This window comes from Anser brachyrhynchus, assembly GCF_964034855.1.
Source record: "Anser brachyrhynchus genome assembly, chromosome: Z".
Classification (NCBI taxonomy): Eukaryota; Metazoa; Chordata; class Aves; order Anseriformes; family Anatidae; genus Anser; species Anser brachyrhynchus.
The window spans coordinates 9,715,236-9,845,320 of NC_137697.1; the positions used below are offsets into that span (position 1 = coordinate 9,715,236).

At 38.9% G+C, this 130,085-nt stretch overlaps 3 protein-coding genes and 1 long non-coding RNA gene across 15 annotated transcripts; 1 reads left to right on the forward strand and 3 right to left on the reverse strand.

The window, feature by feature from the left end:
- Window positions 1-1,487: 1,487 nt before the first annotated feature.
- FYB1 (FYN binding protein 1) lies at window positions 1,488-71,753 on the reverse strand. Of its 5 annotated transcripts, none has more exons than XM_080574085.1 (19): window positions 69,448-71,753; window positions 42,344-43,493; window positions 23,527-23,707; window positions 21,788-21,846; window positions 20,601-20,620; window positions 19,783-19,829; window positions 18,208-18,325; window positions 16,471-16,627; window positions 15,132-15,264; window positions 12,137-12,165; window positions 10,898-10,967; window positions 10,192-10,332; window positions 9,446-9,474; window positions 8,312-8,378; window positions 6,814-6,919; window positions 6,332-6,494; window positions 3,647-3,680; window positions 2,518-2,549; window positions 1,488-2,402 (listed from the first exon to the last, which is right to left on the reverse strand). In XM_080574085.1, exons 1-19 carry the CDS (start codon window positions 69,448-69,450, stop codon window positions 2,380-2,382), a joined length of 2,562 nt encoding a protein of 853 aa, XP_080430211.1. In that variant the 5' UTR covers window positions 69,451-71,753; the 3' UTR covers window positions 1,488-2,379. The 5 variants fall into 5 exon arrangements, with proteins under 5 accessions (XP_080430211.1, XP_080430210.1, XP_080430212.1 ...); XM_080574084.1 differs by having other exon boundaries at window positions 9,446-9,477; XM_080574086.1 differs by lacking the exon at window positions 69,448-71,753 and adding an exon at window positions 49,611-49,774 and having other exon boundaries at window positions 9,446-9,477.
- On the forward strand, window positions 61,106-83,454 carry LOC308185673. Its single transcript, XR_013943543.1, has 3 exons — window positions 61,106-61,566; window positions 81,965-82,097; window positions 82,979-83,454. It is a non-coding gene; the product is annotated as an uncharacterized lncRNA (long non-coding RNA).
- On the reverse strand, window positions 71,881-92,959 carry C9 (complement C9). Of its 2 annotated transcripts, none has more exons than XM_080574096.1 (12): window positions 92,800-92,959; window positions 86,761-86,878; window positions 85,753-85,900; window positions 84,263-84,410; window positions 82,405-82,543; window positions 80,911-81,129; window positions 79,620-79,860; window positions 78,405-78,533; window positions 75,423-75,601; window positions 74,953-75,181; window positions 73,949-74,118; window positions 71,881-72,041 (listed from the first exon to the last, which is right to left on the reverse strand). In XM_080574096.1, exons 1-11 carry the CDS (start codon window positions 92,883-92,885, stop codon window positions 73,970-73,972), a joined length of 1,785 nt encoding a protein of 594 aa, XP_080430222.1. In that variant the 5' UTR covers window positions 92,886-92,959; the 3' UTR covers window positions 71,881-72,041; window positions 73,949-73,969. The 2 variants fall into 2 exon arrangements, with proteins under 2 accessions (XP_080430222.1, XP_080430223.1); XM_080574097.1 differs by having other exon boundaries at window positions 86,761-86,854; window positions 92,800-92,945.
- A 1,853-nt stretch (window positions 92,960-94,812) lies between these two features.
- Window positions 94,813-119,618, reverse strand: DAB2 (DAB adaptor protein 2). 7 transcript variants are annotated; one of them, XM_080574091.1, is made up of 16 exons: window positions 119,434-119,617; window positions 118,433-118,569; window positions 107,158-107,333; window positions 105,954-106,093; window positions 105,073-105,171; window positions 104,813-104,944; window positions 102,936-103,019; window positions 102,671-102,694; window positions 102,376-102,423; window positions 102,140-102,202; window positions 100,383-101,018; window positions 99,398-99,551; window positions 98,361-98,885; window positions 97,761-97,852; window positions 96,936-97,003; window positions 94,813-96,260 (listed from the first exon to the last, which is right to left on the reverse strand). In XM_080574091.1, the coding sequence occupies exons 3-15, from the start codon at window positions 107,252-107,254 to the stop codon at window positions 96,941-96,943; spliced, it is 2,157 nt and encodes a 718-aa protein (XP_080430217.1). In that variant the 5' UTR covers window positions 107,255-107,333; window positions 118,433-118,569; window positions 119,434-119,617; the 3' UTR covers window positions 94,813-96,260; window positions 96,936-96,940. The 7 variants fall into 7 exon arrangements, with proteins under 7 accessions (XP_080430217.1, XP_080430216.1, XP_080430215.1 ...); XM_080574090.1 differs by having other exon boundaries at window positions 118,428-118,569; XM_080574089.1 differs by lacking the exon at window positions 118,433-118,569 and having other exon boundaries at window positions 119,434-119,616.
- Window positions 119,619-130,085: the final 10,467 nt, after the last annotated feature.

Below are 130,085 nucleotides of genomic sequence, written 5' to 3' on the forward strand. Positions count from 1 at the left end.
GTCTTGGGCAGAGTGACCATGAAATGGCAGAGTTCTCTATTCTTGGTGAAGTCAGGATGGGGTTCAGTAAAACTGCTACCTTGGACTTCTGGAGGGCAGACTTCGAACTGTTCAGGACACTGGTAGGGAGGGTCCCTTGGGAGTCAGTCCTGAAGGGCAGGGGGGTCCAGGTTCATGGAAGGCAAGTCCTGCCTGACCAGCCTCATCCCCTTCTATAACCAGGTAGCCCACCTGGTAGATGAGGGAAAGGTTGTTGTTGTAGTCTGCCTAGATTTCAGCAAAGCCTCTGACACGGTCTCCCCCAGTATTCTCCAGGAGAAGCTGGCAGCCCATGGCTTGGATGGGTACACTCTTTGCTGGGTTAAAAACTGACTGGAAAGCCAGGCCCAGAGAGTGGTAGTGAGCAGAGTGAAATCCAGCTGGCAACTGGTCACCAGTGGTGTTCTCCAGGGGTCAGTGTTAGGGCCCATCCTCTTTAATATCTTCATTGATGACTTGGATGGGGGAATTGAGTGCACCATCAGCAAGTCTGCAGAGGACACCAAGTTGCGGGGAAGTGTCAACCTGCCAGAGGGAGGGAAGGCCCTGCAGAGGGATCTGGACAGGATGGGTTGATGGGCAGAGGCCAGTGGGATGAGGTTCAACATGGCTAAGTGCCGGGTCCTGAACTTTGGCCGCAACAACCCCATGCAGCACTACAGGCCTGGGGCAGAGTGGCTGGAAAGCTGTGCAGAGGAAAAGACTCTGGGGGTGCTGATTAATGTTCACCTGAACATGAGCTGGCAGTGTGCCCAGGTGGCCAAGAAGGCCAATGGCATCCTGGCTTGGACAAGGAGTAGTGCAGCCAGCAGGACCAGGGAGGTGATCGTCCCCATGTACTCTGCCCTGGTGAGGCTGCACCTCAAGTACTATGTTCAGCTTTGGGCCCCTCACTACAAGAAAGCCATCAAGGCCCTGGAAAATGTCCAGAGAAGGGCTACAAAGCAGGTGAAGGGCCTGGAACACAAGTCCTGTGAGGAGCGGCTGAGGGAACTGGGGTTGTTTAGGCTGGAAAAGAGGAGGCTCAGGGGAGACCTTATTGCTCTCTACAACTGCCTGAAAGGAAGGTGTGGGGAGCTGGGGGTCAGCCTCTTCTCGCAGATAACTAGTGACAGGACTAGAGGGAAAGGCCTCAAGCTGAACCAGGGGAGGTTCAGGTTGGAAATGAGGAGATATTTTTTCTCAGAAAGAGCAGTCAGGCATTGGAACAGGTTGCCCAGGGAAGTGGTGGAGTCACCATCTCTGGGGTTACTTAAGGAAAGGTTTGATGTGGTGCTTAGGGAAGTGGTTTAGTGGGTGATATTAGTGGTGGGGGGAGTGGTTAGACTAGATGATTCTATGATTGGATCTGGTTGCACCTCCCACAGGTATACACACTGCTGCTGTCAGACACTGGCAGAAAACTCAGGCTAGAAACTAGTTAAAAGAAAAAGATAGCATCAAAATGGTGTGATAAATATATATATTTTTAATATAGAAATTATTTCAAACCAGTTTTTAAGTCCATTTTAATACCTACATTACTATAGTGACAACAACATATCTAAACTAAACAAAAATTAAATCTTAACCTAAACATTGCAAAGATATTCTGAGCAACACTACACTATAAAACAGGCTCTTCTATGGTTTATATCTCAGAGTGCTGTACGTAACGTAACTAGTTAATGTTTTACTATTAATATTAGTCAAAAAGTACTTACAAAATAAAGAGAAATTTAGGAAACTGTAATCTATCACTAGTACAACACAGAAAAATAAACTTCAGCAATGGAGTCACATGGCTGTACATGTCAGTGTAGCTAACACTATTACAATTGGAAGGGCAGGTCAGCAAACTGATGCCCACTTTTGATTTCCTGTTTTCATAACAGGATGTTATCCCCAAAAGAAGCATTCCTTTTCAGGATGCTCTCATCCCCAGAGTGACAGTCTCTGCTGTTTACTAGAACAGAGCTGCAGTGAAACCTGTTCCCAGGATTTGTTGTCCTCTATATCCTTCATAGATCTGAACTGGCCTCTTTGGGTGTAGCTAATTGAAGAAGAATTGTTTTTGTATGGATTGTCACCAGTGTAGAAAGGAAGTGGAAGATGATAACTTTAATTTTAGTTCATATTCCCCATAGTTTAATTGCTCTGATAAATGGCACTATATATATCTTACAAAGCAACTGAGGACAAACCCCTGAAATCCTACAAAAAGATTAACAAGTAATGTACATTTAGAAGAGTGTAACTGATTAACTTGGAATCAGCTTTAATGGCTTCTTGCTTGACAATTAGGAAGTCCAAAATTGATTTTGGTCTTCAGTGAAATGTTTACTGTCACAGAATTCTGCATTAGTCATTATCATAGATGCAATCTGAAATGGAAATGGAATGCCAAACATATTAGTATCGTGTAGTGCTTTGAGTCAGGATAAAATTATTTGTTGTAATTTAATATAGTTATTGTATTGTTTGAAATGTTCAACATACCATCACCAATATCATCATAAATCTCTCCATCACTGTAAGTTAGAAAAAGAAAAAAAATAATGTATTTAAAAATGGAGACATCAGATATTACTATTTACATGCAGCTATAAAAAGGTGTAGCAGTATGGTGCAGACATGCTATCAAGTATTCATTTGCTATTTAGGTAATAAAACAGTGTTGAGCAAGACGTTGAGGCCAAAGGAGCTTCAGTGAAGGGTAAAACTGGATATGTTTCTTTTTAAAGTGAAATCCATGCTTTATTAAAAGATTTTTTTTTTAATTATGTTTTAAAGTAGCTGTTCTAAAAAAAAAAATAAAAATCAGAGGCATTTACATTAAAAATGAAAGACTGAATGATCTTTTTAAAATCAAAGATGGGAAAGATGAATGAAAAAAATCAGTATGGCCTTGAAACGCTTACTTGTTTCTGTACTTGGCAATACTGTAATAGTTTTGGAGGACCAGCTTTTTGCATAATGAATTCAGGTAATGTCTGTAAAAGATATCTGCTCCATAAGTAGGAATTTTCAAAATGTCGGTCAGATACATGGACAGTCCCCTTGAAGCCAATAAAGCTATATACGTTTGTAAGCTAAGCACGTGCATAAGGCTTGGATTCTAAAAGTGACATCTGATTGGATATTTAGAGGTCTTGCACAAAGCACATTAAAGGAAATGTAAAGGCTCTGTCTGATGAGAGTTTTGGATTACAACCGTAAAATTATTCTAAAGGGTGGAGCCAAACCTGCACAATCCCAATGAGACCGAAATAAAAATTAACCTAATGAAAATTTGGTCCATTTTAGTTAAACATTTTAAATTGGCATCAATACACCTAATCACATTAATTTACACTTTAGAAATAGATTGTAGTCCTGATAATACTCCATTTATGTAACTTTTCAAGTCTTAAACAAGAGTCTATGGTTAAGCAATGAGGAATGGCGTACTGGATAATTTCCAGCATAGAATTACATGACTAATTCTTGAGAAATATAAACTTCATTAAAATATCTAATTTTAAAGGACTAAAATTACATACTGAAATAATTAAATTTCATATTTATTTAACAAACAGTTTAGAACAAAGTATATCATTAAAACAGTTTTTTCAAAAAGATAACTTACTTCTCAACTAAATTGCTTCTCAGAACGTACCCATCTGTAAAATAGAAATATATGTTATATGTGTTAAGTTAAATTTAAGTATTCATGATATTTCTTCTCTTGCTAGCACTAGTGAAAAGTAGTTATTATCTTTAAAATATTTCAGATACGAAGATATACAGATGTATAACAATGTATGTTGGATACGTGTTCATGCAAGGTTTTGCTATGTCTAATTGTTCATATCTACCTGTTTAATATAACATGGTGCCTTATATTTCCTACAGGGACAAAAATGTTTTCCAAGATATATACACCAATGAATTATTACTAACTGTAATTGTTTAAAATGTTTAATTGTATCCAAATTGATAAAGAATACTTGTATAAAAATATGAAAATACCTTAGAAAAGCTATTCAGTAGTGAATTAATCTATTTCTCTGTTGCATTGCTATTGAAATCAGATAAAACTACACATATTCTTCTTCAACATATTTAATCCCTCGAAAAAAGTACTTGCTGTCTTTGGAAAAATACATCAGCTGAAATACCTGTCAAATGGTATAACATACCAAGCAAAGAGAAAGCTATGACAGCAATTACATATTTGTAGCTAAACATTGGGATGTTTGTACAAAGATAGAAAAAGTTTTAAAGTAGAAATGTCATTTTATGTTAGATTTGAAATTACTGCAAAAGTTTCCCTATTTTATTCCCTAGAGGCTTAAATGGCCACAGTTAAATTACATGTTTTTAGTAATCCATACACTGCCATATTAATACTTTTAGTATAAATTTATTAGCTTTACTTGTAAACATCCTTTGCATTCTTGCATTCTTGGAGCTGCTGCTGCTTCATGTATTCAGAAGAACCACTGTAGACTACAGAAAGTATGAGTTTTCTGCTAGTAAGACTGATCTGCAGGATCACCACCAGGCAATCTCCAGGTCTTACTGTTTTACTTAAAGGAATTATTTCTTCCTTCTTATGAACTTTTTTTTTTTTTTTTTCCAAAGAAATCTACGGAATTGAATTGAAGGATTTTCTGTATTTCAAAAGGTATGTGGTTCAGACAAAGGCAAGAATAAGGAGGATTTTTAGGGTAAATAAAAATAAGTGATAAAAAATATGTTCCTAAGCAAATCAGTCCTTGCTTAACAAAGTGGGAAGACCTTATAGTATAATTCGTAATTTTGTTTAACTGGTGGTAGAGGCATGAAACCATGGAAGTGCTCTGTAAGTTAAAGATCAAATGGAAAAATTAATGTGAAAGAAGGTAAAAAAAAAAAAAAAAAGGTAAATATAAAAAAGGTATATATCTGGCCATCAAAATGTAAAATTAAGATATGAGGATACTCCAACTAGAAAAATAACCACAACTGTCATGTACTTAAATAAAATAGGACTCCAGTTTTGCTAATTAATGTGAAAATTGACAGAAATATATTCAGAGGTTTTCATGGAGGATATTTTTATTTGTTTTGCTCTTTTATGCATAGCAAAGCAGTAGCTTCTGTTACTGTTTGAAAAGCTTTGAAGACTATGTAAGGAAAACAGACAACACGAACTACTTTCTGCTTTGCTATTAGCTTGATTCAAAAAATGTGACATCAACGGCCTCACTTTGCAAAGTGGCTGCTGTAAGGCAATACGTATTTTGAAAAACTTGTGTTCTTATGCAAGAAATTCTTCCTCACCCTGCAGGCCTGCCAGGAAGATGGCTATACTCCAGATTGTAACAGATGAGTACAGAGGGGAAAGAAATAGAAAGAAATTGACTGAATCCTTGTCAGAGGTGTATGGTTTTGGACTGTCTTCTACATAGGCCAATGGTTAAAAGCAAAGGCAAGTGGAAAGATGTTGCCACTTTGGACATAGTCTATTATAACACAGTGAATTTTTATGAGGAGGTTTGAAAGGCATTGAAACAGAAGCATACTAAGAAATCGAAACCAACAGTAGATGCTCCAGACTTCTCCAAAGAATGCAAAAACTTCTGCCAATGCATACCCTGTCCAAGGGTTTCAAAGAAACACTGAAAGGCCTTGTGCAGCTCCCAAAACAGGCAGGGATGCCAACAAGGACATATGCCTTGGATCAGCTAGCAGGGGGAAGACACTTAAGCAGTTTTCCCCACAGCCTGTTGAAAAGATTAAACTCCAGCTCCAGCAACACAAAGGAAGAATATCGTCATTGATTTTCCCTTGGCTGCAATCTATGGGCAAGAACTTCCAAGAGGTGCAGAAAGGATTTTACTGTTTTACTAGATTTTGTAGGGTATCACAGCAATACTATTTTTGGCAAATGGAAGGAGACAGAAGCAACAAAAACACCTCCTTAGCTAATGCAAAGCAAGGTTTACATAAATAAGTTGTGATCTCTCTCACGTTTGGTATGTCTTGACTATTGGAGTTTTAAGTTTTTTAAGTTCTGACACTTTTAACATACTCAAGGAGCTACTGTAAGTAGTAACAATAATAAAATAACAACAATATAACTATATAACTCCTGTCAACCATCAGGCAAAGAGAAAGACAAACATCAGACTTTAGTATGACAGGAAAGAGTTTTTTTTCTTGTTTTTGTTTTGTTTTGTTTTTTTAATGTCCTGAGTCATGTATTCTCTGACAATTTAATTAATTTAAATTTTAATTTATACTTTCACATATGCATTCTGTACTACAGCTTTTTAATAAGACTTACATTTTCCTTCTTCATTCCTGCACAGCACCTTGGTATCATCTGTATTTTGTATAATTTCAAGAGACTCCCCTGGTTTAACTTGTAAGTCTTTAGATCCCCACTTTCTTTGGGGCAAATCCTGGACTGTTGTGGTAGAGTAAAGAACTTTGATTTCACCTTCAAACTGGAAAAAAAAAAAAAAAGAAAGGCATGCCAGATTAAAACAACAACAATAACAAAACACTATAAGGTAAATCTTATGATCATGCATTTTTATAACAATATATTCCCATTTATTACTAGATTTTTGAAAACTAGGCAAATCATCATTTATACTATCTCGTATGTGTCCAGGCTTGCCATTTGCACTTACTAGGGCTCAGATCACTATTTTTACAAGTAGTAATGCTTCACTTGTCAAAGGCAAAATAATGGATTATTTACAAATTTGAGGATACCATATGGATATTTTAGTCTTTATATTTTATGTGAACAAAACTTACTTTGAACTTTTTTCTGAACTCCTTCTCTTCTCTTTCCATCTTTTTAAGCTTTTGTGGATCTTTTTCATCTGATTTACCTTTTCCAAGGTTTACCGGTTTTGGTGAACTAAAACACGACATTACAAATAAAACAAAATTAGTAACACATCTGAGGTACTGACAATCATTGTGGTAATTTTAGTGAAAATGTATTTCCTTTCACATGACTTAAGTATGTTTTCTTCACTCCACAAAACTGACACAGATAATACAACATAGGTTTGTTTGCAGAAGAAATAAAAAAATGGGGTTGTCTTTCCGACTCTTTTTTTTTTTTTCCCATGAGTTCTGATGTTAATGTATCTATTACACCAGTGAATATGGAAAATTTTTCAAAGTATCTAGCCATTAAAGCAATGAGAACTTTACATCTACCAAAAATAGTTTAGATAAACAATATCAATCACTTTAGAATGTTTAGGCAAAGGACAATTTTTGTGAAGTCTAGGTATCTTTGGGCAATAGGCTGAATAACACATGTCCCACTTTGGAGGCAGCTGGAACACCTTAGCCTTTCATACAATAGCTGTCTTAGTCTTTTGTGCCCATAAGAAGAACTTGCTACTCCAGGGAATCTGCATTACATGCTCTATTTAAAGTTCTGTTCTTTTTTCACATCCCTGATACCTGATTTGTGCCAATGAACAAGAAAAGGTTTCACGTCCTAACTGCCCTTCCTGATGCTGTACCTGGGATTTTAAAGTCTGATCTTGTGTTCTAATCCTTCCTGTTCTCTGCAGAGTTGTGGATGATATTTTCACTGAATGTGAATGTATGTGCGTGAAATAACTTAGCTTTAAGGTGGGCCATGCTGTTTCCTTTGGATATAGAGCTCAGAAAGATCTCTCTGTTTTAATGCCTCTAGACTAGATTTTTGTAGTGCAATCTGCTTGTAACTCCACCTGAGCGAAGTCAGTGACAGCAGAATGTGACATGTTGCAGTCAGCTCCATAGATGCATCTGTGCTCATAACAAATCTGTGTTCCAGAGATGGTTGTGACTTCCTGGTACAGGGATAAAACTTTCCAAGCTGAACTTTACACCTCCAGATATGTTTCATACTGGTAGTGTAGGGCACTATCTCCTTTTCTCACAAAATATTGCAGCAGCTGAAATCAAGTACAATACATATCCACTAGAATCTCCAGATTTTGATAGAGAGAGGACTGCATGCAAAGAATCTACTGTGAAGGGTCTTTAGGTCACTCATTCATTTACACCTCTTGTCCCTCAAGCGCTAAATTGGTTGAAATTCAAAACATGCTTATTTATTCTGCAGTCTAATACCATTATTATTATAGTTTGTAATAAAGACCATTGTCAAAAGCAAGGTTATGAGAACTACAAAACCTGACACCACCAAATAAAGCATACTATTTGCCTCGAGTAAACACTTTGAAAATGTGCCACAGTGTACTAAAGATTTCTAATTGGAAAAATAATTTCTGTTTTCACTTACCTGAAGTCAGGTGGTGGAGGGAAGTCTGAGGAATCTACATCATCATAAACATCACTGTCTCCACAATCTGAAACAATAATATATAAAAGGATTCAAAATCATTATGTTATCTCTGAATGTGAATACATTAGTAGAGAATACATTATGTTATAGTCTGCAATAGAATATATAAGTTGACAAAAAACCACAGCAAGTTTTGTAGTTTTTTACTTTCTGTAGTAACTGTAGTAACAATCTACTGTGCAAAACATATACCAGCAAACTTTTTCATAATAAGACTCTTTATGAATAATAATAGGTATTCACTGATAGTTTAATCTTCTTAAGCTGAAGCAAGTTTTTGCACATGTTGGCTAATGCAATAGATTTTAATCCTCATTTTAATTAGTCTATTTCCCACTGTGTTGCATCAAAGTATATTTTTAGGATTTGATTTTAATATAAACTCATGTACTTCCATAGCACTTTGGTCAGAGTAACATTGCCTAGAACTGGATATGAATCACACATATATTAGATTTTAGATCACCTTGCCGTGCCAAAGCAGTGGAAAGAATACTTACTGCAAGAATATACTTTGAATCATATCCAGAATATTTGTAGAAAGGAACCAATTATTTAACTCATCAAATCCATGGCTAGAAAAAGTCACAGTAGGAGATACAAGGTTTAGACCTCATTTCAGGCAGCAGCCACAACTTGTAAGAATTTGCTTTTTATTCTGTGGCTGAGACAATATTTATGAGTATACGTTATCTTACACTGCAAGTGATAAAAATAACAGCAAGCATCTCATTATTCTTTTGAAGTCTCTCATTAAGTGTTTCTTTCCAAGTTTATTTATTCATACTTAATGCCAAATAAAATGAACAAGTGGAAGTCTTAAATAGAAACATCATGACTTTAAAAATATATTAATTTGTTTTCTAGGAAGTTTGCACTATATTGGTATCTCCTTGTGTGTAGCCAAATCAGACACAATATATGAAAATTGTTTGCTGGAACTGGATAAGCAATGGGAAATTCTGTTTCCTTCCTTAGACGTGTTTTTGTGACTAACATGATACAGAGTGATGTATGCAGAAAAAAGGATCATGAATCAATATGGAGACAAAACCACAGACTATTAATTACCTTTCCCAAACTGCTTTGTTGAAGGAGACCTGCTTGGGTAAAAAAAAAAAAATCAAAAAAAGAGAGATGCTCATTAAGTATTTATATCACATTAATAGGCTTTCACATCATTTACATCCTTTGAAAAACTTACAAGGGCTCCAAGTAATCTCCAGACATTTTGAAGCTCTGCTGACACTGGCAATAATAATAGTTCACAGGCTAAATGTATTTTTACCAGTGGATCAAAAAAAACTAGCTCAGAGCTGAATGAGAAAAGATGGTAGTAAATATATCATTTCCTGATCTAACCTCTTGGCAAGTTGGGGAGAGGATAGTCTTTGCATTTTTCTCTGTTGCTTATTATTCCCAAATTTTGGATTAATGGTATTAGATTTACCAGTTTTTCTTGGCTGTACTGGTGAGCAACATTCATTTTAACTGAGGATACAATAAACTTGCATCACCAGAGTGGAAAAGAGATGATGCATTATTTGGGTGTTCTTCAACAACAACAACAAAGTGTTATATTTTAGTTACTAGGCTCATGCAACAAATACAGCTTGTAAACATAGTAATTATGTTATGAAGTTGAAAAGAAAAGTGATCAATATAAGGACATTTTTTTTTTTTTCAGAAAAGTATCATCCTGATTTGCATTTTAATGCATGATTCATTAGACTGCTGTGAGAACATGTTAGTAGCATGTAATCAATGCTTTATTAGAATTAGTTAACGTGCACTGTGATTTCCTGGCAGACTCTTACAACAAATCTCCATTATCTTCTGCCCCATTGACTTTGGTTGTTTTTTCTCGTATACTTTTCTTTTTGTTATCTTTGACCTTTAGCTTCTTCAAGATTCCCCAGGACCAGGTATCATTCTTATCTTCATCCTGTGATACAGACCTTTGGAGTATGCATGCAATTATCACAATGTAAAAGGTAACATTCTTTTTAAATGCTCCAATTTAAAATCTTGATTGATGTACATAATTCTGATTAATGATAATGATGTATATATCACAAAGTGAGGACATTTACTGTCTAAAATGCAAAACTACAAGTGTGCATTTTAGATTTTTCATAGATATTGAGATATATAAATAGTTATAAATATTTGTCTACCAGATTTCTGTTTTCATCTTGTTACTCAGCAAGCTAGTATTTTATTATTTTATTTTGTTGTTTTCATTTCAGAGGTATTCTATTTTTCTATTGGGGATTTGCATGATTGAAGCTTTTTTTTTTTTTTCTGACATAACAAAATGAAATGAAACTTCTCCAAAAGACAAAATAACCTTTTTTTTTATTTTTATTTTTTAAATTCCTGTATCCATCCTGATGTATATCCACTTGCTGATCATCCCAATACTTGACTCGACACTTATTATGTCAAATTTAAGAATAATAAAAACCAAAATGATAACACACTGCTAACGACACAAATGTTTTAAATGATATGAAAACATACCTAGTAACAGCATCGGTATCATCAACGCCATCATAAATTTCTTGATCAGAAGGAGGAGGTGGGAACATCTCTTTAACAGATCATACAGTGAATTAATGCATTTCTATTTATTGTTCCTGAATAGCATATTAATTACTGGCCTCAGCATGTCAGATATGTCTGCAACCTGAGTGTAATATCCTTGTAAATGGGGTCTTTCTGTAGACCTGCAGAGGCTATTTATTAAAACAGCAGTTTAGCCTTAACCCAGTTGGGCATGTCATCCACAGAATTTAAACGTGACACTGCCAATAATAAGAAAATGAATATTGAAAAAAAAAATGCATTTGTTTGATGAAATTCTAAGTCGCTGTTTTGGGCCCATTTGTTATGATGACTTTTTCATTTTCGTTTGAGACTAACCATGACTGAAGGTGTCAGAACAACACTTCCAGCAAATGACACCACAGATGTCAGAAGCAAATGAAATGTAAGTTCCCCATCTTGGTGGCAGATCTGACCTCTGAGTCCCACCTCCTTCAGTGCAGGGTTAGCTCAGTTTCCACGTCCAGTTCCAGCCACTGGTCAGAGTACTGACTGAAATCTGTAGTTAGCTGGCAGCAGCTTCATTTAGGACTGCCAGGGGATGCTTCTCCCATGACTAGTATCTAAACTCTAAGCTGAGAAGATGAGCTGTTCTCTTGTGATCAACGGAGAATGCTACATAAATATATGTGCTACCAAAGAGGAAACCAGTTTGAATGTCCGTTTTTGACAGTGTGGAAGTGCTGCAGACGTACTGGTTAGGACTTTAGAGTATTTCTGGAACTGAAGTTCCCTTTAACCTTGCCAGCAAAATGTAACTTTAATTGGTAATATCACTGGCTATTTCAGAACTGCATTTCTGGATAAAAATTCTTGATCATGTTAATATTTTGCCAGTTATACATCTGGTGTTTTGTGAAACCATTTAACTTCTCACAAAAAACAAACAAACAAACAAAAAAACCCCTTAATGATCTGTAATCTGGCATGCTTCCAATACACAGTGTGAGAAGACAAAACATTTTCATCCCAAGTGGATCACACAGGTAGAAAGAAAGTGAAGTTGGACACCATACTTCCCTGTTTGTTGTCTGTTAGCTAACATTTAGCATGCTTCTGGATAATTACTGCATTATTTGGAAGCTGCAGAAGTCTGGATTTGAAGGTAAGCAGTACACAGAAACAAATACCCCCAAAAGTGCATGTAGAACTTACTTCCAGATCCATTTCGACCACCACTCTGACTGGAAAAACAAACACAAGAGATATCTTAGAGAAAAACAGTCATTCTTTGGAAAAAGAAAACACCATGCTTTTGTGGGTCTTAGTTCGAAACACTTTGGCTTTGGCTCTCCTTGTCTATATTGTCAGCTGAGCACTACTAATTCTATGCTGAAAGCTCAGGCACAGGCCTGTATGTTCTATGTTGGCAACAACTAAATGTGCCAGTTCTTTTTTTTTTCACTCTGCCTTCACCACACACATCGATTTCTTACAGTCATAGAGTAGTTGCACTCTTACTAATGCTAAAGAAAATGTGCCATCAAATTAGTGAGTGAATTATCTCTGAGATGAGGAGGGATTAATTTTTAGCAGTCAGGTAAAGGAATTCGGGAAAAGTACTCTGTTTTTATCATTGGAAATAGTTCATTACAAAACAGAAGAAAAATATTTTAAAATACTATACACAATAATTCAAAAGGGGGAATTATCAATATTCTCTATAGTTAATGCAAAAGCAAAAGGGACACAGTGTATTTTAAGTGAAGCTCTGAAGGAAATTTACATAAATCAACACATAGTTGAAGCCAACAGATGTGCATATTTTTGTATGAGCAGAACATTTAGCCCTAATTGTTGGTAATTGGCACTACTGGAAATTTGTGATATTTTATCTTGATTTCAGGGAGATGCAAACTGATGTCTAAAACTATTAATGATTTACTGTATTTAGAAAATATTTTACGTTTCTATATACATATTGCTAAACTAAACATGAAAGATAACTTACGACCATAGGATAATTCAGGTTGGAAGGGATCTCAGGAGGTCATGTAGTTGAACTTGATGGAATTAAAAAATAACCTGACTGAATACTTGAGAGTGCATCCACTCCCTTTAGATTCATAACTTATGAGGCAATTTTTGTGAGATGAAATGGTAAGCAAATTAACTTATTGTTCGACTGTCTTTTACCCGGTGGTGCTTTAAACCATGACTACACATTTCTAACATTTCAAGGATTCCATATTAGCCTAATATTCTAACAGTAACTGTAAAGAACCTCTTAGGCTTATAGGAACTGGGAGTATTTCCAGGTCAAAGACTTTTTTAAACTTATACATCAAAGCAAGATATTTGTTAAAGTCTTGTGCCAACAACTCCTGAAACACAGCAGACCTAGTCATTTATTAAATCTGGAATATTAACAATAGTACTGATAATGAGATAGCACTGTTTGGTCAAGAGGCTTTTTATAGTATGGCATTCTTACAGTGGTTTCAAAACATCTTGATGCATTTCAGACCTTCTAACGATTCATGCTCATGAACTGAAAAGAATGCTATTAATCTCTAGAGAAGATAAAAATGTCAAAATACAACTAAAGGATTTAATGAATCTGAGACATTCATTCATCCATCCAAGTTCCTTAACCTGTTGTTTTATAAGAACCAGTGTAAGTATTCTTGTTTGCTTTTGAATTCAAGGGATATTCCTACATTCCTTGTTCTGAGGTTGTTAATTGTAATGCTTGCCATAGTGAAATGGATTGGCCGGAGATATTTCTGCAATGAATGCCTAATACTTAGATTACCTAAAACCTAGAATAACTGAAGTAACTCTTCTGACTGTCATTACCATGGTATGAGACCATTGCACGGTGAGGGAAAATGTTAATCATCAACCTACAAAAATATCAGATGTATAAACATACTTGTTACCTAAAGAATGCCACCCCAAATGCAGATCTTCCTAAGTGCTGTTTCTAGAACTCACAGGGATGTCCTAGCAGCTGAGGATCATCTGCACCCGCCAGCAAGACAGCTGTGGTCCCTGTGTTCCAGCCAGATCTCTGAGCTAAGGTTCTGGGAAGCACTAAAGCCAGGTGTAATGACTGGGAGTTGCAACATAACATCGAAATCCTCTATACCTGTATGCAGATCTCTTATGTGAATCCCAGTGTATGTGAGTCTGCACATAAGGACATGTGATGGGGCATGAGCACTGTTTTTTTGCATCATGTAACAGAGGTGGACTTTTATGTGAGGCCAGGTAACAAAGGCACTACCTTCTTGTTGGGTCATGTGGTAGCCTCAGCTCCTGTCACAAGATCAGGCGTATATTCCCTTGCCAGTAAATTTGATATCTGCTGCAGATGGCACTTTCCTAGCTGCAGATTCCTTTGACATTAAAAATATGGTACATTGAAGTAGAGAGGCTGCAATGTAGCACTGTATCACAAATGCATGGGAGGGTGTTCTGTAGAGGAACTTGATCTTGTGGAAGATGTCCGGGTCCATGGCAGAGAGGTTGGAACTGGAGATCCTTAAATGTCCCTTCCAACCCAACCCATCCTATGACTCTGATGAAGTCAAAAGTATATCTCATATCCATCTCAGGGGGTTTGATAGTTTTTGTTTGTTTGTTTTTATAGATAAGACTAACCACATTAGCCACTGTCTCTTCCTAAACGCCATTCCAGTCACTCTTCCAGAAATCCCTTATCTTCAGAGGTAAAGAGGTAGTGAGGCTCATAGTTTAAGAGCAGTGAGGGTGAGAAAGGGTCTCCCAGCACAGTGAGTGCTTCTGGAGTCTTTTATTCTTACACATTAGAAAATGCAATATGTGACTTTGAGAGACAAAAAAAAAAAAAAAAAAAAGGAAAGAGAGGGAGGAGAGAGATTTGCACTTCCTGCAGGTGATTTGTGAGTCCTGCATGTTTTGTGTCTTGTTCTCTTTTGCGTTGTGTTTCTATAGTATGGATAACATGGATTCTTCCTGAGGATGAGTGCTTATAGATGCTAGACTCCAGAATACATTCTTGTTCCTCTGACTACTTCAGAGTGAATAGCTCTGTTACATGTTTCTCATATAAGTGACTTTTTTTTTTTTTTTGGCACAACAGTCTACTTTGTTGTTGTAAAACTTCCCCTTTCCAGGCTGACTGTGGTGATTCATTGGTTCCCTTAAATGTGTTCCTTTTACATACCTGCTAATACTGTCCTGTTCTCCAACATCATCATATACTTCTTGGTCACTCTCTGGTTGTTTCACAGCAGTTTTTTGCTTTGTTTTTAAAGAGTCATAATCAATCTCCACCACGGTTGTCTTAATGTAACCATCTAAATGAATGAAACCATGTAATTAAGCAAAGAGAGTTTTAAAGCCTGAAGTAAAGGAATTAGTTTAACTGAAGGTTCAAAATCAGTGTGATTGAACTGATTGGACTATCTTTGAAAACTTAAAAAAAAAAAAAAAGTATCATGCGAAGCAACCTCAGCTTGAGTCTCTATCTGCCCACATATGTACAAATCTCAGACGTCTTAGATCTCTACCCAAGCCCTCTTCAGCTGGTGTCAAGTTAACTTCATCTTTATTTACTTCTCAGCTACAGCTGAGGAACTTCCTGTGCAGGTTGCAAGGAGCAGGGAAGGACAAAGATTCTGACAGGACATAAGGAGGGAGAGACATTTTTTTTTTTTGCATGGATTGTACTTTGAGTTGGTAGACACACTGGATCTGTACTGTCCCCTTGTCCCTGGAACTTCACCAAAGAGAACTGGTTATACTCCTGAGTGTACTGGCTCAGGAGACACTTTTGCAGCAGAGCAGCTGGCCAGTCCCAGCTCTCTCATCCTCTCCCCATATGGAAGATATCTATAGTACTGGATGTTAGAAGACATTAAAGAAAGTGCTTAGCTGGTATTGTCCGGTTATTCATGTGCGAACTCTTACTGATCTTGTCATTTTGGTCTCCTCAGAATTTTAACTATTGCTTTTAATAACTTTTACTGATTTTAGTGACTTTTGTTGATTTTATGTATCAGTCTTTTAATATCTTTGCTATAAACCAGGAGATAGATCATCAGCATAGACTCACTGCTATGGGGGTCATTTATAAAAGTAGAGAAAGATTTTAGATTTCAGACAAAAAATATCTAAAAATCAGTGATAAACCCAAAAACACTTAAAACAAGACCTTATTTTATGCACATCCATTTTATTTATAATAGAATGCTATAAAACCAACCTCATAACTTCCACAGGGCCAAATTCCGATGTTAATTTAAAAGATAACATGGAATTACTTCTCATTGTTCTTAACTTATCCAAGTGCCTGTTGATGTTACATAATGTTGTACAATAACTATGAACTGAGCCCTGCATGCCAGGTAAGGACAGCTGGATTAGTTGCAGTAATTAATTGCTTTGGTGGCCAGTGACTAAGCCTTGTTAAGGCTACTCTTTGCTGTAATGCTGCAAGCGCACACATGTTCACTGTCTAATAGTGAAAACATTCAGAAACACAGTGAGGGAGCAGAACTTACAACATCCTTTTATCCTGCCCAGCCACTTTCCCTCTGGATTGTCTGTGAGGCGAATGATTTCAATCTGATCCCCCTGTTTGACAGTCAGCTCATTCTTCCCTCCCTTGCTGTCAACACGAGCTCGTGCCTGGTGAAGGACTTGGATGGGTCCTGTTAACTGCAGAGAAGAAGCAGCAAAAGAAGTCACAGATGTGGAAAAATGGATTTCTTTCCTAAACATTCAGGCAAAAGATAATATAACTATAATGATAGTTGTATAACTCCTTTCATTAACATTTAAATACTCTAGAAAAAGAGACTTTACTCCTGTTCCCAACTTCCCAACTATTAAACTGGTTTTGAAAAGAGAAAGTAACAGCATAGTGATAAAGTAGCTGAAGGAGTGACAGATACACAGAAATATGAAGACTAAAACCAACAGGCTAATCTGTAGAGCCATTCTTCACAGAACAGATTTGTGTTTGATTCCAATGGGCAGCCCCACATAGTTCCAGTAGAACTACTCATATGAATAAATGTTCATTAAGATAAACAAGTCTTTCACATAATGTTCTGTGCTTACAATTATGCTTTAGAAATGATTCTAAAAGTACCCCCAAAGAGATGATCGCCCTGTTTGTTAGAACTCAGGATTTTCCTTGAGATCTTTAGTACATATTAAGAAGAAAGTTCTTTGGATTTTAACTTCTGTGGCTTTAATGTATATGCAGTCTTGTAGAGTATCCATCCCTACATAGGTGTCAACTAGAAAGAAAATATAATTTAAACACATTTGTTTGCATTTAAGAATAACCACACTTTAACATCCACAAGAGAGCAGTCTGCAGTCTAAAAGCTTCCAGTGTGCTAGTGCGTACACTTAGGGGAGTGGTCTGAAAAGTCAACATGGGGCCAACCCCCTGATGAGCACTGGCTAAACCACTATTAACTATTAGTATTTTCCTTTAATATTTGCTCTTCATCTCAGCAGCCCAAGGCCATGATATGGGAGAATCACAATGGCTTTACTGTGTATGGAGCAAAATAGATGGGGAGAAAAACAAAGCCACCCACTACATGCAAGAAAACTGAAAGAAGAACAACAAGAACGTCAAGAACAAGCATCAGTTAGCAGAAAATGACTGACTAGCAGTTTTACAAACTGCAGGAGCACGTTGACCACCAGTTATATAAAAATGATATAAAGGAGAAACAACTGTCACATTATTTAGCACCTGGGCTTTTACAATGACTAAAGCTCCCCTACAAATGTATCCTATTCCATTCCTCCCTATTTAGTCTGGAAGTCCCCTTGGGCTGGAGACCAGGGCAAGGGCAATGTGTTGCAATTTAATGTTGAAATCTCTTAAGGGCTGGATATGGTTGTATACAATATGAAGTATATTTATCCCAATTCACACTTTTGTAAAGGGTTTTTAATGGAATTTTAGTGAAGGAAATGTGCTTTAAACAGAAAAGTATATATATTTTTTTTTAATAAAAAGAACATGAGAAGGGATTTTTAGCAAAAATTATATAAGCACTGAAAAAATGTCCTTGTTCCTAGTACTGACTTCAGTCTCTGTACTGCCAAACATAAAAGGGTATATTTACATTTACTCATGATTTATCCAGGTGCTTGACCTACCTAGCATGACATATAGTTCTGCAGACAGCTGAAAAGCATATTTTGAACTAAACAATGCTAACTAATACTTCTTACGCATCTTTGCCCAGATTACAAAACAAAAATCTTACTTTGAACTTCTTCCTTATTTCCTGCTCTTTCTTTTCTTTTTCCTTTTGTTCTTTCTTCTCTTGGTCCATTCTTTTCTTTTCTTCCTTGTCCCACTTCTTCTCTTTTTCTCTCGATGGTCTAGAAGAGCATTGCCAAGACTGACTATAGCAGTGAAGCAAATCTCACTAGAGCTTTCTTATCGAAGGTCAATTAAAAACTACATCTGATAGAAAATGGCTTCTCCCAGTGAAACCTAAGATACATGTTTAAACCCAAATGTGGCTGCAACAGACAGAGAAGCAGCCCTTTCTCTTATATTACATACATAATTTAAAGCAGCTGTTTTCAAGTGGACAGTATGCCAGAAAGGGAGACTGGCTCTGCATGTGCATGTCCAAACACATCTGAGCTAATTTTGGTAAGCAAGCTGGCAAACAGGTAGCAATCTCGGTGTTGTGGCACTGTCTGCAGCTGCTAAATACTTACCCAGGCTATCGGTGGTTGATGAAGCCAGACCTGAAGCCTGAGTTACCACTGGACTCCTTTTTTAAAACTAACTGAAAGATTTTCCAGTGGTCTACAGCAAATGGCAATCAGTCTTCTGCACTGCTCCGTAAGTGTGCCCAATACACCAGGGTACATCACCTGTCATGACTTGCATCCTGGATGGTACTGAGATGTGGGCCACGGGAAGTAATTAGGACTATAACTACAGCTTTGTAGGTTGCTGCCAGCATTTTTACTCGAAGAGCTATTCTTTACAGACCCTATGGAACCGATTGAGTGAGGCTCTCTTCTCTTCCTTTTTTGGTATTTTTGCTAAACAGATATGATCAAATTAAAAAAAAAATAAAAATCTATAAATAAAAATACAGTCTGAATGAGGAACACTTATTTTGATTATATAGTTTTAAAATTACCTGTGAATGGGAATTTAACAATAAATTACTGCTTAAAGTCATTCTACTTGCGAAACAAGGTATTCTGGTGCAGGAACTTTAGAGCATTTACTCCAGTTTAGAGGATTTATTTGGATCTTGTCACACAATGAATCCGATAACTTCAGATATTAGTGGGGTGAGAGACTCCATTAAGTGAGGGGCTAAAGGGTAAGAGACAGCAGAACTCTTATTTTGGCTCTGCAGATATGCCAGGGTACGTGAACCATGAGACCTGTACATCTGTTCGCTTAGAGGAGTTCTAGGTACATTTATGTAGAAAGCAAGAAAAGCAACCACAACAAAAGAATCTGTCTGTGATCATAGTATCTAGGGGCTTAACTTACTTTTGCTCCTAGGCTGTAATTCCAAACAATGATTCACACATGTTCCTTAGATCAGAAATCAGACTCTTCTGTTATCTAGATCACAGTAATCACATGATTTTATTACAGGAGTTTTTCCACCCCAGGGCATATCGGATCTAAGTGGGAAATAATCTGTGAACAACCTGATTTTCTCCAGGTGAAATGAATGAACACAATGATGCTTGGCAGGGGCTGCAGTGGAATCACACTTTTGTGCCAGGTGAGGTACTTTTGCTAGCAGTCTTTTGGTAATAAAGGTACAATAGGCTACAGGGTTTAAAATTTCTACCTGATTTCATTTATGTCTTCATACATCTCTCCATCACTTCCTTGGCCCTGTAAGAAAATTTCAGTTTTCAATAGCCTATATACATTTGGAAAGGCATGAAGAAAATGGACTATGTAAACTTCATACAAATTGTATAAAAACATTTACAGCAAGATGTAAATACAAATTCATTTAATCTTCCAAAATAATTACTACATTATTCAAACCCATTAATTCTCTCCTTCCTTGCCTCATCCTTGCTTTTATAATACCACAGTTTTAAAGTCCTGGATTGTTACCGTCACACTAGCACGTTGCTTAATCCAAAGGGGGATGTTTTAATTGCAGTGTTAGTCCTGGAAAGTCTTTATCTGCACTGATGATTGCACTGCCATGATGAAGGCGCCAGGGTTAGCAGTAGTTAAACCGGAATGCTAGGGATCTAAATAGGATTCAGATTAAGGTCTCAGAGACTGTTTTAGTCCTAGTACAGCCAGGTGCTTAAAGACCAACACAAACGTGTGCTTAATTGAAACACGTGGTTTATTACTAGAATAGAACAGGGCCCTTGTTTCTGGAAAATCTCAGTGAAATGAAATGAAATGTCAGAAGAAATAGTTTTGTTTTGTGTTTGAAACCTAGTTTTGGTGCCTAGCCAGCTTTCATAATTAGTTCCAGTTTGCTCAGCTTACCTGGTTTTATTTCTGCCCTTCATAGTAAGTGTTTCTACGGATTATTGTCAACATGTTGGATTCATTCTGCAATTACTTTTCTAATGTATTGAATTGATTTTACTAAATTTGTCAGTTTGTACTGGAAAGGATAAGTTTATCACTTACCACCTCTGTATTTCCAGGACCTATATGACAAAAAAAAAGGAAAAAAAAAAGGGATATTATTTTTTTTTATTTACTGTACAAAACCCGGTTCATTATAATGTTAACTATTTACAAACTGCTAACAACACTATTAGTACTAACTAGAAACACATGTAGGCTCTAGCATTCAATGAGGATATGAAAGTGAAAAATCAGAGCTTTTCCAGGTTGCTTTTACAGTATGCTGTAAACTAGAAATACCTGGTACAAACGCTTCACTTGTTTCCTATAATGTAGCACATTTCACCATGTACTTTTGAAAGGGAAGATTTTGTTTTAATTATTCATCAGGGTCATCGATAAACCTACCTATGCTATTTGTTTACAAAAAATGCCTACTGATACAAGAAAATTATTGTTAAAACAAACAAACAAACAAAAGAAACACAAAACAAATCAGTCTGGATAGACCACAAAGAACTTGCTTGCACCAACTCCACAGTTGAATAAGGTGGCCAAAGGCTTTTCTTTAAGTGAGCCTCTGCCCTGTTCTGCAGAAAAAAACACTCTAAATCTGCTGCTTCCTCTGCCGGTAAATTAGGTAAGCAAAGAGCTCAGGAACAGTTTCAGCTCCACGGCCCACATTGTTGTACAGAGGGATGGTCAGGACGCTAAGCGATGCATACTGTGCCTGGCACAGACCAGTGCCTCCCAAGGAGAGATCAGAAGGCAGACTGAAATTCTTTGTGTCACAATCTGCTCCTCTGGCAGCTCCTGGTACAACATAGCGACTCTCTGCCTCCTATTGAAGGCAGATCACAAAGCCACACTAAAAGCACAATCAGGAAGTTATTATTAGTTTTTTAATCACATATAAAACAGTGCCTGTTTTGCCAGAACACACAACTTCAGCTCCGAAAGAACAGCATTCATTTTGGTTCAGATTCTGAAATCTGGTAATTTATAGTCCCAGTATATTTACAACAACAAAAAGAAAGGGGCAGGGGGTGCAGGAGAAGGGAAGGGAGATATTTAAAGCAGTTCCTGAGAGTCTGTAATATTAATTATAAAGCAATTAGTGTTATGAGACAACCTTCTTAACCCATAAAACTGCAGTACCAGCATAATTAGTTGCACAACTCACTCACGAACACAATATGCTTTTGCTTATCTTATAAATACAACATGCTTACAGCTCTAGAACTTACCCATCTTACTCTGTGAAACAAATTCCACATCATCATAATTTTCTTCGTTGTCTGGACTTCTGCAAGTATGAAAAAAGGGAACATGTGAAACCTCTAGATGGTTTTATGACTGCATTTTCATTTACCATTTTTCCGGTGCTTTTTTTTTTCCCAGTTATTTTATAGAATGGTTGGGTGCTCTGTTGAGCCCTGTGTGCTCCTTAAGTACCCGTGAATGTCTCTTCCTGACTGTGAGTAGGTTTTTCAGGTGGAGACACCTTGATCATGAGTGTAAAGGGAGAAAAGAGCCAAAGGCACTCAGACACGCTGGTGATGAGTGGGGTATGAAATATATAATGGGCAGATGGGCCTACCGACTGGAAAGAGTTGGGTTTTTTAACCATCTTCGCAGGTGCAGGCTCCTTGCACAGTGCACAAGAGGAACATCAGACTTTTGTACAACGCTAAACATAGCGCTAAGATGTGCTCCTTGACTTGTTTGGCTTAAAATCTATACAAGGGGCAACAGAAACAGAGTCACAGAGTTGTAGGGGTTGGAAGAGACCTCAGGAGATCACCAGGTTCAACCCCCCTCCAAAGCAGGTTCCCTAGAGCAGGTTGCCCAGGTAGGCGTCCAGACGGGCCATGAATATCTCCAGAGAAGAAGACTCAACAACCTCTCTGGGCAGCCTGTTCCAGTGCTACATAATGGCAGCATAAGGTTAGGCCGGGTGAAAGGGTTCTGGTGCTGGATTAAAAAACCCGGAGAAGGAAGAAGCTGAAGATACAGCTGGCAGTTTAGGGACCTTTAACTGCGGCCGGCAATTTCCAGGGACCTCTCACTTCCGAAGGCTGTGTAGCGGTTGAAGGAAGTCTCGGGCCACCTACCCTCGCCGGAGGGGTGCTGTGAGGTGGGATGGGGGCACGGACAGGAAGGGGCGAGCATCAGGCCGGGGGCTGCTGCCGGGGAGCCGCGGCCGCTAGAGGGGGCGGCGAGCGCGGCTGGGATGCTCGGGTGTCGCCTGGCGCACGTCGCCTGTCGGGCGGCACCTCGCCCCGGCCCGCCGCGGTATATTCTCCTTGTCCTCCGGTTGCTGGCTGGAGAGAGGCTCGGTATTTATCTTCAGCTTGTTTCCGGCCAGTTTTCACGCTAGACCGAAGCGCTTGCAGCCCTCCGCCGCTGGAGGGTTCCCGATGTGCACGAGGTTTTTCGGAGAAGGGCAGAGAAAAGGAGCCCGGTGTGTGACAGTGGCTTCTAATATTGTCACAGCAGGCCACGCCGCATCCCGTGGTGCGGTTTCGCAACCAGCGCTGAGCTCAGTTCCTCAGGCTTGCAAGGCTGCAAAGCAGGGTATCGGCTGGAAGGCCTGACCCTCCTGACTCCTTCCCCACAAGAAAAATGCAGGGGAAAGGTTCAGCTATTGATACAAACGATTATCTGCAAAAGTAAGAAATCTTTTTATACCTCTTTCGAGTATAAAACCCAGCCAGGTATATGTCTGCTCCATCCCTTACCCCCTCACCAACAGGGCAGAAAAAGTGTTCCTACAGATAAGACTATTTAGTGAAATGACTAAATAATCCAAGCTAATAAAAAACATATCCAAACAGACCAGGGAAAGGGCAGGACAAGCAGAGCAGCACGGAAGCTCAGTGCACCCAGAGATCTGCGAGATGGTCTTCACAGGTTACAGCATGAGCACAGTAACAGGTGGAAAAATGAGAGAAAATGAAAGATCTCATGTTTTATGTTCACTTACGTTGTTTCAGAGCTGGGCTTGATGTTCCTGGGAGGCAGGCTGGGAGCTGCTGGGGCCTGCAGGGATGGGTGAAGGGCTGGTGGAGGAGGTGGCAGCTGCATGGCAGAGTATGGTGGAGGTGCAGGTGGTGAGACTGCTGCTGAGGAGAGCGCTGGCTGTTTAAAACCTTCATTTTTAGGGCCTGAAAAAATAACAAAAACAGGACAGAATAACTAATCAAGCAAATAGCTCAAGATGGAAAGAAAATAAAAACCTCACTGTTTACATGAAGTATTAGGATAAAATATCACTATTGCACACTGTCTAAAGCAAATATATTTTGTGAACCTCTTTCTTAGATATACTTGGTGCCTTCTTGTACCACAGGAGAGAGGATCTGCCTAGAAGAATTTACTGCCTACAGTAGGCCTTGAAAATATCTTTAAAAACACACAAATGAGACTAAAAAAAAAAAAAGAAAAAAGTTCATCCAGTATATAAGTTCTTGTGCTTTCACATTATCATTCAGTTCTACAATTTTCTTGCAGAGATCAGCTGCAAAGTGTCACATGAGCAGTGCAGTCTCACTGGAGTTCTTGCTCAGAGACAAAGTTTAAAGGGAGGGCATGAGAAAGCAAAAGACATTTTGGCATTGATTAAAAGCTGTACAGCTATCTCTACAACTGCAAATAGATTTGTAATGTAAGTTGTAAAAGTCTGGACTTAATATTCTACACTAGCAAGCCCATATTAGAAAAGTGGCAATCTGAGAAGCTACACCCTCAACAAACAGGTGCAGTCTTAGAAACAAGATGATGCAGTGCACCAGAAACACAGCAGCCATAATTACACGAGTAGGCTGGCGTGTGTGTGTACTGCACAGAATTCATGCCCCATGTACAAGCCACAACCAAAACCATGGTAACTATGGCTTTGAAAGTTCACATTCAGAGAAGTTATTCACACACAATCAAATGAAATCACTGCCCGGATGCCATGTTGTCAAGCCTAGAATTGTGTTTCAACTATCGTTAAGCTACCCAAAAGGGATTGTCCCCATCTGTACGGAACAAAGTACAACAAAGTCTAAGGAAGAGGAGAGCAGAAGAAAAAAGCAAATTCACAGTTCAGTTAAACCAATAAGAATCAAAAAGAACCCCACTGTCTTCTGGAGTTTTTTTCAAGTTCACACCTGCGTACTGAAGATCAAAATCTTGTCAAGAAAAAAATCTTCAAAGCATTGGAAAAAAAAGTGTCTCAAACACTGAACTAAAAATATTTAGTAATGCTTACCCAGACTGAAAGTTAGTAAGACTATTAAAAGAGCTTTCTTTAGCTGTTTGCTTGTCTGATTTTCAATGCTACAACTTCTTGCGCAGATTCTCTTTTTATAACTTTTATAAACAGAATCTTTAATTTATCCGTGATGCAAGCAAGTACAAATAATAATAATAATAATAAAATAATAAGAATCCCATTACCTGCCCCTTTCAGGATGATGTTGTTGTTGCTATTTTAACAATATAATGAGACACAATGAGGAGTGTGAAGCCTATTCTGCTAAACAATAAATCACAGGACAAATAAATAGTTTGTGCCCCATTTCTCCACTTCAGATCACTGTTGGAAGCAGAATATAGGAGCAAGAGTTATTCTTACGTCCTTAAATTACTTAGGAGACATGAATGTGGTAACGAAGTTGCTATGCTAGTTTGGTTTTCTTTCTTTTTAGGCACAGAATACCAGAACAAACTGAACTGGTCTTGTACTCTGTCTCCAGTGATGGCAGACATTGCTGCTTGGAGCTGGGATAGCCTGTATGAATAGTACTTCCTGATAACCACCCAGACTCTAGCTACTCTGATTTTAGAAGCCTCCTAATATAAATGTGTTTTTTTTATGTCAAAAATTTTCAAATAATTTCTATTCCATTGATTTTTTCCAGCCTCTCCTTGTCCCCATGTAACTACAATATAGTCAGAATACACTGGCAAAAATCACAGAATCCTTGAACAACCTGGGCAGGGAGGGACCATTAGAGGCCACTTAGCCCAAGTTCATGTTCTAAGCAGGGTCACTAGCTTAAGGATCTCAGGGCCCTGGCCACCTGAGTTTTCTGTTTCCAAGGCTGGAGTTACCATAGCCTTTTTGGGCAACCAGCTCCAGTGTTTGACTACTACCATGGTAGTTCTCCCTACTACAGGAAGGTCCTTGGTCAACATATCACGCTTGCAAGACCTAAGAAAGCAGCTATCTGCTATCCTCCAGTTATTGAAAGCTCTTGACATTTAACTTTATGTGCTTGCTGTGCTTCTTAGGCCAGTATCCAGACAGCATAAAAGAGAACAAGAAAGCAGTCTGAACCCTGTGCATAAATATAAGGAAGATAGATAAATGTAACATGCACTGAGTGGGTCAACCTGGACATGAAGAAACTAAAGAAGGGATCCTTGGGGTACAGAGGAGAAGGGGAATCAATAGCTTAGAAGGTCCTCTTGCATGTCACACAGAAATTAGATGGAAAATACCAAGCCTTGACATTTTTCTGCTTACTAACAAGGAACTCAAAAGTTCATGGATAAACGGGCTTCATGGCTCCTTGGAGTAACTCATCAATATACAGGCCAATGACAGTGATTTTGAAATTAGTTAAGTTCCACCATTACTTAAACAACAAAATACTAAAAGTCCCAATAATGCTGATTACACAGGTGAATCCATTGGTATTTTTAAAGAAATGGTCATAGCCCAGAATCAGTCCATTAATATTTAAGAGATGATGAGATTAAAATATGTGATATCATAAAACTTTAAAGACAAAAGTATAATTTTATTTAAAAAGCTAGCCCCAAAATAATATGAAATAATCCTTTCACTTAGTATTGAGGAGGCTTATAGCAGCAATAATGTGTGCCAACCAGAGAGAACCCAAAGAACAGAGAGAATGGTTAGAGGTACAGAGAACAGTTAGAGGTTCAGAAAACACAAATTCCAGGAGACATTGAAAAAATTGAGGTTGTTTTGTCAAAGATGATAAGACTGAGGGAAATCAAAACAACAATAACAACAAAACCTAAGTCTTGGGCAAAGATGAAAGTTTTTTTTTGTTTTGTTTTGTTTTTCCTCTCCCGATTTCCATGGTGCAGAAGGCAAGAAGAAATGTGCTTAAAGGCCAGCAACTTTAAGGAAGCACTTTCTAATGTTCTTGTTTTGGAAGTGCAAACAGATGAATATCAAACTAAGGACCATTAGCAAAAGCTTTTTTTCCCAAACTATATGACTGTATGAAGACTTCTTAAAGGTAAAACTCCAAAAAATTAGGGTTACAGTCTCAAAATCATTGTGCATTAGATCTTTCTGCCACAACATTTTCCTTACTTAACAGTAAAGATGTTTATCCTCTCCGATGTTTTGATTTTTTTTCCAAGGCATTACACTACCACAGTTTGCAGGTATGGTTTCCGTTTCTTTATTCTACGTGAATTTGCATTTGCATAAAGTCAAACACTGTTTAATTAAGCCAAGATTACAAATGAACATGTCCTCCTTGTATCTGATCTCTGAGGAGTGCATGTTCTTATATAACTCTTCAGAGTCTTTATTCATACAGACTTTATCAGCTATAATCTCTTAATGCTCCAAATTCCCTGATAAAGATGAATAGCACTGACAATCTAAGCATTTATTTGCAGTAGAATTCTTTCAAGCAGATTCAGATTCTAACCAAGGAATGAATGCAGAAATAAAAGGCTTTTATATTTTCATAAAAGCCATGTTAACTGGTGTTAATTGTACTCTCAAATTTTTGTGTTTTAATAGTGAATCCGGTATCAGCTTTTCCATGGATATATTTGTGTTGCCACAATACAGTGTTGCACATGTGCACAAAAATCGCGTGCATGATAGCATGAATGCATTATATCATCATATAGTATTACTTCATTGTGATTAGGTTGTAGGACTAAACCAAAAATTCTGCCCAAGTCCCTGTGCATAATACTTCTCTCATCTGTTGTCTCTTAAAAGCCAAATCCAAACAATAGGAAACAGAGCCAGGAAAGGACAACAGATGTATTTCAGATTAAGTCCTTATTTGTAAGTATAAAGGCTGAACAACCTGTCCCTTTTTATCTATGTACATTGCTAGAATCTAGCAATAACTGAATGATCATCATGATAATGGAAATTTTTTCTGTCCTTTTTTTTTTCTTTTTCTTTTTTTCTTTCTTTTTTTTTTTTTTTTTCTCTAACTATGGAACTGACTCTTGCCTGCCTTTAGAGGTGTAATTACCATCACTTACACTGAGACTGCTGTGGGTGTAAAATGTTTTAATTCTAATATTGAAAATAACGGGGTGAGTTAGATAGGAAGGCAACATTCAGTATGAAAAGGCTGTTACAATCAGGCTCACAGAGACACAGCTATCATGATATTTCAGTAGCGTTTTGTTTCTTGTTTTAATTGAGAATTTCATTTTGATCCCAGTTCCCGCTTCTTGTGTCTTGTAGGCTTGCTACTCTGAGTTCCCGGGAAGGTTCTGTGCTGGTAGTGGAACTGAAGTCAGCTCTGGACACTCAGAATGAGAAAACAAATCGAAACTACATTCTGGCTTTACATGTACACAAAGCACTCTCACCACCAGAAACAGGGTGACAGACCATCACTGCAAGGTAGCTTTCGCCACTACCACTTCAGTTTCCAAATAGCCTCTTCTCTTTTCTTGGGTCTCTCAGTTTTTTTCAAATGCTATTTGGCACTGAAGAAACAGGTGGAGAAACCAAACCTTTTAACAAAGAACTGAAAGAATGGATGAAAAGGAAAGAGTTCCTCAAAATCTGTGCAGCTGTGAAGCAACTAAGAGAAACCTGCCATACAAACTGTCCATAAAAAGTAACAGATATTTCTGCTAATCGTGATACTAACTTTCTTTAATCGTCCTTAGAGCTTTAGCACTCACACCAGGACTGTGCACAAAACATTGTAAGCAGTTCTCCTGTGTGCCTGGGGCGCCTTCACAAACAACTTCTATACATGTAGCAACCCAGAGGTCACCTGCGTTCCTGCAGAGTGTTTGTTCATCAGGAAGTTCAGGACACTGAATTTGTCTTGATGTAAAACTTGTGACTTTGACCTTTCCTATTCCTGGCTTGTGAGAAACACTGATTTATCTTCAGTAGCTAACACAACATCTAGAGAAAGAACCCATCTTCCCTTTGTGCCCAGATATTCTGTGTTCGACAACCGCAGAAAACAAACTGAATTATAGCAGGTCTCAGTAATTTCCACACTTTTCCTGTGTGAACTCAAAGAGAAACTAGCCAAACAAAGAGACAAACAAACAGGCAAACAAACAAACAAATAAACCCAACCATTTGGAACAGATGAACTCTATGTGGACACATACAGGCTTCAAGGTAGGATTAAAAAAAACATATCCACTCTCACCTCGTTCAAAACATTCTGTAACTGTTCTGAAATACTGCCTTACTCAGTCTTGAGGTACCAATACCAGAAATGAGTAGCAGAACCTGGAGGGAAATTCCAGCAGTGCCTGGAGTCCTTACCATGCATGCAACAAGCAGCTCGGAGGTGGGACAGAAATCTGATGGGAATCAGTAATTCAGCAAGGACCAGTTCTCCCCACTCCTTTTCAGATTCATAAGATAAATTGTACTCATGTACAATGATGATATAGGCTCCAGTGCTGACAAAGCTGAACTGATATGTCTTTATTTATTGTCTCCCTAAATACCAGGATGTCACATTTCTTGGATGAGAGATTGGCACACAGATGAAGAACAGTATCTAACTATCAAACTGACCAGAACAGAAGCAGTCAAACAACAACAACAAAACACATGTTTAATCACTCACACCTGCAGTTCAACACCTATTGGTTGAAGGCATAAATTGCTGATAAATTCTGTATTACAATAGTATGTGATTCCTTGGCACTAAGTTATTAATTGGCAACAATGAGAAATAATAGTTCTGATCATCACCCACAGAGTAGGAAGCTATCCCAACCTGGCAGGTGACGACCTGGCTTCAGCTATTCATATTTTTCTTACACTTTGGCTAGACCATAGCAGTAATGTATACCTGTTCCCAAAGTCATTAATGCTTAAGAAATTCCAGTTAGCTGAGAACAGTTGAAGCGTATTTCCTCAGCAATGCAATCTCTTTCAGATGCATTAGCCCAGCCTCCATTTTCTACACAGTCGTCTTCACAGAATCACAGAATGGCTGATGTTGGAAGGGACTCAAGCAGGGACACCTAAGGCAGGTTGCCCAGGATGATGTCCAGGTAGCTTTTGTAATCTTAACTGGAAGGACTTAACTCTGAATTATACTGAAGGTATCAGGATGTAGTATCAAGGCCATCTATTGCCTCAATCCAGACATTTCTAGTTGAAGATTGCATATGAAACAAAACTGAAACTGTACATGTACACCACACTAACTTCCATTTCAAGTTCACTCTCATAGCACCTACTTCACCATAAATATAATAATATATATATTAAAGAAAATACCTTTCCTAGCAAGGCATTTTCTTGTACATACAGGGGAAAAAACTGAGTATTTTTTTTCCACTTCATATCCTAACAAACAGACCATCCTTCTCTTTCTCTAGTCTAGAATATATCCTTTGTTAAGACTTTGTTCCCTTTGACGCCTGATGTGGTGAGCTACTGATGAGGTGTTACCCTCCTCTGGCTTTATTATTGTAAAGAAAACCTGACAATACCAGCTACTGCAAGGGGACTCCATACATTCTGCAAGAAAAATGCCTGGAATTCTACACCACTCAATTTAATGATTATTTTTTTCTTAAATGAAAAAGGACTTCAGGATTTTTCAAGCAGTTATACTGCTGATCAAAAGTTTTGCATTTTGAATGAAACATTTATTTTATAAAACAAAATGCTTTTGATCTGTTTTGCAAGTGCAATATTGTTTTTCAATTTTACTGCAAAACACGTCACCATTTCTACATGCAAGATCTGGGAAGCTTTCTGGGTCTTACAGAGAATTTACTAAGAACCTGCAACATTTGCAGCAGCTGATCACCCACTTCCTACTTTATTCATAATCTGCAGAGAGCTGTTCTTTGCTCTGCTTCCCTAACTTGCATATTCATTTAGATACAAGCCATTATTTCAGGTTTCAAAATTATGTTACTTTGGAGCTGCTCAGAGTAAACAGATACACTTGCAACGTTACTGAAGCTCAGTGTTTTTGATGTGATGTTGTCAGATATGCTCTAACAGTGGAGACACTAAGATTACTGGAGACACTGCTCATGCCCTGAAAACAAAGACCACAGAACAGTTTTGATTATTGCCCTCCCTGAGTCCAGGTCCAACTTAAATGAATGCGTGGGTACAATTTTTTTTTTTCTTTTGCTGTCCTCAGCTCGCCTGAGTTTCTTCCCATCAGATGGTAAGTGTGCTTTTTCAGCTTTATATAATGGAAATCACCTCCACAAAAGGGGAATTCTGGAGGAAGGGAAAAGGGGAAAATGGATACCTAGCACAGATCTCCATCTATTTTAAGATAACTTTGCTGATATTTGCTCATATATCGTGAACAACATGATCAGAACAGATGGAGAATTTGTGCTTTTTTTTCAAGCAGAACATCTCATTGATCTCAATTGGTAAATTGTGTTTCCAGAGCAGATGCACAGACTACTTCAGTATTTTTTTTTTTCAGATAGCACAACACCTATTCTTACATTCTCAGAATGACTAAATCTCAGACCACATACCTGGCAGATGATATATCCCATTCTATGTGAGCACGTAGAGACAAACAGGTGAAATATAAACAACACCAGAAAAATCTACATTTAAAGTTGATATTTGAACAGTTGTTATTAAACATTCATGCTGTCTTACTCCCAAAAGAAAACCTTCAGGCCTCACCTGAAGCACTACGCTATAAGAAAGCTTGGAGGACTGAGCCTTCTGGAGGCTAAATATGAGGTTAGATATTTAGAATGCTTTTTCTGGGCAGAGCTGATTGGCATGAGGAAAGTGATTTCAAACAACCGATGTGTAATCTTATGCAGAAGCATATCCTTATCTAAAGGGGAACCAAAATTGATTCTCCTTTGAACTGTAGGTTAAACTTTTTGTTGCTTGATGAAAAACCTTTCATGGTTACTTTTAAATTCTTCATATTATTTTAATGAGAAATATTTACAAACCCGAGCCAGTTATTTTTATATCATATAGAAGTCATTTCTTACGCAGGAAAAAAAAAAAAAAACAATGAGAAGTATTCAGAGATGAAGGACATAAGATAGCAATAGTATAAAATAAATCTTCAGTAAACCACTCATATTTTAAATACTTGGATGCAAAAGCAAGTAAAAGAAAATGTGCTAGAAAAAATTTACTTAAAATATGACTACTTATTTTCCAAATAAACAACTGATGAAGGGGTTAACAATTTCATCAACCCATTGTTCAATGTGAAAATGCTTACATCATATATAGTATTCAGTTCTATTTAAAAATTAGTCAAAGGAATATAAACACTGATTGTCTATATAATGAATCAATTGCATAAAAAATTCCCATGCTACAAAACCTCACATTCAAAGCCAGGGATTTTTGCACTTTTTCCCTTCAGGATCTGCAAACAAGGAATATCATTGTTTCAAATGCATACATTTCAGGAAGGTTGAGTTTTGGGTGGAAATTAATGACATCAAAAATGTCCTTTAATAAAACGAATCGTTTAGGATACTAATTGTTAGAATATCATTTTTTTTTTTTATCACAAAGCTTCCTAACATCTGTACTATGAAATGCTTCTATTTTTGTTTGTCTTTATCAGTATTGAATTATTACTTTAGAATTCAATAATTATTATCCAAGTATTTGAGAATGACTAGCTGATTCCTACAATTAAATATTTGGATGACTAAATAAACTTTAAATTAATATGATTTTCGGAATCCAGATATAAAGAACTTGAGGAAAATTATCTTTCAAAAATGTAAGATACTGGAGATATCTCAAATTGGAGATGGAAGATTTGAAGCATGAGAAGTAACCATCTTTCAGAATATGATCTATGTAAGTTTATAAGCCTGTATCACTCAAGAAAAGATCTCATGCCAGTTTTAATGAAAGGCCATATATAATTCTGCATTAGATGCAAACAGCCACATTCTTCAACATCTGATTAAATGCTACAGGATCTTTTTCTGAAAATTTGAGAAGAAATAGAAGTTCATGTTGGTTTTTCAAGTCAAAGTAGATTTGCAAAAGTATATCATAAAAATGTAAAATCTGAGTCTTCAGTTTAGTTTTGACTTGTTTTTAATAAAAAAAAATAAATTTCTTTTCTTTTTCCTTTCTTTTCTCTTTTCTTTTCTCTGTGATCTTGACAGAATATTTAATAAAAAGAAAATGCTTGGCAGTAAAAATCAATATTCTTAGTAAAAAGTTTTCTGTGTGCCTTTAGAAGGACAAATATGAAACAATACAAAGAAAGCTTTGTATTTTGTTTACATAACAAGGTTTTGGTGGCAGTGGGTGGGGGCTACAGGTGTGGCCTCTCTGAGAAGAGTCTAGGAGCTACCCCGTGTCAAAGACAACCTGTTCCAGCCAACTCAAAAAGGAACCCACCACTGGCCAAAGCTGAGCCCATCAGAAATACTTGCGTAACCTCTGTGATAACATATTTAAGAAAGGGTAAAAAATTCTGTGCAGCAGCAGTGAGAGAGAGGACGGAGAAAAATGCAAGAGAAATAACTCATCTGACACCAAGGTCTGTGAAAAAGGAGGGGAGAAGGTCCTCTTGCAGCCCATATGGAGAAGACCATGGTGGAGCAGGCTGTTCCCCTACAGCCCATGGAACACTACGTTGGAGCAAATATCTACGCTGCGGCCCATGGAGAGCCCCCGCAGGAGCAGGCCCCGGGCCGGAGCTGCAGCCCGTGGAGAGGAGCCCACGCAGGAGCAGGGGGTCTGGGGGGAGCTGCCGCCCGTGGGGGACCCGTGCTGGAGCAGTTTGCTCCTGGGGGATGGACCCCGTGGTACGGAGCCGTGTGGGAGCAGGTCTTGAAGAGCCGCTGCCTGTGGGCAGCCCCCGCAGGCTCAGTTCGGGAAGGACGGCATCCCGTGGGAGGGACCCCGCGTGGAGCAGGGGCAGGGAGTGAGCGTGAAGGAGCGGCGGAGACGAAGCGTCAGGGACTGACCACAGCTCTGATTCCCCATTTCCCATTCCCAAACCCCCTGCACTGCTCGGGGTGGGGAGGAGGTAGGAGAGTCAGGAATGAAGTTGAGCCTGGGAAGAAAGGTGGTCGGGAAAGGTTTTTAGCTTTTTTTTTTTTCTTTTTTTCTTTTTTTCTTAGTATCCTACACTATTTTTAATTGGCAGTGAATTCAATTAATCTTCCTCATGCTGAGTCTGTTTTGCTTGCGACAGTAACTGGTGAGCAATCTCACTGTTATTATCTTAGTCTATAAACTCTTTCATCTCATTTTCTCCTCTTGTTCTGCTGAGGTTGAGAGAGCATCTGTGTGGGCACCTGGCAGCTAGCCGAAGTTAATCCATTGCTGGATTAAATATATAATGATGGACATTTTCAAAGAAGCAATAGAATCAATGTTAATCAGATACTGTCCCCTATCTCAGACATCAGTTTTTGAAACCTCCAACCTGGCAATATCTAAGAGAAAGTAGATCTGTGTGCCTTTCTTTGACACTGATATCCTGGAACATACCATTTGGCAGAACCGGACTGCAGAATCTATCACTCACCTTAAACATAAACAGCTGCTTTCAGCTTAAGCAGCTGCTTTCACCTCAAACTGGCTGCAGCTGCTTGAAATAACAGGTGCTTCTTGTCTGCATGGCCTTACATTGGTCTTGGACTAAGACTCAGATCTTCACATTATTCTATTAGTGACTTCACCATCGGGGGAATTTAGGAGTGTGGTAGACAGGTAAGATAGAACAAATTATTGCTCAGAAGAATAACTGTAGACATTACCAAAAAGTTTTTCACATGTACACAAAAAAAACTACTCAATTCCTGTTCCTTACAGAGACCAAGTCAGCTAAAGTTAAACACCATTTCCTAATTAAGCTATTTCTCATGCAAGGGGAAAAAAAAAAAAAAAAAAAAGAAAACACACTACACTTTTTTTTCATACTTAGAAGGATACTTAGATAAACCAAAACACTTTTAAAACTGGGTATTTAATAAAATAAATATCAACTGCTGTTAAGTACTCTCACAGCAGCACATAACTGCTTTATGTCTGATTTTTTTTTTTTTTCAAGGAAGGATTGTAGAAAAGCATATTTGACCCCAATTCTCACTCTGAGTGCTACAACCAATGTTCCAAAAAAAGAGAAATAATACTAATTAGCCCTCTGCCACATACAGGAAAACAAATATTTCTCTACGATGGAACTAGGAAACGTATTCTGTGCTTTTGAGAAAGTTGTTTTGAAAAACTTAATTCAAAGCTCAGAAGTGGTCAGCAGTGCAGAAAATCAAACTTTTATGATAAAGTTATTAAGTTGTGCACTGTGACTTACATAATATGATCAAATGATGAAGGTTCATAGAAGACATTTCTTCATGTCAACCAAAACAGGTCTAGAAAATAACAGGATAGAATGGAACATATTACTTTTGCTTTACATCTGCAAACCTCCAGGGAAATATTATTAAAACAATACAAAGAAATTAAGACTTTCCAGCCCAAAGACAAACTTCAGAACATGTCAGAGTTCAAAGATATGAGAAGTATATGCCAAATGTTCATGTAAATGGAATACAAAGCAGTTGTTTGGGTCTAGCTAAACGTGAGAACTTTACACTTCAGAACACATTTTCCAATAATTGTATCAGCGACGTGTTCAAAGCTTCATGACCACATGCATATTTTTGTATATCTGGGGAAAAAAAAAAAAAGTCTCTATTTCCAGCTTTATCATAAAGCTGCCTATGAATTAATGTGATATTTTTGATATACTTAATTGCTACAAATAGTTATAAAGCAGATTTTGAGCAAAATACATACCAACATAATAAGTGGGGGAACTTCCAGCCAGTTCATATCATTCTTCTCTCACTTAAAATTGTTAACATAATTTATATTCTCATACTTTTCTGGGATACAGACATGTTTCAGAATACTCATGGCTTTGTTACAGCATAATAACTTGTCTACCATTACCTACGTAATGCAACCAAATGATGAAGGTTCATCAAAAGTGTTTCCTCATGTGAACCAAATAGGTCTAGGAAATAAAAAGATTTCAAAAACTGAAAAAAAGAAAACATAACTTAAAGAGAATTATTTGGTTCCGTTGGTTTTACTGTTTTTCTGTCTAGCAGTTTCCATTTTCTTTGACACTTTCTATGATAAAAGACGTTCTAGCTGTCTTTTTCTTGTTTCCTTAGCAACTGTCCTTTATAAGTTGTATTCTGAATACTCTTCCATAAAGACTCTTTTTTTTTGTATGTGGTATAATCCTAAAGGCATTGTGTTGAGCTCACCCAGCACTGACCCTGCTTGAGGGTGGACACTGGATTCATCACAACACATCATTTAGTTTCATTCAGTCCTTAGCAATTTCCACACCAATTCAGAGTATATATTAAGTATATACTTTGATTCAAAACAGAAATGACCTCAAAACAATTTGAATCACACTGTTAATGTGTATTTGGAATTGTTATTAAGTGATGATTACGTTTCCTCAATAGAATCAATAGCTGCATTGGTTTATCCTCAGAATCTTAAATTATGCATCTTAGATACTGAAGTCTCAGGTCAGGAATAATTATAGCTGACTCTATAAGATTTAGCACAGTCAACTGCAGAAATGACTCTACAATGCATACATAAACTGTAAGTGCATACATGAGAAAAATACAATTATGTGCTTGCCATTCATACTATGATATATACTGTCTATATCTTACTGTTAATTTTACCACAGTCTAATCGTATGAAAGGTAATGAGTATACCACATAAAGTGTCACAAACAAAAATGGAGACATTTAGGTGAAGATCCATGATCTACGAACTTCAAAAATTGATTCTTCTGTTTCTTAGCCATTTAATATATTTCAGTTAAATGTTGCTGAAAGAATCCTTTGCATTCTCCCATTTACAGAGACAGCAAGAGAAAAATGTCCTTAGAGGAAAGCTGGAGAGTTTTTAACTTAGTTTCCACAATAAACTACATGCAAATACTAGTCCAATTTTTTTTTTTTCTTATTCCAAGCAGATCTAGCAAAGTTACATTCATGGCAGACCTGCATGATCATAATTTCAAGTTCACTTCCATAGTTTTCAGGCAAATCTGTGATGGATCAATAACAGTAGACATTAACATTATGAAATCTAAGAAAAGACTAGGGAAAAGATCTTGAAGGTCTTAACATCGCCAAGAATATTCTTACTTTAGTAAATATTTTTGGTATAGTTCAGAATTCAACATTTCAACTATGTATATCAAAATCCAGACATTAATTTACACATAATTATCATGCTATTCTGATCTTTTGACACTTCTCTGAGTTGTACAAGGTTTTATGGCATGCTATAGTTCCCATGTGCAGAGGCATCACATCATTACACATCACTACCACCACTCCACCCTAAGCTGCATTGTTTGATATCACCTAGTTTTAGTTCCATCTGAACAGATTATGTATCTCAAATTACAATTTGTATTATTCCCTTACATCTTATAACTGAGCTGTTGTGTAACTTTATCCAACCTGACACTGAAGTAAAGAAAGAAAACCTCCAGTGACCTTTTAAGTACTGATTCTACCGTAAATAGCAGTGACATCCTGTGATAAAAAAAAATCCCCTATTCTTTATAACATTGGAAGTTTTTGTTTCATCTTGCCATCAAATAAGGGCAACAATTGGTTGGTTATAAGGGGCTTTGCAAAAACAGTTAAACGCTTACTTTCCACAGGAGCAGTGCTTGTTTGTTAATTACTTTGCCAACAGTGCTGTTCTATTTTTGTTGTACTTCACACTTCAAATTTTAATTCCTCTGTTCTCTCTTTATGTCTTATCTAACTCAAAAAAGTCATGTCACTGTCAGGGTACACAATACATCTTGGGATAGACCCTCAAGAGGGGCTGCAGGCACTACTGCAACCCATACCATAAACTGTGAGAATTGTTTTGCATGTATTCTTTCCTCCTTGATTCAGTACAGTTTCCTTTCCTTTCTCCCACCACGGCTTGAAATCTTCCTAGAAGAATTCAGAGCACTGGGTACTCTGAGCCTTCAACGGACTTTGTGTGGCTGGCCATCTGTACCCACACAAGCACACTGAAGTCAGCCCAGGTGCAGTTCTCTGAAAGCAATAGTGTGGTTGTGGCCTCACATGGAAAGGTGTCAGCTAAATGACTTTGTTTCTCTTCTTTTATTTATTTATTTTTTTTTCCCCTAACAAAGGCCTGTTTGAACTTTGGGTGTATGTTATTAATGTCATCATTAGTATTATCTTCTGAATCTAGAAAGCACATGCAGCCCATTGATTTCAAGTTGATGTAAGCTTGATCTACTCTCAGGAGAATAGCTTTAGAGGAACGTAACACAAGAATTCAGAATCAAAGAATCACAGAATATCCCAAGTTGGAAGGGACCTGCAGGATCATTGAGTCCAACTCCTGGTTCCGTACAGGAGCACCCAAAAACCAAACCCTGTGTCTGAGAGCATTGTCCAAACACTTGAACTCTGGCAGCTCAGTGCCATGACCACAGCCCTGGGGAGCCTGTCCCAGTGCCCGAGCACTGTCTCTGTGCAGAACCTTTCCCTAACCCCCAGCCTGACCCTCCCCTCTCCCAGCTCCATGCCGTTCCCTCGGGTCCTGTCGCTGTTCCCAGAGGAAACGTAACATTTTCCAGGGTGCCATGTATTCACAGGCCGAGACAGGAATTCATTAAAACCTGTCTTCACTGGAATGTAGCAACAAACTGACAGTCAGGATTTCCTCAGCAGCACACTTGTATCTGCAGGGGTGTTATCAGGAAAAGTTTTTCAGGATGAGATTAACATTTCAAATCAAAAACAAAGCAAACCTTAGTATTTACACAGGACAATTTAAATCTTCCCTCACAAAAGAATAAGGCTGCTGCATTTGAGGTGAGCGCTTCAGCCTCCAGCATGTAAGGTTTTTCCAGCATCAAACTCTGGGTTCCAATCAGGCAATGCAAGGTTTCCTGAACCCCAGGCACATGTCCCTAACACAATTATATCAACTGCCATGTGTGAAGCTCTTCTCTTCACAAAGGACACCACAAAACTTTGACCCTAGTACAGATCAAAAAAACAAACCAAAACAAAACCACCACCACAACAACCAAAAGACCCATTATCCCAGATGGTTAGATCTCAGAATCCCATGTTGCTGGATGGGAAAGCCTTCTCCATTTGCTTGTTCTTTTTACTCAGGCCCTGAATCACAGCAGAAAATAAAGCAACTATGGCAAACTTCTGTTTATCAGGACAAAGTAATGAGCAGAAAGAATTTGTGCTGCGGGGGTGTCATCTCCCTGGCATGACTTTCACTCTTGAAATGACAGCTAAAGAAAAAAAAAAAAAGAAAAGAAAAGAAAGATAGAAAGCCATTCAGTTTAACTGCCTTTCCAAAGCAGGTATGTGTTGTCATTCGAGTTTAATGTTCCAAGAAACCCAGCAGTGATGAAAAACGTTGTCGAGTTGAAAACAAGGTTGTTCAGATTTAGGCTAGAACATAAGGTCTCGCCACCAAAACTGTTCTACATAAAGTTCTGGCCACAAAGAAATAAGCTTCATTAACTAAAGCCAAGCATAACATCAAGGTCTACATACCAACTCTTCAGGGGAAGGCTAAAGCTCAAGGCCAGTATGAACAGCTTCATATTGATGTGGTTTCAAAATCTTTCATTCTTGCCCTGACTCAGAGTGTGAAGTAGAGAAGACCATCGCTGACCACTCAGTTCTGTTTAGTTGTGTGTGTATTAAGTTGAGTATGTATCTTCTAACATATTTGGAGAACAACCTGTGCCACCACGTTGGGTAGCTCCATCTTTTGTCCCTCTCCCCATTGCAACTCACCCAGACTGGTGGCTGTCCTAGTACTGGTTAGTGACAACTGGAGATTCTCCTTTCAACAAAAATTCTGGTGTTATCCTTATAGCCCCTTTCGCACAACCAGTTCATTTGAAATGTGTGGAATAAATATTTCTAACCTTCAATTTTAAAAAGAGAGTGAAAAATGTATTGTGACTATACCTGCATGGGCAGCAGAAAATAATAATAATAAAATTAAAAAAAAAGTTGAATAATAAGATAACAAGATATTTTCTCCATTAATTACTTAAAATAAAATTAACAAATATGTTTTTAAAATAATTGCACTTCTGAGTGATTCAGCCTTGGTCAGGATTTCTCAGTGTTCTAACTAGCAAAGCTCATATTGCTTTAGTTTAATCAAAACATTTGCTGTTGTCCTTTGCTGAAAATGCTATCATTCCATTTTGAACCTTTTCTGGGCACTAGAGTAAGGACAGTCATGATGAACAGTGCTTTGTGAAGAAGGGATGACTGCTCAAATTGTTATAAATTGACATACCTCGTTTAAAAGAGAGAAACAAATTTATACCATTCGAGGACCTGGCCCTGTTCACGCATTTGTGAGAACAATTCCTCATACAGAGAAAGAGGGGAAAAACGGAATATAAACTTGACAAGACAGCACATTTTATGTTATTGATATGCTCCTCATTTTTGAGTAGGAGAAAATAATAATAGAATATATAGTTTCACGCACACTCTGCTTTTGGTGTGACTTTTTGTGTTCACAGAAACACAGCTCTGAGCCTTTTCATCTGGTCATAACACCTTGTAACGTCTTTTGTCTCAGGAAGCTTACTCTTATGTGTATTGCAAAACTGCTGAAACACAAGCAGTGTTGCATTCTAAGTACAGAAGACAACAAGGACAAATTCTGTATCAAGTAAATTACATAACTGTACCTGATGCATTGCACATGCACAGGGTGGAGTATTTTAGAGCATCTATTCTCAGCTCTATCAGGCATCTAACCTAAATGCCCTGAAATACATCATTGGGCTCCTCCCTTTCTCACTCACTATATTGGAAATTTGAGTTTAAGTTTGATCTGTTTAATTAATCTAAGAGAGATGCTTAAGGCAGACTAATGTAGGTACTGTGAAATGCCCCTCACTATCAGAAACTACTTAGCTGTGTGTTTCACCTGACACAAATTGTTGCAGGACCCAACTAGTTAAAATGACTTGAGCTAAAAAAATATATGTGAGGACTGGATATACACTTTGCGTCATAATCTCTGTGCAGGTAACAGTGTACTAAGAAAAACCCAGAAATAAAATAATAATAATAAAATGTAACAGAAAAATACGTTTTTTGTTTCTGTCATTGCTTCTCTCAGATGCACTGCATTCACCTGTACCCGTACACCTTAAAACTTTGATTGTAAAATATGATCAGTTTCATATGCAATCACAGTTCCCAGTGCCTGGCATTATAAGAAAAAACAGAAAGCTTCCTTCATGTACCCTGAAAATTGTAATAGAAACATGACAAATGGCATCACCGACTCCAGCTGGAGGTAAGAGTAGCTGATTTTAGCTTTTTAAAATTATCAAACAATGCCTAAAATGCACTGGCGGAAAATCTTGACCCAAATGTTTTAACAGGTGATATAAGGGAAAATTAAGGACACACAGAACATCTGAAAAACTCATCTCTTCTTCAAGGAGGAGATAGTGGATTTCTGCGTCTAACTTTAGGAAACTATATTTTTATCTAATAACCTCAGATTTTCAAGGACGTATTTTGAATACCTCAGAAACAGCTTATATTTGTGGCAACTTGTCCTATGGGATGAAAGGAACCTGCTGAACCATACTTTTTGTGTGAGTAGAGTCACAGAAATTCCATTTTTTTTTCACACAAATGTGTATACTCCCAGATATTTCAAATATATTCACAGATGTTCTCATCACACACAAAACCACCTCAAGTTTTACAGAAAGCCTGTAATAAACCTTAATATTCATGCCTGGACTACAACCAGCAGAAAGTTGAGTGGCTTATTTCTTCATAAGAACAGTGAGGCAGAGCCTCAGGTGCTACAAACTTCCATGCAACTGAAATCACATAAATCTAACAGAAAACACTAAGTGCAGAAGATGCTTATAGAGTCTGGATTCAGATCCGAGTATGAAATCCATGCAGCTGTACCTGGGAACCCTTCATTCTGTTACAGCATAGTGTTCTAACTTTCTGAACATACTATAAAATAGAGCAGATTATAAGGATGTGTGGTTAGTCATTGTGAAAGGCAAAACAAAAAAAAGAAAAAAAAAAGGTGTGGTTACTACAGGTTTACTATCATTTTGATAGCCATCAGACTGTGCCCAGGAAATTCATAAGAGAACAAGACACTAACATCAACACCTCGTTTATAGGAAGTCAGGACTTAAGTGTCTGTTGAGAAAAATACTTAAACTCTGCTACAAGTAATAGCTACTTTTAAAGGTTTTGAAAAACAAATGAACTAAACACAGAAAACATTCCTCCTACACTCTGTGTTGCTGAGGGAGAGAGAATATAATTTTAATTTCTGCCCTGTACAGAAGAGATATAAGCATAGATTAAGGCTTTAGGGGGATGTCAGATGCAGAGGTCTTGTGTTATTTCTGAACAGAAGGGAGGATTCCACCTGAAATAAATTGAGTGCTAAATGGGTTAAAAAGAAATACTCATGAAAGAAAGAACAGAGAGGACTCACTGTCTTTTGGGATGCTCTTCTGGAACTTTTCCAGGTCCACGCTGGGTGGTCGGCAGGGTTTTTGCGGGGGCTGGCCCAACTTGAACAGTGGGGGCAAGGCTTTCCTTTTCGGGACTCCTGAGCTCTTGTCCCCATCCTCCTTTTCTTCTGACCCACCCAGTGACTTTCCTGCAGCAAACACTGTGCTCATCTTACGGAACTTGGGAGGAGATGAACCAGATTCTTCCTGGCTGATTTTGTTGAGAAAGATATTCCTGGCAGCACTCACTCCTTTTTCTTCAGTCTTTTCATCCACATTTTTGGGGGTGCCTTGAGATGAGCTGGACCAGTGGCCAGTAGGTTTCAGAGCCATGTTAGCAAAATGACTGCTTGCAGTTTCTGCAGCACAGTTACTATTTTCATCTGTTTCCTTTGCAGCTTTAAAAGAATGTATTTTTGGTCTAGGACCTCCTAGTCCTTTATGCAGAAGCGCATTTTTACTTGAAGTGTCTTCACTGTGGGAGACCTCATGGTTTAGAGAAGGTTTCTGTGCAAGAGCTGGTTTAGAGGAAGGAGGCTTGGGCTCATTTTCTTGTGATGCAGACATGAACTTTTCCTTAACTCCAGCTACTTTTGAGAATACTGGTTTTGCCTCACTCTCCTGTGGTTCAAAATTTGAATTTGGTTTTGTTCCCAGAGGTCTTTTTTCTTTCTCATGAGGAGCAGTGCTAAGAGGCTTGTTCCCTGCAGGTTTTGGATACAGAGGCTTTGGCTCTTCTTTTGCCAAGTCACTGATTTTGGTAGGGGGTTTAGTGCATCCAGTTTTTCCATCATTTTCCCTGTTAGTTGTCTGAAGCTGAACCCCAAACCTTTGTGCCACTGGTTTCAAATATGGGGGCTTTGGATCCTTTTCTGTCTTATCATCAGCTGAAGGCTTGACCCCCAGAGGAGTCTTAGGATGAACAGGTTTGTGAAAGGTACTGGGTCCTGAAGGAGAAGTCGCATTTCCTTGACTTGCAAATTTCTCAAGTGCTGCTTTCCTTGTCTGTAATCCTGAATGGAGAGGTTGTCCTGCAATTTTGAAGGGTCGACTGTTACCAGAAACATCCTCTGAGGGGTTGTTACCCGCGTTAAATTTCGCCATGAGTGACTTCACATCTGCTTTGCTGTCCTATCAGCATAGAAAAATAAAAAAGAAACAGCAGCAATGAGAAAGTCTCAGTTGCAATGTTCACACATACTGTACTTTAAAGAGTTTCCTGGTCTGAGGCTTGTAGTACTGCTGATTGGCTGTGCAGATATTGTAGCACATCTTCCTGTAGTGTTAGAGAAGCTGAATATTTTGTTAGATCATTGCTATGGTTATGTAATCTAAAATTTTCACTCTAGGTAAATTTTCACTCTAAAATGCCTTTAGAGAGTGGTCATTCAGCTCCTTCCTACTATATAGTAGTATGGTTCATACTATGGTAGTTCATACTATAATTTTTTTTATTTCTGGAATAGGGAAGTGAACACCTGAAAAATATGCGAAAATATCTACTACTTCAAAATTAAAACATCCCTAAAAAATTGTGAGTCTCCTACAGTGAGAGGTGTAGACTGTGCTGGAACCTAGGCTATATACCAGACTAGTGTTTATCCCATCAGATCTTTGAAGAACTGAAAGCTCCCTTGTGAAAACAGAAAGTCTTCTGGTTTGGGGGGATTGGGTGTCAGTTTTTCTTTCCCTTCTCAGCAATTATATTTCCTTCTGCTCTCTACACACTCCCACCCCACCCCCCTCCGCAATCTCCCTACCCCTTTTGACAAGCTTTGTCCTTGTTTCTGTTCTACATTCTGTATCTGACAAAAACTGTGTATGGTCAGGTGGAAAGTGAAAATGCATGGAGAAGAATAGGAAGAAATGACAATCAGTAAGCATAAATACTGTCAAAGATATTTAATCTCTTGGAAAAAAAAAAAAAGAAAAAAAAAGAAAAAAAAAAGTGAACTTTTACCCAATTGTTTACCAGGTGACTAAAACACAGTTTCGCTTGAAAATATCTTAATTGGTCAGATCTATTCATTACTGTTCAAGGTCAGCCTTAAATATGAACTGAGAAAAAAAGCTCAACACAGTTTGATTCAGTGAAATTATAACACAGTGCAATGAAGGACCTGGGCAAAGTATAGTGAGCTGGTCCAACCACACTCGGCTGGGGCCACTCTTGGCCTCCGAGTGTCCTCAGCAGCAGGGGGGTCCTTTGCCAGCAGACATTGTTGGCAGAGTTGCAGGTACTGTGGATACAGAGACATAACTGATTCACAGCTTGTACTCAGTGGGATCTGTTTTGTGTGGGGAAGTCAAAATGTAAGACAATATGAAGCAGGGATGCTATAACTAGGAGGGGCTCTGAATCATTTGTTTGGAAACACAGAGTATCACTACCAAGTATAATACAGAAGGTTCTGAAAAAAAATTTTAGAAGGAGGTAGAAAAATGTACTATGTCTTCACTCAGTACAGTTTCATTGAATGTTCAGTAACTTTTTTTTTTTTTTTTAAAAAAACACACTTCATTAATAAGAGCTTATGAATTGTGGTCGTCTGCTCCTTTTGCCTCCTGTTTGATTGTATCATGTTATGAATTGTCCAGTACATTGTAGTAGTTTTACCCATGACTTCTGCAATATAAAGTTAAATTTCCTAGTCTTTCAATATCACCAAAAAAATTCAGTCTTTCCAAACTGTATTGCATGGCAAAGTTACTTACAAGACAAGAAGCCAAAACAAGATGAAACCTATCCCCAGAGCACCTTTTTTATCTCTTTTGCTCATGTAGGGAAGGGAGGAAGTACACGTTTACTATGGAGATTATCAGGTTTAAGCTATCTACTGCTGGTTACCACAAGTACACTCAGACACACACACAAAATCACAATGCAGAGATACATATATCAGAATCATTCAAGATTCCTCCTGTACTACCCCACAAAGCACTGATTTTACACACTTAAAGTTAAGCTAATTGCATTGCCAGAAATAGTAACAATGACTTCTGTCTCTGATCTATTTGAATTAGTACTAATGCATGTTTCATTGTTGTTGTTTTTTTTTGTAAAGAAATCTAAACCATCAGAGTTACTGTAATGTTCCCTCGGTACTTTAAGTCTTCAGAACTTGTAAATGACAATCTGATCAACTGCCTGGCGAACTCAGCAGCTCATTTCTTTTGAAAGGTGTAAGAATAAATTAATTCTTCTGCTATTTCTTCCTTTTGTAATTTAAGAAAGTGTACTGTGTTAAACTACAGTAACGTGGATGTTCTGGACAAGAGACTTTAAGCATATAGACTTTTTGGAAGCTGGAAATATGATTTTAAAGAAACTTTTCTTGTTATGATATGCAGTTTCTGAGAAATTTTCTGCATCTTGGCAATAGCAACATCAGTTATATTCATACAGGCTTTCAAATGCACTAAGCAATCCACTACTGCCGTGTTAGGACTGTTTATTTTCTCTAAGTCCTACTGAAGTCAATGATTTATTTTAATAAATTTCTTCCTAATACTGTGAAAAGAACCTTGACCTAGTCATGTAGCTATACCAGCTCTTCAAGAGTAAAAAACCTCACTCCTGGGGATGCACAAGGGCTTAAAAACAGCACTGCAACTTCTCTTACTTATTTACAGTCAGTAATGAGTAGTAAGGGTAGCACTCTAAGAAATCAGGAGGGTAAGAAACTGGGAAATTTTTCTGCTTCTTTTCAATGTGCATCATCAATTATTGCTTTAATAAGCTTACTTTATAGCAGGAGCCACATTGCAGATTGTAATGTGCAACCTGACTGGCCAGGTAGACGGATGGGGAACTGGGAAAAAGAGAATATTTTGTTTGTGATCCTGCTAACAGAATAATCCCCACAGTTTCTGCATTTCCCTTCCGAGAAGTGACAGCAGTTACCTTCTCCATTAGCACATACAACAGGTTGTAATTCATGAAATGGGAACTTGAAAAGATTATGAAGTTAGATTAAGTTCACGCCACCCTTCCCACCCAAAGTGCAAACTTCCAGTTAGACAGAGGATTCTCATACAAGATGTACGTAGGTCACTTTATGAACTTTCTTGCACTTTCTTGGGAAACTGCAAAATATTTTGGACCTTCAGCTTCTGAACTGAAATGGAAGCAGCACAAGGTAAACAGTAACATTTTCTTTGCAAGGAGATGGATGCATTGTTCAAATGTGTTGGCTCATATCTAGAATAATACCCTTGTTTTGGTTCCCGGATTTGTATGTACAGCACTTTCTCAGCTTCCACTGCCTTCAGCAAGAACCCACACATAACAAAAGTTATGAAAAGATAACAGTTATAAAAAGTTATAAAAAAAGTTATAAAAAAAGGTTATAAAAAGAGAACAGAAGTCTTCCACGAGAAGATTATATAACTACATTTTTTTTTTTGTACAGAAGTACATTATACTGAGAACACAAGAAAAATAAAGGTTCAAACTCTGTTCTTCCTGACTTTTCTCTGAATATCTAAGTCTCAAATAACCTGTTAAAAACAAAACAAAACAAAAACAAAAACCACACTTTTGTTTTGTTTTGTTATGTTTTGACATAAATATATGTTATTTAAGTTCTAGTCTTGGTGAAGCCAAAAGATCATTTCACTTCAACTTCCCCTTGTGGTTGTTTTTTCTTCAAATAAATAGCAACACTGGATCAATGACAGAAACAGATGTCTGTATGTAATTCCTAGTTAAGCAGACAACCTCTGTGCAACTGTTGACTGTACAAGGAATCGTGCAATTCTTCTAAATGCATGCAGGTCTGATTTATGAGACAAAAAAAACTCTTTTCACTTCTCACCTGTAACTTTTTCCTTTTTATTGCCACATGATAATGTCTCAACAGGTCTTTTAAAACTCATATTTTTTTAACAGAATCAGATCTTGGTGAGTTCGCTAGGAGGTAATGAAAGAAAGATTATAAATCTACCACCCTTTTAAGAAGTATGTGTACTCATGAATTCTGTGACAGTGAAAAAAAACACAGAATCTTATAACCACTGAATGAATTGGCCTCTAACCCATGGACAGGCTATAATGATAAGGAAGAGAATAAGGAAAGAAAATCATGGAAAACGATGAATTAAATAGAGATCTTATCTTAGATGGCATCATAAAAGCCTGATTTGGGCTCTACTAAGGTTAATGGATTGAGGGAGTTTAGCTGTTTGCATAAGATGCTAGTATTGTTCTAAATTCATGATAATTTATTGGAATTTTAGTGGAACAGGTTGCCCAGAGAGGTTGTGGATGCCCCATCCCTGGAGGTGTTCAAGACCGGGTTAGATGAGGTTCTGAGCAACCTGATCTAGTGGGTGGCATCCCTGCCTATGTCAGGGGGGTTGGAACTAGATGATCTTTAAAGTCCCTTCCAAGCCAAGCTATTCTGTGATTCTATTGCTTGACTATTTCCCTTTCCAGATGGAGAGACTTCAAAATTATCTTTATGCAACGCTTTTTGTTTTCAGAAGCGAGAAATAATTTCCAAGTTGCTTTTATTCCCTTTTAGTGTAATAATAACTAGTTAAAAAAGACTTCCTCTAATTGCGAATTTCAGCATTTGGACATTGGAACTAAGATGTTGCACTACTCTGTACCTATGAATGTAAATAGCACAAGTATGAAAAAAAAGGCAGAAAGACAGCATCTGTCCAAGCAGAAAGACTTGCTGATACAACGATTGGCATACAAGAGAAAAGAACCCTCATCAAATTCTAAATACTGAAGAGGCAGGCTGTTCTGCTCTTTGCTTTTGTTTTGAAAGACAGACCTCTACGATGGAGAGGATAGCCAGAAATCTAAGAGATTCTTTGGAGAAAGACCAACAGCCTATATGCCCTCCTGACTGAACCTTTTCAAACATCTCTCTAACACCAGCAGACAAAATTGTCACATTCACATGGATGTGCAACTGTTGAAATTAGACAAGAATGTTCCAGCCTGACACTATCTTCTTCATCATGCATTCCTCTACATCTCTTTTGTCCCTCTCTTGTCACATTTTCTCATCATTCACATAAATCATAAGACCAACAACATCATGATGCAGAAAAATGTGAAGACAATGTAATTCTTGCACCCAAAGCGAGACCAGGACTAGTGAAGGCATAGGGCTTGACCAGAACAGCTAGAGGACATCCAAGCTTGGTCCCAAAATTGCTGTCACATCTTGTGCACCAGGCTAAAGGATCTGTCCATGCATGGTCATCTCTTCATCCCTATGATCTGGTAATTTCAACACAGAGCTTCATTTTTCTTTTCTTCCTTCTTTTTGGTACTTGTTTACATCAAAACAGAAAAACTTTCTACCACCAGAAACTCAGTCTTCAACGACAGAAGCCTGGGAGCTTCAATTTTCCACCAAGCAATTCTGTCCAATAAAAGCTGGTTGACTAATATCATTTTCTGAAAAAGTATGTTGATATTTTTTGATTAACCTGGTTTTATATAAGCATTGAGTTTCATGATACTTAATACTTTTTTTTCTCATATGCTAATCAACGACTTTCAGAATAATGTAATTTTTATAGCAAGTATGCCAAGAAATGAAACAGCCAGATCCCTTCCTACTCAGAACCCTGTTTACATATAGTATATAGAGCAAATACTTTACAAGCATCTTTGATTTGACTCCAGTTATTCCATTACAATTAAGGTAACATGTCTGAGTCACAAGGTAGAAAACCTTGAGTTTCTGACACTGAAATGTTCCTACCACTATATTTTGAATTTTAAGATCCCATATGATTTTAAAGGACTTTTTTTTTTTTTTTTTTTTTTAGCATTAAGCCATTGAATACTGTTCTGACTCACCGCTGGAAAGAAAAACGTTTTCCACAACCCCCTACAAAAAGATACTTACTCACACTGATATCTTAATTCGGAGTATGGTATATTAAAAAATACCCTACCACAAAACAACCAGCCACAAATAATGCAAAAGGAATTACGAGAAAAATAATTGCCTCATTTCTGTTATTCTTCAAAATGCAAAGGTCATTTAAGTTAGGGCTGCTTTTAGTAAAATCTCAGGGAACCAAACCCAAAGCTTTGAGAGAGAAAAGACCATTTAATAAACTTAACATCTTTTCAGCTCCACAACTTATTTCAAGTAAGATCTACAATTAGCATTTCCACTTACATGAGGTTATACGCAATATATTGTACTGATTATCTTTTTATCCTGGAACTTGACATTTTTATTTCTAAGACAAACATGTACATCAATTTACCTGGACTCCTCAAAGCTCCCAAATATTTTGATACAGGCAGAAAACTGGCTCTCTCAATGAGAAAATCCACAGGGTTTGTCACATTAGTAGCCTGTTCTCTTTGCTAAGAGGAGTTCTGCTTCTCAGAGAGGGTTTGCATAAGAATGTTGCTTGTGGTTTTTATTATCATGATCAGTAGAAAAAAGCTGCTCTCCGCAGGATATTAGGCAAAAAGCAGTGGAGGAAAAGGGAACTAAAATTTGTTCAGACTGCTTGGGTGCTGCCATCAGCAATATTCACTATGTGATATTTAAAAGCAAAGTGAGATCCCGTACTGCGTTTACCCCATATTGCAGAGTCCTGTGAAGCTATATTGGTGCATACAAGCTTGAATCTTTACTGAATAATATTTAAGAAAACGTGTGGTAATTACAAGCTTAAAGACAGTGGACCTCTTGGGTCATCAAGTCTAGTCCCCTGCTGCCAGCAAGGATCACTACATCCATTCCCACTCATCAACTAAAGATGTCAGCTAACATGTTTGTTTGCTCCCAACTTTGCCAGTAGGTTCTGGCATTCTCCTGGCCAGTGTTTTAAAGCATTTGTTTTATAGAGATTTTTTTTTTTTTCAAAATTATGATCTATTATGATTTTACTCTTTTGCCCCTCAGTTTATTACACAAATCAAAGTATGACATAGGATAGGGAAATTAATATTGAGAAAATAAGCTTCACAAGAAACCCTAAATGTGGAGGTAAATCCAAACCACAAAGGCAGAACCCTCTGCTAAATAGAGCTCAGCAAACTTGCTGGAGCTCTGCATGGTGATCAGATTGCATTAGAACAATTTTGTGACTGAGCTTCATTAAAAGTTGTTTGGCTCTTCCTCATTGTTTATCACTTCCCCTTCTGCACATCCTTATTTATTTATTTATTTATTTAGTTAGTTAGTTAGTTAGTTAGTTAGTTAGTTAGTTAGTTAGTTGTCTCAGAGAAGCATTGGAGGTACTTAATACTTCTAGATTAATTTTACAAACATTTCTATTTTAGCTAGTTTGAAAGCCTGTTAGTGTTGGATGGAACTTATCTGAGATAAAAATACTATTACGTTTCATATTTGTCACTTTCCAGTGATAATTTTGTTGTTGTTACATCAGGCAACATCTTTTTCTTAGTGGGAGATATGCAATTCTGAGCCGTTCATGAGTTCTTTATGCTATTCATTCTGTTGTACACAATTTGATTTATAAAATCATATTTATTTTTGAAAATAAACATTCATTGCCAGTGGTTAATCATTTATCATTAATCTTAAGGCAGATTGTGACTGCTGTTGTTCTAGTTGGCAGTTTGCACAACTGTATTACAGTGTTAAATGTAGCAATATAGACCTTTTTTCACTGGTAAACAACACTGCAAGATTTGGCTCACTGTATCAGCACTAGGCAAATCATACTGTGATCAAAGAATGAGCTCTTCTTTGCAACTCTGAGTGCTAGACAGTTCCTTGTCATCTTCCCTTTCATCCAGTGCACAGAAAATAAATACTTCTCTAACTGATAGAATGCTACTGAGGAAATAAATTGCAACAAACACAATAAAAATATCAGTTTAGGCTGTGAAATTGCTCTGAAAGTTGTCCATGTGCAATATCTGCATTTTATGCTTCATTTCACACTTGGAGATGCAACAGGTTCCTAGATCGTCCCTCTTTTTTTTTTTCCACATAGTTCTGTGGAGGATGTTTGTGAGTAGTTTGAGGGAATTAGTTGTTTTTAGCAGATGAAAGAATCTGAAGGAATTAATATTTTAAGGAACAGGACCTTCAAACCTGAAAGCACATTATAGCTATTTTGCTTTTTTTCTATTATTTCACCCCAAACCAAAAAGCAGTAGCAGCAGAAACAGCAGCAATAACAGCATCACAAAATTATATTTAAGACAAACATATCAATAATAATAATGCCTTCCGTATATAAGCATGCCATTCCAGACTCTGTGTTGACCAAAACTGGCATCTAAATCCCAGCATAACAATGGCAATGGTAGTAGTATTCTCATGTGCAAAATTTATTACTGCAGTCATACTTTTTTTTTTTTTTTTAACAGAGCATTTACACAGCTCTAGTTTCCACATACCTTTGGGAAAAGTGGATGCTTAAACATTAAATTTGTCCAAAATAGATGAAAAAAAAAAAAAAAAAGGAAAAAAAATACTTCACTGACTTGTTCTGCTGTAAATGCTAGTTCAGCTTTTTAAGGTAACTTTTATGTACTGATGTTGTCCTGTAATCTGAAATGGCTGGAGAGTCAGGCACTACTATCTGAACAGCCTAGGTTTCCAGTTCAGTGCTTACAAAAAATATAGTCATGATCTTGTTACCTCTGTGGCTGCAAACCATAGTGGTGAAATGACACTGAGAAAAAGCAAGCAAATAAACAAACAAAAACAAACAAACAAAAACCCACAAACTTTTTTCTTTCCACGTTGTTTCAACACAGTTCATTTCACTGATCTTAGTCTACTACGTGATTCCAAAACAGGTGTGACAACATAACAGAAATGATGGTGAATGAAGATGGGAGATGAAGAATACAGAAATGATTTGCTTTATGAGGTAATCTTTAAAATATGCCTAAAAAAAAGCACATAGGAGATCACCTTTGGAACCCTACAAAAATATCATTAAAGCAAGTTGGCAATCCCCTTTCTAAATCAGAATATTGTTGTTCCATCTGTAATATACAGTACATATACGTGGAGTGCTTGAGAAAGGGAAAGTCAATTTTAAGAGTTTTTCACTGAAGCCTCTATTTCTATCTCCTGACCACTCTCGGGGGTCTTTTGCCTCCTAGTGGCAGACCAGGAGCAGCAGAAGAAATGATTTTCTGCTGAAAATCTGCTTACACATCCCTGTACTCAGAGGATTAGCCTATCTGGTTTCATGCCACTCCTAAGGGATAATATTTCAAGTATTTAAATGTTGTTAAAGGACAAGACAAGAAGTTAATATGCCTGCTTAACACTGCTGTGCCAATCCTGGGAGTCTGGAATTCTGGGAAAAAAGTGTCATTCAGATGTCATCCACGACAGGTAGCCATGGCAGTGATTTGTTACAGTGATCCTTTGGGAAGTACCTGAAATTCAGTAGAAACTTGACATTCCTGAACACTGACAGGAGCTTCTGCATTCATTGCATTTCTTGTAGAAGCAGTCTACATTATCTTTGTATCTGCAGACAGGGCCAGACTTCCTGAAACATGTGCTGTTCCATTTCCCTGAGGTTGCCATTTGAAAGTGGGTTTAATATTTCTGACAGAGGTTTGGTGTGGTCAGGAGTGAAGTAACAGCATTGTCTCGTCTAAAATGTACTGTCATGTATACAGGAAGAGCTGGGCTTCCCAGATATTATTTGTGGACAGCTGACAGACAGGATTCCCCAAAAGCTCCTCAAGTTGATGCTGTGGCTCTTTTAAACTGCCATAATTCAAACCTTAGAATCTTATAGCTGTTGAATTTTATTATAATATTTATGTTTGTCCAAACCAGGAGTACGGAAATCTGTTTCCGCCATTTAGATCTCCTTATACTAAAAGAAGGTAGATCTGAAGAGCGAAGAAAGAAGGCAAAAGATGATGTCAGAATCTAGGGTGGTTATACTTTGTAAATGATGTATTTCTGTCATCGAGGAAAGACCAGTGTACTCCAGCATCACAGTCACATGCATGCCTTGTGGAAGAAAAGTTAAGCTCCTGGTTTTCTGCTTGGTTGTAAGCACTGGTGCTGCTGATGCAAAGCACCTTCAGTTAAAAAAGTAAATAAAAATAAAATAAAAAAATCTTTCATTTGAATAGTCTTTTTTTTTTTTTTTTTAAGTTTTTAGTTTGACCATAGCAGTGCTCTGTTGGCTCACATCCTAAACAATCCTATTTTGAAGGCAAACCTTTCATTTGGATGCAAAATTCATCTCCAGGTAAACTGGAAGGAAATCCTGGGCTTTCACTAGACAGTTCAGAAAAACTTTTGAAAGCACATGGCTCACTGAGGCAGGCAGCAGTCATGACATGCTCAGATGAACTATTGCCCCTGGCCCCCCTTACTCCACCACTTGTGCCTCGCTGAAGGCCACAGCTGACCACCATTGGCAGCTTGACTGGATGGTTTAATGAGCTAAATTGCAGGTAATACGTTTTTGCTGCGACAGCTGAATTTGCAGTTGCCAACTTCTGGCTAGAAGGAAGAGGTCCCAGCCACAGGCCTGCTGGCTATTTTGGTAAGGTAGGCAAGGTGAGAAGCTGCTAGAAGCAGTGGATGAGGGGAAGGTGGTAGAAACCAGGATAAGAGGGAAGACAGATGAGCATGGTAGGGCTACAAGGAGCTGGGTGGGGGCAGTTCATGTGGGGAGAAGAGCTCTGGAAGCTGGTGAGGCTGGGTAACCTTCTGCCTTCCCACATGATGCTGTGCTCCGTCAGTCCCCCTGTGCCTCATGAAGGTGGCCTGGCCCTGCCCCACCATCGGATCGTGGGGCCCTGCCTTGCTCCATCCTCCCTGCCAGGGCTGAGCATGTCAGGGAGGGCCCCAGGACTGGCTGGAGCAAGCACACATGCCTGGAGTGTGGGGCAGCCATCTTAATAGTTGCTGTGACAGCAGTGTCCTAATAGTGAGAGAGAGGAATGAAATGGGGAAAGGGGAGACAGGGTGAGAAGTGACGGAGGAAACAGTGTTCTCAAGGAAGAAGTTACTTCAGTTCACTACCCTTACCATATACCCGTATTCAGGTGGGGAATTATCTGCTGGCTTGGCTTCCCCCTCAGCATCCCCCCTAGCAGCTGATACCAGGACGAGGAAGAAGTGGAAAAGCAAGAGGAACAGCCAGCTTTAGCAATAGACCCCTGACTTCCCTTTCTCCTCCATGTGTTCTTCCCCTCTTCTGTCTGGGAAGAAAACAAATGTGCAAGAACATGCAAATCCCTTGCCAGCAGTTGTGCAAAGGCTGTGGGAGGGGAATGTCTCTGGACTCCCCATGATTTCACACACAAACTTAACACCCTCCTTTCCTACCCCCTCACAGAGTCACAGAATGGCTGAGATTGGAAGGGATCTCTGAAGATCATCTAGTCCAACCCACTTGTCGAGCAGGATCTCCTAGAGAACATTGTGCAGGATGGCATCCAGGCAGGCTTTGAATATATCCAGAGAAGGAGACTCCACAGCCTCTCTGGACAACCTGTTGCAGTGCTCTGTCACCCTCACAGTAGAGAAGTGCCCTCTCATATTCAGCTGGAACATCCTGTGCTTCAGTTTGTGCCCATTGCCTCTCATCCACTCACTGGGCACAACTGAAAAGAGACCAGCTCCATCCTCTCCACACCCTCCCCTCAGATATTATACACATTAACGAGGTCTTCCCTCAATCTTCTCTTCTCCAGGCTAAACAGGCCCAGCTCTCTCAGCCTGTCCTCGTACAACAGGTGCTCCAGTCCTCTCATCATCTTAGTAGTCCTCCTCTGGACTTGCTCCAGTGGTTCTATGTCCCTCTTCTACTGGGGAGCCCAGAATTGGACACAATACTCCAGGTGGGGCCTCACCAGGGCTGAGTAGAGGGGGGGAGAATCACCTCCCTTGAGCTGCTGACAACGCTCTTCCGAATGCAGCCCCGGATACCGTTGGCCTTCTTGGCCACAAGGGCACATTGCTGGCACATGGTCAGCCTGCTGTCCACCAGGACTCCCAGGTCTCTCTCTGCAGTGCTGCTCTCCAGCAGGTCAGCCCCCAGCCTGTACTGGTACTTGTGGTTATTCTTCCCTAGGTGCAGGACCCTAAACTTGCCCTTGTTGAAGTTCATGAGGTTCCTCTTGATCCTACCCTCCAGGCTGTCGAGGTCCCTCTGAATGGCAGCACAGTCCTCTGGGGTATCAGCCACTCCTTCCAGCTTTGTGTCATCAGCAAACTTGCTGAGGGTGCACTTTGCTCCATCATCCAGATTGTTGATGAATAATTTGAACAACACTGGACCCTGTACTGACTCCTAGGGGACACTGCTAGCTACAGGCCTCCAGCTAGACTCTGCACCACTGAGCAAAACCCTCTGAGCTCTGCCATTCAACCAATTATCAATCCACCTCACTGCTCACCAAGGCTGCAGTTCCTGAGCTTGTCTATGAGGATCTTATGGGAGACAGTGTCAAAAGCCTTGCTGAAGTCAAGGCAGACCACATCCACTGCTCTCCCCTCATCTACCCAACTAGTCATCTCATCATAGAAAGCTATTAAATAGGTTAAGCATCATTTCCCCTCGCATGTTAAACCCCTGACAGCTCTTCAAGTCTCATCTGCTTTTAGTGTAGAGAAGCAAATAGAACCCCACGATTCCTAAAAAGCATCTTGGCTCCAGGCAAAGTCTTGGTTTCACTGCTTTCCCTTCTGGGCACAAAGGACTCACAGCTGGTGTCTGTGCCTCTTCAGGTATCACCTATCTCAGTTACCATGATCTTTCGCTGGGAAGAGGGTAGCAAAGGGCCTTTACCCTTCAAAATCTTCTCATTAAATATCTGAAGAAAACTGTAGAAAGATTTGTGAATTCAGCAATATAGGCTTTGTTAGTGTCATTTGATTTCTTATGAACAGATACTTTCTTTTTAATTGAATTAAAAACTGCACTATCAAAACTACATTTGGTAGATAATGTCTGAGCCATATCAGTGGTGGGCAGGCTGCTTTTGCTTTAGAAAAATGTTTATTTTAACAAACAAACAAACAAACCCATCAAAAGCAGACTTTCTTGATCAATTTTGGTAAGGCAAGCGATCTATGACAAAAATGTATTTTAATGAAGTGCAATTGACATTGTTCTACACTTCAGATGCTCTCAAGTAAGTACCTATAACAAGTATGTCTGAATTTGAAACATGTGGAATAAAGAAAATGAAGGCTCAAGTTAAATTCTCAGTTGTCATGACTCTTTCACCAAATTCTGCCTTTGCACCCCTTCATGAGGCTTCTGTGATAATTAGTATTATTTAGTATAACTGCAACAATTAACAATTTTAGAGTCTGTTCTCATGGTCTTGGATTTTAACTTTTTAATATATGCTGTATTACAAGTATTTTAATGTTCTAAAATAGGAAGGGGGAAAGGTCAGGTTAAAAAACTTGGTGCTTTACAGTTTAACCTTAATTATATATTAGGAATGTTATTTATATTGCAATGAAACCTTCTTGGCTTATGTTGTAAAGTCACTTTACCCAGACAGTCACATGGGTAAAAAGTGTGCATTTTTGCCTGTGTATTGTTAACAGGTTTCAGGAAACAGATAGTTACTTTCTCATGCAAGTCCTGTTGATTCACTGAAGACTATGATACAGAAGGAAAAACTTATTATTTTCAGGCTGGAGCTCTTTTGCTTCTGCTCATGTGGCAAGAATAACACAAGGAAAGTCCAACAAGGAGATGCACTGCAGAGCTCAGCAAACACCATGTTCACCTACGTAAGGTACCATGTAACACCAATCTCTGATATTGTTATGTAATATCTTTTTCTAGCATTAATGTAGTACTTTGCAGTGGGGACCATTTACAAACACTTCTGTTACATCTTTAATCTTTTATGACAAGCTTCTCAGCAGTTGAGAAATGCACACAAGAATTAATTTTAGCTGGAACTAATTTTACAACTTCAAGCACGGTAGATTAAGCATGAGATATTTTGTCTACCTCTTAGGAAGGACTGAGAAGCTTCTGGAAAAAAATATTTCTGATTCTAGTGGCTCCAGCTGATTTGCAAAGGCCAGAAATGGAAAAGTACTACATACTTTCAAGGATTTTATCCCCAGTAGCATTTAATGACTTTTTTATAGAGACTCTGCTTTTGAAGTTCAGAAGCAGTTGGTAAAATATGTTGTGTTCTATGAGCACTACATGAATTACTTCAAAATGAGACATAGTAGTGACTCAGCTTTGCTTGCAGTTGTTGCTGTACAGATGTTACCTCATCCACACCTGAACTGCAGATAACGCGCCTCCATATAAGTAATTATTGTGCTGATTGCATGGCTGGTCAGAGACTTCACACGGGCAGTTTCCACACAGCAGGTAATCAGCTATAACTTGCTGGGCTGTGCAGCTAGATTACCAATTACCTGTTTCTCAGCTCATTTCATGATCTCAGTGCAGAGATTGAGTGCTAGCTGAGAGTGCAGGATCTAGGCTAAAGCACAGTGAAATGGGACTTGGCAACTGAATGCATGTAAGGTTCTTTTTTGTAGAGCTAAAAATGTGTTATAAGAAGGTAGAGAATACACTGGAATCCCTGCCTATGTACAGCATAAAGTAGGAAGATGACTGTAGAATCAGGGTCTGGGTTATGAAAGGGAGAATATATGATAAAAGAGTGAGGGAAGAAAACACTTCATGCTCAGGTACTGCCACTGGGCAAACGGAGTTTTAGAATCCCTTACATAGGCCTTGCATGCTTGCTTTCTTGCTGAAGACCCTTTATACATACAGGGCATCATTCATCCGTTTGCCACTCATCCTATGCATAATTCTGCAACTTCTGTAAGTCAACAGTTTAACAACTTCAGTGGAAAATTCACAAAAGAAAAAATGAGCCTGTGCTGCCATGGTGTTCAGTCACCTTGGCTAGCTATACCTTCCGAGAAAGCAACACTTTCTCAGTGTTGATGAGGGGCATGGGACACCACACAATTACACCTTAAAACAGTGTAACCAAAGAGCTAGGATGCTGTGTAATGGTGTCTACTGTTTTTCACCACAGTTTGTAACGGTGAAGTTCCAATGGGGGAAGCAGTTCCCCACCCTTAGCCCACAGGTTTGATACTATAGAAATTTAAGACTGTTATATATCACATGATCACTGAAAAAATGCAGATTGAAAATATGCAAGGAAAGAGAAGAAAAGAGAAGGAGAGAAAAAGAACAAAGAACTGTGGCATGGGAGCAGAAGTGCTTTTCAGTCTAGATTATTTCACTGCTTGAGGTTACAGAACAACACGTTTATACTAACAATAAAAAGAGACAGAGGATTAGAATAACTGCATGAGAGGAGTGACTGGGCAAGGAGTCCCTAAACCAGCGTTGGAGTGGAAGAGAAGGAGGGTTGGAACATACTCTTTGAATATAGCTTCAGGACAGCTGTGTTGGTAGAGAGGAACAAAGAAAATACATATAGAAAGTAATTTCTGTGCCTCACATGGGCAGAATCCTTCTTGTTCCCCTCACATCTCCCAGCTGCAATGTCTACCATACAAGCCTTTTGTACATTTTGATACTTTTCTTCCTGGACCATCTGCCCAGGCACAGGACTGGTCAAACCTTAGAATTCTTTTCACATAAGTGTGAATTTCGTAGTATGACCGACACATTTTCAAGGATTGAAAAAAAATCCTTGAAAAAGCTTGGCAGAGTGGCTGACACACCAGAGGCCTGTGCAGCCATTCAGAAAGACCTGGACAGGCTGGAGAGCTGGGTGGAGAGGAGCCCCATGAGGTTCAACGAGGGCAACTGCAGGGTCCTGAATCTGGGGAGGACCAACCCCAGACACCAGTACAGGCTGGGGGCTGACCTGTTGGAGAGCAGATCTGTGGAGAGGGACCTGGGGATCAAGGTGGACAGCAGGCTGACCATGTGCCAGCAATGTGCCCTTGTGGCCAAGAAGGCCAGTGGGATCCTAGCCTGCACCAGGAGGAGTGTGGACAGCAGGTCAAGAGAGATGATCCTCCCCCTCTACTAAGCCCTGGTGAGGCCACACCTGGAGTATTGTGTGTGGTGCTGGGCTCCCCAGTACAAGAGGGACATAGAACTTTTCGAGAGGGTCCAGTGCAGAGCCACGAAGATGATTAAGGGATTGGAGCATCTGTCTCGTGATGAAAGACTAAGCAAGCTGGGCCTGTTTAGCCTAGAGAAGAGGAGATTGAGAGGGGATCTTATCAACCTCTACAAATACCTGAGGGGACAATGTAAAGAGGATGGGGACAAACTTTTCTCAGTGGTGGCCAGTGATAAGGCAAGGGGTAATGGGTATAAATTGAATCACTGGAGGCTTCATCACCATTTGAGAGATAACTTCTTTATGGTTCAGGTGGCAGACCACTGGAAAAGGCTGCCCATAGAGGTTGTGGATTCTGCTTTGGAGATATCTAAAACCTGCCTGGATGCCATCCTGTGTAATACGCTCTAGGTGACTCTGCTTGAGCAGAAGGGTTGGACTAGATGATCTCTGGAGGTCCCTTCTAACCTCAACTATTCTGTGATTCTGTGATTGTCAAACATAAAATCACATATCTGGAAAAATGTTCAATCTGAAATGTTGAAGTTTAATTAAAAATAAAAACATTCCTTTATATGACTTCTCAGGTTAGTACAGTTCCTGACAACAGTATGATGTGGCCTAAAAAACAACAACAAAGCGTATCTTCCTACAGAATAAACACTTCAAAACACAAAATAACTTCAGAAATGTTCCCATGGGAGTTCTAATCAAAGACAATAAAGATTAAAAATGAAAACCCAGTTAAATAGCTTTAAAAAGGATGTTTCAACAAAATTTTCCTAAGCACTTCTTCTTAGGATTTACTTAATACCTAACACCCTTTCTGTGGCCCAATCCTTTGGGCTTTCAAAACGTTTTTCTTTTGACTACCAATGAATTCTGATCCTTGCAAATGACAACAGGCTGGTCACAAGGCTGCTGGCTTCAAAGTGCATGTGCACCTGTGAGATAAACCCACAAAAGAAATGGAAAATGAGGTTAAATAAAAGTGCATTCTTCTGTTCCTCTGGCAAAGCACAGCAGAAAACTAAGACCCGTTTTCCATCTGCTGGAAGAATCTCTTTGGCTTAGTCAACTTATGTAGAGAGTGTACACAAACCCCATATTCTGAAGCCAGCTGGTACATTCACAGTTTATTCTTTAAAAAAAAAGAATTCTTCTTCCTTCCTGTACTACCCTTCTGCCTTTTTTCAAGATTTCCCTTTCTACAAACCTTGCTCAGTCCCTTTTTATCCTATTGCTGGCATGTGCTAACTAGGAAACTGGAGAGATGAGTGGGCAATGTGTCCCCTCTTCCATCATATGCCTGTCCTACAGTCAGATAGATTTCATCTTTCTGTAGTCAGACAGAAGTGAACACTACTTCACAGAGAACTTTCTCTCTACAATTTTGTTGCTGTTGTTGTTGTGTTTTCCTTTTTTAAAATTCTTTTTCTTCTCTTTCTGTGGAGTCATTTCTTGGCACATGCACAATGGTGACCTCTAATGGAGGAACCACTCCCATTATGAATCATAGCCTCACAGAATAATTTCAGTAGGGAGGGACCTCCGGAAGTCATCTTATCCAACTTTCTGCTCAGAGCAGGGCCAATACTTTCCTGATTGCTCAGAGCAGTCTCCAATTGGGTTTTGACTACCTGCAAGGATGGAGATGCTGCAGTCCTAGGCTATCTGTCCCATTATTTGTTTTCCCTCACCAGGGTGTGTGTGTGTGTGTGTCCAGCTGGGTTTTCCCTTTTTGCAGCTTGTTTCGAAAGCCCCTTGTTTCCATTGCCATTTCCATTTAATCATGAAAGTGTAGCTTACCGTGTCTATTATTTGCAGGCACTGGAATCTGGAAATGAGAAGGGGAAACCTAATTCGGCAGGGTCTATTTTAGTTTTACTATCTCTTCACAGTGGCTACAGGCCATGACAGATAAGGAGGCTGCACATACCAGCCTTTCTGCTCCAAGGACTAAAAAAGTGTATGGGGAAATGTGCACTGCCATTTGTTGTTGAGCAGTGGCTAGACTGATGAAAGCTAAGGCTAGTCAGCTGGGCATCCATTTAAGGATGAGCTGTTGTGAAGTTCCTTGACTGCACAGGATACATATGTTGTGGAGGATAGAACGGCTACTGGCTGTGGTGGGGAAAAGAGAGAAAAAAAAAAGCAAAAAGAAGAAAGCACCAGTGTTGGACTAAGGTAGGTCAGTTCATTCTTGAAGGCTAGTACATAAATTTTAGCCCTGTCAGCTGCTCTCAGAGGCTAAGTGAAAGAGATTTGACAGAAAACTCATGATGTGTAAGGAATATATTCAGGTCAATGGAAACCTAGTTGTAGAGTAATGAATGAATTAGAGACAGAGGTCCAAAAAGGTCTAAGTGGGGCCAGCTGTAAAGACAGAACCACTGTGGGATAAACTGCAGGGCCTGTAAACACTTGAAAAGATGAAAAAGATTCAAAAAGGATTGGGAAAATAGCTGAAAAAATTACTGAGAGATGGAACGGATCAATGGTTGTAGCAAAATTACTGTTTTGCGAGGCTTTGAACAGGGGACACAATTTCCAAACATTTTTCTTCTCCTTCCTCCAATGAGAATAAGAATACCACTCTGCCTATGACTTGTCCACAGAATCAAAATGCAGACACTCTCAAAAGATTAGAGAAGGGCTCTAATATTGTAGTGGTTGTGACACTTCTTCAAAATTTTATTACACAAGCGTTAGAGATGTGTCAGCAGAAATAGAAGGAACATCCAGCCATATCTGTGAATCCAAATTGCATAAAAGTTCTCTGATCCTCATTCAATTTTGTGAAAATGTAAGCCCCTCAAGAACAGTTTAAATATATATTTTGGCAAATTCTATGGCTTGAGTTTGGAAAAGGAGTGTCCCATTTTTAAGAACATATAACAAATAGTTACTATGAATTTTCACAGCTTTCAGTGATGACATGAAAAGCAGGGGGCCGTTGTTCACAACTTCAATACAATAACATGGGTGATGCTTTTGTTTTCTTCATATCTATTCTGTTGTTTTTGTTGTTTGTTTAATATTGATTTTCTGTGTATTCCAGCTTTTGGATTAAGGGATGCTGCTGAAGCCAGATGCTATTTTTGTTCATTTCACATTATTTCTATTAAGAACCCTAAACTCTGATGGACAATAATAATAATAATAATAATAATAATAATAATAATAATAATAATAATAATAATAATTGATTTGTTGGATTTTCTTAATTAAAATAAGAATAGTCTGCATGTTCACTTTGTAAGAAAAAACAGCTAAAAAAATGTCTTTTTGTTAAAATGGACCTACAAATATCCTCGGGGTCTTAATCCCAGGCTGCTGATGCAAATATGGATGACTTACTGATAAATATTTAAACATATTAAAACAATTCACTTACAACTTCAAGAAATAAAAAAGTGCACATATTCCTCTGTGTCTTAAACTATCAGGAGACATTCACAATGTAGTTACATGAGAAATGTGTAGGGTAAATGACTACTGAAAGTTCTCATATAAATATAAATATTCTGTTTTCAAAAGGAAGAGGATAGATATTAGGGAAATGTTGCTAATTACCGTCTTTGAGTTAGAGCATAGAGAAAGGGAGTAGCTGTAATAAACGGTGACCAAATATGATTTCAAGAAAAGGTGTCACGATGTGTAAGCTTTTTCTTGAAAACAAAATGTTTTTATTTTTTCAGCTCCTCCTTCCTTTAAAAGCACCTTTGGTGTTTTAAAAAAGCTGATTTTGTTTGGCAGCACTGGGAGCATTGCATTAACTTGTACATCTTACTGTTAGTCTAGGAGAAGCAGACACATAAAATACAATGCTTTTCATGTTATAACTTGGGTGACAAAGGGAAAGATTGGGATCATTTTGTATCTTAGAGTGAGGTAATTAAATGTGGTATGTTCTGTCTCTGCTTCACATTTGTTTATGAATATTTTTTATTGTTTTCTCATCTAGATACCTAACTCATTCATTCCACTTCTGTTAAGTAGGCCAAGCTGATTTTAGTGTTGATGGGCTGATCACAAACATATCTACATGTAGCTAGTTCTGGTTTGCCAGTGTTTTTCTTTAATGATATCATGGGTCTTTCATGTTTGCAGCAAGACATTTTGGGATAACAGGGATGCCAGAGCTTGAGATGTTCTGAGTGCAGTTTGGCCCTCTGTAACAATATAGAGGCATCATTGGGCATTATGTCTGCACAGAGTTTTGCTGTCTTAGAATATACTCTAGACAATCCACTACTTTTCCACTGCTTGACTAGCTTTATCATTACATTTTTTTCCTTGGTGTCTTATACAGTGAGCTAGAAAGAATTTTTGGATTTATTTGAAACAGATGTTCATTTGTATTTCAAATAATTTTGAAAGTATCTGAAAGATCTAGAAAAAAAATATTTTTTTTTCTCTCAGTCTTTGTTTCTCTTTGCTTCTTGTGCTTCACTTGGGCTTGACAGACAGAGAAGTGTGCCTGGCTCACTAAGACAATAGCATTCTGAATGTTTTCTTTTTCTTAGTCCTGGAAGCTGTGGGGTTTTTTTTGTTGTTTGTTTTGTTTTGTTTTTGTTTTTTACACAAAGCAGTTTCAAAATCTGCTGTGTTAAGCAAGGCATAACTTGAGTTGCTGGACTTCTGCAGCTATCTGAAGTCCAGTGGCCTCTCTGGTCTTTGCAGAAAGGTAGAGGTCACTTTGCACAGAATTCCTTGCAAGACTGGTCCTTCAGAGTGTGGTTAGGTCTTCAGCTTGTCAGAGAAGCCACTTTTGTGTATTCTGGTACAGAATCATCAGGACTCCATCAAGACACAAAAGTTGGACATAAAATATAGCACTAGAAGACAGAGATTCTTTTTTTTTTCCTGGTGAAAATAATGATATTAAAATGTATTGGCCTGATATCCCTCATCTCTCTCTCTCTCTCTCTTTTTTTTTTTTTTTCAATCCTATTATAGAGGAAATTTTGAGGCACCTCAATTATTGGAAAAATGTCCTTTCCTTTTAAAAATGATCAGCTGTTCTTTAATTTCATTTACCTGTAGGTAGTGGTCAAAAAATAAACCCCAATGTAAGAGAAACCCACAGCTCTCCTGAGAGTGCCCTAAGCACCAGATAGAAGGTTAATAATGGTTGGTGAGAGAAGTTTCCACCTCTTTTGATGACAGTGATTGATTTGCATGAAATATGTGAGGATTCTTTGGTTCAGAGAAGGAGAAAGTGTAAAGTGTGTCTATAGACTAGTAATTACAACACTTACTTAGATCTAGTTTCCATGCACTGCTCCAAACACTTATCTATCTATCTATCTATCTATCTATCTATCTATGACAAACCAAAGGTAACTCTTTCCCTCTTGTCTATTTTGGTCACAGAGCAATTGAACTGCTGGTGATGCAGCAGTCCCTTCCAAATGGGCCTGATAATCTGATGAGATAGAGAAGAATACATAATTTATAAATACATTGAAATGAGTCACAAGCAATCTTAAATGGGGGAATCTGCATGACCAAAACTTTCTTGTCAAAATCTGAGACATATTCAAAGATAGGCAGGTTTTGAGCCTATCAAGTGCAGATTTGTGGACACTGCATATTTGTCTCTAACTTTGTCTTAGCCTTTTAGAATGAACACACAAAGTTTGAGGGCCTGAAGTTTCACATGATCTACCTTATATTGACATTTCCTTTCCTTGCCTTTATTTCTTTTCTTGTGAACTAGACAATGCTTGTAAGGTGTTTAAACCTCTTATAAAACTCTGAACTCCTCCTTGATGAAAGAACATCAAGATAACATCTTGTCAAACATACCATCCTCATTCCTAAAAAGGCTAACCAAAAAAATAGGTCTCCATAATCTTTTCATCAAAGCTTCCAATGACAAAGCTTTTACAGTCTGATCAAGCATTCTGTTCTCATACTTCTCTATCCTCAAACTTTTTTTTTTTTTTCCTAATATTTAAGCTGAAAAATTAGCAGATTCCTTTATCTGTGAAACTATACCATCACCTTCTTTCTCCCCTTGATTTCAAATAAGAGCATGGCAAAATAGAAGGACTTCAATTTGAACAACCTTAGCCTTTGCTGAAATTATGGTAGCTCTTCAGTGGTACAGCTTTACTGAAAGCATGATGTGTTTGTGCACCTTTCACTGTTAACTAAAGCAACTCAACTCTGGTACCTTGAAACATTTTCAGAAGTATGCCAAGAAGTAAAGTCACATTGTGGAAGGGTATTCATTCTTCTGAAGGTAAAGTTTAAGAGGAATTGTTAGTATAACTGTTTGGAAATCCCTCAGGGTTTTCCCTCTAGGTAGTATGATGGTCTGGAAAAGAAACAAAGCCATAATTATATGAAACCTGAAACGTCTATAAAAAGAGCATCTTCTACCTCGTATATCAATGAAAAAATGAACAAAGAGTTATTTGGAGGAAAAAATAGGTTTAAAAGAAGTCAGGATATCACACACTGTAGATTTCTGAATGGATGTGGTCTGAATCTATGTGGTCTGTGGAATTAATTCTGTTTCATATTTCAGTAGTTCTATGTACTTCATTAATCGACTCTAATGGTACTGTGCTTGTTCATTCCATTCATGCCAGATTCTGTATTTTTCTGCATGTGCCTTGGGGACAAGATCACTTTTTCTAGATCGTAATATTTATTTTTATTTTTTAATAACCGTACTCATGAATTACATGCTTCGTGTTGCCCAGAGAAGTCGTGCATGCCCCATCCCTGGAGATGTTCAAGACCAGGCTGGATGAGACCCTGGGCAGCTGATCTAGTGTGTGGCATCCCTGTCCATGATAAAGTAGGTAATCCTAGCAAGCATCTCAGGAAACAAACATCCCTAGCTTTGACATACCCCTTAATGTATTTCTTTGTCCTCTGCTAGGTCACTTTATAGGCCTGATTCACGTCTAAGGATAAGTGCTTATTCCATTTTTTGTTGTACATACTCTTTCAAACAAATAAAGAAATCCCAGGGGGCACTTTTCCTTCATTTAGGATATAACCACTTATAAATAAGAAGAAGCGTGTTTTTTTTTTTTTTTTTTCCCCTGACTATCCATTGAAACAGACCACTTGATTAAGTGGCCGTTTGTTCTGTGTGACAAATGTTTGCTCTCAAAGGGATAATGTATTTTGACTGTCTTGGAAGCAGATGAAATTGTCCCCAAGACAAATGCAACAGAAATACAGCACTGACCCATTAATGAGTCATTTCAAGGCAAATTATAGTACAATAGTTGTTTTCCAAGAATTGCCAGTATGGAGATTTTTTTTTGTTAAAGGTCATATATATGGTGAATGACAGAAACTGTCACAATTTAACTGTGAAGTTAGTAACGTTGCTGAGGCAATGTGAATGCCTTCCAAATTGGGCTACTTGGAAAATGTGGGTTTAGGTTTGCATTTGTACTTCAGATCTTGTTATGAGATACTAAAAGGAGTTGGGGATTTCTGTACAGTAAACTTGAAATGACCTTCCTTTCTGTGCCACACCTCACTTATTAACTGCTGTTCTAGCTCCATGTGGATGTTATGACTAAATGGATCCCAGTAGTTCTCTTTGCTTTTATGGATTACTTTTAACAAGAATTCTTTGTTAACAAACAGTAAATCCAAATAGATTAACCAATTTCCTTAGTTAGCCATATTTGTATTAGTGGATTTATCTGAATTCTCATATCTCAAAAGTTCTTTTGCTTCTGACACTGAATCTATGAATTTCCAGTTGCACTGCAGGAAGAAAGGCATGTTAAATGCTATTGCTCTAGCTTAGAAATCAATGCTAGTCTTAGCTTTAAGTCAAAGGAAAATGTGACCTTTTCCCTTTGCATTCATCAGCTCCAAACTCACATGAAGCAATACCTACCACCAGCTGTTAGGGTAGTTCTATGATTTTTTCATGCGGTATTATGTATATGTGTTTTGTTTTAAACTTGGCTCTGTTGTGACGGTCAGAAATGAAATACTGAACTCTGGGTTTTTATCCTATGGATCTTGGGATTCTGTGGCACCTCACTCTCCTCCTTCCATCTCTTCCTATATGTGGTAAAAACAGAGCCAGCCAGATTGTGCCAATTTAATTTCATTGGTTATTTTGTAGGGATAAATTTGTCTTGTCAACCACTCTGACATCAGCCTTGGGTAAAACTGTCAGAAAACATCTTTTCCTTCATTACTCCACACTCTACTTTCTTCAATAGTTTGTTTTTCTTTCTTCTTGTTTGTTTACTTTTTTTTTTTTTTGTCTGACTTATATTGCTATACTATTAATTTCCACACCTGCGGTATCAATAATGTGATTTACTTTCTTGGTGAGGCTGTTGGGATGCCTGTGATGCAGAGATGAAAGCACCCCTTTCCCCATAGTGCTATATAATTTTAATTTTGTTAGGTAAATACAAGAAGAGTCTGAATTCATAGTTAGCGTTACTTTGAATTGTCAATCATATTTGAAAACAACTTGGAGCTTTAGAGAGATTTACAGAAAAAAGTGGCACTGTTAATTGTTGCTTATTTTCAAACTTCTTTTGGCAACAGCAGAAGCCCTGCATCCAACATATTTGCATATGTGCATACTCTTTCTAAACAAACCCTCCTGTGAAAGCAGCTAGACAACTGAGTCATGCCAGTAAAGCAACTTTATGTTTGCCTCACAATTTTTAATGCAGGATTTTGCAAGTGCAAAGGCTTCATGTATATTTGGCCCTCCTGAATTGGTAACTCAGGTTAAAGAATGTCTGCAACAACAGGAATTCAGCATGCCACAGCACAGTGAGATGCTAATTTGCTATAACTGTTGTGCCTATTTAGATCCCTTTTACACATGCGTAAATCCAGAGTAAGTCAAGTGACTTGAATTTTTTTTGTAAACAAGTATAGTATTTTTCTCTTTATCAGTTGATCCTACACATTACAACATTACAACAGAACATTACAAAAGAAATTAATAGAATAAGAATTATCAGTTTTGTTTTTTAAATATCAAAAGGTCATTTAAACAATTCAAAGCCATTTTTTTCAGATTCAGGGAGAAATCAATCACTGTATAAAACAGAAAAAAACTCAGCTAAAACCCTCCAAATTTTGCAAAGCACTGTTAAATGTAAACTGTATTCTGTATTCAATCCTATTTCACATTGTCATTTTATATGAGTTTCTTGTAATGGACATTAGACATTTTTCCCCATGAGGATACTAAATTCTGTAGCTTGGATTCCTATCTATATTTCATAATGTACCTTTTCTCTCTTGGAACAAGATTGGCATATTCAAATAAGAAACACCTCTTTATTACCACTACTTTCAGGAAAAGGTTGCTTTATTTGGGCATATATACAATGACAAAAGTATACAAGCTACTCCAGGAGTCTTGAACTATTTCTTCAGGAAAAGACAGTCTGAAAGGCTATTCAGATTACACAATTTTTACCATCTATCTGAAAAATCATTTGCCTCAAACTTTTTGACTCAGTTTGTTAGTAAAATAGTTTCAAAAAACAGCTGCATATATTTAGGTTTGGAATTTTTTAGAATGTTTCTTTTGATGGAAAAAAAATCTAAAGATTAGTAAAAAATACAACTATGCTGCAAGTTTACAGACAAAAGCACAAATCTTGTTTGTTTGTTTGTTTTTCATTTCAAAGGACTTCTGAATTAAACTAGGGTAGTGCAGTGGCTTCCTAGAAATGTAGTTAAGGGTCTTTACTCATTCCCATTTCTTGCTTGGTGTCTTATTGACACCTGGCTGCAGAATTCCCCTAGATACACAAATAAATTTGTCCGCTTAGCCTTGAAAGAAGCTGTTGCCTCTTCCTTAATCTTGAATTTCAGAATCAGTAAGACATACACAAACCAGTTCACATGGTGAAGAAGCTGAAAAAACTAAAAAGTCTCTTCATGCCCTCAAAAGTAGGAAGTCAGCTACAAGGAACTGAATTGAAAATTATTAGAAATATGTTTAGAGCTTTACTGTTACATCCACTGCAGTTTTAATAATGAATCTTACATATCCATGTAGTAAAAATAAAATTAATAGAGCTCTGTACTTACCATAGTTTTTGCCTCTCTGTCTCATACAAGTCTGCTAAAGAGTATGTACTGTACTGGAGAGAGTCAAAAATGTTCTTTGTCCTTCACTGTGCACTTCCTTTTTTGAAAGTGTATGTGGTCTATCCAGCCTTCACAGGAAAAGATATCAGCAAAATCCTTGTTTTGCATATTATCAGAGACCTAACAGAAATTTTAACAGCATTTGTTTGGGATACACTGCAGCACAGTGAAGGACAAATGACAGTGAAGGAGCATTCATTCATTTTATGACCTCCAAGATTATAATGAAAAACATGTATATGCTGATGAGAAAAATATATAGTTATGTTTTCACTAATCTTTTGCAGAATTAAAAAAGCAAATATATTTAGTTTTTTGTCTTTCATACTCAAGGTACCCAAGTTTTCATGTATTTGAACTTCATAACCTACCTCATATACCCCTTCTTCTGGCTCAGATTTGCAGACGTTTAAAATCTGAAGCCATTTTCTTCCTCTAATAAGATGACCTGTATTTCTGTCCACTAACTTCTGGCTCATCATGTCTTCATAGCTCATAGTATCAGAAAAATAGGTTGTTCTGGTCCAGCAGGTTATTAAAGCCCTGCACCGCCAGACCTCCTATGCACAAAAAGTTATGGAAGAAACGGGATAAACCTCACTGGTGTGGGTGTAACAAAGGAAGCTAAAAGAGAGGTTCTTCAGCAAGATGACTGAAAAGACATGAAGGATGGAAGGAAGGAGAGGTGTGAAGCACATGCTAAATGCAGGGGAAAGTGAGGACTCTGATATACTTCCGGTGAAGTCCAACTGCTAAATAAAAAAGCAGGTAAGTTTTCAATAAGCAACCTTTGTATGAAGCAATGAGGGACAAATGAAAACAACAGTAATGTAACAGAAAATACTGTATCTGTATCACAACCAAGATTTAAACTCTATTCTGTGATGAAACGAAGATTTCCTCATAATCTTGGTAACAGAGCACTGAAATGATTGCTGCATTGCCGCAGTCCCAAAACATTGGTTTTCAATTAAACTTTTAGTGCAATATATCTGTAGAGCTATAATAGCAAATACCACTACAGGTACTTATAGAGGCAATTAACATACTTACAATTTATTTTCTAGAAAACAGAAAATTACTGTGGCAGCTACAAGCTTGTGTCTTTGAGCACAATATTATGCACCTTTGAGAAGGGATTTGAAAAGACAAATTGAAAAAGAAAATATTACCTTTGCACTCGGGAACATTCACTAAGTGTATTTCCATTTCTGTGGTTGAGTAGGAACTGTTTATGGTGACCGAAACCAATGAAAAACCTTTTTTTTTTGGTCTACATTTGTAGCAGAGGGTGTGATTCACTTTCTTTGGTTACCATTTCAGTATAGTTTCACTTTTCAACTCTCTCCTACTGTAGGGACCCGGGGAACAGTCCTCTCCATTGTTTTCTTTTGTGATGTTTGGGTTTTGGTAGTAAAAGTCTTCAGGGCCACCTGTAGTTGGCAGCAGGCAGGGAACGAAGGTTCCAGGAGACTCCTCCAGACCTGGACTGCATGTATGTAACAGACTTACCTCCTTGATATGTGGTTGCTACTATTCCTGTGTTTCCAAACCACTCAGCCCTCTTATCCCTTAGTTCTCAGTATTTTAAAATAATCTGTTTTCTTGTATCTTGCATCCCTGTGTATCTTCTTAAGCCTAGTAGAACAGCTGAATTCACACTAATGCCTTTCTACAACCAGGACACTAATTTTCTTTTGTTTACTCAGCTGCTTTTTTTTTTTTTTTCCATGAGACTTCCGGAACTTTGTATCTTTGAGAACTATCCTTCCTTTCCCAACCTAATTAAATTTTCTTAGTTGTCTACCAATTTAGAAACTCACTCAGGATACTGATAGGTAGTACAATTGCCTCACCCTTGTCTCTTTCATGAGTTTTGCTAAAAATATAGGTGGCATTATACCAACTCTTCTACCTCTTTGTAACGTAGCTCTGATTTCATAAAAAAATCTTTAACACACTGACATGTACAAGATACAATATCAAGCACTTCAGCAAATACTATAATAACTCTAGTAAAGGTGCATGTCTTTAAACATACCTGTGATGCAGGGTGTGAATTAGATGTAAGATGTGGGAGTGGAAATAAATCCAAAAGGGCATTCTAGTCAAGATCGAAGTCTCTCTCAGGTTCTTTGCTGACAGTATACTATCAAATGGCTGATGTTATATACATTATTCTGATATTCATGCCGAACTTGAATTCTTGAAAATCAGTTTGAAAACATTCACCCCAAAGAATTGTTGAAAATAAGACAAAGGGGGACTATTATGCTATTGACTAACAAACATAAATGGTAGATGATTCATGTTCTAATGACAACAGGAGACGAAAAAAAAAAAAAAAAGATGGACAACACCCACTGCATCAGCTCTTCTCCATTAAGATGTTTATTGGTATATTACTTTGTTTTGCTAAGCAATCATTTAAGGTGCAGATGCTTTTAATTCACGGTGTTCTGTTGCTCTTGGGTAGCAAGCTAACCATTGGAAACTGTGATTTGTAGAACTGGTTTGGAATCCATTAATCATTTCTAAAAAAGGGGAAAAAACAGTGACAAAGTGTTAGAACATAGTTGTTATGATATATGTATTAGTCAATATTTAAGTGAAACGGTATTCTCATGGCTCATCAAGAACATTTCACTGTGTTTCAATTATGATTGTAACATAAACTCATTCTAATAAAGAAGAAATCAGACCATATGTGATGTGCAGAAGCTTTAAGCGTGGAAGCTCTAAGCCAGCTTCCACTGGCTTCGTCTGGAAGAGTGAGTTCTCAACAAGTCTGATGTTATTGGGAGCCAAAGTAAAGTTATTTTTGTTTTTTAAAAAAGACTTTTAATATACAGGAGGAAACATATCTGAATATGTATGCATCATGTATAATCATCATGATATTTACCATTCTGACTGAAAAGGACATGTCATTGACATATTTATTGAAGGAAGAAAACTAAGGCTGCTCATTAATTTTAAAATAATAAAATAAGATTTTAAAATAAGACCCATTGCACTGGATCAACCAAAGGCTAAATTTTTTATCCTTTTTCTAACATTAGGAAAATAACACAGACCTGGAGTATGCCCAGGAGTAGGGAAGCACATAGAAGTATTTCCCCAGAACGCTCTCCCATCCCAGCAAAATCGATACTTCAGAGACTACATAAACAAACGTCATTTCTATATGTTTGAGAAACTTCTGTTAGTTTTTCCTAAGGTTTCTAAAATGTATATTTCCTCTTGGTATGTCCACTGTGTAGAAGACCAGTCTACAGTTTGTTTATAATCTGCCACTTGCCAGTTTTATCTAATGTCTCCTAGTTTTTACACTTGTTAGCCTCACATTACCCTGGATTTTACATCTCTCTATCATATTCTCTCAGTTTTTGCTCTTCCAGCTGTGACATAACTTGTGGAATGAGTAGCTTTGATAGCATGGAGATGAAGTGCTGTAGGAAGCAGTTCATAATTGTCTAATTTAGGACTAGACAGCCCACAAGTGATATCATGTCCTGCTGGCTATGCTTTCTTCACAGTGCTTCAAAAGTAGATTAGTGGACCTAGCTGAACTCTGTTGAAGGCGAAAGAGCTGGCTTGGAAGAAATGTTCTGTTACGTATCTTTGACTCAGGTATAAGTCATTTTGCAAGACCATCAAGGTGTTTCATAGATGAAATTTGCAAAATACTTTTCCTGTTTTGCTACTTCTTTTCTTCTTGTGGCCTTGGAGAAAAGAGGTAATTTATTAATATATAGCACAAAATATTAAGCATAAAGCACAAACACTTCCTCCCGGGCCTGTAAACTCTTACTGTCATTTCCAGGCAGCATGAAATCTTCTTCAGAGCAGATGAAGAAAGTTGAGATCACCTTTCCATTCTATGGACCAGAGCAGCCACTCTCAAAATCCTGCTTACATGCTTTGCTTTGCTTTGCAGTATTGTTTTAGAAACAATACTCACAAAACTGTGTTGCTAAACATTTTCTTAAACTAACTTTTTCCAGGTGAAAAGTTTCAACATTACTGTAAGAGTAACTCTGTTGGATTTAAGCATACTACTTATCAAGTAAAAGAATTCAGACTCCCAAACTGTCTTTATATATCTTGTGTGGAAAATATATCTTTTCTCTTCCAAAGACATAGGTTTTCTAATAGAAAGTTTGACTGGAGGTGAAATGTGGATTTCAAGAGCTGGATTTTTAGTCTGTTCTCCAAAATTCTCATAGTTCTGTGATATAATGTTACTCCTGAAGACATACAAAGACAAATCTAAAGATTCACCAACTGGAGCTACGAGGTATCTGTTTTTAAAAGTTCTACCATCACAGATTGAAAAGAAACATGTAAATGAGCTTATGCATGTCACTGAAATGTCTCAAATATTGGCTGACTACTCAAAACAGCAGTAACAGATTAGTACTTAAGAGACGCTGCTTACCTGCTTTTGAACATTTTCTTCTCAACAGGGACGTTTTTCAATGGCTTCTCCTTGGCATGGTCTGCCTCCTGCTTGTGGTGTAGGATTATTACACTGGCGAGTTCGAGTGCTTTCACCATCGATGCAGGTGGACCAGGCACTCCAACAGCTCCAGCCTCCATCAGTGACAGCTGGTATTAAGCCATCATACTAGGATTAGTCTAATATTTTTCTGTCTGCTGTGCAGTGACAGAAAGATCATTAATTAGAGAATTTTACCCAGCACTTCTGAGGGTCGACAAGGTGGTCCATGATTTAATTCTAATTTTTGCAGTTATGGTGACTCTGCAGATCATTCCACCCTCTAGCATATATCCCATCTACACAGATTTGGCTTTTGAAAATGCCCTTGTCAGTAACACTGTTCAAGGGCCCAGATGTCTCAGCATTTTTGCCACCCTAGGAAATTGCAAGAATATCAAGTTCTAAGGCATCTGTACTTCAAAGTCTCCACCACAGGTATTGAATTTACTGCACATTATTATTATTTTTTTTTTTCCTGTACACAACTGCATTCAGCTCCCTCTTCCCCTTTGTGGACCAGTCTAATATTAATCTAACACAGTAAGTATGAAATGTGGTCATGTGCTAGCAGTAATAGTGCTTTTGCAGGAAACTGAAGACAAAAGAGCTTATGACATGTTGAGATTGCTTTTGTCTGAGCTCAGCTTACAGCCTTGGTCCTTACCATCATGCCACCATCCTCCTACTTACTTAAATGTATTTGGATTTTCATTTCAAGATGCAATGATATATGTGGGACAAAGAATTCCATCTTAGAGTGCCTTTATCATCAAAAGAACCCAGTAAATTCTACTAAGATCCACACTCTATACCCATGATATTTGACTGGAGGAGGCATAAGGGAGTGCTATGACATCCTTATGTCCTTATGAAGGCTCATTTTGCCTGGATATTGTTCTAAAAACTATGCTTGTTTTAGTCTGCTTGGAGAATTTACTAACCTTCAACTATCGTAGATTTGGGAATCTGACAAGCAATTCCCTTAAAGTAGCTTGAGCACATGCATGTACAAGCTCCATCTATGAGTACAAGGGTGCCTCCATTTTTGCAGGGTTCACATTTGCACACACTGTATTCAGTAATGTAGTCCTCAATTGCTCTTTCCAAATTTTGTTTCTTTAAATATGAGTTTCTTATCTTAACTGGAACAAGTGTATGTATTGGAGAAGGCTGTGGAAGGAAAAAAAAATGCCCATGTTTAACAGATTTTTCTGTAGTTCTGAATACTTTTGATAGCAATAAAGGATACCATCCTTTAGTGCTGATATACACATCACTAGAATAAGTATCTGAAGAAATTGTCAAAATGAAGAAAGTATCTGGTAGTTCATGATACTTGGAGACTCACCTCCATTTTACAACAGAAGTTTTCAGATTCTAAGAGGCACAGTTTTAAAGAGGATGTACTTACCCGTTCCTGTATCACTACTGGTGCATCAACCAAGGACTTTGCCCACTGTACGTAATCTTCTATGTCAACCATTTTGGATCTTCGCAGTAACATTTCTTTTATTTTTACTGAAAAATCAATCTTCCCTCCATCAACTAAAGAAATAACATCATCAATGATAGCATCATCTTTATATTCTACTGCAGAAAGAAAGAAGATGAAGAAGAAAATTTAATGTCCATACATCTTGACGAACAGTTGTCCTTCTAGCACAACGAGTCCACCTCTGTAAAATGACAATTGAGAGAGGAACCCTTCACCCACTGGTCATGGTGGAATTCCATATTTCTTTGCTCATACCTATTACATGGGATGAAATCTTCTATTTTGCAATTAAATTAGAAAACCCAATATCTGAAAGAAAAAGAAGGCATAGAGCAAAATGAGAGGCATTATGGAGGTCATAACCATTTAATAAGTCAAAAATATTATGAATACTGCTACTCCATCACCTGAGCTGAACCAGAAAAGGGCAGAAATTGGAATAGTAGGAGCTTGTGCTTCATAACTAAAACACAACAACAGAGCACTACAAGACTCGGAATAATTGTCTTTTATGTGCTGAGTAGTAAATCCTTCACTCCTTGCCATTTGAGATTTTTAGGGCATTTGATAAAAGACTCAGCTCCAGAGACACAGAAGAACAGAAGGGAACATTGACAGGGAGGGGAACCTAAGTAGCTTAATAAGAGAAAGGGAGACTCTGCCTTGGCTCCTCCCAGGCCTGTTCCAGGAGAGCTGTCAGACCCATTGGACAGGACTGAGAATGAGTCTGCAGCAGGATGAGTCAATGGAAAGACTCTCTGGATGCAAAGAGCAGGGTTCGAGGATTGTACAGAACTTAAATACTTACGGTATATTTAGGAAGGTACCATTGAAAAGGTAAGATGGGATCAAGGTAGTTTTGGGAGAAACAAGCATGGGAAAGAGAGGAATAAAGACAAAGAAGTGGCTGATTGCATATAGAAAGCTGGATGATCAGTGAGCTTGTCTGGTCATGTGCTGTGCCTGATCTTTGCAGTCTGTCCAGGCTTTTCATTAAATTCCATTTCTGTCTTCCTGGGTGAACTCTATTCTGCATGTATACATGTGTATGGAGAGCTGTGTGCCAGCAACTGGAGTTGGACCATGATGGGGACCTGCGTGTTTGTGCTGCCAATGACTGGATCAAGTGAGGATACATATGTCAGTGTGTGATCACTAGCAAATAACAAAGCAGAGTAGCTAGCAAGTAATGTAAGAGGGTTGGGAGCCAAGTATCAAAGTGGTTGTAAATCTCTACACATAAAAATCTATGTGCCTAGGGAAAGGCTGGATGTGGAGCTGAGGGACTTGGCTTAGTGGGTGATGTTGGTGGTAGGGGGATGGTTGATGATCTTGGGGGTCTTTTCCAACCCTTATGATTCTATGATTCTACAATGAGACAACTAGAGGAGCTGGCCACTGGAGTAACTGGGGTTTCGAGGTCAAATACTGTGAGGTCCTGGTTGACTGAGACCTGTGTGCGTGTGTGTCTCCATTTGAAGCAATTGGAGACAAGAGGATTGAAGGGACAATTGCTGGATAGACTAAGCATTTAAGACTGATTACTGGAGTCAGCTGTAGTGTGTGTGGCATGTATGTGTGCTGGTGTGCATCAGTGGGTCTGCTGATCCCTACCAGTAATGTAATACCCAAGGACCTGTGGCCTTGGAGTGTTGTATATCCAGGTGCCAAAAATAGGGTGAACTAAGCATATAGGGAACATTTACTGCGTCATTTAAATGTCTAAGGTCAGCTGCTGGAGGTATCTGTATAGTCTATATATGTATATTGAGGAGGGGCTGATAGACCTGAAGGTTGTGCTGCTGTACATATGTACAAGTTCCATAAAGGGAAGTGCAGAGTCCTGCACCTGGGCAGGAACAACCCCATGCACCTGTATGTGCTGAGGGCCAACTGCCTGGAAAACAGCTTTACAGAAAAGGAGCTGGGGATCCTGCCAGACACCAAGTTGAACATGAGCAAACAATGTGCCCTTGTGGCAAACAGGACTAATGGTATCCTGCACTGCATGAGGAAGAGCTTTGCCAGCAGGTTGCAGGAAGTGAACCTTGCCCTCTCTTCAGGTGACTTTAAGGTCACCTCCAGAGCAGTGTTTCCAATTCTGGGCTCCACAGTACAAGAGAGAGGTGGAACCACTGGAGTCCAATGAAGTGCTGCAAAGATGAAGCATCTCTATTATGAGGAAAGACTGAGAGAGTTGGGACTGTTCAGTCTAGAGAAGAGAAGGCTCAGAGGGATCTCATCAAGGTGTACTAATATCTGAAGGGAGTCTGTAAAGAAAGTGGTACCAGGCTCTTTGCAGTGGTACATAGTGACAGGGCAAGAGGCAAAGGACACAAACTGAAACACAGGAGGTTCCTTCTGTACATACAGACACACTTTTTTTATTGTGAGGGCGACTGAGCACTGGATGCCAAGGCATGGAGGTCTTCATATCCCATCTGGACATGGTCCTGGGTAACCTGCTCTAGTTGGCCCATTGGCCCTGCTTGAGCAGGGGGGTTTGCACTAGTTGACCTCCAGAGGTTCTTTACAACCTCAACCCTTCTGTGATTCTGTGATGTTTCCACCGACTGACCTCTGTACTGATCCAATAGTGAGGAGAACAGGATGAAGCCATTGGTGCTGTTTGTGTTTGTATGAGTGCTGTGTTTCTATTTATATTGATTAGCTTGGCCATGTATATATCTATGGATGTGTTGTGTATGTGGTACATGTATGTACAGGGAACACATGCTCAGCCTAGTGTGGAATTATGGCAGCTTTACCTTTACTGGGGTACGCAATCTGTCATTTCCCTAATAAATAGCAATAACTATGTTGATTTTTGCAAGAAGAAAAAATTGTTATTGCCTTTCCTTAAGCAAAAGATATAATGTAAAATAAGTATATACTTACATTTATCCTGCATTTTGATCTTCCCACATTTATCACCGGACATTTCAAGACTGCCCTTAATGTTGTCATATCCAACACTGACATCAAATTGATATCCAAGACATTTCTTCACATCTTCTACACTGATACCTGGAAGCAGAAATAATTAGGTGATTATTAAAGGACAGAGTGACCAACAGCACAAAGCTGCTCCAGGGAAGGTTCAGACTGGACATTAGAAAAAAAAATCTTTGCCATGGAGGTGGTCAAACAATGAAAGAGGTTTCCTAGCAAGGTGGTTGATGCCCCATGCCTGTCAGCGTTCAAGAGCCATTTGGATAATGCCCGACATAATATGCTTTGACTTCTGGTTAGCCTTGAGGTGATGAGTCAGTTGGACTTGATGATTTTTCGTGGTCCCATCCAACTAACTATTCAGTTCAGTTCAGTTCAGTTCAGTTCAGTTCAGTTCTATTCTATTCTATTCTATTCTATTCTATTCTATTCTATTCTATTCTATTCTATTCTATTCTATTCTATTCTATTCTATTCTATTCTATTCTATTCTATTCTATTCTATTCTATTCTATTCTATTCTATTCTATTCTATTCTATTCTATTCTATTCTATTCTATTCTATTCTATTCTATTCTATTCTATTCTACTCTATTGAGATTATACTATTGGAGGATAAGTTTCAGTGCTATTGGTGCTATTGGAAATGTTTATGCTTTCTTCTTCCTATTTGTATTCTGCTTTCTCCTCTTCCATGCAATGAATTTGAGGATGACTGTATTTGAAGTGTCTGCACAATTTCTAGGAAGTACTTGAATTTATTCCTTATTTTATGCCATCACCAACTCTTAGAGTTCCAGATGAATACACCGACTAGCAAATTAGATTTAAGGTTTTGACAGATTTCCTAAGCACTGGGGACCCCTTGTGAATCATATTGCACCAATTACTGTGATGTTTTGAAGAAGTTTGTTTAAGGTTTTGTTTTCTAAGCTGTAGACTTAGAAAGCAGATTTCAAATAATACTGGAAGTTACAGAGACTCTCATCTCTGTTGAACTTCTATAATTTGAAGTGTCACTGGTGTGCCACATGCAGAACACATTGAATTGTGCTGTTCTTAGTAGTGTTGTATATACACAAGTCTATCCTTATCCATCTCTGCATGACTGGAGACTCAGTGCCAATCTGCATATTCTAGCTAGACCAACAGAGCACATACCTAAGAGAGACATAACATGATTATCCAGCACATACACAAGTTCGTATTTTCCTCCCACAGCTCCAGAGGCTGCATAGTGAGTTCCATAATCTTCTAGGAATTTGAAATATTCCCCCTTATCATATTCAGCAGGCAGAAAATTTAGATCATCAAGGAACGTATCTGTGAGACGGATATCACGACTCCGCATTTGGAATCTTCCCAGCTGAATCTTTCCTTTTACATGTAGAAAGGTTTGGTTCTGAGTGCAGGGAGAAGAAAACACATGAGAGAACCATTCTGGTATGAAATACAGCAAGAAAATCTGTTTTGTTTTACTTATAAAGAAACTGCAGCCCTTTTAAACATGGTATTCAATCTAGCATTTTGGACACGAACTTGTTAAATTGAAATAAAACTTCTCCAATTTAAACCGAGGAAGAGGCAAGAAATTTAGACTTCTTCATTTATTGCAGTTTTGCGGAAGTCTCCCCTTGTTAATTGCAGCAAGCCCTTTGTGATCCATTTGATGACAAGTTCTTCTCTTTAGGTACAATATCTAAAGATTCTGACTTTTATAACAGAAAATTAATTCCATATGGCTTGCCAGATAACAGAAGCTGTTCCTGCATGCCTATTGAGGTCAGATGGAGTTTAGTCTTTGTTTATAGTTAAAGCAGAACTACGTTCTCTCTTATTGTGGATCACTTCTCTGTTATTCTCAGACTGTCAGCATGAAAGACTCCAATTAAAAATAAAATAAAATAAAAATCCACCCTTGCGTCTTAAAATGAGAATTTATCAAGAAAAAAATCCTTTCAAGGCATGTGACCCATACATACATTTTAATTGTAGTATTTAGTAACCGATATATTCATACATTACACTCTGTATATTTTTATCATAGTCTAAACTAGGACCTAGCTGCTGTCTGTAACACATGACATCTTGTGAAATAGTTGCAGTTAAGACTCTAAGTAAACACATGCCTTTCAAACCCCATTATTTTCTGTAGTACTTCTCTGACTCCCTTAACAGCAGTGCCTAGTAGGAGGTATAAAAAAGGAATTTAACAGCTGACCATTTAAAGGATCTTAAAATGCTGACTCAAATGCTCTTAGAACTGACAAAATTCTTCAGGCATCTACATTTCCATGAAGAAATTCTTGTAGGTACAAATATTCCTGCCATTCAGCAAAAATCCCTTACTTTCTTGTTGCCCCTGGGCTCTTCCTGCTTTTATGCTAACACTGTATAAATTTTACTATTTATAAAATGATTACATTAAATACTCTAGCTTGATTAAACTTACCCTTTCTGTGAATCTAGTCAACATAGATCCTAAATTTGTAGTCTTGCTATAGTGAAACTTTAAATTTCCTCCTGCAGAAGTTTTGTTACTTCCTGAAGTAGGCGCATATTTCAGAGACAGGCCAACGTTGAAGCTTTTTTGTTTGTCCATGTACACCTCTCGTATCATTTTTAGATGATCACGATAGAACTCAGATGTGAAGGTTTTGCCTGCTTTTGTCTTAGAAAAGAGGATGAAAAGGTTATATGAGAAGCCAGAACAGGCAGTAACAGGAAAATCTATGTAGCACTTTGAAGTTGCACGTTTTACTTATCAAGAACAACAACAAAAACAACAACAACAGAAAATTATAAAAAATAGGCACTTATGTGAATACAGCACAGAAGCATTAAGGTTGGGAAGCAGCTACCTGTCTACTTCGTATGTATCCAAACTGACTTTGAACATAAAGAGTAATTTAAAGAGAAGATATTTTATCTGAATAGCAAAATAATTCCACAAAATGTATCAGTAAAGGCTTCATGACATTTGGGAATTAAAAAATATGTTTTGACAGAAAAAATAAAATAATTCTAACCCTTTACTATTTTTTTTTTCTCCCTGAAAATTTTCAATTTTCATTGGAAATGCACATTTGAATCTCTAAATAATTTGACTCAGCTAGAGAATGGGATTCAGTAAAAAACAGTAATTTGATTTATCTTGATTCTCTCAGAACCTCATGGGAGTTTTTATGCAGTCTCCTTGTATATTCAGGCTCTCCTGAGACCCAGGCTCCCAAGAGTGTCTGCATCTTTTTAGCTCCATTTGTGGTCAGAAACTGTTATGGAAAAAAGCCTTCACTAAGTGGAGAGATGATGCTGTCCAAGAGCAGATGTGATGTAAGCAGCAAGTCTTGTCTTCAGAAGAAAACAGGAACAGAATGCCTTAATGGCAGTGTATATTTTAAAATGTGGGTTTTTCACAAATGAAATATATATATACAGATATATACACTAATATATATAACAGAATTGCATTGAAAGTCTTCTTTTTTTTTTTTTTTTTCCAGCAGGAGAGAGAAACTTGTCACTGATTAAGAAACTTAGAGAGCACCAGAGTATCATAATGTTATTCCTTCCTTTTTATCGCAGCCTTTCTTGTGTCCTTGAAAATGTTTTGATTGCTGCTCTATCCAGTAAAATTAGGTATAGTATTCATTTTTTTACATCTCCTATGCATATCATCCAACCATATGGTAAATATTCCAGAAAGACACTTTCATTTACTATGCACAGGTGCAACAATAAATGTGTGGGAAATTATCTGGAGCAACTGAGTTTAATTGCTGAGGCATATGATAACATAACCAGTTTCCCTCCGGACTTTACTGAAAGTATGAGGCTAAAAAGCTGATGCTAACTTACTCAAAGAGGTTTCAAGCCTTCTGAGAGGAAGTCAAGATTCAGGATTCATTTAAAACATTCTAACTTGCATAGAAGGACTTAGACTTACATCGTAATTGAGAACACCAACATTCCATGGCTTGCGATAATATGTCTGTGTGTTCCCATCACGCACCCTTTCACAAAGACCATTGAAAAACTCATTGTCAAATGGGCTGGCCATTGGCTGCATCCCTAAAACATTGATACTGCAAGAGAAATACAGGACAGGTTATGCTTCAAAAAAGAAGGTGTCAGCACATGTAGTCTGGAAGCAATGGTGTTATGAACAGAAAAGCCTAATTTTTGTAAGAGATGGATACTATAGAGGTGGAACTGAATCCTTAGGGATAAGGCTCCACCATGGCAGTTTGTCTCATCTTTTGTTTTCTTCGTTTCTCATTCATGTAATGGATAAAATACTACATATGTGTAAAGCACTTTAATGGTCATACATGAGAAAGAAACAGAAAAATAAAAGATAGATATTGCAGTGAGAACCTTACAAATGGAAGGAAGGAATATACATTTCTTCTTGAACAACATATTTTTGAGGAACTATTAAACTATTACATATAGGTTTAAAAGTTTTATTTATTTATTTATTTTTCTGCATAACTCATTATTATTTTTTTTGCTGTTAGGAACTTTGGTATCAAGAATGCACAAGATTCATGTAGAAGGAATATGCAACAGCTCCTAGCTTTGTCTCTTCTCCCAGGGAGTGACTTGGAGGAGTAACAGAACTCCCTGGAGAGGAAATCTGAACCACTGCAAACCCTGAAAAGAGGGCACGTTGACTATGTAGTTCTACACATCTGCCTACCAATGCACAAGAATTACTTCTGAAAATAGCTGCTCATTTGGGGATTCTATATTGTTTATTGCCTTTCTAACTCCTTCATAGATTCTAATATTTCCAGGAAGCACAGTGTTTATGTCTGATACATGCACCTAGCTAACTGCAAAAACTGGTTATTGGTTCATCAAAATTGTCTGCATTGGGTACCACAGATGTGCCTCTATACATTTCTCATGGACGACATCAACACTGGATTTTAAAAGAAATAATAAAGTAGCTGCTTCTATAAATAAATAAATAAATAAATAAATAAATAAATGCCCATCTGGCTTAGTTCCCCGTACTACAAAGGCAGAGATTTTGCACTTATGCTGTCATGCTGTTCCAAGATGAAACGCAGGATGCACCCTTTTCATTTAAACACAAGGTGGTGCTGTAGTATACTTTTATTTTCCTCTGTTCCCGTTTGGATAGCTGTCTTTTGACTCAATTTGTAGATGCACAGTATGTCACACCTTCTTTCTGTTTGAAATTAAATATGTACAGTATGGTCTGAGAAAAGAAAGATCAATTTTCGACTTAGATTAATGAGAAAAACTATAAATGAATCAAGATCTGGGGAAGTGAAGGACAATAATTAAAAAAAACCCACCCTACAGGCAGTGTTGTTGCAGTAAGGCAGCCTGTAGTATAAAATAATCAAAGGAACTTTTCTCCCTTTTAGGTGCTCATGTTAGTAAAGTAATGGGGAATGACTGAGTCCTTATTAAGTATCACTTGAAAACATATATATATATATATATAAATATAAAATATACCTATATATTTTATGCTGAAATAATAAGTGTTTTAAAAATACTCATGTAATATCTATGTATAATTCTGCACATTAACATAATGATTGATTTACTTTTCACTGTCTGGATAAATATTTATCCTCCCCAAGTACACAATATAAAAAGTAGTCAGGTGTTCTTCTGAAAGTTATGTTGCATTTCTGAATACAAATGAAAACATGATTCCTCTTTTGGGAATGCCAGTGTCCCAGCATTTTCAGTTGGCTTTGGAGACAGTCTTAGACTCTTCACAATGCCAAATACTGCTTTTTTTTCCCTTCATTACATACCCTTGCCCTGCAGTCCTGCCAACTTCAGACACATCGATATCATGGTTACGGCATGGTGATCGTGGTTCAGATTCACAGTTATCTTCATCAGAAAAATCTCCGCAGTCGTTATCCACATTACACACAAGCCGTCGCTTTATGCATCGACCTAATAAAAAAAAAAAAAATTATTGAATGAATCCAATTCTTTCCAAGATGGACATTAAGTGACACCCCCAGCTATTCTTCATTGAGATCTTTCTTTTTGTATAGTTTCACCAGTTTCACAAGGAATTTTCATTCTTCCTCCTTAGAATGAAAAAAAAACAACCCTAAAAACCAAAAAACCCACCATACTAATAAATCTGCTTATTAGTTTACTGAGATGGAGAACTGCTGTCATTTGCAGAAAGTTATCATTTCTTGTGGTTATTTCTATATTAATTTTTTATTATTAGTTTTTTTAATGTATTAGGAGAATACAGGAAAACATTACTTCAATATCAGCAAAGAATTATTTCTTAATTGCTTAAATTGTTACTATTTGTAGAACATGAACTATAATGATTGATATTCTAATGCAACAGTGAAGGACTAATTCTACTGACTTCAGGTATCACAGTTTATACACAGATTGATTTTTTTTTCTACTGAATTCAAAGATTTGAATAAATTTAGCCCTCAGATAATAATAATAATAAAACCACTTGTTAATATTAACTATCTCACCTGTAAGTATCACACAATGGCTATGAACTAATAATTAAAGACACACTTTTTAATTTTTCTTTCTCTACTCGGTCTTTCCAGAAAGATACAATACTGACAATAGCTTGGAACTCAAAATTCACCTAGCATCTTTCCTTTCCTGTTTTGATTAGTTTTAGTATCATTAACTTATTCTATTTTGTTTTCATTTGTGATGAATCTTGAATTCATCTAATTCATATGCCATGCCTGTATTGCTTTACAAATTAAGATCTTTGAATCTAGAGACTTGCTGGTCCCCAGTTGGCGTGTACCATACCACATTAGTCATTAAGCCTCCCTATCCATTTTGCTAGAATTCCTTCAGTCCTAGCTTTATCCCAGTGATTTTTCATAAAACAGGATTCTGTACCAGGTGGAACAGGAATGCTAGAAGAAAGAACAGTCTATGGATAGCTTTTAAACATGGAGTGAAAAACACAGGAAAATAATTTAGATCTGAGGCAAATTATTTTGAGAGATGGAAGGAATGTACCCCTTTCTCAAGCATTTTTTATGTTATGCTTTCGATCTCATGGCTTTGCAACCCACTTATCTACACATTCGGGACTGTCTTTAATCCCTAGCAATAATGTTCTGCTTCAGGAAATCATCCCCAAATAGAAAAGAATTGAAGCATATACTCTGTTTTGTGTAAGCATTTTGACTTCAACACAAACTGGTTGAACTTCTTCATAGAACTGAGTGAGATGTGATTTGCTGAACTATTGCACAACTCATGATGGTATGAAAACAAAACCTACCAGAATTGCATTGAAAGTCAGCACCGCAGTCTGGTTCTATTTCTTCGGGACAGACTTGGTCACTTTCACAGCTCTGTGTATCTCCTAAAGTCTCCACGCATGATTTTCCACCAAACTGGCCGAATCTTTCAATACTTCTAGAACGAAACTTGAAATATAAATAACAGCTTTAATATTGCTTCAAGTCTGAATTTAAGAAGCGTTTGGACTGTGCACTTAGTCACATGGTCTGAACTTTTGGGTAGACCTGTGCGGTGTCAAGAGTTGGACTTGATGATCCTTAAGGGTCCCTTCCAACTCAGGATATTCTATGATTCTATGATAAGATAAAAGAGAAGACATACAAAAACTGGTGAATTTCCATCTGAACTTAGAACTTCTCAAAATGAGGCGTCTTTGGTGATATTATTGGTTGAAAAATCACAGGCACAGCTTATGCTGTAAATTTATAGGAACATCGAATCAGTATCTTAGCAAATATAGTATTATGCTTATTTATCACTCTCCCCCCCCCCCCCCCCCCCAGTATATTATTATGCTTATTTTTCACTCCCCCCCCCCCCCCCCCCCCCGTTATTTTTTTATCCAGGAAGGAAATGCACCATACACATTTTATATGCTTTCAAGTTTTTCATTTTTTGGTAGTCTTGTAAGAACTCCCCTAAGAAAACAAAAATCTGTTTTTGCTAAAAAGATTGCTTCTTATTTAAAAGGGGAAAGTCTGTTAAAAAGTGATGCTCTTTACAGAAACGGAAACATTTACATGGCCATAAAATATTATTTCTATCAACAAAACTTTTTCAGTGACAGCTCTTGAAGGGTTTAGTACATCTGGATGTAGTCTTGCTTACTGTTATGGCTTCAGGTCTGAAATGATTATGGGTTTCAACAAATCACAAACATTCAATATGAGGAGTTGCAATATCATATTTTCCCACAACTAAAAAGCAGACAGATAACATTAATTTGTTTGTTGCTTTGTTACAAAAACTTCCAACTACAGCTTACCCTTTGATTGGTGCATGGGTCACAGGGCCCCCACTCACTCCAGCTGGTCAGCTTACAGTCTATCGGATATGGAGAATTCAGTTCTCTTGTCTCCCTGTGGAAAGCTTTTTCTGAAGAGCTGTCAAACAAAACATTCCAGGGCAGTACACTAAAATAACATTTGAGTTTGCATTTAAACCATATACCAATATTTTGGAAGCACTTTCAAGTTGTTTTCTCCTTTGCTTTTATAGCAGTTCTTGGTACACAAAATGTATAAACCACTGCTTAATCCTAAGTTCTTTGTTGATTTAAAATTACACTTTAAAAAAATATCATTTACTCAGCCTGCTTTTTTTCCCCCTTTTTTAGATCATTATGCATACTCATACTTCTGGTGGGTTGTGCTATTGAAGAGAATCAACCAATAATACACAGAGAATATCTGCAGTTCCCCTATTCAGACAGTGGCTATACTCTGCATACTTAAAGCTAAACACAAAGGCACAGCAGCACATCTCAAATTGGTATAGTACTTCAATATATCTTTCTAATTTCTCAACTATTAGCTGTGTGGGGTTGCCCTTAAGTCTAAATAAATGTTTAAATGTTTTCCTGAGTTAAAAGAAGGCTCATAAATAAAAGTATTACTTGTTAACTGTCTAACTTACATAGTTGGAAAAAGCAGACAAATGTTTAGCTATCTAAGTATTCTTCAGCTTGCTGAGTTGAATACTTTGCCAGTTAGATTTCAGCCAAACGCCTTCATTTTCTGGAGTGACTGTTCATTTTAGTGTCCAGTTTTAAATACTAAAAAACTTCTGGCTTCCAGTAAATGAAGGGCTGTCACTTTACAGAAATTGAGTTTCTTGAAAGTGCCTACAGCTAGACATTAAAAAACTGATGCACTGTAGAATGACCCTTCTGTTCTGAAAAACAAGTCCAGTATTTTACTGCTGACCTTAACCTCACAGGTAGCAGTGCTAAAAGCTGAAGAATGATGGGGTATTGATACCTAACTTTTACTCTCTATCATTTACACCAATTTTGACATTTATATACTGAATATTCATTCACTGCAAGGCAATTCTCCCTCTGCACCTCTCCACGTTAATGCTGCTGCCTCTGTTCTACAGTGGGACCCTTTTTTTTCCAGGCCCCAGCTGGTTGACAGATCTGCAGCTCCTGCAATGTGATGCATGAGCTTTTGTTACAGGCAGTGCATTACCCTCCACTCTTTGACCCGCCCCCCCCCCTCCCCCCCCTATACAAATACATGAAGAAACCAAACAAATGTAACCTGATTCCACAAAATTGAGAAATCTGTTGTTTGGACAAGGAAGATACACCAGTCAGTTCAGCTTTTGAGTGCTATTTATTGTATGTTCAGGTTACATACACAATAAACTGTTACTGAGATACTAAGTAGACCTACGTCTCTTTCCAGTCATTGAATCTTAAGCAGCCTGGTGGCCACTGGGTAGTTGTGCAACCCTTCATACATACACTCAGCTCACCCAAACTGGCTCTGATGCCTCAAACTTTCCACTGTCACACACACCAGCAGTAAACAGGCACTGCAGCTGCTGCTGGTAGTATTTATAATGCACACTCCCACTGTCCTGCCTGCTGCTCCTAAACAACTATTTTCCCAGAAGACTCTTAACCTTAGCCCAAGGCCTGCAATATATGGACCCGAGACAGAGGATGTTGCTATTAACAGGTGAGACTCTAAAAAAAGGAGACAGCAAAAAACACACATATGCTCAATATCTCTGGGTAGCAGAAATGAGATAAGCAGAGAATTAAGAATCCTTTCCATGCAATAGGGACCTCTCAAAATCTTATCTGGTAGGGAAGTGTGAAGCTGTTTTGTGTGCCAAGCACCAGGAATTGGGGTAGCTAGTGCAGAATGCAAATCCAACCTTGTGAAAAGTACATTTTATATGTAATTCCCTTTCACTAACTTTGTGCTGGACTCTAGATCAAAATCAATAACATCTAAACCAATAATCTGTTGTTGGCATCTGAAAGGGTTCTGAGCTTGGGAAATGACATTGAATACTTGCTTTGTTCTTACTACTTTTCTTGAATCAAACTGTAATGGTCACTACCAGAAACAGACTTTTTTTTTCTTTCTTTTTTTTTTTTCCTTTCTTGTCTCTGCTCTGATTCAGCAATTAGATTAGATCAATCACTGTACTCTTACTCTGAACCTTTTATTTTACTTTCATGTTGTTAATTAGTGGCAAACTTTATTTTTCCAGTGCTGTTGGGGTTTACAGATCCCAAAACTTTCTGGAAGGTGCATGTACTTCAAAGTTTGACTAAGTATGCATGCTTACATATGTAAGACAAACATTTCAGTCTAGGGGACCTACTTGAAGTAATTCCACCTGAAGCTGCACTGCGGTCACACTTACTTTGTGCTACGTTAAGAATAGATTTATAACTCAAATTAGGAAGAAAAAAAAAAAAGAAAGAAAAATACGTATATCTCATCTCACTGAAAATTCTACAGAAGGGGTAAATTCCTAGAAGGTAGAAGTTGGATGCAACATGCACAAGTTGCTTCAGGATAAGTGCTGTCTGAATACAAAAAAATCTTTACCAAGAGAACAATTAAATATTAGAATAGCTTCCCCAGGGAAATGGTAGAATGTCTCTCACTGACAATATTAAAAAATGCTTGTCAGGACACCTACATAACCCAAACCAAGGCCCTGCTTTCAGCTGAAGGTTTGTACCAAATCTCCAGAGGTCCCTTCCATACTAGACTTTTCCGTAACTCTACAGTTCTATGAATTTCTGGGAAGTCATAAGATATCTGAAGTTTGATATAGCCCAGCTGCCATCCAGCACCTTCAAAACCAATTTCTTTGCCTGCAATTAGCTCATCTTACAAATATTTCAGCTATACTACAATTTACTGTAACTTCATAATAAGTAGAAAACTGTACAGCAGTTTTTCAAAGCATTGTCTATTACATATTTTTCAAAACTCTGCATGACAGTAACATCATCAGAGGGAAGAAACAAAAACTCAGTGGTCTGGCAAATGGATAAGAATTGTCTTATTCTTCCCTATATCTACAAGTACAGCATTTGTATGTACTTACTGATGTGAGACTATAAATCTCAAAGAGTAACACCACCTATTCTAGCATTTTGGGGAAAAGATTGACAAGTTTTTCTTAAAGATAGGAGTTGGAACCCTCAGACTCTAGACCTTAAAGATATATTGGGACACCTAGTAGGATTTCTATAAGTACCTGGTTATCTTACTCCTAACAATAACCAAGCATTAAGGTATTATAGAAGTTTATGTTGAAATGCATTTCTGAACATTTATTACATTAAAAATGCAGACAAAACCCTTTGCAGAAGTTAAGAATGGTCCCTGAAGAGCAATAACTATGAGTAGAACCTACAGAAGGGATCAGACTCAAGCTAATATAGAATCTAAGGATTCTCACAAAGTTTCTTATAAAACATTATTTTGAGTCTGCAATAAAAAATAAAATAATAATAGTAATAATAATAATAATAACAACAACAACAACAAAACAGGCAGGAAATGCCAAGTTGAACTTTTCAGTGCAAACTGAAGTTTTGCCTTCAGTTGCCTTTCTGCAAACCAGAGGTGATGGTGGTCTTTGAGATTTCAGCCAGCAGAGGTGTTTAAATAAACTCAGCCTAGCAACTTCTGCAAGAATATTCATTCTGAGTGAGTACGTATGGAGTACTCATGCATATTGGTCTCCTCCAGATTTGGACACAAGGTTCACAGCATTTGTTGCAAGTCCAGCTTTGAGGTTTTGGATCTACTTGACTTTACAGCAGGAAAAACAAAAAAAGTCAGAAAAAAAGTCATCGCAAGTGAGCATCATGAACTCTGAAATGCCAACACTGTCTATATTGATCTGGAAATTCAAATGGACACCTATGGAAAAAGCATTTTATTGAACAACATTGTTTAGAAAAACAGACATTAGGAAAACTGAGTTTTTCCACTTCCACATTATATCCACTTCCCTCATTTTTAGAGAATAAGTCTTATGAGGAGCAGTTGAGGGAGCTGGGGTTGTTTAGCTTGGAGAGAAAAAAAAGGTCAGGGGAGACCTTACTGTACTTTACAATTGCCTTAAAGGAGGTTGTAGTGAGGCAGGGATAGGGCTCTTCTCCCAAGCACCAAGTGATAAGATGAGGGGAAATGGCCTCAAGATGCACCAGGGGAGGTTTAAGATGGATATTAGGAGAAATTTCTTTACTCAAAGGATTGCATTGCATTGAAATAGGCTGCCCAGGGAAGTGGTTGAGTCACCATCCCTGGAGGATGTAAAACTTAGCAGTATAATTAGAGGTGGACTTGTCAGTACAAGGTTAAAGGTTGGACTAGATGATCTTAGAGTTCTTTTCCAACCTGAATGATTCTATGATTAAACCCAGGGAGAAAATGTTACAGAAATGTCATGCTGAAACAGGAGATGTTGAGGCATGCAATTTAAATATCAAAGAAAAGAAAGCATTTAGGTTTCTAAGAGTGTCACTGAAGGTGGTAAATCAGAGCGAGAATTTTAGAGACAAGTATGGAAATCAAAATACTTTCTGTGCTACCCATCACTGGGAAGGTTTGAGGAATGGAAGAATGGTCTTTTGAAAGAAAAAGGCATTTCAAAATCAGTACACAAAAATTGCTTTCACCTCTCTTAGATTGCAAAATACTTTATTGGCAGCTTCAAGCCAACCATCCTCATTGATTTATTGTTGATCTGTGCATTAAAATATAGAGCTATTCAATCCATCATTTAAAAAACTGATGACTTGAGAAAGAGGGTTGGTCTGATAGTTAGAACTGACCAACAAAGAAGTCATGGCTCCCTTGTAACTGAAGCCATGATAGCATTACATGACAGTAAACTTAAACAGGTTCCCCAGGGGCATAGTCAGAGCACCAAACTTGTCGGAGTTTAAGAAGCTTTTGGACTGTTTTGGACTGTGCTCTTAGTCATATGGTCTGAATTTTTGGGTAGACCTATGTGGTGCCAGGAGGTGGACTTGATGATCCTCGGGATATTCTATGATACAACAACTGTGGCTGCTAGTGCCATCTTGCAGCTGCATGGTCTGGCCCACGTTGCCTGCTTCAGAAGCTGTAATAGTCTTATCTTCTGGCTGGATTATTTCTAGATGAATATATCAAAGCTGTGCTCTAATTAGATCTGGATGCCCAATTAACCATCATCAAAAAGAAGGGAGAAACATAAAGCCTTATGGTTTTGAAGGCTCTTTTTGCAAAGTCTGTTCGGGTATTTCAAGCATCAATAGCAGTATCCAGCCTCAGGCCTAGACACTCATGCGAGAAGCAACATTTTTTTTTTTTTTTTTTATACAGCATTCATGTCATCACAAAACACTTCACATACCACAATTTAAGTCTTAAAGCAGGCAGACCTTGATTCGTTCTTAATGTACATTTGGCTATTAAGACTTACATTCTTACACCACTTAGTACTGGCTATTCTCATAAGTGAGATATAGACTAGTCAGAGCTATTTCTCGTTGTGTAGCTATTCAGTTGTTTTCAAATGATATTTTCATAGAGACTGAGCCTGCAGTCCTCCTCCTTCTAGTGATGTTTATACTGAAAACCAAAGGCTATATTTCCAAAGAATTAGAGATGTGCAGTCTAGGAGACTTGAGATATTAATATAAATACTATCAGCATAAAATTGTGCATATAATAATATAATGATTGAGATCGTACTATATTTTCACACTCAGCACATAATGGAAAAAAGCTGCTTGAGCTCCACCCTCACTATAAGAATATAAGAGTAAGAATATAGCTTCAACAGCTATCAATGTAATTGATGGCAAAATAAGTGAAGTGGATAAACCATTTTAACTTCTTGAAAAAAAAAAATCTTCAAGGAAAGAAGTTCCCGATTTCACCAAATATATAAGCAAGCTGCCAGTGGAAATGTTTACATTGGTGGCTTATGCTATGTTGGAGAAAAATAATAGCACAGACAGCTATAGAAAACTGAAGACACTTACCTTCTGCTTTCTCCCGAAAGTGAGGCAGACACCTCTAAACTGCATAATATGAATATTAGCTGCAGGACAACATGCATGCTTCTCATTTTGTATCTGAGTAGGAAAGAAATGCTGAAACTGAATTTGCAAACTCTTTATTTGTTCTGTTTGTTATTTATTACCAAGAGGAGAACAAAAAAAGGCAGCACTTACTGAAAAATGCAAGTTGCTAGCCAAAACTGACTTACGGTAAGTGCTCTAAAGTCCACTTTTCAGAAAGTTTGGCTTTTTCCTCTATGGAGATTGGGAAATAGTATAAAGTAGTTTCACGATGAAAGAGCATTTACTAGTATCTTTTAAATATAGGGAAGATGTTTTCCATTCAATTAAAATAAATTAACTGCCTAGTAACAGCAATCATAGTGACTTACATAAGGAACAAGTAGTTCCTAAAGCAGAGCTGTTTACAAGGGTAAATTCAGTTTCATTCAGTTTCTAACATGTTTGGAATTCTTATTTGTTGCATTTGAGGAAAAAAAAGTCCTAACATTCCTCCCTCCACTCCCACCCCCTAATGCCAATATAAAAGAGCAACACAATTTTTTTTGATGTTTTGAAGTAGGCTTCTACTTCTCACTCTCTCACCAAAACCCCAAACACAAGCTACTCTTTAGAAGGCCATTCTTATTCAGCAGTTTTTTATAACCCAGATTTAAGGCACTGTGTGCTGGACAGAGCCACAGAACAGAAGTAACACATAGATAACCTGGTTTTTAGCAGTTAAGCATTACTTAAGCATTTGGACTCAAACCTTAAATAATCTAGTACAAGGTTATTCTGCAATACCATGGATAATAAATACTTTTCCCCCCTGTTCCCATTTTATTTTTTTATTTTATTTTATTATTTTTTTAAGGTTGAATAGGAGTGGCAGTTTTTTTTTTTTTTTTTATAACCCATGCTTGACTTGGGACAATCTCTATGAAGAAATCTTATGCAGCATCGATCCAGCTTGATGAGTCCAGTTACATTAGTTTGTTGAACATGAAAGCCAGACCATGACACAGACACTTGTACTGTTTCATCATACCTGCTTCAGTTGATGTTAAATATACCACCAAGTTCATGGTTCTTTAAAACAGAAACTAAGTCATAGCAAATGTCCATTCAAACTTAACTAGCAGACCAGCAATCATCTTTGACCAGACTGGAAGAGGTTCTTCTAACTTAGTGATTATCCCGACAAGTATTGTCAAGCTCCAGCTAGAACTGTTAATTTTAGCTTGAACAGCAAATAGTCATTTAGATACTTAGTTCAAACTATGCTGGTAAATATATCCCTTCTCTTAAGCAAGGAGAGAGAACACTTTTGTTTTAGATTAGATGGTATTTTTGAATACTAAATCACATGTTGCTATGCAGGAAAAAAAAGATTCATAAGACCTATATTTCAAGCTGGATACCAACTCCCTTCCAAAGGAGTTGTTTTCAATCCCAATCAACTGGTATTGGCAGAAGCGAGTAACCACCTATTCTATTGTAGTCAGCCTGACTTTTTTGCTGAATGTTACAGGTCTGTCTCCAGTACCAAAGGTGAATCTAAGACAGTAGCTTTCTGACAGATTTGTTCTTGTTAGCCATCTGCATTAATTGTAAAGTGAGCTAGATCTTTTCTCCCTTCCTATTTAGTTTTCCCTGAAGGAGTTTTGTCTATTTCAACTACTTTGCAAGTGGCCTAATTAAATTACACTACATTTAGAAGCTTAATTCATTCATGTCTACAGCTTCCATGGTCCTAGAGAATCAAGCAAGAAAGCATCTTCATTAGCAGAAAACAATTTACCAAGTCAGTTGAAAATTTTATATTTTGTGTTGAACAGGCCTGAAGCTACAGAAAGACCTAGGACCCTGCTGTCAGACAGCCAGTGTAAGAACCGAACTGGAGACAAACAGTTTTTAGCAGGCTCTGAAATCCTAGAATCAACTGAGGCGCAAGATTGAGTTCTAAGGACAGAATTAACAGCCACACAGATATTAGTTTGCTATGAAGAGTTGCTTCTTTTTAATGTCATTAGGTAACATCACTTGACATACTACAATTATATAACAGTGTAATATCCGTAAGTTTCTACATTTCCAGTTTGAGACAAATACTTAAGTTCATAGCTTTTTTGCATTACAGAAAGTGCAAGAGAGATTTATATACACTTGCATGACTGACTGAAGTGGGTACTAAGGCTCTCTCCAAGCTGATTTTCTTAGCTTTCCAGTTCAGCAAACACTTAGACATTTGATTTAACAATACTGTTTCAAGTTTATGCTTAGTATTAACAGAAAAAACTCAGATATCAGCATTCACCACTGGCCAAGAACATAGCTGTTACAATTGGTCATAACTGACTGATTTAAAGGTCTGTTAGTAAAGAGGTTCTTTAGAAAAGGCACATTTAAGAGATGGAGGGCTACCTCACATTAATAGCACAGAGCTGGTGCATCTGTTCACAAGGAATCTAGGCATGGATTGAAGCCATGATTGTCTTTTTGCTTTCTGACATACTGGGAACATGTCATGCTACACCATGTGTGAACTTAAACTGAGCAACACTGGGGACATTCACTGAGATATAAGCAAGAAGCCTATCTGCTTGTTCCACTTGTCTGCCAAGCCACCTTAATTTTAAAAAAGTGATCTAGTAGATTTCCCTCCCTGAATAAGCCATGTTAGCACCAAAACAACAGTTAGTGTCAATGACTAGCTCAGTGTTCAAGAAGTGTTTTGTCTTATCTGACCCTACACTGTAGACCTCTAGTACTCAGGACTCCAGCAATTCTGTTACAGACCCCACAGTTCATCCTTTTATTACATTTCTGTGGCAGAATGCTACTTGTACCATTAGTTAAGTGGACAAGTATTCTATTTCTCCTCCAGCCATACAATTTACATTTCTGTGGCTTAGAGACCAAGTCATATGTCCAGTCACCAATTAGAAATGAGTAGTATCCACTAACTTTACAACTGGCTGCTGTTGTGGTAACATGCAAATGACCTAGTTGTTTAAAGTGTGGAGTTTAGCTACTAATTCAATTCCTTTATGTGAAGGCAGCATTTCTTCCCCAGGTACATTCAGTTCCTATATTTCAGGACAGTAAGTGCTGCAGAAAAAGGAAGTAAGGTGACCATGTTTACAAGACACATGACTTAGCATCACTAAGCTCTTCCATGGAATATTGCAAGACTAAAGTAAAACTAAACATCCAGCAATTTGAGTTTGGGTCTCCAGGCTGTGTAGAACTTTCTATTTGCTTTGCCCTGAATTACCATCTTCACAGCATACTGTTGAGGGTTTGTTTCAATCCACCTGGACGTGTTTTAGATTACAGACATCGTGGAACAGCAGTAGGAATAGCAGACAGCAAAGTGAAACAATAGAGTCATGCTGAGAAGAGGTCCAGTTATTCCATTTGTCCTTCCTTGGTTGTGCCTAGTATAATGAAAAGGGCTTAAGGTTAGGATGGCTAGAAGTTAGAGTTTCACAGCTTAAACTAACTTAGCACCACTAAGAACAAAGCTAAAGCAATAAATAGCAAAACTTGTCTGTAAACAAGTAGACTGTATTTCAGGGGATGACAAACTACTGTATTTATTCCTCTGCCATACATCTAACAGTTTGTTTTCTGTAGTTAATGGTAAGAGAACTTGAATTAATTTATAATGACAAAAGCTCATGACAGCCCTTCTTTTGTTATGACTAATTCACCCAGAAAATGTGCCTTCAATGTTTAGGAAATCAAACTGCATGGTGGACTGTCTGCTACCATTCTGCTAAAGAGATATCCCACAGAATTTAGTCAGCACATACTTACTCATTAACTTTCCTCAAGGAAATAAAATCTACATCTCTTGTGACTTTGAGATTTAAGTCCATAGAACAACAAAACCTTTATTGCTCAGAAAGTGAAATTGGTTAGTCTTAGGCAGACAACATGTGCAAGTCTAAGTAGAGGCACTCTAGCAGAAGTATACTTTAGAACTACTTGCAGCACTTCAGAGGAGCAATAAAGTTAAGCCAGTGTAGTTTTCAGCCTGCTTTTTGCCAAAGGTTTTCTGAATCAGTTTCAGAGCATGAAGTAGGTTGTCTTATAAGTGCAAGACTTACCTAGTCTATGCGAAGGGGTTGCCAAAAGGATCACCAAATGGACCAGAAGGTTGTTTCTGAGATTCCTTCTACGAAAAGAAAAGGAAGACGCAGTGGATTTTCAAGGTTTCACCAGGTTTATTCTGCTTGACTGTATCAGCTAGTTTGGGTTTCAAATGCTTTCTGGAAAGACAATACTGCAAAGCACCTGCTAAATACATATTTACTGCTTTAAAGAGTAAAAGGGGTTCTAAAGCCATGGTAGTAGTTATACTAGTTGGAAGCAAGGTACATTTTAGAAAAGCCATGTGTACTTAATTAACTCATTTGTAGTAGATCCAGTATAGTCACTTTGAGATCTGTTTTAGACAAATGCTAGATGTCATAGGCCAGCATTCTGGAAGTGGTCCAGATTTTCCACCAAGGGTTTCAAGTGCTGTGTCCCAAATGGAGTGATGTGCATAGGCCACTTCCTCCCCCAAGGGATACCAGCCATGGGAACCTCCCATTCAGTCCATACTAGCCTGCAGAGAGGTAAGCATAGATGAAGTGGAAGACTTCTGCAGCTGTACCATTTACAGACCTTTGTAGAAGCTCCCCATATAGAGCTGAAGAAGTTTCCAGGAGGATTTATAGTTTGTAGCATTTGTTATGGACCCAGGCCAAATGGAATCATGCCTTGTTAGCCTCCTTGCAACAAGTGCCCTCTGTTAGATTAAATATTAGCCTCAGGTATGCAAGAAGTTTTGTTCTATAGCCCCTAAAAGCTAGAACTAAGCCAGTTCTCAAACACAGGGATCCCTGTTGGTAGGGTGGAGGGACACAGTGGAAAGTTTTAGTACTTACAGGTGAGGCATTGAAAAGGTCTGCTTTAGGTTGACTTTCAAACAGGCTATCAGCTGGCAGCACACTTTGTCGGGGAACAGGCTTTGGTAATTCTAGAAAGAAGAGACAAATCGCTATATCAAACAACATAGCAAACAAGTACTCGTCTCTTTCAGTAAACCAAGCCTCATTCAGTTGCATACACAAAAACACAAGCAAGAAGCTTTATATGACCTCAATTTTATCTTTGGCTTGTCCCTCAGTATACTTCAGCCAGATGAGACTTGTATAGATGTAACAATCTACAGACCTAGTTCAGGCACTAGGTGTCAGTGTTTGGCCACTGGCATTCATCAATTATTTAACAACAGGGGAAACAGTCCTTCAGTTGTTTCAGAACTTAAAGAAATAAAATGGTTAATGTAATCATTACTATCAGATGCTACTTGTGATCAACCATCCCCGAGGTGATCAACCTCCTCCCTGAGCAGCTATTTAAGCTGAAGAAAGACTTTACCAGTCATTTTGGCAGACAGCTTGCTAGCTTCCATATTATGGTCTGTACTATCTTGAGGAATGGCTACTTTACTACTAAACAATTACTGAAAGCTCCAGAAGCACCTGAAAGACTCTGCTGTTCTCCTCTCCTTGCTGGTACTGCAGGTGGCTTTGTCAGCTGGAAGTCTTTGAACATTTCCTTGACATCCTTCATCTCTCTATCACCAAGTGGATCCAAAGCAATAAAAGCATCACTATCTTTCTTGGATATCTCCTTCTGAGGGGCAGTTCTAGGTGGTGGCTGAGGTGGGCTACTTGTTGACACAGATGGCAGTACAGACTGGGGCTGAGCAGATAGTGTTGAAGGTGGAAATACACTACTCTGGAATGGATTTACAGCACTAGATGGCTGTGCCCATGAAGTAGATGTAACTTGTGCTGGCTGTGCCCAGACACCAGGGGACTGAGAGGCTGTTGGACCAAAAGATGCAGGCTGGCTCCAGCTTGACACCGCTTGAGTGCTGAAGGCAAGTGGTTGAGTAAATCCTGCAGGTTGAGTAGACATCATAGACCCAGGAAAGACAGATGCAGCCTGGTTGAAGGCAGATGTCTGTGTACTCCATGGTGACGAAGATACAGGCAAGCCACCTGCAAGGGGAAGATAGTTACACAGCACTTCAGTGTTCTGAAGACTAAGTAGGAGTGTATCAATTCCACTGGGGGTACCAGCAAGGCATTTTCCATCATCTGTTTGCAAAAATTTGTTAATTTACGCTTAAAAAGTCACTTGGAGAGGCTGGTAATAAAGGGGTTAGTATTTTTTCCTCACTCCGTTTCAGTTCTTGAAGAACTGAATTGAGGTTGGTAGTTACTTCTGTGTAAGTAAGATCTTAAGATCCTGCAGCAGTGTTACCCTAGCCTCTCAATTTGTGACACACATTTGCACCCTGTGTACCTGGAATGGCAAGCTGCTGTCAAAAGTTTATCAGTTCTAGTTAAGGATGCAGAGTTTAAGTGTCTATTCACAAAGTTTAATAGTTTAGGGCAGACAGCACTACAGCTTATCTATGGATTAAACACTGCACATTAAATAAAGCAGAGCTAGAACACCAATGAAGTGAAGCTCTTGCACCAGCCTAAGATACCTATCGTGAACTAACCTAGACCAGCTAATGGAGATGCTGTGGTAGGACTTGTTTTGAAGAGGTCCAGTGGATTAGTTTGCACAGGTCCTGTCTGCGCCACTGAGGTTAAGCCAAGGTTCTCCGTAGTTGGTGCAAACAAGGCCGAGCTAAACAAGTCATTTGATGTAGTCTGGAAGGAAAAAGAGCTTTTGTGAGATAGCATGGCAGAATATTAAGACCAATTATGATCAAGACTCTGTCTGGTGGTACAAGCTTTTGGCTACAGCAGAGCAGGAAGCTTTGATGTATTCTAAAAGGTACTAGGTATCCTAAAGGTGACCAAGCATAAGAGTTTCAAATTTCCGTTTGTTTATACCTACTGATATGCATGGCATTAAACATGTATAATATATAGTAGTTGCAGGTCAATAGCAGGAGAATTGACTAAATACTTGCTATCATAATGAGATTCCGCTCCCCCAAACACTCCTGTCCAGTCTGCAATGACACCTGAAGTTTTATCAAGGTCAGTAAGTGAGTTTTTCATCATTTGATTACAAGAGAAATGCAGCTGACCCAGAACCACCCTGTGTATGGTCAGACAAGTCACTGAAACTGCACTCAGTAGACAGGTACTGTGAAGCCATATAGGGTTCTGTAAACTACTATTGGTACCTCATCATTGTGAAACCACAGGCTGATGACTCTACAGCTATCATAATGGCTTATTGCATTATATCAAGGGTCAACATACTTAGCAGTATACTTACCAGACCTTTACAGAAGTACGGCAGCATTAAGGAAAAGAGCATACATTTAGTGATCATAGTTATATGAAGCATTCATGAGTGTTAGGATGTACCATGGCTGCAGGGAGGTTAGAGTAAGCATGGCATGTGGAAGAGATACGCTGTGAAGCTGTTTAGTCAGTTACAGAGTATGAAGAAAGAAAAGCTTCCTTCACCCAGCTTCTTTAAGTAAAAGCATGCATATTGCCATTAATTACTTGAACATTGTTCACCTTGACAGACCTCCTTCCTCTTCCTGGCTTGGTACTTTGTGGTGGTGGACTAATTGTTATAGACTCATGTGACATGAGCTGGATATTGCTTTCAGAATCCAGCTTTACTCCATTCTGCAGAGTTACTCCTTTGGAAGGACCTTCCACAAAGAAGTTTGATGGGGCTTTAAGAAAGCCATTCTGTTCTCTGTCTGGTACCCCATTTGGAGTTCTTGCTGCAGGTGGCTTACTCTCAAATGGCCACTGGCTTGTTAGTGCTTCTCGTTTGCCAGTTCTATTAGATATCTGGTCAAACTGTTTACCAAAGTAGTCAATATCACCATTTGAAGCACCATTACCCACCGATGTCAAGGTGCTCAGATTTTCCTTCTTCTGATCAGCAGATTTTAGAGAATCAAATGAAGGTTGTGCAGATTGGTCTGTCTGTGCAAAAGGATCATCACTGAAAGGGTCTGGATTAGGTGTGGGAAAGAAGCTGAGACTGGTAGAGAAAGAATTTTCTGGCAAGAATGGTGGCTGTGGCTTTGGTTGTGGAAGAGAAGTTGTGATGCCATTCAAGAAGAGATCCTCTTTTGTAAAAGTCTGTTTGGTCTCAATTTCAGAGTTTAGGTCCACTAACAGAATCTCTTTAGCTTCCTATTTGTTCAGAAAGAAAAAAAAGTTAGTTTCATATATGACTGGCTGCAAAGTACACAAAGCTCAAGGAAAACATCTGCAGCAGGAAAGATGCTGGTATCCAATACATCATACTAATATGTATTCAACATCACAGTGAAGTGACTCTAAGGCATTAAGTCAAACACTAAGTAGCTGTGATTTAACCACAGCTTGCAGTTTCAGAAACTCACTGATAAAAGCACATTTTAATATCTCTCAGTTTAAGGGAAGTTAGAGTAATTAAGCACTTACTACACTTAGGCTTTCACTGGAGTCAAGTACCCTTATTGAGATCTGGTCTTTTTCTTTTTTTTTAAGAAGTTGTGAAATCACATTGCCTCAGTGTGACTTCAAGTTGCAGTCTCTTTGGAGTAAGATTAGAAAGCTATTTGTATGTGGAAGAGGTTAACATACCATCTGTCTACCAAGCAGACAGAAGGGTCAGACCTAGTCACTAGCTGATTGATAGCTCATAGTGCCAGAATAAACTGGTGCAATTTGAGGGGATGGGGGTCACAATGAGCTGTGACGTGGTAAATGCATAGTTTTATGCAGTTAGGCCCCACTGTGAGTCAGGGCCACTCATCTGGAATAGGTAGGTGTCCAATCAGAATACATTATTTAAGGATTCTCTTGTACCTAAAGTGGGCTTCAACTTCAAAGGTCATTATCTGAGTTTCTACAATAGCCCTTACAGCAGGGATATATCCAGCTAGTTAAGTAGGTGTATACAATAAGTACTCTAAGTCTCAAATGAATTCTGTTGGATACAGAATCACAGAATTGTTGAGGTTGGAAGGGACCTCAAGAGATCATTGGGTCCAACCCCCTTGCCAAAGCAGGTTCCCTAGAGCAAATTGCCCAGGTATGCATCCAGACAGGCCTTGAATATCTCCAGAAAAGAAGACTCCACGATGAATGACATTAGCTACTCTAATTAGTAAGTAGCTACTATTACAGCTCTAGGATACTAATACATCACATAACTAGACAGATGTCTCAGTGAAACTAGAAATAATGAAGTAAAAGTAAATCTTACTACTAGGACAAAGTTTGATATCAAAGCTGGAACTGAAACAGTTAAGCTATACTCTACTTACCGTGGGACTGCTCACATCAGGAGGTGTTGACATATCCCCAAACAAGTCCATCTGGTCAACTCCCTGGAAGCCAGAAATATTGGAAGAATTGGTGTCTGTTAGTTCTTGCAAAAGCAAAACCCAAGTATTACATAGATCTACTGAACATCTATGCATGCTGTACCTACCACACAATGTGGAGATAGTCAGCTACTTTTTTTTTTTTAAAATGGCATTATCTCTAAAATTTAACCTACCAGTTTCAGTTTGTCAGCTTGATCAGCAGACAGTGCTTCGCTACCATTCTGGAATAGATGAACAACAGTGTCAGTGACAAATAACAAAACCTTCCTTAAGCAAGGAACTTGCAGGCTTGAAAGACTAAGTCAATTATAGAAAATTTATGGGAGATTACTACCCCTTTTGCTCCCATTTCCACTGTAACTGGGCATCTTATGATTCCTCCATAATGTTAGCACTATAAAGAAAGACAGAGCTAGTTGTATTGCAGCAGAAAACCTAATCAGCTGAGGCTGAATTGGAGAGACTTACCTCAGTCTTATTTGCTTCTTCACTCTAAAGAAGAAAAGAAGTCTTTTAGTATCTAGACATCAGGTAGAATATCCAAAGCCTTTTGCTCTGGTTAGCTTATCTCCTAAATCTGGTAAACTGCTGGCACAGCTGCCAACCAGTAGCCTTAGATAATACTGGCTCTAGATAGACCTTTTGCAAGTCTCTTAAGAGCCTACAAGCCCAGTCAAAGCTTAAACAAGCTTTATTCTATGCAGACTAATGCAGCTTCTGTAACTTTACTTGCCTTCTTCTTGTCTTCTTCTTCCCTCTTCTTTATATTATATATTAGTTGGAATAGGTCCTTAAGGTCAACAACTAGGGGCTCAGCCTGAAAGAGAACATAGCTTAAATTTATGTGCTACTTTGCATTTTGCTTCAGCAGAAGCCCACAGAGCAGCAACAGTAATGGTGCAACAGTAACGTTGAGATACCAGGAAACATCAAGACTCTAAAGGATTGCCTAGTCTCTGCATAAGCTCTCTTATGTAGAGAGCAAGGGTAATGGGGTAAAAATCAGCCCAGAACCATTAAATCCCCGTGGAAAGTGACAGTACCTATGCTAAGTCTACTTTTTTTTGTCCTGCTAAAAAGCATGTAGCTCAAGACTTTGTGAGTACATGGCAAGTCCTAATCATATTTGCTCAAAAGTGCAAAGAGTGTTCAAGCTCCATGGTAGCCTCATGGGCGGTAGGGGCGGGAAATTTACTTTCCTGTGTTTCTACCAACTCCAACAATGAACATGGAGAAAGCTTCTATAGCTTGTTCTAGATTTTAAATAGAATGCAAACAGCAAAACAGGAAGGCAAGCATACAATGAAATCAACATCTCAAACACATGGAGCAGACACCTGTATCTGGATGGAAGTTTAGCATGAATTAGAAAGGTATTGCATCACATGTGACCGTCATCCTCTCATAATCAAGGGTTTTAGATATGTAACTGCAGGAAGAGCTCTTTCAAGGCTTATCATCTTTGACAAACAGTACAGCTGCAGCAGTCTAGAGATGCTGACTGAAGTTCTGCTTACTCCTCAGCTAGACATGTTTGTATTTAAAAACTAGCAGCAAGTCAAGAGTTGTCTACAGCTTGGCTAAGCTTATAGACTAGCAAGCAGTACCCCACAGTGAAAAGCTCAGAACAGACTCCACTGGAGAGCACACATAGAAGGCTTTTGTATTTGATCTGCACTTCCAGTGAAGCCAGTACTACACAGGAGCCTGAAACTAATAAAACAGGCTTAAGAGTGCAATAGCTGTTACTAAAGTAGTAGTAGCATGCTCCAACAAGGAGCCCTCACTCCCACCTGTAGTGGGTTTGAAACTGCCAAAAGGCCCTCCAGGAGGGCAGGATGGGATGTATACGAGGAAGTTTCTAGCTTTCAGGTCTTGGCTCTACAAGTCATTACAGTGACTATTATAAAGACAATCATTTATTAGCTTTTCATGACAAAACACCTGAATCAAAGTTAGATATTTGGGAAGCTGCACAATGCCCGGTAATAATTTCAAATAGCTTGTTTCCAACCCTGCTTATGTACAGTTTCTCTTTGTAGAAAGACAGGCTCTGCATATGGGATTCTGCATGGTGGAAGCCCACTACAGGACCAGAATCCCTCCCAGTAGAAGCAACTATAGGATGATCAGTCATGCCATTCATTGATCCCAGAATGCTGCAGTTAACTGAGTCTGTTTTCACTGCTGCACAAGAAAAAAGCATCATGAAGACTAGACTAGCACGGTTCTATGATTACTTTTCTACTAATTGAGCAAAACTCTGTTTAACTCAAGAACTAGTGTTCTCACTGACAGCAACATGCCACTGTATAGGAAAGTTCATGATAATGTCTTCCAGTAGAGATGAACTGTTAAGCAAGAATAATCAATTAAGCAAGGATACTGGAGTGTTTTTGTTCTGGACTACAAGAAGCTGAACAAAACGAGAGCCACTGGCAATACAGTCAGCTCCTACCACCCTTTTTCAGGAGACAGACTAATACATCTGTGCTGATGTTTCCCTACACCTCATAGGACTATCAGCAGAACATCTGTTAAGGGCCTAATGTCAAGTGTTTACACTGTAGCATCACTCATAGCATATGGAAAAGGGCCTCTGATCAATACCTGTTGTGCTGTTTTTATGGCAAAAAACTGATGTTGGCCTTCTCCTCCACAAATATAGCCAAAGGCACGATTATCTGTTACATCCCGAGCAATAAAGGAGATTTTGTTCACTGGATGCTCATGCTCTATGACCTAGAATTAGAAAAATCACAAAAAAACAGACCCCATTGGTTTACATTGCAGGATCTAGTCCAGATTGGTCTACCTCCTAAACTACTCACTTGCGTTAAGAATCACATTAAGAATGACTCATTTCTTACCCCGGTTTTCTCATCTATTATCTTGATACCAGAGAGAGAGATGTTCACCCAGATCCTCTGCTTGTGTTGACCCTGGGAACGAGCTGCCACTGCCATTCCCTAAATAAAATGAATATCAAAACACTGATGAGACTTCCACTTTATTGAGTTTTAGCTTGTTTCCTAAGCATGTCTCATGAGCCCATAGCCAGTACCGTATTACTGCTAATCTAGTTATTCCTAAACTGTGCTATGGTTTGAACGACATTTCTCTTACAACATATGCCTGGCTAGGTTAGATGTGATATCTCAAAACTAGACTGTGTTTCCTTTGTAAACATTCAGGAGCTTAGAGCTTTTTTATTTTTTTTTTTTTTTACACAGAACTACTGCAACAGCAGCATCCTTACCAGGTCAATTCAGCTTTCCTGGCCTGACTGAAGCTAACGTGAGGGTTCTGCTATCCAGAAGTGGTTATCTTCTGTTGTTGCAGTGTCTCATTTATCCCTTGGTTTGTCTATATATCTTGTTGTCACCATTGCTACAGAATGTCAGCTTGGGCTTTTAATTATTATACTAAATATCACAAAGTTTCCCCCTCCCCATCCAATACCAAAGCTCACTATTTGTAATCAAGTTCATACTTTGGAATATAGTATGGATGATAACAAGAGACCCAACAGACTATTCCCAAGACAGTAGAGAAACCATGATCAACTGCATTTAAAACTACTATCTTATAAATGGATTACAGCTTTAAAAGCATCTTCCATCCAAGATGGTGCTGTTATTGGTTGATGTTCCTATTAAGCAATACTTGGAATTGTGCAAAAATGACCATTTGATCTGCCTTCTGAAGGCTAAGCAGAAGATATTCCTTGCATGCCAGCTCAGGCTTTTACCTTCAGCTTCATCATTGAATCCTGACTCATTTTGTCTCCTCTTGCCTCAGGGACATCATCAATGCCAATCAGTTTAGCTTTGTATCTTACACCATCACCTTTGAATCTGGCCAAAAGAGATTCATCTGTCTTTTCAGGCCCTGGAGACAGAGAAAGGTTTTAGAAGAGAAATATGTACCTTGTGGCTTTGGAAATTTTTAAAATGTGTACTAATATGGTGAATTTTTCTTGTAAAAATTGTCAGCTGACTATAACAGACTAACAACCTAAGTCCTTCTAGAAATGTGTGCTCTTCAAGATAGTTATTCCTTTAAGGTCACAGTGATCTTAGAGATTTGGACCTGTATTCAAACAGTGGGGACCAATACTTAATGTTTGGGAACTTCAGAACAGTCATGAAACATTGAAATCTTTGTGGGCTACAACCAACTAAGCAAAGAGTAGTACTTCCTATGGCCATAATGGATGATCAACGAGCCTTTCAGGTGTGAGCCTGCAGTTCTGGTCTAGTTAGATCTTTTCTCGGTCTCTGAGAATCTACTAGTCCCTGTGCTAGAACTTGCTATTAGCACCATCACCTCTACAAGAAGTCCTAGTACCTGCATCCCTGTAATCACTTGATATTTTAGCTGTATTTTCCATTTTCACTATTACCATTACTTCTCAGAAAAGCTTCATTTTCTCCCATATACTCAACATGTAGAATGTGTACCTCGGTATGTATTTCTGTATGAGGCAGTTATATTTCAAATGACCAATCTAAAGAGCTATTGCCTAACACAATTATTCTCATGAGTGATGTTTTCTAGCTTCTCTGGACTAGAATCTGAGTCCAGCATGTCACTCCCTCTTTAGAGGGTGAAGAATAAAGCGAGGTCAGGTTCAGAGCAACAGCTACCCAGATGGTAGCAAGTCTGGTCACCTCCTCAGGAGACCTTCATTTCTCCAGGCTTTCAGTAACTTTTTAAGCATCTAATTTGCTGATCTTGACAAGTAGAACAGAAAGCTCCAGAACCTAGAGCTAAAAAAAAGCTCTCAAGCTAAAAGCCTACCTTCTGGTTAGATTATACTAGCTTATTTACTCACCCTCCCAGTCAGTTTGAAACCTTTGAGTTATTTCAACTATGAAGCAAAAGTAATCTTAGTTTTAGGCAAAAGATTAAGGAGACTGACTAGAAGCGTTCAAGAGGTAGGTATTTCTTACCTTTCTTTTTTTCTTTCTTTGAAGGCTGTGCTTTTGGTGGAGCCTGCTGCTCAGGCTGGCTGTTGATAGTAGTAGTAGTTTCAGCTTCAGTAGACATGATGAGATGGTGGTCAGCTGTACTTGCTGTAGTTCTTTAGAATCCAAGGAACAATCAGCAGGCAGGCATAATATTTTACCTTGAAGAAAAAATATTCCCATTATACCTGTTAGTCCAGTTTTATTCTGCTGAATACTGAAGCGCAGTATAGGCTGGAAATTTTGGAAGTGGTCATACAGGAAATCTGACTCACTGTTTCTTCATCTCAGGCTACAGATAGCATGAAGTTACAGCAACTAGGTGATGACCCCTTACCTCAATAATACCTAATCAGTATATCATACTGACCTACATCCACAGGCTGTACTTGCATCATCCTGTTTTAATCTGTCAACCTTTAGCTTTTCACCTTTTAAAGCTATTTATAGCGCCTCAGATATTTGCTGTATTCTCCTTCACTGCGAGCATCATCTGCAGTAGCATAGGAGAGAATGCAAGAAACATTTACTAGGACCTGTTCTAAACACTCATGAAGATACATCAGAATACTCAGAAGAAACCATCAGATCTTATTCATGTTCCTATAAGTACTGAAGTTATAGCACTCAACAGGTAAAAGCAAATAAATTAGACTGCAAGACTGCTTTAGGAGGAGACAAAAAGCTCCCAAACACCCATACTCTTGCCTAAAGTTGTCAAGTAATCTCCCCCCCCAAAAAAAATCTCTGCAAATTAAGTCATACTAGTCCAATTCCATGCCATGATACCTTTCTAGCCTCAGAGAACATATTCATAAGATGAACAAAAAAGTACACATCACCACCAACTGCAGCCACCATGTTTTGTTCCTAAATAGCTGAAACACTGAGTCACACTTACTAAATAAAGGGACGTGTTTATGGAGATCTGAAGATCACCTATACCCAGCCGGAAAGATCTGGACATTCACATTTGCTACAGAAATTGCCTTGTGAGTTTTGTCTGAGGTATTGAAGTGGGTTCTGTTGAAGTGGTCTGCTGAATTTAACATTGATAAGTGAAGCCAAAAGATGGTTGAGAATTAAATAGCTGTTCTACATTCTCTACTAGCTATTCCCTTTGTTTCCAAACTGGTAGCAACAGATCAAGTCACCCCTTTTATTCAGCACACTATTTGAGATGTACTATGTAACCAGACAAGTGCTGTAGGCATTGCATATCTCGTGGTGTTATAAGCCTGTAATTCTCAATGGCGTATTTCCCACTTCCCTCAGTTATGCCTAATGTTTTACCTATTGCTTAGAATTTCCTTTATGGGTTTTATTCCCATTTCTGCTTCTCTTCTTCCCTCAACTCATTAAGTCAATATCTACAAATTGACTCATCCAGTTTGCAACTGACAAAGTAATGCATGCCAGCACTTAACTGATTCTTAACCTAGGAAAGACCAAGAGATTTGTGTTCTTAAGAGAAAGAATTTCACCTTGAAGGCCTCAATTTCTATTTAGCCTGGGAGGACACAGTGTCCATTCTGACAAAGGAGCAAGGGAGAAAACTATTACAACACACAGGGGTTGGCAGGACATTCGCAGAAGTGCTAGAAGGTTTTGCCCATTGGGGAAAAAGGAAGCACTCATTAATCAAGTCAAATAAAGCCAATTGGATCCCGCTTTAGGTCTAGTCTGGCATCTAGTTCTGATGGTAGAGTTTCAGGTGGAGATAGCCTTTACACTTCAGTGTAGTGGACCATTCCCTAGATTTATCAAGTGCTGTAGAAAGAGAGGAAGGAAAGATATTAAGGCTGAATCATTAGTTAGCCACCCACCCCCATCTGGAAGGTTACTGTTTAGAAAACAAAAAGAAAAAGCCTGGAGAAGAACAGAGCTAAGACATGCTCTCTAGCAGCTGAGTCACAGCTTTAGGATGTTCTGCCCAGTCCTGTGCCAGAAAGATGAAACAGCAACCTTGAGGCACAGAGTCTTGCCTGTAAATGATCCTGCTTCCCCAGTTTAGGGGAGTGTGTTATGCAACCAAAGTATCGGACTCTGAAGCCCCCCCCCAAATTAGGAGGAAATGACAAGCAAATATCCTAGAAAGAAGCAAATATGCACAAGAAGGATTCACTGAAGAGATAAAACAACTGCCCATATGGAGGTCTCTTTATGTGCCAGTTAACCATGCATTATTAGCCATCTACCTTCAACCTATGGAAGCCAGACCACTTAGTTGCATAGAGCCATAAAGCACAAAACCCTAAGGTGGAAGAAAATGGGCAGGAATACACACAAGTATTATCTTTTCCACAGGAAGACAGGAGGATTTGCAAGGGTTTAGCCTCTGTGTTAACCATTCAGTTGAGAAGATCAGTGAGAGCTTTCTGACCAGTTTACAGAACCAACTCTCTCCCATCCGAGGTCTGGCACAGCTCATCTCACCTGGTAAGAGTTCACAGTACATGACTTATCATACCTTCAGAGAATTCCGTCTTTGATAAATCCTACCTCTCGAGGAAGAGAATTAGCTGCTAAACTAAGAATGCAAAGATAGACAAGTCTTAATACAAGTTCACATTTTAAATAATTATTTCTTGAGATTTTAGTTAAACTGTAAAGTAGCAAGAAGTCCCCTGTGGCTTTACTCTAAAATTTTGCTGGGGTTGGGGGGGGGAAGGGGGGTAACATTAGGTAGTTTGAGCTAGCAGTAGTCTAGTTTGCTTGTGGTATGAGGGTTACAACCACAACTAAATTTTGATTCTGTGCTTTAGAATCAAGTTAAAGCTGTACTAGAGTGCAACATCTTTGTCACAAAAAGAAGCCTTATCATAATGGAAAATTCTGGTGTAGTCCACATGCTGTCTACATGCTCCTGTAGATATGCAGGGAGCTAAAGTGAAGTTAAAATCTTCTCTTTGCAGTTCTTGCTCAGAGGCTTTTTTTCTTTTACAGTACTCAGTCCCTCAGTATTTCCTTACTCAGGCTGCAGAAGTAAGGTAACAAGAGAAAGGAACTGTTCTATCACACTTTAGTTCTGTGTGACAAGATGAAAGATGCAAGTGCTTTCATGCAAGGACAGTCACACCTTCTGTTATACTGTCAGAGAAGAACAAGATCATTCCTACAGTTACTCTGTCAGCAGACTGTTAAGTGATGCCTTTTGAAATCTTCTCCATGTAGATAAATCTATTGTTACAACCACAGCATAATTACATGCTCTGTAAGTATATTATCATCTGTATCAGTAGATATATACCATATTTTGCTAACCTACTTTTCAATTTATTCCAGAAGGAGTTGTTAAGAGGCCACAACTAGTATCTTCCTCCTTTCCTATGGGGTCTATGCTGTGACAAGTAAGTACTGGTCACACTTTAAGGAATGACTGTTTCAGGCCCTCTACACATAGTAGGCAACAGCTCATAACTCAAGGCCCATCTCAAACCAGGAAGCTCTTCATTCATGCATTGTATGTGGTTTCCCACATATCTACCCTGGGAAAAGAAATCAGTCATAGGACTTTAAGTATATAGTACTCTCAATGTCTATTCTAAACTCACTGCAAGGAGAGCTGTTTTTAGAGACGAGACATCATTGAAATACCCATTTCTTAGCAAAAAAATGAAGCACATTCCAAATGGTTTTGTTCTGAAAGCATCTCTTAAGGTAATCTAGGTGTTGTTCAATTATTTCTCTTATTTGATCAGAGTGGCAGTGTGGTGTCTACCCTTAATGATCAGATTTTTTTTCCCTGTGTAATTACATGGGAGATTGAGAATCTTCATTATTGTTATAGCCTAGTTTTTAAAACCCATAACAGACTATCTTCTCCCAACAGACAGGCTTACTGTCCTCCCCACCCCCAAAAATAACTGCCTTAATGTTAATGAAAACTCATCTAAGAAGAGGTTAGGAACACTGCAAAAGTCAGAGCCAAGACAGATAATCTAAACATCTGTTCATCAGTCTAATATTTTATCCTCTTCACAGCCTCTGTTCCTTCTTTGTCCCTTGATACTACAAGTACATGATTCAGCTTTAAGAGTTATTGCATGTAAATATTAACCTCAAATTAGAATCTGAGAGGCAGAAGAGGATAAGAGTATCTTTTACTGCCAAGTCCATTATAGCCTGTTGGGAAGAAGTAGTAACCGGAAGCACAGCAATAGTTCAAGTGCTAAACATACCTCCTCAAGGCAGGTTCCCCACCCCCTGCCCTGCTATGTGAAGAGTTAACCAGGTTCTTCTTGTCAGAATATTGTATCAGGACCTGCACAACACAACTTGAGAAATATCTTGTTATCAAATTCTTGACAAAAGAGCTGTTTTCACAAGGATGGTAAAGAAGCTGTCCACTTGAGTGGATTTGTTACAAGACTTCAGTTTTGCAGACTAAAGAGACAGATTAACGGCTAACAGTAATACAGACAATGACTTGCAAGAGTTGAAGCTCTAAAGTCAGATAGATTTACAAATAATGGACAATCTTGACTAGAAGGTTCTATGCACAATGGAAGTAAAACAGTGCATTTGTGTGAGCTCCTGTATGACTGGCATTCACATCTAAACTTGCTACATGCAGAACTGACTACCTCATTTTCTTAGTTCCTGCTGCAACAGCAGTGAATTAATGAATAAGAAACATGGACATGCTATTCAGACATTTGCTTTTGGAACAGGGTCATTGGTAACAGGGAGTCAAATAAAATACCATTTTAAGTATTTTGTTTCATTACTAAAGCGCTCATTGCTCTAGCACCTGACTGTAAGAGTTCAAGTTGAATAGACCTCCTGTGACATGACAAGATTGCTATGACTTAAACGGAAAATTCCAGCAGCTTGCTCTGATGCAAGTACTACTACCATTAGTTTGTCTCCTCTACTAAACAACCAGATTAATCTATTAGGAACTAGTGTAGCAGTGGCTAATACACATGAAAGATATTAGCCTTACCTACAAGTAGGATTATACCCAGTATGTGTTGTTCACACTAACTCATAACAAGTACCTGCTTGAAGACAAGTGGTAGGAAAGAGTTCATAGACAGCCTGTGAACTGTTCCCCTCCAGTTCGTGCCATGTCTGGAATGCAAGAACAGCATCATGTGCCAGAAAGTTGACTAAATACAGGCTCTTATGCTGCCAAGTCTAACCCAAGCCCCTGTGGTTAGTTTTGTAAGAGACAACCAAAAAGGATATTGGCCTACCCTGCCTAACAAGTGAAACTGTCAGTCACTCCCACAATCAGTAAGGTCTAGATTAGTGATGACCCCACCACTCAGTTTCTCCTGCAATTCCTTGATAGCAAGGCTAAAACCACTGGTCTTGGCCTACCAAGTTCAAAAACATGGAAACAAACTGTTCAGCTATGCTGTTTAACCTATAGGTAGTTAGAAGCCTGATTTGTAGTTAAGAGATTGTTCCTTCAGTGTCAGGGCCTCAGTTAAACCATACTTGATCTGTTGGCCTAAGTATTTCTAGATTAACAAAACTTCACCCTGGGAATTTGATCCTACTTCTTTCATGCAACTTGCATTAAGCTCAGTTTAATGTTTTGTCTTCTCACCTAGAAGAGGATGTATCAATACTTTGCAGGGGTATTAAGACAGCCCCATCCCAAATGCTTCCTCTGTCAACAGAAATACTCTTTTGGAAAAAGCTACAGCTGTATTTGTATATTGCAGAACAATGCACAAGGTCTAACTGTCTTGATAATACATAATTAGTAAAGTGAAACAGCGAAGGGTGATATTCATCTGCTCCTTGGGACAGAAGTGCAGTAATGGATCTGTCATGGAATACCCTCTTCATGCTGCTGCCTTCTCCCTCAGTACCTACTGGAAATAGAAATAGTAGATAGAGACCTTAATACTCTGGTTAGTCATGTCAGCTTCAGATGTTAGCACATACCACTGCTGGTGCAGGACCATGCCTGTGAGCCACTACCCAGACATCTTACCATTTCAGCCTATTTGCCAACTGGTATTTCATCAGCTGAACAGAACAGTCTGTTCTCATTATATCAGTGCATCAGTCTGAGCTGTTTGTTTTTTAGAAATTCAAACTAAGTTCCCAAAAGTGTTTTCTGCATAATTCATCACTGGAATTACAGTGAAATGAGCATCACTAAATTAGCAGCTAGAACTGAACAGGTCACTCAGTTCAAGTAATGCAATTGGACTGGTCCTTTTTGCCATAGTACTATGGCTTTAAGCATATAAACACTGAGATGATTAGTTACATCTCAGCCCAGCTTCCAGTGTAGCTCTACTTCAGATTTTTCTTCTTTGGAAATCAATACAGCTGCTGCAGGTATATTAGAACAGAGGTCTTAAGAGAAATCATGACCAGTTTAAACAGGCTGTATCTGGTTAACAACTTGGTATGATATAAATTAGCAAGCATTATATATAGCATTATGATATAAGTTAGCAAGCATTGCCATCCTTTTTTCCTTCCTTAAAAGTATCTTCATAAGCTATTGCTATCTGTTTAACTGATTACTTCACCTCAAATTGAAGGGAACTAGGACTGCCTTGTCAGTTTGATAGACTAAAGTTATTCTTCAGACAGAGCCTTTAGTGTCTGAAGTCAGCATCCAGACGCTTAGCTGTCTGTCTGAACTAATGACTTGTTCTGGGAATAATGCAGCATCTTACAATGAATCTTGGTAGCAGCTTTTCCAAACTCTGTGTTCAGCATTTAGAATCCCAACCTCTTAGTTCACTTTGTAGATTAAGAAACCCCTTCAGTCTTAGCACAAGCAATACCAGCATCTGAACTCTAAGCTCTTATTTTAGAAAGAAATTGGAAAATACTCCAGTATGCTCTATTTTTGAGAGCTATTTAGCTGACAACACAGGCTTAGATTATATTCTTATAGAAGTTCACTAGCCTCCTTCTGTAGTCCTTACAATAACATTTCCACAAGAAATTTCTTCATATCAGTCTTCCAGAAAGACAGGATGCTTTCTGACTTGTTAAGGGACCACTCCTGCATACCACTCACTTCAGTTTCCAGTGCTGAAACCTCTGGCTCAGGAGCCACTGTCTTAAGGGGCTTCAGCTGTCTGCTCTAGCCATTGTTCAGAAAAGCATCATCTGCTACTCACAGGATGAGGAATCTCAGGCCGTATGCTGGCAGTGCCTACTGTCAAGACTATTTGCTGAGGCTCACTGCATACATTAAAAACTGCTTTGCTTACAGGTTGCTTAATTGATGCAGCTAGTGTTTATTCAGATGCAAACTGGATTTTGTACCAGAGAACAGCTCAGATACTTCACTTCCAACTGTACTCCTAACTCTCTCCTGCCTAGAAGGACTGTTCCTGATCTTCCTTCTGGTTAGTACAGCAAAGGACTGCTGCCAATAACTGCGCTTTTCACCCCTTTCCTCAGAGCAGGAACTTGACACATATTGAAGCTGTTATCATAGGTTATTTCAGCTGCATGCTGTTAACTGTCCAGTGCTGGCAGAGTTATCCAGCTTTGCAGTTTGGGTGTGTGCAAGCTGTACTAAGAGAGATTGCATATGTTCCACATAGCTTATACTGAACTATAAGTGTTCAGTTGTAACTGTGTTCTACCTGTTCACAAATCTATCCGCGTGAAAAATGGGATTTTGTTGTATTACTCTTGAGTTCACCCAGTTTAAAACCATATAGTCATTACAACAGGGTCAAGTGTTGTGGTCTGCTTATACAGAAGGTGCTCAACCAGCCAATTAACCTTAAGCAGGCAGAAGCCTGTCCTTAAATGTTAATTTTGGCAATATTTGAAGAACCTTGCACCTAGCCACCAGCTACAGCCAGCCTTTGGTTACACAGTTTGTAGTAGCAGTCGTTGGTCACAAGAGCTGCTCCTTGCCGTCTCCTATAACGGATGCAAGTTATGTTCTTGATCTCTCATTGAAAGACTGATGATTCTGTTTGAACTTTATGAAGACAGGTTCTTCTACAGCAGTTTCAGTCCTCAATTTGGTAGTATCAAGTATTCTGGGTTATAGTATACAATGATTACTGTTGCTTACAAGATTAGTCATCACCAAGGGCCCTAGCTTTATTTTGTTTAACTAACCATGCCTTTCTTGCCACCTAAAGCAAAGAAAAATCTAAGGGGGAAGGTACACAAAAGTCAATACCAGAGGTTAAAAAGAAATGTATCTAGACATGATGTTCAGAGCTCCACTGCAGCTACTTCAGTAGCTGTCCTACTGAACAACTAGTCAGGTTTCACAGATGACTATTCTGTACTAAGGTTTCCTTGTAGGTATTTGTAGTTATACATTCATGATGCACATTAGGGGTAGCTTATGATATTACTCCTAAACCCAGACTCTAAAGTAATTCTGACCAGGGTCCATTTAACTTCCCACCTCTGTGATGATCTTGACATCTGATTACAGAGATGTCTCCCATACACCAGAAGAGTGCAAGAGCATCAGCCTCCCATCCTGCTCTAGAGTTTATCTTCTATCAGCCAGGCTGGCAACTGTTTGCAGGTAGATCTGCTATTCAAACTACTATAAAACTACTACTTACTCATACAGTGACCTTTGTGCCCTCCTTTAAAGCACAAGTTACCCTGTTTAGTGGAAGCACAAAAGTTAGTCTCCAAGGTTGCGTACAGGTTGCAGTATTAACACTACATCCTTTGTGTTCTCTACTTCTCCTGCCCATCCTTAGAAGGTAGTCTCATCCCTAAGCATTTTAGCCACAGGGAAGGTGTATTACAGACCCCTCATAGGAGGAGACTTGCAGTTATGTGCTGTATCAGCATTAAGTGTTCAGTATACTTTGCTAGGAGCAAGATCCTAGTGGACATTTGTCATGAAGCCTCCTCAATGTCAGGTAAAACATCTGTTATTGTGGCCCTCTAACCTAGCAGTTTTGTTTAAGATGTAATCCTCATAAGGTATTTTACTTCTCATCTTATTGCCTAAGAATGCAACATGAACTGACAAAACAGCAGGAAATTCAGCTCTGAGGCCAACAGTCTGCCCTTAACTGGCCCCAAAAGGTCCAAGCTTTGAGATTTAAGGTGACACGCACCAGCTATGAAGCTTTATTAGAAGCTTTTAAGAAAAGACATATTGATATAGTTGGGAGTGAAGATCTACAGGGCATTTCGGCCAAGGCACTTCATAGCACATACAGGGCACATCTTTTCAGTAAAAAGGAAAATGGAATGGTCTATGCCCTCATCAAGTCAGGACATCGGGAGTTAGACAGGAGATGATGCTTTGTTCAGTACTCAGCCTCTCAGCTTGTATAAACATGTTAATCCTGTTCTAACTGGTAGATCTTGTTTACTGACTTGGCCTGCCACCATGTTTTATCCAGCTTCTTTATAACCCTGAGACCCTTGAACGCATATGCAACCTCAGAACTGGGTTGCAAAAGTCAGCTTATTTTGGAAGTCACACTTCTTTGATACCTTATTCTATTTGATCCTTCCAACAGGATATTTGATCCTTTTAACAGAACTTCAGATTGCATTTCTGTAGAATCCATGCTGAAGCAGGGGCATAATGGCACAAGCGGTGCTCCACGACAGAAGCTTAAGACATCTTAGCATTTCCCACCCCAGCCTCACAGTGGGGGAGGAGTTTTAGTTCCACTACTAATCCCTTAATCTACATGCAAGAGCTATTTTTTCTTCTAAAATCCTTGCAGATAGCATGAAGCTACCTTGTAATCTCTTCATCACTTCTGACAGAATCTATACAAACAGGATTTGCTCTATCAGTACCATTTTCAGAGTCAGCTGGCTTTCTCTGGATGTGGAATTCATCCCTTCACTGTCCTTGCAAATTCACATCTCGAAAGTGCTTGCATATTGCTAGCTTTGCTGAAGCAAGTCCACAAACAGCCTCAAGTACTTGGTTAATCCAGCAGGTCACACAAGAATACTAGCAGTGTAAAGTTCACAAGGAGAAAAGCACAGTTTTCTCAGGAAAGCATTCACCTGTTCAGAGTGCTTGTCCTGCATCTGCTCATGAAGTAAAGGTGGTAAGTAAGAAGTATATCCATAACATCTACTGGACAATTGTGTCCAGCAATTGGTTTATGCAGGTATTTTGACAAGTAATGCATTTCTCACTGAAAAAGTGGGCTCTATACATACTGCAAATGTACAGATATACTTAGAAACATAGCAGAAGGTACGTATTGGAATGGATAACCATCTCTACCTTCACAAAAGGAAACTGATGCCAGCTTTCTGGCATTTGGCTCATCCTTCCAAACGATAGCACTGTGCACAACTGCTGGTGCTCAGCTAACAGCTTTGTTAGAAGTAAGAGCACAGTAGATGAGAAGGGGTATCAGAAGTTACAGGACTAGTACAGTAGAGCTTGTTATGGTCCTAGCCTTCTGTCAACAGTAATAAGCTCAGAACACTGTCAGATTCCCTGTAGCAGAACCATCTCATCTAAGACTGAAAACACCTGGCTTTCAGCTCACTGTACCAAGTCTTCCCATACCATAGGTCATGAGGTATGCTAGTTAAGCCTCTGCTTTGATGGGTCACCTGACATTCATTTAGCACTCACATCTTCCTTACCATTTCTACCACTCAGTTCTCCTCCTCCAAAAGGAAACTCTAGTGACTGTCTATTAACAGAAGCTTCTGCTTTAGATGTGACCACATCCTCAGCCCATTCAGGGCAATTTGGAAGCTGGACTATGCCTCAAGGGCCATTTGAGTTGGATGTGATTACAGTGATTCTTTAAACAGACAAACTTGTGTCTCAGATAACCCCCTTCCCAGCTGAGAAGGCTTTATCTCGATTTGTCCCTCTGTTTAGCTACCCACTGTATCCCCTACGAGGCACAATAATCACCTGATGCAGAGTTAGTAGGTCTTCATAACAGCTCCTAATCTCCTGATAGTAACCTGTTAGACACCTGGTCACATTTTCAATTTATTAGCAGCTAATAAATCTTCACAACCAGACAGAACACATAGCTTTTGTAATTACTTTAAAGTAATCTCAACTTCTGTTGTGCTTATCTACACAGCAGTTCCCATCCCTAAGCATATCTACGCCCATTCCTTAGCATACAATGAGAAAAATGTTTAAGTCTATAAGCTTTCAGATCTGCTCAATTTTGGACAGCCTTGTTTATGAAAGCTACAAAAGTCTTCTGAGGCAAAAGTGTAACCTTTTAAGGCAAACTAGATTCATTAATATCAAAGTGATTCCTTTATGCTCACTCCGCATCCCCCCCCCCCCAAAAAAGAAGTTAACTTAATCCTACCTTACCAGTGGATTTACATGCTTCCTTAGTGACTGCTCAAGTAGCCAGCCTCAACTTATCTGAGGAGTAGATCTGCTACAGAGAAGTCCAGCTGTATTGATACCACCTGCGCTTATCTTACTGCTCAGATCACAGGCACTACCTTGAAACAACAGTCAAAGTTAAGTGACATCACACAATTGATAGAGACTTGAAGCCTCACCAGCTGAGAAGTTAGTTTTCCTGAGGAGAGCAGACTCATTTCAGTTAATCCTAGACATCTTTAATTAGACCTGTTTACCACAGACAGAAGCATCACCCTGAGATTCACCAGCAGAGTGGTGCTCAGCGAGGATTCTCCATCTAAAAATAAAACAGAAAACCCACCCCTGCTTCACTGCATCCTAACCCTTCCCTCCTCTCTGGTACCAGAGAACTCCCTCATCTCCATGACTCAATGCTTACTAACACTGAGTTTTGCAAATTTTCCCCGTCTATAACCCCCGCCCCCCTCCACACACAGGAATAAAAATACATGTTTATTTTGCTTCCAGCTCAGGCTTCCTCAGGGAGCCGGCCCTGCCGGAGCAGGATGCAGGCAGCTTCCACCCCGCGGCACAGCCAGGACGGGGGCTGCCGGGCTGGGTGCATCGCAGCTCCCCCCCCAGACCGGGACCGGGACCGGAGCCGCCCCCGGCGTCCTCCCCCGACCCCGCGGCGCTTTCTCGGCTCCGTCTGGCGGCGGAGGAGCTCGGCCTTGCCCCCCCGGGGCTGCGGGGAGATGGGGGCAGCCCCCCGCTGCGGTGGCAGCTCCCCTGCGGGGTTCCCGCTCCGTGAGCTCCGCAGCACCCCGGGGGTCAGCCCCGCCACGGGCACCCACCGGCACGTCCTCGGGCAGGGAAGGAGAAAAATGGATAAATGAATGAGTGCATACATAAAATAAGCGCCTTCTCCCCTTCCCCGGTGACAGCCCACCCCCCCCCCGCAGGCTTTCCGAGAGCCGAGCCTCGCTTGCAAAGCTACTTACGAGCTAGATCCGTGACGCCCCGTGCATGATCCGACGTCTGCAGCCGGTAGCCTGGCGGGGAGCGAGGGCCCGGTTAAATATTCAGTTGTACTCTCGCCTTCAGATTAGTTAGCCACTCACAGCGAGAGATATGGTTTTAATCAGATGCTGGCAGCTGAGGACTACCCAGGAATGTGCTATGATGTTTTTGCTGCTTGGTCTTGGCTACTCCCCCTCAACGTGTCGGTGCTTACTAGGTTAACCCCTTGCGAGCCGCCGCTGCTGCGGGAGGAGGGGAGTGGGGGGCCGGGGACAGCCCCCTGCCCCGGCCGGGGCTCGGAGCCCACTCGAGGGCGCGGGGTGCAAGGGGGGCGCCCCGTGGGAAGGGCCACTGCTCACGGGGCGCAGGTATTTCGTACTCCCCAGCCGGCGGTGAGACCGACTCTGCTGCACAAAACGGGTCCCCTCGTGTTTGTCTGTGTGCCCGTCTGTGTAAACGCGGGTGCGGTGGTGGTGTTCGAAGTGCAAGCCTAAGCCAGAAGCTTATTTTCTGCAAAAAGGCCAAAACCAAAATACCACCCTCCCACCACCCCCCAAACCTGCGGTGAGCTGAACCAAAATATTGGGTCAGTGCAATTCAGTTTCTGGGTCACATCCAGACCTGACCTTTGTACTTCCCACTCATCTTTATTCAAACATCTATCATGTTTTGTTTCTCAGTGCAGTACAGCTGTTTTCCAACTTGTGTGAAAAAGCCTCTGATAAAAAATCACATTTTTGTCCTTGTAGCAGAACTTCTTATTTATTATTTTTTTTTTTCAAGGCTGTAAACTTAGCCTAACATTCATTTTCTCAAAACAGTGCAAAATATTTCTGTCCAAAACTATGATATTGCCCTTTGCAAAAACACCAAATTAAAAAAAAAAAAAAAAAAAGAGAGAGAGAGGGAGAAGAAGAAAAAGAAAGAAAAGAAAAGAAAAAAATTACATATTTTTTCAGTATTACAGCTGCAGTTGTAATACATTTGATAGACATTTTAAAGCATTTTAGACAGGGGAGTATTTAATGCAAAATGATTTTGCTACAGGGGAGTTCAAGATTCAAAACTGATGAATGCATTTGTTCATCATGTAAAGGTACCAAAGGATATGATACTTTCCTTGATACGGTGAAGTGCACATTTTTGTGTCTGACTGCTCAGGTCTGTAGTAGCAAAAGTGGTAGGAGCCCTGTGTCTGAGGTTACTAAAAGCTGATAGTTGTGTCTCACTTGCCTGTATTGGTCTTTCATTTCAGAAGTGCTAATTTTAACCAGAAAGGACTCCTGAAGGATGTATTTTTGTACACCAGCTTAGTGTTCACGGAAGGAAGTGCATACTACATAAGTGAGGCATTTGCTACAATTAACAGGTTGCTGGCCACGAAGACATTGGTATTTGCAGGATTAGATCTGAATTCCTTGGGACACTGTCATATTCATGTTTAATAATGTTAGTTTTGTACAGCTTGCACTACACTGTACATTGTTTTGAACAGCTTATGCTAGAGACCTACCAACAGGACTGGAGCTCCTTGTTGCTCTATGGCAGTATGTATTTTAAAGAATAATGCTTTGCTCAGCATATATTGTGGAAGTGAGTTACACAGACTGCCTAAAATGCAGGATGAGATTTTGCATAGTTTAAAAATGGTGTAGTAACAAAGCAACTTCTATAAAGCAGTCCAGCCTGCTGCTGGCATAAGCAGGATTAGCACTTTTTAGGCTTTGCCTACCATAAAACCTAGGCACATTTTACTGGAACACCTTGACTAGTTGCACTACTGGTTACAAATAGAATTTGTACTATTTGTTGTTAAATTTTGAAGAGATTAAAATGTTTCTCTTTCACTCAGAGAAAGCACTTTAAGAGCCCTTTTGGGGTGCAATGAAATTAGCCTACTAAGCAAATGCCAAGAGGTCCTTTACCACCTACCAGTACTTGGGACATAACTAATAATATCTTAGAAAAAAACAAACAACAACAACAACAACAAGAACAAACAGCAAACCAAACCAAACCAAACCTAAAACAAACAAACAAACAAACAAAAAACCACCACCACCAAAAAACAAAACAAAACAAAGCAAAAACACTTTTAGTGATAAATGGTTAAAAACTAACTGAAAAAAATACACTTTTCTTAGAGAATAAAAAATATCACAACCTTAAAGGACTGCAGTATCTATTTTGTAATTCAACTCAGTACAGCTCCCCTGATGTCCCACATTGTTGAGCTAAATGCTGAAATCCAGAACTGTTACATTAAACATATGTAATAAGCTTGCTTTCTGAATGTAGGAGGAATCCAGGCAGAAAGCCCCACAGGAATTCAGTTATTTCTTCTATGCTGCACTGCAGAACTTAAAGGGCATACTTTACACTTTATGAAAAGTAGAAAGATTTGTATTTCACCACAGTAAAAACAGAACCAAATGGACAATGACTGTTATGACTTTTAGCCTGACTCTTAAAAGATTATAGCAGAAAGACTGCTATGTTTTCCAGGATGATTGCTTTTTTCTCATATTTGTTGTGTCTGATCTTACTATTGCTGGCATAGTTTCAGTGCCCTACCCAAGGTTTTTTTGTTTTAAGTCAACTGCTTATTGTACAGAACAGTATCAGCCTTGGCAATTCACAAATACAAACCATTTTTCAGCAGGTCTAAAATTATCTTCAAGCTGCAGCTGGAAAGCTTCACCTCAGTGAGTTTTTCTATCACTTTTCCGGATGTTAACTCTGCCTAAACCACAGTCTGTCATTAGGATCACTGGGATTCCAGTCTGGGTAGAAACTGGGGTAGCAGAGTGAAATAAAAACACTGAAGTGCAGAGACCTTCAGAAGACATCAACTTTTAGAAACATGAGTGCCTTGAAAGCAGTATCAATAACAGTTTGTGAAAAATCTGCTTGCAGCAAAGCAATGTGGTAGCTAATCCTGCGATGGCTTGCTCAAGAATGCATGGTTTATTATTAAAGTAATCTTTTAAGATTTTATTGGAATGTGCTTCCACAGTAGTGTTGTTGCCTTTGTGGGCTTTACTATGTGTGTGTCATCTTGTCCATAATTAAACTTTTTACTGACAGACCTGGGACTTTTTTTTTTTCCTTTTTTTTTTTTTTTTTTCTTAAACCTCCCACTTTGAATACTGGAATTTCATTTGAACTTTAAATACTGCCTTGGAATTTGCCATAAGGTAAACTGTCTGCTCCTCGAACCTTCCCTCTGCTGCTACAGATGTTGCAGACACACAATAAGCAACTGAATGTAAGAGAAACTGCAAATTCTTGTTTTAGTGTTAAAAAAAGACTGGTGGGAACAAAAGAGTTGTTCAGATGATCAGGTTGTCCCTAGAGAAGTCTCACTTTGGAATATATGGGAATGAAAATTAATGGAAAACTAGCCTAGAAAGCACATTTTCAGTGAAGCTTCACTGCTGTCTACGGAGAGAAGGTGAAGTATGTCAAAGGAAACATGAAGGAAGAATTTGTACTTCAGCCTTTGGACTTCTCAGCCAAGTTTCTCATGTGACTTGGACTTGCTGACCACTTCTTTTTATAAATTCAGTTAAAGTCCACTGAATATCTGAAGCAAAAAGCAAAAAGCATCCTTGCTATTTTAAAATCTTAAATTAGAATATATAGTTCATTTTCGCATAGCTCTAGGCATAGAGCTCTGGGTAACATAGTCCAGAGGTAACAGCCTCAGTACCCAAATGCTGGATCATCAACAGACCTCAAACTTGTCCTGAAAATAGTTTCTCCTGGAATCAAGAATAGACTTGAATAATTATTTAAATAATTATTTAAACCAACGCTTGTTTGTGGAGGTCCAAGTTTGGAAGTCTGAGGCTTAGACTGCCACGGGGATTTAAATTGTTAATATGTTTGGCCATTTAGAAGTGATTGAATAAGAGAAATGTAAGAGCTATCGCCCCTCAGCTAAGGCACAACAGCTCTCTGCATGTGTGCCTTAACCAACTGCACTATGAGGCAAAACCAATTATTTTAAATTGCCTTCAATGATATTTGCTAACAATTTCAGCTGAACTCTCTCAGTTCTCAGCTGATGACTTCTAATATTTGGTTTAGAATTGATGACTTCCCATAGCTTTTCTACTCCCTCCCCCCTCATTCCCCAACTTCCCCCCACTTTCCCTCCCAACCCCCCAGTGCTTCAGGCAGGGATATTTTGGGAGGATATGGTGAATTTTATGACTGGAATCTCATTCATTGACCTTATAGCACTCCAGCCTGGAGGTTCTACCTATCCAACGTGGTCATCAGCACAGTGCAGGCTTCTAAAACATGAGAAACATTGTGAGGCTGCTCAGCAGTTTTTTGTATCTCTTCCTGTCTGCAGCCTTAGTTTGCCTCAGGCCTGGCTGTGAATGTGTGCTGGCATGGAGAGTAGGCATGTGATGTATCATGTCTTACATCACACAACAGGGTCATGGTGTGTAGCTCACACAGTGCCTCTGTTCTAGCATGTCTACGCTCAACTCATCTCAGATTTTAACTGAGGCAGCAGTGACATTTCCACCACTGTAATACTGTGCTTGGTCACTCGTATGGTCAGTTAGGACCATGAATTCTTCAGAGCAAAAAATATGTTTGTAGGCATCGTCTCATCTGAAGAAGTACACTGCCCCCACCCACATTAAATAAATAGAGTATTTTGTTTGGTAACACTAAACATGAAGAAAAGCTGATTTCCAAGCTGTAAGGCTGCTCTGTAAAAGGAGGGAGGTGACCACTCTCTGTCTTGAAGAAAGACTGACCTGTATCTATGATCCAGATGACATTGTATGCACACATACATTCCTGTGTACAGGAAGGGATTTTGGCATGGTGCATTTCTTCCCTGGAGAGGCGTTATGTCCAGAAGAGGGAGAATTTCAGATGCATCCCTCTTAGCAGTGTTTCATGTTGGCTAGCTGTAGCTCCTTCTGTTTGTGCAAGTTATATAGTCTGTCTCTGGTTTTTGAGTCCACAGCTGGTGCCTGACTTTTGGGCTGCATAATATTTAGCCTCCAAACATGTAAAATTATGGGGTCTGGCCCATCATTCCTAACTTGTACAGACTGTCAAACACAGTTTGACAGTTAACCTGCTTAGCTGTGTTTGCAAATTCTACTCAGAAGTGCCTTCATGTTTTAGGCGTCCACATAGCTTTAAAAAAATGGTTTTACTTCTTTTAGTTAATAGAAATCTGGTTTTAGCATTCTGTACCGTTCCTTTCCTATAAGTATCATCATGAAAGGTTGTCCTTAACCCCTGTGATATGTAAATGGAGTTTGCGCTAATTATACATTAGAGACGATTTAGATCTAAGCAAATCCTGAAGAATGTATTTAAACCCACAGAACCTTATTGATATAACATAATCAAGTGTAGACATTTTTTCTAATACAGCATCTATTGCATTTTCAACAATTGGCTCTGTAGTTATAAAGTAGCTTGAGCAGAAGGGAAGCTGAGAGAATATAACTTTATCTGAAATTCTAAGAACTAAGTCTCACCTTTGAATTTGGGCAAGTAACTGAATATGCAGATAAGGAGCCTAGGTAAGCATAAACTTATGACTGAAAGAGGTGTCAGGTACCTCCACTCGAGATCCTGACATTAGTTTTGTATTTAACTCAGAAACAGTCAGTGACAGGAAACAACATTGCTGGGATCAGTCATCCAGAAGAAGAAATACACATAGTTCTTTCATCTACTGTCTCTAGATAAGCTGTTTTGGTTACAGCCTTTCTTTGTTTGGGTACTTTCAGAAATCTTCCTCAAATGGCATTTACTGTGTAGGTTAAGTCGTCCTTATTCAGTTGCTGCATCCTGGAGCAGTATTCTATTAGTAAGGGCTACCCCTTGCATATTTGTGCAACAATACTCACAACAAAGTATAAATACTTCCAAATTTTTTGTTTAGATGAAAACATGCAGTGTAGTCCTGTGTGGAGTTTTGATTTACAGTTTTGTTTATCTGCTTATCTTCTTTCTCTTATACCATGTACTTTGTGCTTCTAAGTTAGAAATACAGAATGCAGCATAGAATACATTTTGGTTATTTTCTGTGGAGCTCTGATTCCATCCCAACATAGAACATAACATTTGTATTCTGTGTTCACAGAGCCCTTCACAGGTAAATTGCTTTTATTGCTTGAACTGTAGGTAGAGAAGGGTTCAGAAGTGTAGCTTATGGTAAAGAGTAACTTCACATTCAAACTGAGTTTGGAGTTCAGGTCTCTTATGCAAACCCTGAAATTAACCTGCTTGAACAAAGTCTTCCATTTGTTTACTAGTAGCGCCCTAGGTAAATTGTTTTCTTCCATACTATTAATCCCAGTGACATTTTTGAGGTAACAAAGGTGATAACTTGTAGAAATTCAATAATACGGTTATTGTAGGGAGATATTGGTCATGTGATATATGCTCTAGGGAGAAGAATGAAGCCTCTTTTTGCCCTTTATCTTTCATTATCCTTTTCTTATCACTTTGGTTATTTCTCAGCATTTCTTATAAGCTGCTAAGCCACTGTCCTTCATATTTGAGAAGCTGTGTCAGTCTAGTGAAGTTCCAACTGACAGGAAGATGGGAAACATAACTCCCATTTTTAAAAAGGGAAAAAAAGAAGACATGGGGAACTACAGGTCAGTCAGTCTCACATTTGATTGGTGACAGCCAACTTAGCTTCACTGAGGACAGATTGTGCCTGACAAATGTGGTGGCCTTCTACAGTGGGGTTACAGCGTTGGTGGACAGGGGAAGAGCAAGTGACTCCATCTACATGGACTTGCTCAAAACATTTGACATTGTCCCAGGTGGTATCCTAATCTCTAAAGTGGAGAGACATGGATACGATGAATGGGCACTTGGGTAAGGAATAGGCTGGACGGCCACATTCAGAGAGTTGTGGTCAACAGCTCTGCATCCAGGTGGAGACCAGTGACAAACGGTGTCCTTCAAGTGTTGGTATTGGGACCAATACTATTTAACATTGTCAGTGACATGAACAGTGGGATTGGGTGCACCCTCAGCAAGTCTGCAGATGACACCGAACTGTGTAGTGTGATTGACATGCTGCACAGAAGGGATGCCATCCAGAGGGATCTTGACTTGAGAGCTGGGTCCATGCAAAACTTGTGAAATCCAGCAAGGCCAAGTGCAGGTCCTGCATCAGGTATGGGACAATCCCAAACATGAGTACAGGCTGGGTGATGAGTGGACTGAGAGCAGCCCTGAGGAGAAGGTTTTATGGGTATTTATGGGTGGATGAAAAACTAAACATGAGCCAGCAATGTGCACTTGCAACACAGAAATCCAACCATATCCTGGGCTGCATACCCAGCAGGTCAAGGGAGGTGATTCTCCTCTCTGCTCTCATGAGACCCCAACTGGAGTCCTGTGTTCAGCTCTGGGGCCCCCAGCACAAGGATACGGACATATTAGAATGAGTCCAGAGGAGGGACAAAAAGATGATCAAAGGGCTGGAGCACCTCTCCTATGAAGACGGGCTGAGAGAGTTGGCGTTGTTTAGCCTAAAGAAGAGAAGGATCTGAGGAGTCCCTATAGAGACATTCCAGTACATAAAAGGGGCCTGCAGGAAAGATGGGGAGAGACATTTTTTTTTTCTTTTTTCAGGGAGTATAGTGATAGGACAAGGGGTAATAGTTTTAAACTAAAAGTGGATAGATTTAGATTAGACATTAGGAAGTTCTTTACTCAGAAAGTGGTGAGGTACCAGCACAGGTTGCTCAGAGAAGCTGTGGATGCCCCATCCCTGGAATTGTTCAAGGCCAGGTTGGATGGGGCTTTGGGCTACCTGGTTTAGTGGAAGGTGTCCCTGCCCATGGCAGGGGGATTGGAATTAGATGATCTTTAAGATTCCTTCCAACCAAAATCATTTTACAGTGCTATGATTCTATAACTCTTTCTGCTCTTTGATGATGAAATATCATGTATAATCTTTGTTTTTTGTCTGGTTCTCTTTCAAATAATTGTCTGTGGAACTGGTATTGGCAATAGGGTTTGGGGTTCTGTGATCATGGAGCACTATCTGAGGATCAGTGTCCGCTTGGGAGTGACAGCATGCACCTCACTACGTGAGGTAAAGACATTATTGCCAGTAGGATGGCTGACCTCATAAGGAGGGCTTTCAACTAGGAGGGAGGGGGGAGGCAGAGGGTAGCCAGCAGCTGTGTGAAGGAATGACAGGCAGGGTTGCTGAAAAACGCATGAGGTGATGTGAAAAGAGGGATCACAAAACCAACACAGTAGGGATTAATCAGGGTCCAGTGCTTGCTGGTTAGCAAGGAATTACCTACAAGGCAGTATTATAGACAAATCCCCCAAACATTTGCTAGGAATGCAACATGCTGAGGTGACCATCTTAAGTTCCTTTACACTAATGCACACTGTATGGGGAATGAACAAGAGGAGTTAAAGACATACATACGGTTTGAGGGTTACGATCTCATTGGGATCACAGGGACGTGGTAGGATGGGCCTCTACAGACAAATAGGAACATCATCATATTCACAAGCCCTGGCACTTGTGGGGGACTTCAACCACCCTAGTATCTGTTGGAGGGAAAACATAGCAGGGCATAAGCAATCTAGAAGGTTCCCAGAACATGTTGATGATAATTTCCTTCTCCAAAATGTCAGGCAAAAATGCCAGGAGGCCTGCATGAATGAACAAGGATCTTGTTCTTCTTGATCTTCTTGTTTCTGGAAGAAACCAAATGAGGTTTAACAAGAGCAAGTGTAGAGTCCTGCACCTGGGATGGAACAACTGCACATATCAGTACAGGCTGGGGGACAACTTGCTGGAGAGGAGCTCTGAGGAGAAGGACCTGGGGGTCCTGGTGGACAACAGGTTGACCATGAGCCAGCAGTGTGCCCTGGTGGCTAAGAGGGCCAATGGGAACCTGGCGTGCATTAAGAGGAGCGTGGCCAGCAGGTCAAGGGAGGTGATCCTCCCCCTCTACTCTGCCCTGGTCAGGCCTCACCTGGAGTACTGTGCCCAGTTCTGGGCTCCCCAGTACAAAAAAGACAGGGATCTCCTGGAAAGAGTTCAGTGGAGGGCCACAAAGATGATATGGGGCCTGGAGCATCTTCCCTATGAAGAAAGGCTGAGAGACCTCGGTCTATTCAGCCTGGAGAAAAGAAGACTGAGAGGGGATCTTATCAATGTTTATAAATACCTGAGGTGAGGGAGTTGGCCAACCTCTTTTCAGTGATTTGTGGGGACAGGACAAGAGGTAATGGCCACAAAATGGAGCACAGGAAGTTCCGCACCCACATGAACTTTTTTTTTTTTTTGTGATGGAGCACTGGAACAGGGTGATGTAGCACTGGAAGAGGCTGCCCAGGGAGGTTGTAGAGTCTCCTTCTCTGGAGATATTCAAGGCCCGTCTGGATGCCTACCTGGGCAGCCTGCTCTAAGGAACCTGCTTTGGCAGGGGGGTTGGACCTGATGATCTTTCGAGGTCCCTTCCAATCCCTACAATTCTGTGATTCTGTGATTCTGTGATTCTGGCTAACCTCAAAAACAAAACAGAATCCTACAGAGTGTGGGTGCAAGGACAGGTAATCCGGGGAATACAGAGACATTGTCAGAGCATCCAGGGATGGAGTTAGGAAAACTAAAGCTCAAAAGGAGATGAATTTGGCTAGGGATGTCAAAGGTGACAAGAAGGGCTTCTACAAATATATCAGTTACAAAAGGAAGACTAATGAAAATGTGAGGTCTCTGCAGAAGGAAACAGGAGACCTGGTTATACAGGGCAGTGAAAAGACTGAAGTACTGAATGCTTCTTTGCCTCATTCTTTACCAGAAAGATGAGCCTTCAGGAATCCCAGGTCTTAGAGAGCAGACTGAACGGCTGAAGCAAGGAAGATGTATGTACCCTTGGTGGAAGAGGATCATGTAGGGAATACTTAAACAAACTAGGTATTTGTAAGTCCATGAGCCCTGATGGACTGCACTCTTGACTGCTGACGGAACTTTACTGGTGCCACTGTATAATCTTTGCTCAGTTGTGACAACCAAGAGAAGTGTCCCAAGACTGGAGGAAAGCAAACTGCACTCCTATCTTTAAGAAAGGCAAGAAGGAGGACCCAAGGAACTACAGGCCAGCCAGCCTCACCTCAGTCCCTGAGAAGGTACTGGAACAGCTAAACCTGAAAACCATTTCTAGGCACATGAAGAAGAAGAAAGATGGCAGGAGTACTCAGTATGGATTCAATAAGGGGAAGTCATGCTTGACCAACCTGATAAACTTCTATAATGAAATGACTGGCCTGACGGATGAGAGGAGAGCCGTGGATTTTTCTTCCTGGACTTCAGTAAGGCATTTGACATTGTCCCCCCTAAGACCCTCATAGAGATGCAGTTGAAGTATGGACAGGGTGAACAGACAGTGTGGTGAATAAAAAACTGGCTGAGCGGCTGGGCCCTGAGAGTAGTGGTCAGTGGTGCAAAGTCTAGTTGGGGGCCAGTAATGAGTGGAGTACCCTCTGTGTCAAGTCTGGGTCCAACCCTTTTTAACATCTTCATTAATAATCTGAATCATGGGGTACAGTGCACCCTTAGTAAATTCCTGGATGACACAAAACTGGAGGGAGT

Bases quoted from the DNA above. Each gene is read 5' to 3' on its own strand.
- FYB1 (XM_080574084.1), bottom strand. The intron at 23,708-42,343 runs GTGAGTCCTCTC...TTATTTTTTCAG, and splicing joins GAAGAGCATCCCAAAAGACA to GCCCTAAAAATGAAGGTTTT. The intron at 20,621-21,787 runs GTAAGTTCTAGA...TTTGTCATATAG, and splicing joins TGTTTCACAGAGTAAGATGG to GTCCTGGAAATACAGAGGTG.
- C9 (XM_080574096.1), bottom strand. From the start codon at position 92,885: ATGAGAAGCATGCATGTTGTCCTGCAGCTAATATTCATATTATGCAGT. The intron at 85,901-86,760 runs GTAAGCTGTAGT...TTATATTTCAAG, and splicing joins ACCCATGCACCAATCAAAGG to TTTCGTTCTAGAAGTATTGA. The intron at 78,534-79,619 runs GTATGTGCTCTG...TTCTGCTTCCAG, and splicing joins TCATGTTATGTCTCTCTTAG to GTATCAGTGTAGAAGATGTG.
- DAB2 (XM_080574091.1), bottom strand. From the start codon at position 107,254: ATGTCTACTGAAGCTGAAACTACTACTACTATCAACAGCCAGCCTGAG. The intron at 102,424-102,670 runs GTAAGTCTCTCC...CATCTATTCCAG, and splicing joins AAGAAGCAAATAAGACTGAG to AATGGTAGCGAAGCACTGTC. The intron at 102,203-102,375 runs GTAGGTTAAATT...TCTGGCTTCCAG, and splicing joins AAGCTGACAAACTGAAACTG to GGAGTTGACCAGATGGACTT.